We start from the raw sequence: 144,179 nt of genomic DNA, 5'->3' as shown, positions 1-144,179 counted from the left end.
GCTCTGCAGCTTATCTATGTCTCTCTGTAACCTATAACATCCTTTGTCACTACCCACAACTCCACCGACCTTAGTGTCGTCTGCAAATTTACTAACCCACCCTTCTACGCCCTCATCCAGGTTGTTTATATAAATGACAAACAGCAGTGGACCCAACACTGACCCTTGCGGTACACCACTAGTAACTGGACTCCAGGATGAACATTTCCCATCAACCACCACCCTCTGCCTTTTTTCAGCAAGCAATGATCCAAACTGCTATTTCTCCCACAATCCCATTCCTCCGCATTTTGTACAATAGCCTACTGTAGGGAACCTTATCAAATGCCTTGCTGAAAGTCATATACACCACATCAACTGGTTTACTCTCATCTCATTCAAGAACAGAATGGGTGGAAGAGTCAAATGTTAAAAAATATGCATCAGGATTCCAGATAGAATTGAAATGCTGAAGCAAAATTATTGTCTATTGCTGAAGTTTTCCTTGAAACAAAGGATTTCTCTGAATATCCTGCAACAATTAACAAATGTTAATTTAAAAGTGACAGCAGAAAAGTTGGAAATGGAGTTAAAAGTAGGCACTAAGAAGTCAAAAATAGCTGAAGTATTGGCCAATAATTTAATCTTTCAAAAGACAAAGATAATCCAAATAAAATTCAGGCTGCATTAGCCCAGAATCAGTTACAAATGAAGGTACTCAAATTGGAAATCAATAAAGAAAAGAAAAAAATTTGCAAGACGGTAAAAGGAAAGGGAAATTCAGAAACTTGAATGAGAATTTCAAAGATCAACACAAAGTAAAAACCTTGTTTGCAAAGTGGAAGGAAGCCAGGAAATTTGAACAGGATTGAGAAAGCCTTCAATTAATTTGACAGGGAGTAATAGGCAAATGTGACAATAGTTTAGATTTAACTCCTGATTTGGATTTGGCAAGAACTTTTAACATAGTGCCTACATTCAATGGGGAAGACATTGAAATATATTTTGTCTTGAGTAAAAACGCCAAGAGAAATTTGAATGATCTTCTTACAGAGTGTTTTGGTAGGAAAAGCATTGGAGCATTTACTTAACTCTTTCAGGTAAACAGTTTGCAGATTATGTTGTAGTTAAGACTGCTGTGCTTAATACCTATGAGTTAGTACCATAAGCTTGTAGATGAACATACAGAACATTTACAAATCTCAGCTACAGAGAGAATCAGACTTTTCAAAAATTTGCTGGAGAAAAACAGATGGCATTTGAATGGTGATATAGCTCGATGAAAGTCAAACAGGATCTTGAAAATTCAAGAGAGTTAACATTAGTGGAAAAAATTAAAACACAGTATTCCTTTAGAAATCAATTCCCAGTTGGAAAACCTTAACATTTTTCATATAAGGCAAATAGCTGATATAGCTAACAGTTGAAATTAATCCCACAAGCACATAGGTATGCTATTGTTTGATAACCCTTACAGAAGCTGGAGAGTTAAATGAGTTAATATTGAACAGAATACAAGCCTCCTTGCTTGTCCAGGTGACTCTTTAGAGCCACCCAAATCTGCTGAATTGTCACCAATTTTCCAAAGGCAGAATTTTCAAATTCTCAAACCCACCAGGCAAATGTATATGATACTCATTTAAAGTTTCATATGAGTCGTTGTCAGCTCTGGACACCAAAGCATAAGTACACACCCCACATTCCTCCCACCACCCATTCCATCCTTTGGAATCTTGCATAACTGATTAAAATCAGATAAAATGAAGCAATGAACAAATTCTATCACAAGTAAATGTTGAGTATCAACATCTTTCCCAATTTGGCGAAAATGAGGACTGCAGATGCTGGAAATTAGAGTTGAGAGTGTGGTGCTGGAAAAGCACAGCAGGCCAGGCAGCATCTGAGGAGCAGGAAAGTCGATGTTTCGGGTAATGAGACTCATTCCTGATGAAGGGCTCTTGCCCGAAACTTCGACTGTCCTGTTCCTCGGATGCTGCCTGACCTGCTGTTCTCATCTTTCCCAATTTGCTTGACCTCTTTCTGCCTCTCCTCTTGCCCATATATCATGAAGCCCATTCTTGTGAGCATAGATACATACCACAACACATGATGATTAAGTTAGTGATCATTTCTGAGCACTTGGACCAGCCCAGACAGAAAGATTTTATCCCTCGATGACAGTAGGCATCAAACCCATGTGAGAATGTAAATCAGATTTTGGGTTCATTTGAATCCATTCAGTCAACTGCTTGGTTGTAAGTGATGGAAGATGGCAGCTAAGGGAGTGAGGAAGAGAAAATCTAATGTCCCAAATATTGCTCACTGTTGGCAGTAAGGGAGTTTGCAGGGACGATATTCTAAGGATTTCAACTGAAGAAGGTGGCTCAAGCTAGAAAAAGCCCGGATTCTTGGATGGAGCTCTTCTGCTACTCCAGGTGCCAACTTTTATTACTGAACCTTAACAGATTCCGAACAGGAGTGTATTAATATTTAATTTATTTTTCATGGGAGTGGTGGAACCATGATTCTTATTTATGAATGAGGCTCCCACTAGACTTTACAGGCTGAACCCTGAATAAAAGGCTGTAACAAACACAGCAATCTCCCAGGAAGAGATCTGTGTTTAAACAGAAAGCAGAATTTGGCTATTAATGAGGTCAACAACTGGAAATTGGTTCCAGTAAGCCTGAAGGAAACACAATATTCAAGCAGATGGCAATTGTTGACTGGTGATTGACGCCTCAGGGAGAGTCTATGAGGGTGGAGCTACAATAAAGGTTGCCTTCTTTGAAATATGTTTTATGAGAGATGGTTCTGGAAGGCTGCTGAGACAGCATGGGGAGAAGAAAGTTCCCTGTCGAATCATACATGGAAGCTGAAAGAGATGAAAACTGCATTAGAGGAATTGCTTCCTTTTTGTGGGTGAACCAAGAGGATGACCCTGACCATGTTTCAGGAAAAACAGCCAAGGAGTCCATATTTCATTGAGTATATTTAAGATTAAGATAGTAGGTTCTTACGGATCAAGAGAATGGGGACGTGAAACTTATCAGCCTTGACTGAATGGCAGAGCAGACTCAAGGAGTTGAATGGCCTAATTGCTGCTCCGATGTCTTATGATCTTACTTATGCCTGTGAATAACGCAATATGAAGGATACTTAAGTAATCTGACCAGTTTTGATTAGATTAGATTCCCTACAGTGTGGAAACAGGCCCTTCGGCCCAACTGACCCTCCAAAGAGTAACCCATTTCCCTCTGACTAATGCAATGGGCAATTTCACATGACCAGTTCACCTGACCTGCATATCTTTGGACTGTGGAAGGAAACTGGAGGAAACCCATGCAGACATGAGGATAATGTGCAATCTCCACGCAGTCACCCAAAGCTAGAATCGAACCTGGGACTCTGTCACTGTGAGGCAGCAGTGCTAACCGCTGTGCCACCATGCTGCCCTAATGATATTTTCTTTCATTTATCCTTTACTATGTTTGTTTGTTTGTCTTTTGTGTGAATGGGACTGAAAAACAAATGTTTCAGATTTAAAGCGTAGACGTTAGTCAGCTTATTGTATTGTTTAATTTACTCTCTGTTAATATTAGCTTATAATTAAATTGTTAGGTTTTTCATTTAAGATGCAAAACAGTGTCTGGAAATTAATTTTTCATGAAATCTGTGTTTGTGGATTCGAAATCTGGCTAGGAACCATTGGAATGACTATTTGGGCATCTTTGATGGTTTAATGTGACTGCATTGCAAATACTGAAGTAGAAAGGCTGCTTTGGTTCAGCTGTCGACCTCAATGTTGTAACACAATAAATTAATGAATGACAAAGCAGAATTATCAAAAACAATGTACCTATACGAGTGAACAAAATGACCACAGAGAGCTCAAAATTTCCAAATCATCATTAAGTTAAATACAAAGCACAGCTTTGAGTTCATCAAATTTCTTCTCCTGAATTCACGTCTATTGGTGTTGTGCTCTTTCTCTACAGACACATAATAATGATGTTATGCAATTAGCATACATTAGAAGGAAGACCTACCTCCAATTCCAGCCCCTGTAACAAGATGCATAAGCTTCAAACTCAGCCACCAAACTTGGATGAGAAAATATGGAACCCTGCATTCATAACATCTTCCAAGCAAATAGCCTGTCATTTTCCACCTTTCAAACCCAGCACTGCTTGTTGTGTGGTGCAAAGAAGCAGAAAATATCCCCTTGTCATTCTCAGCAACAATATCAAACAATATAATGGTGACTAAATTACTCAGAAAACCAAAGAACAATAATCCTTGTCATCAGTTTGTTCACGAACCATTCAACTGGTTGCAGAAATTATCAGGCCAAAGGTTAAAACCTTGTGTCACGAATAGGAAACTGGGTATCTCAATGAGCATTCTTCCCCTGAAGGTGCAAAAGCTAACTTCCTACCTGTCAAGTCTACTAAAAGAAACATGAACTTGCTGTTAGTTAACTTTCCTGTTAATCAGTCACTTCTTTAGACAGTGAAACATTTTATGAAGTCATCCGAAAGAAATTTAAATTATCTGTAAAATAAGCTTTTACAGCTATAAGTCTTGAGGAAAAGTGACTATGGTTTAAAAGGTGTGCTTTAGCATGAATAATAAATACTTGGAGTGGTTATAAATCTAACTGAAAGATTCAACATTGTAAACCATCTTAGCAAATCCAAAAAGTTTATACTTGTTATTTTGAACTCTGGTTATTATCATAGAAATACTTCCCAGATATCAGTTATATGTTCATAATTTTTATTGTTTGAATTGTACGTTTTGTACAATTTTGATCAGATTTCATACTGGCATTAAGCATAGTCTGTTCTTGACTCCAAAATTTAATTAGGTAGGACCCATGTTCATGTCGCTACAATTGTCATTTTGTGAGTGAAATGAAATTCTATGCCATGTGCAAATCCTTTAGGTGCGGCCATTTTGGTGAGTTTTATGTGAGTTTTTAATGTAGACAATGTACACCAAGAGTAGTAGAAAAGGAAATTCTAACATCTGTTAGCATAGCACACTGACCTAACTCTAGCTGTGGCCATTTTCAAACTCAACGTTCTACATTATACCTCTTAACCTAGCTAAACACCTAACTGCTAAACATGAAGTGAAAAACACCTTGCATTCAGCAGCAAGGAGGACATTGTCACATCTCATCACTTTTTAAAGGGGTCAGATAAATTCAGGTTAGTTGCTGATTGATTTCTACATGCTGCTGTTGGATTATACAAGTTCTGGAGATTTGCACATTATTTAAAGTTGGTGAATGTCTACTGGAATTTGTATAGCATGTGATGAAGGCATTGATCCTGACTAAAATATTTCTACTCAGACTACTGCCTGCCAGTTATGGATGCTGAGATGCTGCTCATGAGGAAGGTTGCTGCATCATCCTTTTAAGTGTAGGAAGCTATAGAGTCTGTTGGGTCTTGTGTGGCTAGGGAAAACCACTTCTTGTCAAATTAGAAGAGTCTCTTGTGATTAACAAGATATAATTTATTTTGTGTGAGCAAATCATTGCAGGTTGCATTAGTATGAGAAATATTGTTACAGTCTTTAAGGAAGACCAGATGTTAGGCCTCATTCCTTCAATACGGTAAAAACAATGACTGTAAATGCTGGAAACCAGATTCTGGAGTAGAGTGGTGCTGGAAAAGCACAGCAGTTCAGGCAGTGTCTGAGGAGCAGGAAAATCGGCATTTCAGGCAAAAGCCCTTCATCAGGAATACAGGCAGAGTGCCTGAAGGGTGGAGAGATAAATGAGAGGAGGGTGGGGGTGGGGAGAAAGTAGCAAAGAGCACAATGGGTGGATGAGGATGGGATGAAGGTGATAGGTCAAAGAGGAGGGTGGAGTGGATCGGTGGAAAAGAAGATAGGGACGGTGCTGAGCTGGAAGTTTTGAATTGGGGTGAGGTGAGGGAAAGGGAAATGAGGAAACTGGTGAAGTCCACATTGATACCCTGGGGTTGAAGTGTTCCGAGGCGGCAGATGAGGCAGTGAAGGAGGCCCAGGACCTCTATGTCCTCGGCTGAGTGGGAGGGGGAGTTGAAATGTTGAGCCACAGGGCGGTGTGATTGTTTGGTGCGAGTGTCCCAGAGATGTTCTCTAAAGCGCTCTGCTAGGAGGCTTCCAGTCTCCCCAGTGTAGAGGAGACCGCATCGGGAGCAATGGAAACAATAAATGATATTGGTGGATGTGCAGGTAAAATTTTGATGGAGGTGAGGGAGGAGATGTGGGCGCAGGTTTTGCAATTCCTGCAGTGGCAGGTGAAGGCTCCAAGATGGGAGGGTGGGTTGGCACTCCTTGGCATTAACTCCATCAAACTCAAAACCAACAGCACCCCCAAGTTTTTTCTTTTCTCTTAATGAAATTATATTTATCAGTACTCCATCTCTATCTCCAAGTCTCTGCCTTTACAAATCCAGATGTTGTGGATGTTTCTCCTGTTGCATTTACTTTTGGGGATAGGTAGTTTGCTGGGTGGAAGGCTATTGACTTTGATTCTCTTCTTGACAGTCTGAGGTTTGTAGGTCTGCAAACTGGAGTACCTTTAATCTCTCAGATTCCTCCACAGAAGGACTTCTTCCCTGCTGAAACAAACAGTCTCTTCTTTACAGTATCTTAATTAATTCAACATTGGTCATCTCTCCTCATTGATGGCTTCCAGGGAATTACATACACCACATCTGCAATCTTTTTCAGTATATATATGTTCTCAATCTATATGTAGATCATGGTGAAGCATGTTAACTTTGCACTTCAATATATTGATTTGGCTTAGAATCTCATTTGCCCTCAAAAATTATATTATTGATGGGACAAACTTGTTCACTTCCTCAGTTCTGTTACTTGAGGGTTGTTTCTGTGTTGGCACAGTTACTGAGAATTCTTCCTGAAAAGATGGAAAAGTTTCTCTGTTCCAATTTTAAAAGACTTCTCTTCAAAACTATACTCTTTTGTTCCTGGGCCATTCATGCACATGAAGTGAAGAGATAACAGATCAAGCTGAAGTCCATACCACATTATCTGATTTCTGTCAGACCATAGGTCAAATCAGAATTTACTGATGCTTGTTCTGATTACATAGAAAAAGTTTCATTCTGCAACCATTTATGCCCAATCGTGAACAGCATGACAATAAAAGGTAGCAAAAAGTAAAGAAAGTCATAGAGATGTGCAGCATGGAAACAGACCCTTCGGTCCAACCCATCCATGCTGACCAGATATCCCAACCTAATCTAGTCCCACCTGCCAGCACCAAGCCCATATCCCTCCAAACCCTTTCTATTCATATACCCATCCAAATGCCTCTTAAATGTTGCAACTGTACCAGCCTTCACCACATCCTCTGGCAGCTCATTCCATACACGTACCACCCTCTGTGTGAAAACGTTGCCCCTTAGGTCTCTCTTACATCTTTCCCCTCTCACTCTAAACCCATGCCCTCTAGTTCTGGACTCCCCGACCCCAGGGAAAAGATTATGTCTATTTATCCTACCCATACCCCTCATAATTTTGTAAACCTCTATAAGGTCACCCCTCAGCCTCCGCGCTCCAGGGAAAACAGCTCCAGCCTGTTCATCCACTCCATGTAGCACAGATCCTCCAACCCTGGCAACATCCTTGTAAATCTTTTCTGAACCCTTTCAAGTTTCACAACATCTTTCCGATAGGAAGGAGACCAGAATTGCTCACAATATTCCAACAGTGGCCTATCCAATGTCCTGCACAGCCGCAATGACAAGCCAAAGTGTTATGAAAATGCTGGAAGGTAAGGAACAACACCCTTTCTGTGCAGACCCTTTTTTAGAATTTATGCCACTAAAGAAAATTGTTTTACAAATGTGTGGCAGAGACAATATTAAAAGATCTTAACACAATGTCAGTCAAGATACATTTCAAGAATTAAATAGAACTCTCTGTGGCATTTACAAATAACCAGCCTAATAACTGTCTCATCATGTCACATTACATTGTAAAGGGCTTATGGCATTCACAGATAATATAGATTTTACAGATACTTTATTCTTATTGTGCATGAGAGTTGTATAAGCAGTATGAGTTATTGTGCATAAAACAGTAAAACTGGACGTAGATTTTTTAAACTAGGCAGCTTGCAACAGCCACAAGTAACATTATTTTGAGTTTAAAATTTACGTGTCAAATGCATTACTAGGTGGCCCCAAGTTTATCTCACCATGTAATGCTGGAATAAATCATAACAAGGGCTGGAGTCAGGGTCAGTGATCCATAGATTATTTGTCTGTTGATAAGAATTCTGGCTTACATACCAGACATCTAGATAAAGCATCTGATAGCTTTAATGTGGTGTTGCTTTGATTTTCCACCAATCAGGCAATGATTACTCTGTCAGAAAGGATTTAAAAACTATGCTCAATTTCCATTTCAGTTTGGCTATTCTCATCATTCTTTACACTTTTACTACTCAATATTTGTTATAATAAAAGATGCTTTTAATTTTCACTGTTTATACCTATCGTTAATAAATGGCAAGGACACAGAAATGTATGAGTATTATATTCATATAACTTGATTACTTTGTAAATTTCATTCTTAATCTCCCCATTTGACACATACAAATTATGACATGATGGGACGGATCCATTTGTCCATCCAATCTTCCTGCAGGTATTTTCTAATTAACCTGTTCTGAGACGTTATAATACACCTCTGTAGCAATTGGGAATTGAACCTAGGCCTCCTAGATTAGAACACTACCATTGCACCACAAGAGCATAACTACACTGCCTTGTACATTACAAAATATGTACTGACCACCTTAACTGAAAGCTGCCTAATCTAAAGGAAAACCAAATAAAGTCAGTCAATTAGGGAAAAGATCTAAAAAAATTCCTCTCCAAATCCTTTAAATGATTGAAACTAGTCCAAGAGGCCACTCTTGATTAATATTACACACCATCTACCTAATGCTGACCCAGTCAGGCATAGATTCAGCATTCATTTGAAGGAATTTACTCAATCAGTGTTCCTTACATGAACTGACAGTCTATATTCTATGTGTCCACTATTTTCTGGGTAAAGTACTAACACCTTTACCTGGTTTACACCTTAAATGAGACTCCTGTCATTTTCTAATTCATATGTTGAAATAATGGGCAGTATCTTCTGGACTCTGAATTTTTTTGGGAGGTGGCTGCAGTGTTGTCATTGAATGGGTGATGGATCTGAAGTCCTTGATCAAATAATGCCAAGGTTTACACTTTTCAACTATTTGACCATATCTCAGTAACTAAATTGGTTAACAGAGTGCAGATTGCAAGCAGAGTTAAGCAAATAGGAGTTTGGTGAATTTGGCTTTTAATGTCAATGTCTTTCTAAAAATCACATCTGGTCTACAGTTTGCATTTAAATAAAGCAAGTTTCGTCCAGCCTTAGGCAGGGATAAACCAGCTTTACTGGAGAGCAGCTGATTAGTTCATTAATTGACCAGTTTGGTCAGGTTGCTGTAGGTGGTTCCGTTGTCCCTGGAAATTTGATCCTCTCATGTACAAAGCAGCTAAAATGTTGCAAATCCACAAAAATGAATCAGAGTTGAACCTCAGTAATGAAAGACGATTCCTGTTCCTCATGGAACTATACTGAATAAGAACCTACCACAACATCACAATCAGACAATCCACGTATTTTTCAATATATAATTTCAGTTACATCATCATGTAAACTTTTGATATAAATTCTGTGTGTTACGATCTTATGCTCCACAACCAGCTGATGACGGAGCAGCGCTCTGAAAGCTAGTGCTTCCAAATAAATCTGTTGAACTATAACTTGGTATTGGGTGATTTTTAACTTTGTACACCCCAGTCCCAACACTGGCACCTCCAAATCAATTAGACAAGCCTGCCTTTTAGTTGTCAATATGGATTTCAGGGGAAAAAGATAGAAATGAAGCTTGAAGTTATCTCAGTCTCATTCAGGAAATGGATTGATTCTTTTGAATATCAACAAAGTCCCTTTAATAGGATTTGGCAACTCAAAGTTTTTGTGGCCTACTCTGTGACCTACAGAACTAAGCATACAATTAGTCTCAGGTTTTAGTGGGGCTTGCTCCCCTTTTCTGGGCAGGAACAGACTTGGCAGTGAAAGCTTAGTCATGAATTGACTTCATTAATACAAAGTCATGGCAAGTTTCTTAAGTTTGCAGGTAAACCATAGCAATAACCTTAGGCAGTGATTTACAATATATTGTGGATTTTACGACCCATGTCAACAACTGAACAGTAGAACTCATGTCTGGTTTCTCTGTCAGCTTTGGTCTTTTGACCTTCCAATATCACCATCACTCTTTTGTTTTCTTGTCTCCTGGATTCAATTTTCTTTCTGCCATACAGAAGAAAGCGGAAAGGACTCCATTGCTTGACTATTAACCAATTAATCTCTCCTTCTTCCACATTTAAGTCTTTGGCTATTATATCGTGAGCAAGCTTTTCTTGGCCAACCAACCATTTTTGATGTGAGCATAATGTTAATTTGGGACCAAACCAAACAATGGGACAGAAAACTCAATCACTTGCTTGCTGGATAGAGCTCCTTCTACAGAAGATATAGATAAAAATTAATGATTTTTTTTCATTTTGGAAAAATGAAGATCAATCAAAGATCAGGCGTAGGGCCTCAATTTTAACTCATCTTTATTAATGATTCAGAGGAAGGGGCAGAGTGCAATGTATCCACATTTGCTGATGACACTAAATAGGTGGATGACATATTGTGATAAAGCATAAGGAATAGGCAAAGGGATAGAGATATATTGAGTGAGTGTAATCAAAAAACTTGGCGGATGGAGTTTAACATAGGAAAGTGTGAAATCATGCACTTTGGTAGGAAAAATCAAAAGATAAACATTTATAGATGTAAAACATTACAGAACATAGAAGGATGCCATTTGGTTCATTAAATTTGCAAAAATCAGACTACATTAATGCCATTTTCTAGCTCTTGGTCCACAGCCCTGGAGACCAGGGCAACACAAGTGAATATCGAAATTATGCATAAATGTTACAAGAGTTTCTGACAGAGCCACCCTTTCAGGCAATGAATTCTAAACTCCCACCACTCATTAATTGAGAAATATTTTCCTCAGCTCTCCTCTTAACCTTCTGTCTTATACCTTAAATCAAGGTTCCCTGCTACAAATGGAAAAATAAAACTTCCCATCCACCCTCCACAACTCTCAGACTTCCAACAATTTCCCTCTCAACCTTCCCTTCTACAGAGAAAAAAATTCCAGCTATCCAACCTTTCTTCATATCCCCTCGAATGTGGGCACAGCACTTCTATTATGCGCCTTCTTAACCATCTTACCTTCCTGCAGACTACCTTTATGGATCTGTGAATATGCATGCCAAGATTCCTCTGATCTTCAGTATTTTCCAGGGTCCTCCCATCCATAGTGTAATCTCTCGCCTGCCACTCCTCAGTCCATTGGCCTAATTGATCAAAATCCCTTTGTAACCTTAGATAACCTTTCAAGATATCATCCCTCCTCACTGCTATTATTTATCCTTTGATCATTATTGTGAAACCCCATGAACAATGTCATCAAACCCCACTTTATCTTGTTTGAATATCCTATAACCAGGAGAATTGGGCTGCCAATCCTACCCAAGTCTCAGTCACAGCTAAGATGTCCCACATGCATTTTCATTTCCTCAACTTGTCTATCTTATTAGTTAGCCCTACTGAAGTACATTACTTCACATTTTTCTAGGTTGAATTCCATTTGCCACTGCTCTGCTACCTGTCCAGCCCATTGACATCTTTCTGTAGCTTATAGCTAATCTTAATATTTACCATCCTGTGAACTTCTGTGTCATTTGTGAACTTTTGACCCACACCTTAACTTTAAGTCCAAACTGCTGATGCACAGCATGAAGAGCAAGAGCTCCAATATCGACCGCTGTGTAGCTCCACTAAAAGCAGAAATATTCCAGCCACATAAAGATTCACCTACTATCACCTTCTGCTTGCTAGATTAGATTAGATTAGATTGGATTCCCCACAGTGTGGAAACAGGCCCTTCGGCCCAACAAATCCACATCGACTCTCCAAAGAGTAACCCACCCAGACCCATTTCCCTCTGACTAATGCACCTAACACAATGGGCAATTTAGCATGGCCAATTCACCTGAACTGCACATCTTTGGACTATGAGAGGAAACCAGAGCACCCAAAGGAAACCCACGAATGTGCAAACTCCACACAGACAGTCACCCGAAGCTGGAATCGAACTCAGATCCCTGATGCTGCCTCCAACCTCTCACTCAATCTTATAAGCATCTACCCTGATGTCTATACCTATGTTGGCCTTTTGTGAAAACTGATACAAAATCTTCATTGAAGACTGTGCCTACATCTTCCAAGTCCACTCACAGTTTACCTCTATGGTCCCTAATTGATGTTACTCTTACCCTTGTTATTCTTTGCTCTTCATATATTTGTTTAAAAAAACTCTCTGGGTTTCCCTTTGTTCTACCTGCGTAAGCTTTCTCAGGCTCTCCCTTCATCATACAAATGTCCTTTTTAGTTTCCTCATGCACTTTTTATACTCCTCAAAGGTCTATACCATATTGAACCTTTTGTATCTGCCATAATCTTCTCTTTCTTCTTAGTCCCTAACCTTTACGTTCCTTGACATCCAAGGTCTTGGTTCCATCCTTTGTCTTACAGAAAAATATTTGTTCTGCACAGTCACTGTTTCTTCATTTAATGTCTCCTACTGCTCTGACACTATTTTATTTGCAAGTAGCCTGCTTCTAGTTCACTTGGGCAAAATTGTATCTTATCTTAGGAAAATTAGCTTTTGCCGGGTTTAGAACTTTCATCCCTGGTCCATCCTTATTCTTTTTTATAAATACTCTAGTCTAATTGAGATTACTAGCGTTTTTTACTTCCACCCAAATGGCCTAATTTAGAGTCATAGAGTCACACAGCATGGAAACAGACCTTCAATCCAACTCATCCATGTTGACCAAGTTTTCCGAACCAATCCTGTCCCATTTGCCTTCATTTGGCCCATATCCTCTCAACCTTTCCTATTCATGTATCTTTCAAATGTCTTTTAAAAGTTTTAACTGCACCTGAACTTACCACTTCCTTGGGTAGTTCATTCCACAAACAAACCATGTACCGTATAGAAAAGTTGCCCCTCAAGTCCCTTTTAAATCTTTCTCCACTCACCTTTAAAAACTCATGTACCCTGAGGAAAAGACCTTTGCTATTCATCTTATCTGTGCCCCTCACAATTTTACAAACTCTATAAGGTCACCCCTGAACTTCCTCTGCTCTAGTTAGAAATGCCCAGCCTATGCTTATAACTCTAAACCTTCCAGTCCTAGCAACATTCTGTTAGATCTGTTCTGAATCATCTCCAATTTATTAATATCCTTCCTGTAATAGGGTGACCAGAACAGCACGTGGTAGTCCAAAAGTAGCCTTATCATTGTCCTGCAACAATCTCAATATGATGCCCTAACCCCTATTTGTATAGTCTGAGCAATGAAGGCAAACTTGCTAAATGTTTTTAACCATCCTGTCTACCTGTAATGCAACTTTCAAAGAACTATGTACCTGAACCCCTAGGTCTCTCTGTTTGACAACACTACCCAGAGCCCCATCATTAATTGTATAAGTCATGCCCTTATTTGTTTTGCCAAAATGCAATACCTCACATTTATCCAAATTAAACTCCGTCTGCCACTCCTCAGACCTAATTGGCCTAATTGATCAAAATTCTTTTGTAATCTTAGATAACCTTCCAAGATATCATCCCTTCTCACTGCTATTATTTATCCCTTGATCAATATTGTGAAACCCCATGTCCAACGTCTTCAAATCTCACTTTATCTTGTTTGAATATCCTATAACCAGGAGTATTGAGCTGCCAATCCTACCCAAGTCTCAGTCACACATGTCCCACTTGCCTTTTCATTTCCTCAACTTGTCTATCTTATTGCTCAGACTCCTTGCATCAAATACTATTCCATTTAACCTCCCTAAACTCCTTTATTTCTTACCTAACCTATGTTCCTTGTCTTCCAAATTCATGCTCATTTTAACTTCTGATTTCATCACATTACTTGCCAAGATCACATTCCCCTGTCAAAGTAGTTTAAATCCACCCAACAGCATGAGCAAATCCCTACATGAGGCTGTTATGAATACATGCACCATGTTCTCTGGCTGTTCACTCTCACCCTTCTGACATTCGATGGAATCAATGACTCTTTCACCCAGGAGTCAACGTACTGTCCTGGATCACAGTGGCACAGTGGTTAGCACTGCTGCCTCACAGCATCAGAGACCTGGGTTCAATTCCCGCCTCAGGCGACTGACTGTGTGGAGTTTGCACGTTCTCCCTGTGACTGCGTGGGTTTCCTTCGGGTGCTCTGGTTTCCTCCCACAGTCCAAAGATGTGCAGGTCAGGTGAATTGGCCATGCTAAATTGCCCATAGTGTTAGGTAGGGGGTAAATGTAGGGGTATGGGTGGGTTGCACTTCGGCGGGTCGGTGTGGACTTGTGGGCCGAAGGGCCTGTTTCTACACTGTAAGTAATCTAATCACATACTGCATCATACATCACATACTGCAGCCACAAAATCATTTGTTTACTCCTTCACTCATGAATCTCCTCCAACTATTGCCCTTCCATACTTATTCTTCCACCCCTCAGCAGCTGGACTATCCATAGTTCCATGTCCTTGGTTCTGACTGACCGCCACAGATGAACTGACATTCTCACTGTTTCCTAAGATTGATAAATGGCTCAGGAGTGAGATGCATTTGGGGGTTTCCCTTACTTCCCTTTATCTGACAGCCTTTCTGTCTACATTTCCCTAAGCTGTAGAGTGACCATGTCTGAAATGTGCTACCACAAAACTCTAAGCCTCATGAATGCACCATAGTGCTCCCAACTGCTGCTCAAGTTTCTTCATTTAGAGACTTGTCCTGCTCACATGGTCATCCAAATGCCAGGAAGGTCAAGGATTTCCTACCTGGTGCAAGATACACAAATCATGAACCTCATTTTCTCAGATAATTTAAATAGAATATGGATCCTTGCTTTTATATTTCCTTTGTTACTACATATGCACAGACAAGAAAATCTTACTCCTGTTTATAGCCTAACTCCCACTCACATTCACTGTTGGTCTGAAAGGGTCCTCATCTTTCCTGCTCCTCTCAGTGGTGCTAACTGCTTGTCACATGGTTTGTACTTTGTCTGCTTCTCAGAGTGATACTAATTGCTTATACAATGTCTGTACCTCACCTACTCCTCTGAGTGATGCTGTTTTAATAGGATCTTCACCTCACTTGCACCTTTAGTGGCTGACTGCCCAATCATAGGATCTTCACCTCAACTACTCTTCTTATTTAAATATTGAACAAGTCCAAAAAGAGAGCAGCACAGATGTATCTGAATACACTTGTATTTGGACTAGAGTAAGTTATCATGCAGGTGCAGCAAGTAATTAAGAAGGTAAGTACAATTTTAGCCTTTATTGCTATTGGGTTGAAGTATTAAAGTAGGACAGTCTTGTTATAACTGTACAGGGTGTTGCTGAGGCCACAGTCTGTTAAATTTCATTATATGTTCTTATTTAGACTAACCGTTCTCTTTTCTAATTTTATGAAGTTTTACCCCATTTCTCACGTGCACTTAATAGATCATCTTATAAAGTTTGTCCATAAACTTAACAGAATCTTTCTCCTTCCTCAATGTCCAAACGGTGAGATTCTGTAAATACTTAATATGTGAATTTGTTTCTCGTGGCAAGCAACAGTGTCAGACCAAACATTGCTTTTCTATTGGTACTTAATCTTTGTTCACATCTCTACTTAAAAGTTCCATTGGTTGTGAAGTTCAGCTTCATAAAACATCAGTGGGTAGTCTTATGTCATTGAATAAAATAATTAAATAACTAATTATAACGTATTAAGGATGGCAGGACAAGTGATGTAGCACAGTGGCAGTATGTGAGAACTCTTGGGTGCCAGTTTGTTCTAGGATAAACATGCCTGCAGTATGACATTCTAGCAACTGTAGCTTAGAGTTCATGATGGGAGACTGAACTACAGACTGTATGATGAATCAGGGAAGGGGAAAGCCATCTGGATGCTTTGTACCAGAAGTGTATTACACCAGTTAAAATAGGCTCTTCTGATTTGATCAGTGACAGAGGGTATGGCTGTGAGTGATGTAAGGAAGGGGACTCAGAGGACAACAGAGCAGGACCCTCAGCTTTTACAATTTTCCTGCAGGTTTGAGGTCTCACAACTTGTTTGGCTGAAAATTGGGCTGCAGTGTGGATGAGCTAACTGATCATTGAACAGTGGCAACAGAAAGCCAGTCAAGCGAGGAGAGCAAAAAAGGAAGATAGTGGGAGGGCACAATATTGTCAGAAGTTATGTATGTAAGTTAGCTCGCTGAGCTGGAAGGTTTGTTTTCAGACACTTCATCACCACAATTAGGTTATATCATCAGTGAGAGTCTGTGGTGAAGCGCTGGTGGTATGTCACACCTCTCTGTTTATAGGTCTTGGTTTCTTAAGGTGGGTGATATAATTTCCAGTTCTTTTTTTCAAGGGAAGGTAGATGGGTCTAAATCAATGTGTTTATTGATGGAGTTCGTGTTAGAATGCCATGCCTCAAGGAATTCTCGCGCATGGTCTTTGTTTCACTTGGCCTAGGATATGTGCGTTGTCCCATTCAAAGCGGTGTCCTCCTTTGTCTGTATGTATGGAATCCAGTGATAGTGGGTCATATCTTTTGGTGGCTTGTTGGTGTTCATGATTCCTGATGTCATGTTTCCTGCTTGTTTGTCTGATATCGTTTTTTTTTCGCAATTCTTGCATGGTATTTTGTAAATGATGTTAGTTTTGCTGTTAGTATCTGATGGATCCTTTAGGTTCATTAGTCACTGTCTAAGTGTGTTGGGAGGTTGGTGGGCTACCACGAAGCCAAAGGGTCTGAATAATCTGGAACTCAGACCCCTTTACATCATGATAGCCCACAAACCTACCAACACACTTAAACAGTAACTAATGAACCTAAAGGATCCATTAGATACTACCAGCAAACCTGACATCAGTTACAAAATACCATGCAAGAACTGTAAAAAAACTTACATTGGCCAAATAAGTAGGAAACTTGCCACCAGGGTACATGAACACCAACTAGCCACCAAAAGGTATGACCCACTATCACTAGTTTCCATACATACAGACAAAGAAGGACATCGCTTTGACTTGGACAGCACACATAACCTAGGACAAGTGAAACAATGACATGCATGAGAATTCCTAGAGACATGGCATTCTAACTGGAAGTCCATCAATAAACACATCGATTTAAACCCATCTATCTTCCCTTGAAAAAAAGAACCAGAAATTACATCACTCATATTAAGAAACCAAGACCTATAAATAGAGAGGTGGGACATACCACCAGCGCTTCACTGGAGAATCTCACTGATGATGTAACCTAGTCATACTGATGAAATGTCTGAAAACAAACCTTCCAGCTCAGCGAACTAACTTACATACATATCATCAACCTGAAAGACAAATCTCCTCAAAAATCGCTAACTGTCAGACAGCTTGACAACATTCTCTGCAGCAAAGAGCCTGAGTAGGACAGCCAGGAGCAAAGGGAGTGGGAGGATCTAGTCATTGTGGTCCATTTAGTAACCAATGAGATGGGCAAGAAAGAAAGGAAGTTTCTACATTGTCAGTTTATGAAGTGCAAAGCACCAAATTAAGAAGCAGAACCTCAAAGGCCATAATTTCTGGATTATTATATGAGCCATTTGCAAATCGCCATACAACAAATCAGAATGGGCGAATCAAAAACTACAGTGAGACAAGTGGGTCCTGGTCTATTGAGTAATGCCACCAATACTGGGATCTGTTCCTTTAAAACCTCCCACCTGAACTACTGTACAGCCAGAGTTCTTGTGAGTCATATAACTACGGATAGAAAGAATGTGATAATTTTGTGGGGGCAAGGGATCAAATATGAGAAGATGTTGTAAATCAGTGCAGAGACAAAGCAAAAGTGAAAAGTATTAATGGGGGAATGATAAACAGACAGTGATAGGAAAGGATAGAGAGTACAAATCTAAAAAACAAAATTGAGAAATAAGACTAGAGAATACAAAAATAATAATGGGTTAAAATTAGAGAATGTATATTTGAAAGCACTTAGCATGTTAAACAAAACAGATTAACTCAGAATACAAATAAAAATTATGTACAATCTGTTAACTATTGTATAGACATGACTGCAGGATAACATGGATTGGTATTCATACAGGGATGACCTAAGTTCAGGAAACCAGCATGCAGAAATGTTTTGGTAGATATGAGAAATGAAAAAGACAACAAGTCACACAAGTAACAAGTGGTGTATAAGCACCCCAAACAGTAGCCACACTGCAGGGTGGAGAATAAAATAAGAAATAATGAGAGCTTCTCAGGAAAGCATGGTGAAAATCAAAGCAAGTGTTAATCTACCTCTGGACTGGAAAAGTGAGATGGTCATAGAAAGCCTAGATGAGCCTGGATATTGTTGTAATAATTTTTTAAAAAAACATGTACTGGAGATTAGCAGAGATTAGGCTTTACTAGACCTTACATTGTGCAATAAGGCAAATTATTTAGTAATCTCACAGTGAAGGTACTACGAGGCAGCAGTGACTATAATATGGTTGAATTTAACATTCATGAAGTCATACAGACAGTAACAGACTATTTAATTGGAGCAAACTTAAAAACGTGTAATTATGAGGTCATGTAGACAGAATTGGCTAAAGTGAATTGGTAAATTAGGGCAAAAGGTGGGTCAATGGAGATGCAATGGCAAATCTATTAATGGATATCTCAGAAAATACAGAATAGATACATTCCAATGAGGACAAAAAATTCCAAGGGACCTACCCACTGTTCATGGTTACATCTGTGCTTCAAGGTAACATCAAAACTAAATTTTAAAAAAATAATTAAGCAAAGACAGCTGCCAGGCCACAAAATTGTACTGAATATAAGAAAAGTGAATGAGTTAAAAAAGAGAATGAGAGATATCTATCCAGAAATATAAAAACAGATAGTCATTCACATTGAATAAATATTCTATAGTTATGTTAAAAAGAAGAGTTAAAAAGAACAGATGTTAACAAAAAGTTAACAAAGTAAGTGCTGGTCCTACAGAAAGTTAGTTGGAGAATTGAACAGGAGAAAATAAGTGTCAGATTAATTGAACATGTATTTTGCATTAGTCTTATTTACAGAAGATAATATAATATCCAAAAAGCAGTTTTAATTTAGGGAAGAACTCTGGAAAATACAGTCACCAGAAAAGTAACTATATCCTGAAGATATGGTCACTTCTCTGGCGACTGTAATTTTGCTGAGTTCTTCCTTGAATTAAAACTGCTTCTTGGATATTATATTATCCTCGATAGATAAGACTAATATGAATTACCTGTTCAATTAATCTGAAATTTCTTTGTTTACTCAGTACCACTTCTCTGGTGACCATATCCTGAAAATATGGTCACCAGAGAAGTGGTACTAAGTAAATTATTGGAGCTGTGAGCTGACAAGTGCATGCATTGTGATTGATTTCATCCTTGGTCTTAAAAGCAGTGGGAATTAAGAAAATTGATACTTAGGTTTGAATTTTCCAAAACTCTCTAGGTTTGAGGAAAGTCCCATTAGACTGGAAGGTAACAAATGTGACTCCTTTATTCAAAAATGGACAGAGATTGCAAGCAAGAAACTGCAGACAAGTGAGCTTCACATCTGTCCTCGGGAAATTAGAAATACACAGTACTCTGCTTCTACTTTTTGCCATTTTTCTACATTACCACTGTGACAAATTCCTAATAAAGTTGAGTGTTAGTTTATTATACTAATGTTAGATTTTGACAATTCACATTCTGGTTAATAACCTGATAATCTTGCATAAACAATTCAGGCTCCCGAAGTGTGATTTTCATGTTCTATATTCTTAATAGTTAAAATCTTGCCTGAATGGTGATCTGTTAATAAGGATGCAATTTTCTTGAGTCAGTTCATTGTATAATTAATCACAGTTTCAGGTGCTGATTTATAAATGGGCAGGTGGTGGTTAGAGCAAAAATAATTGCAGTCGTGTGAAGATTAAAGGATTGTAGCTAAAACTGGGGGCAAAATTTACTTTAGTTTTAAAATGTTCCAGAGACATTTCAACTCTTTCATGAAGGCAAAGTAAAATTAATTCCAGTGTGCAGACCTAATTCTATCTGGTAGAACAAAATTATTAGAACTTAACGTCTAACTTTATTAGAAACTTGTCTCAATGATAAAGTAGCAAAGCAGCAAAATGTAGAAATAGGGCACTTTATGTTTCTTATTTCCCTATGACAGACGTGAGGCTAACCTGTCTACCATTTTCTGCTTTCTATCTTGGTACACCCTCTGCCTGATAAGTTGAAATTGCAGGAAGTGGCAGTGAACAATCCCATGCATAGTTGGAGGCACCAAAATTCATTTCAAAACATGGTGCATGGGCACCAACCATGCACACTCTTTCTCCAAGAATGTTGGATACTTGTCAATGTCTCATGACCATTGAGGCACCTTTTGGATCCATTTCCACACCAATTAAGAACACAGACTTGCATTGCAGAGTGCATCGGCAACTTGCATTGAAAGGCTGCAGCAGAGATACTTTGTGTTCTGGGAAAGGCACGCAGTTCAAAGATTGGACTAGCTCACATCACAGGATTGCCCACTCATTGCTCATTTAACACCTACTGAAATGCTTGCAGCATCCCTGCCTTGCCTTACCTGCCATGCCTTGCCAATTAGCACATTGATAATTCTGCCAGAAGCAAGGCTATCAATACTACCATATTGACTCGCCCATTTGTGCAGACACATAGACAAGCTGCTTATCATGCTTTTCAGGAGAAATCTGTACAGAATGGGGACACATCTGTCTGGCACATCAAGACTTCAATCTAATCCCTAAGCATGGCCAGTTGTCTGTGTGGCAAACACATTGCAGTATATTTGATCAAATGATCAAATGGGTGGGAGTTAGTCCTCTGTCCAGTCAAGGGGTCAGGTCCGCATCAGGGGCTTGGCCATGGGCAGTTGTCAGCTTGGTATGTTCACCACCTGACTACAGTCCTGGGAGTGTGCTACAGTCTATTTTATAGGACCAACATCAGCAGTCAAGGGAATCACATATAATCAGCAAAACAGCAGTCGGGATGTGGTCAATTCTGTCCAAAGGCTACTCAAAGACATTCAGAGTTCAGGGGTAGATATATAACTATTTGAAACAGTTGTGAAATGCAAGATGGTAGGAGTTAGTCTCTTATTGCATCATCTTTGTTCTAGTCCACTTCATATTTTTGCCAGTAATGTGATCAATATTTTCAAATGTGGTGCAACTTTGATCATTTCATTGCTATTTTGCAAAGACTTAACTCTCCAATTTTAAAAGAAGCAATACTTGAAATAATGGCTATATATCAATGTTAGGTGCTATCTGAAAGACAAAATCATGTTAGTTGATGATGAGTTGGAGAATGGATCAAAACTATTGTAGCAAGGACATTTAACTGCTAGACAACTTCTTGCAGATTCAGATTTTTAATATTTCTTTGTGTGGGGCATTGTCAAGTGTGGGGAATATTAACTGCATAAACAGGGAAACCAAGCATCTGAGACCTGAGTCAACACAGAAAATATTACTTCCTTAAACAATTAGATAGAAGGATTGTGAAATTAGCAGCACAAGGACTTAGAAGGAGAAGTGAATATCAGTTGATAAATAAAAGGTCAAGTTGGAAATATGAAGAGAAATTAATAGAGAAGAAAGTGGAACAGAAAAGAAAGAATGGAAATCTAAAATGAAAAGTTTTAAAAACTTCAACAATTAAAATATTAAGGAATGAGGCTCCACACTTGTAATATTTTCAGTGCCAAGGGGATTGATTTCAATAAATAATGCATGTAAGGAAAGAAATCATTTTATCTGAAGGTTAACTGGGAAGATCTCCAGTATGACTGGAATGTCTTATGAGCACAGGCCAAACAGGTAGGGATTCTGCTCATTGGATCTTAAAAGAATAAGAGATGATCTCATTGAAATCTATAGGATTTTTAAGGGGCTTGACAGGGTAAATACTGAGAGGATGTTTCCCCTCTTGAGAGAATCTAGAACCAAATGTTCTCAGAATAAAGAGGCCCCAATTTAAAACCTAATCTCTTCTCTAAATGGTTGTGAGAGAACTTGCCACAGAGAGATGTGGGGGCAGAGTCCTTTTGTATATTTAAAGTTGAGACAAATAGATTCTTGATCAGCAGGGGAATCAAGAGTTACGGGGAAATTGGTTCTGAGGATGGTTGAATCAGTCATACTCATATTGAATGATAGGACAGCTACAAGGGGCCAAAAGTTTACTCCTGTTCCAATTTCCTATGGTCTTATCACCTTATCTCCTCACATTTTGGAGTTCTGTAAAAGAGAGAATGTTAGGGTATAACAAGCTTAGTTCAAAACACAAATTGAATTTCTTTAAACATTTTTGCCTTGAAAGTTTGGTGCTTTTTTCCTTTACTCAACGTACCAGCAAAATAAAGATGGCCCAGTTAGAGTAAGAACGTGTAACTTGCTGTCAATATGTGAGCTGAAAAGTATTGCCTCTCTTATCCTGTTCCTATCTTCCCATTGAAAAGGTAGAGGAAAAGAACACTAAAGAAAAATAAGTGCTCTGCACTACCTGCTATTTTATCAGTCATTTTAATTCTTTTTCCTTGAAATTGTTATTAACTGCTGCTAAATCACACCAGAATAACTGTTATGCTAAGGGTGTATTTAGTTCATTTATGTAGTTCGTTAGTCTTATAATTATAAGGAATGCTTTCAAAGCATTGCTCAGTAAGATTATGTTACAAGTTATCCAACCAGATCTCTAAGTAATGGGACAGTGCTATAAAAAGATAAATGACTGAAAGTGCACCTTTTCACTGGCTGAGTTTAAATAGGTGTTGAGTGCGTAATGAAGCAAGGAGTAGTTTCGAATCAGTGCACAGTCATTCTCTATATTCAAACAATATCAGGAAATGGTAGGCTAGTAAGAGAGCTCCAAGAACACTTTCTGTACTGTAGAGTAACACATCAATGATATCCTGAGTCTCATTACAAACACTAGGTAAATACAAAGGATTTACTCTGTGCAACAATGATAACTGACCTCTTAGGATTGTGAGTGTTGTTAGTATGAACTATGCCCACTTGATAAGGTTAGTAACCCTTTCTAAATCTTTAAAACTACTGCACTGTCTCGAGTGGGAGATATCATGTTTTCTAGTAGCTTAGGACAACATTTATATTAAAACAACAGTATTTATTGTTATATTATTGATATACAATGATTTCTAAGTTATTGTGCAAATGTATGTGTTCAGGGTCTTGCTTAAGGTCTCTCTTAGGGTGAGTAGAATTGCTGTATGTATTAATTAGTTTGAGCTCTAACTAAACAGTAACCTATTAGTGTAACAATACCATCCCCTTGTGTTCTGAATTAGATGTTGTTATCTATTGCACATGTTCCCATGGCTTCAGCTTCATTTAGGAAAAAAAGTGAAAAAAAAAAGTTGGTAAGGCACAACTTATAAATTGCTTCACTTCGCAGGCAACAAGTAAATACACTGAACCACAGTTATGACAAAACTCACTTAGTTCAGTCACTATAACATGACATTGCATGAACTACAAAATAATAAATACACACATCAGTGGGTCACCTTGTTTGAACGAAACCATCAAACCTCCAATTATTACCTTTCATTCTAATCCTCTCACATGTTTTCTTAGTTTGACTACCTACAACTGTTCCCTAAATAATAGGGAAGCTCAAAGAGAAAATTTATAATTTTTTTTAAATGCTAATGTCAATCCCACAGTACAATAATTTATCAGAACAATCCCCATGAGGGCTTCAAAGAATATTTACTAGATTTATACCTGAAATGAGCATGCTACCTTATGTGGAAAGATTGGACAAGATGAGTTTGTCTTAGCAGAAATTAGAAGAGTGAGGTGTGATTACAGTGCAATTTATTTATTCTGAATAGTCTTGACAAGATGGTAATGGTAAAAATGTTTCCTGTTGTGGTTGAGTCCAAAACTAGGAGGCACTGTTTTAAAATTAGGAGCCAGTGTTCTAGAATAGAGCTGAGGGGAATTTATCTCTTAGATTTGTACTTGTGTTCATTGGAGTTTAGAAGAATGAGAGAAGGCTTTATTGAAACATACTTAGGGACAATGATAGGGTAGATGCCGAGAGATTGTTTCCCTTTCAGGACAGTAAGGATGAGATGATATAATCTCAAAGTAAGGGATTTACAGTTAAGACAAAAGTGAAGAGGAATTTCTTAAAGGTTAGTAAATATGTGGAATTTTTTTATGACAGATATCTGTTGAGACTGCATACATTTAAGGCTGAGATAAACCGATTTTTAATCAGTAAGTGAGTTAAGGATTGTAGGAAAAGGCGGGAAAGTGGAGTTGAGTATTAGGACTTATACACTTAATGGTAAGGTCCTAGGGAATGTTGTTGAACAAAGAGACCTTGGAATGCAGGTTCATAGCTCCTTGAAAGTGGAGTTGCAGGTAGATAAGATAGGGAAGAAGGTGTTTGGTATGCTATCCTTTATTGGTCAGAGTATTGAATACAGGAATTGGGAAGTCATGTTGTGGCTATACAGGACATTGGTTAGGCCACTATTGGAATATTGCATGCAATTCTGGCCTCCATTCTATCGGAAAGATGTTGTGAAACTTGAAAGGGTTCCGAAAAGATTTACAAGGATGTTGTCATGGTTGGAGGATTTGAGCTATAGAGAGAGGCTGAACAGGCTGGGGCTGTTTCCCTGGAGTGTCGGAGGCTGAGGGGTGAACTTATGGAGGTTTACAAAATTATGAGGGGCATGGATAGGATAAATAGACAAAATCTTTTCCGTGGGGTCAGGGAGTCCAGAACTAGAGGGCATAGGTTTAGCGTGAGTGGGGAAAGACCTAAGGGGCAACATTTTCACACAGGGTGTGGTGCGTGTATGGAATGAGCTGCCAGAGGAAGTGGTGGAGGTTGGTACAATTACAGTATTTAAAAGGCATTTGGAAGGGTATATGAATAGGAAGGGTTTGGAGGGATGTGGGCCGGGAGCTAACAGGTGGAACTAGATTGGGTTGGGATATCTGGTCGGCATGGATGGGTTGGACCGATGGGTCTGTTTCTGAAAGTAAAAGGGAAGGTTGTAATATGATGATGAATGAGCTGCCAGAGAAAGAGGTGTAGGCTGGTACAATTACATATCCCGATCCAGGTACCTTTTAAATACTGAATAGGAAGGGTTCAGAGGGATATGGGCCAGGTGTTGGCAAATGGTACTAGATTAGGTTAGGATGTCTGGTCGGCATAGATGAGTTGAACTGAAGGGTCTGTTTCCATGCTGTATATCTCTATGATTCTATGACTGTAAGTCAGCTATGTTCTCATTCAATTATAGGGAAGAGTGGATGGGCCAAGTAGCCTACTTCTATGCCTAATTGTCTTTTTTGACTTTGGAACTCTGTGCAGTGGAAAGAGGTCATTGCATATTTTTTAAGGTGAAGATAGAAAATTTTTTGCTATGTAAGTTGTATATGACCTTCAGGAATTCTAGAAGAAGGGCTTATGACCGAAACGTCGATTCTCCTGTTCCTTTGATGCTGCCTGACCTGCTGCGCTTTTCCAGCAACATATTTTTAAGCTCATACTTCTTTCAAATGAGTTTGGGTTACCAGTTAAGTTGGCTAGGTGGTGCGTAAGTGTCCGACATTGACCACAATTAAACGGAATATAATTTAATTCCCTAGAAGTTCTAAATTGGAGAAAGGCCAATTTTGATGGTATTTGGCAAGAACTTTCAAAAGCTGATTGGAGGCAGATGTTCACAGGTAAAGAGACGGCTGGAAAATGGGAAGCCTTCAGAAATGAGATAACAAGAATCCAGAGAAAGTATATTCCTGTCAGCGTGAAAGGAAAGGATGGTAGGTATAGGGAATGATGGATGAGTAAAGAAATTGAGAGTTTGTTTAAGAAAAAGAAGAAGCATATGTCAGGTATAGACAGGACAGATCGAGTGAATCCTTAGAAGAGTATAAAGGAAGTAGGAGTATACTTAAGAGGGAAATCAGGAGGGGAAAAAGGGGACATGAGATAGCTTTGGCAAACAGAATTAAGGAGAATCCAAAGGGTTTTTACAAATATATTAAAGACAAAAGGGTAACTAGGGAGAGAATAGGGCCCCTCAAAGATCAGCAAGGTGGCCTCTGTGTGGAGCCACAGAAAATGGGGGAGATACTAAACGAATATTTTGCATTAGTGTTTACTGTGGAAAAGGATATGGAATAGATGGTGACATCTTGCAAAATGTCCAGATTACAGAGGAGGAAGTGCAGGATGTCTTGAAAAGGATAAAGGTGGATAAATCCCCAGAACCTAATCAGGTGTACCTGAGAACTCTGTGGGAAGCCAGAGAAGTGATTGCTGGGCCTCTTGCTGAGATATTTGTATCATCGATAGTCACAGATGAGGTGCCTGAAGACTGGAGGTTGGCTAACGTGGTGCCACTGTTTAAAAAGGGTGGTAAAGATAAGCCAGGGAACTATAGACCAGTGAGCCTGACCTCGGTGGTGGGCTAGTTGTTGGAGGGAATCCTGAGGGGAAGGATGTACATATATTTGGAAAGGCAAGGACTGATTTGGGATAGTTAACATGCCTTTGTGCATGGGAAATCATGTCTCACAAACTTGACTGAGTTTTTTGAAGAAGTGACAAAGAGGATTGATGAGGGCAGAGCAGTAGATGTGATCTATATGGACTTCAGTAAGGCGCTCGACAAGGTTCCCCATGGGAGACTGATTAGCAAAGGTTAGATCTCATGGGATACAGGGAGAACTAGCCATTTGGATACAGAACTGGCTCAAAGGTAAAAGACAAAGGGTGGTAGTGGAGGGTTTTTGAGACTGGAGGCCTATGACTAGTGGAGTGCCACAAGGATTGGTGCTGGGTCCTCTACCTTTTGTCATTTACATAAATGATTTGGATGAGAGCATAAGAGGTACAGTTAGTAAGTTTGCAGATGACACCAAAATTGGAGGTGTAGTGGACAGCAAAGAAGGTCACCGCAGATTACAACAGGATCTGGACCAGATGTGCCAATGGGCTGAGAAGTGGCAGATGGAGTTTAAATCAGATAAATGCTGCATTTTGGGAAAGCAAATCTTAGCAGGACTTATACACTTAATGGTAAGGTCTTAGGGAGTGTTGTTGAACAAAGAGACCTTGGAGAGCAAGTTCATAGTTCCTTGAAAGTGGAGTCGCAGGCAGATAGGATAGTGGTGAAGGCATTTGATATGTTTTTTTTATTGGTCAGAGTATTGAGCACAGGAGTTGGGAGGTCATGTTGCAGCTGTACAGGACATCGGTTAGGCCACTGTTGGAATATTGCGTGTAATTCTGGTCTCCTTCCTGTCGGAAAGATGTTGTGAAACTTGAAAGGGTTCAGAAAAGATTTACAAGGATGTTGCCAGGGTTGGAGGATTTGAGCTACAGGGAGAGGCTGAACACGCTGGGGCTGTTTTCCCTGGAGTGTCGGAGGCTGAGGGATGACCTTATAGAGGTTTACAAAATTATGAGGGGCATTGATAGGATAAATAGACAAAGTCTTTTCCCTGGGGTCAGGGAGTCCAGAACTAGAGGGCATAGGTTTAGGGTGAGTGGGGAAGGATAGAAAAGAGACCTAAGGGGCAACGTTTTCACGCAGATGGTGGTACGTGTTTGGAATGAGCTGCCAGAGGAAGTGGTGGAGGCTGGTACAACTGCAACATTTAAGAGGCATTTGGATGAGTATATGAATAGGAAGGGTTTGGGAGGGATATGGGCTTGGTGCTGGCAGGTGGGACTAGATTGGGTTGGGATATCTGGTCGGCATGGACAAGTTGGACTGAAGGGACTGTTTCCATACTGTACATCTCTATGACTCTATGACTTGCTTATTCAAGTCAAAAGTTTTTAAACAAGAACTTATTGAAACTACTTTGGGGAGAGAAAACAGTTGCAGTCAAAACATAAGCCCTGTTTCTCTGTAGTGGTTCTGTTCGCCGAGCTGGAAGTTTTAGTTGCAAACGGTTCGTCCCCTGGCTAGGAGACATCATCAGTGCTGTGGAGCCTCCTGCGAAGCGCTTCTTTGATGTTTCTTCCGGTATTTATAGTGGTCTGTCCTTGCCGCTTCCGGGTGTCAGTTTCAGTTGTCCGCTGTAGTGGTTGGTATATTGGGTCCAGGTCGATGTGTTTGTTGATGGAGTTTGTGGATGAATGCCATGCCTCTAGGAATTCCCTGGCTGTTCTCTGTCTGGCTTGCCCTATGATAGTAGTGTTTTCCCAGTCGAATTCATGTTGCTTGTTGTCTGAGTGTGTGGCTACTAGGGATAGCTGGTCGTGTCGTTTCGTGGCTAGTTGGTGTTCATGTATGCGGATTGTTAGCTGTCTTCCTGTTTGTCCTATATAGTGTTTGGTGCAGTCCTTGCATGGTATTTTATAAACTACATTAGTTTTGCTCATGTTGGGTATTGGCTCCTTTGTTCTAGTAAGTTGTTGTCTGAGCGTGGCTGTTGGTTTGTGTGCCGTTAGGAGTCCTAACGGTCGCAGTAGTCTGGCTGTCAGTTCTGAAACGCTCCTGATGTATGGTAGTGTGGCTAGTCCTTTTGGTTGTGGCATGTCCTCGTTCTGTGGTCTATCTCTTAGGCATCTGTTGATAATGTTGCGCGGGTATCCGTTTTTGGCGAATACCTTGTATAGGTGTTCCTCTTCCTCTATACCAACCACTACAGCGGACAACTGAAACTGACACCCGGAAGCAGCAAGGACAGACCACTATAAATATCGGAAGAAACATCAAAGAAGTGCTTCGCAGGAGGCTCCACAGCACTGATGATGTCTCCTAGCCTGTTTGCAACTAAAACTTCCAGCTCGGCGAACAGAACCACTACAACAAGCACCCGAGCTACAAATCTTCGCACAAACTTTGAACCTGTTTCTCTTTTAACAGATGCCTGTAAGGCCAGTTGAGTTTCTCTGGCACTGCCTGTTTTGATTTCAGATCAGCAGTACTTTTATCCAAACATATGAGTCAGGAGCGGGAGGAGAGCCTTTGACTCTTTGAGCAGCTCTGCCATTTAATCAGATCACCAGGAAGCTGGAAGAACACAGCAAGCCAGGCAGCATCAGGAGGTGGAGAAGAGTTATACCCAAAATGTTGACTTCTCCAACTCCTGATGCTGCCTGGCTTGCTGTGTTCTTCTAGCCACCGGCTTGTCTACTTTGAATTCCAGCATCTGCAGTTTTTTTTGTCTCTATTTAATCAGATCATGCCTGATCTTATTGTAACCTCATTTCCAAAACTTGCCTGTCCATAATAATCTTTCACCTCTTACTTAACAAGAATCAATCCACCGCTACCTTAAAAATATAAAAATACTCTACTTCTGCCATCTATTGAGGAAGAGAGTTTCAAAGAGTCATAACCTCTGAGAGAAAAAATCCTTCTTTCTCATTACTGTCTTAAGTGGGTGACCCCTTATTTTTAAACAGTGACCCTTAATTGCAGGTTTTCTCATAAGAGAAACTCTTTATCACATCCACTCTGTCAAAACTCTTGAGGATCCGTTGTGTTTCAATCAATATTTCTCTAATTGTACAAAATTCTATAGTGGTACAAATCTAGCCTGTCCAACCTTTCCTCATTAGACAACTGAGCCATTCCAGCTACTAGTCCAGTAAATCTTCTCTCAATTGCTTCCAATCTACTTGCATCTTTCCTTACAAAGGGAGACTGATAGTGTACACTGTTCCAAATACGGTCACGTCAGTGCTCTGTATAACTGAAGCATAATATCCCTACATTTTGTATTACATTTCGTGGGGTAACATTAATTTAATGACATCTCATTAAGTTCTAAGCTTGTTGTAGCATAGTGGTAATACCACTATATGAGTAAACCAGAAACTGAGGCTATTGTTTTTGGTCATGAATTTGAATTCCACAATAGCTACTGGTTAAACCAGAATTCAATCGACCGGGAATTGAAATTTGGTCTCATGATGCCTATGTAAGCATTGCCCTAACAACTCATATAAGTCAATTATAAATGAAATGTATTATTCTTAATTGGTCTGGTTCATTCCAATGCTTAACAGCCTAGCAAGCTGGTTGTATCAAACTGCTACAATGCCTAAAGAATAGAATTAAACTGAAAAGACTATTTGACATCCACTGAGACACTGGAGATGACAATGTTAAATTCAACCCTGCTGACCTCGCAAAGTCCTTCTTATTAAAATCTGAGGGCTTGTGCCAAATTTGGGAGATCTATCCTACCGACTAGTCAAGCAACAGCCTAACAGTTATACTCATGGAATCATACCCTCCAGAAAATATCAAAGACACACAAACTGACAGGACAGACTCACCAGAAGTGGTAGTACGGTGGTGTATGGTCAGGAGGTAGTGGCCCTTTGAATTCTCAACATTGTCTACAGAGTCTATAAATTCTCATGGCATCACGCTAGACAGGGACAAGGAAACCTGTTGCTGATAACTATGTATGATTCTCCCTCAGGAAAAGGAATCAGTTGAACATCACTTGAAGGAAATACAGACGGTGATGTCGCAATGCAATCTGACTGGGACCAGAAGTCCATCACCAGGAATGCTTCAGCAGCACCACTACTGACAAAACTGGTTGAATCCTAAGGATATAGCTGCTTGATGAACTCTAACTCATACCACGAGGGAACCAACAAGAGGGAAAAAAAATTACTTGACTTTGTCCTCATCAATCTCTCTCTGTCATAGATGCAGCTGCCATGTCAATTGAAGTAATTGTGATAACTGCACAATCCTTGTGGAGATGAAGTCCTCCCTTCACATTGAAGATAGTCTGTCTCATGTTAAATGGGGCAGACAGCAAACAGATCTAGCAACTCAAAACTGAACGGTGTTGTTGGTTATCAGTAGCAGAAGTGCAATCAACTATAACCCATAAGACTATGGCCTGGCATATCCCCCACTCTACCATTACCATCTCGCTGGGAGATCAAGTTACATCAATAAAGAGTGCAAGAGAGAAAGTCTGAAGCATCAACCTAAATGAGGTGCCAGTTGAAATGCAGGATTACTAACATGCCAAACAGGGAAAGCAACATGCAATTAACAGGGTGAAGTGATTCCACAATCAACAGGCCAGAACAAAGATCTGCAGTCCTGTCACATCCCAGTTGTGAATGGTGGTGAACAATTAAACAATTCACTGGAGCAGGAAGTTCCATGAATAAACACATCTTTGGGCTTATGCCCGAATCGTTGATTCTCCTGCTCCTCGGATTCTGCTTGACCTGCTGTGCTTTTCCAGCACCACACTCTTAACACCTTCAATGATGGTCAGACCAACACAATCATTGTAAAAGACATGTCAGAAGCCCTTGCATTCATAAAGCCAAAAGTGTTGAGTGGATGATCCATTATGGCCTGTTCCTGAGGTCCACAGTATCAAAGATGCCAGTGTTCAAGCAATTTGATTCATTCCAAGTGGGATTAAGAAACAGCTGAAGCCTCAGGGTACTGCAAAGGTTATGTGCCCTGACAACATTCTGGCAAAATTACCAAATAATTGCATTCCAGAATTTGTCACGCCCATAGCCAAGCTGTTCTTCTGCAGCTACAAGATGATCATTTGCCAAACAATGTGGAGAATTGCCAGCTATGTCCTGTCGACAAAAAATGGGACAAATCCAACTGGCCAATTACTATCAACCTACTTTCAATTTTCAATAAAGTAATGAGAATGATCATTAATAGTGCTATCAAGTGACACACACCCATTCAATGAGAATCACTTGGTTTTCGACTGGTCACTTAGCTCAACCTCATTACGGCTTTGGTGCAATAATGGACAAAACAGCAGAATTCCAGAGGTATAAATGATTATTTGACCAAGTATGATATCAAGGTGTCTTTGAAAAGCTGGAGTCAATGGGAATCCAAGGGGACTTTGTCTGCTGGAATTATGCCTAGCACAATGGATGTTTGTGGGTGCTGGAGATAGAGTCATATAGCACGGAAATAAACCCTTTGGTTCAACTTAAAAATGTGTTGCTGGAAAAGCACAGCAGGTCAGGCAGCATCAAAGGAGCAGGAGAATCGACATTTCAGGCATAAGCCCTTTCTCAGGAATGAGGAGGGTGTGCCAAGCAGGCTAAGATAAAAGGTAGGGAGGAGGGACTTGGGGGAGGGGCGATGGGAATGCGATAGGTGGAAGGAGGTTAAGGTGAGGGTAATAGGCCGGAGAGGGGGTGGGGGCGGAGCGGTCAAGAAGAAGATTTCGTCAAGAAGGCGGTGCTGAGTCTGAGGGTTGGGACTGAGATAAGGTGGGGGAAGGGGAAATGAGGAAGCTGGAGAAATCTGCATTCATCCCTTGTGGTTGGAGGGTTCCTAGGCGGAAGATGAGGCGCTCGATGTATCGGAGGAAAAGATGGTGGGTGGTGCCAGTGTAGCTGCGGAAGATGGACTGTTCCACATATCCTATGAAAAGGCAGGCATAGCTGGGGCCCATGCAGGTGCTCATGGCTACTCCTTTGGTTTGGCGGAAGTGGGAGGATTGGAAAGAGAAGTTGTTCAGAGTGACGACCAGTTCAGTCAGTTGAAGGAGGGTGTCAGTGGAAGGGTACTGGTTGGTTCGGCGGGAAAGGAAGAAGCGGAGGGCTTTGAGGTCTTCGTGATGGGGGATGGAGGTGTATAGGGACTGGGTGTCCATGGTGAAGATAAGGCGTTGGGGGCCGGGGAAGCGAAAATCATGGAGGAGCCCTGCCGTATTTTCACCATCCCTCCAGACCTCCCCCTCTGAGGATGAAAGATCAGTCCTCAGCAGAGGCCTCACCTTCTTCCCCCTATGCTCCCGGATTAACGAATTCAATACAGGATGAGACATCGAACAGTTCTTCCACCGCCTTTGACTCCGTGCCTACTTCTTCAACCAGGACTCCTGCCCACCCTCTTCTCCCGCCTCCAACACACCCCATCCACCTGGACACCCCATGCTGGCCTCTTATCCATCCTCGATCTCTTCATGGCCAACTGCCGCCATGACATTGACTGCCTCAACCTGTCCACCCTTCTCACCCACTCCAACCTCTCACCCTTGCAACATGCAGCCCTTCACTCCCTCGCTCCAAACCCAATCTAACCATCAAACCGGCAGACAAGGGAGGCTCAGTGGTAGTTTGGCGCACCGATCTTTATATGGCTGAGGCTAAACACCAGCTCGCGGACACCTCCTCCTACTGCCCCCTTGACCATGACCCCACCTCCTACCACCAAACCATCATCTCCCAGATCACCCATAACCTCATCACCTCAGGGGATCTCCCATCCACCGCCTCCAACCTCATAGTCCCACAACCCCGCACCGCCCGTTTCTACCTCCTGCCCAAAATCCACAAACCTGACTGTCCCGGCCAACCCATTGTCTCAGCCTGCTCCTGCCCCACCAAACTCATTTCTGCATACATTGACACTGTCCTGACCCCCTTAGTCCAAGAACTCCCCACCTACGTTCGGGACACCACCCATGTCCTCCACCTCCTCCATGATTTTCGCTTCTCCGGCTCCCAACGCCTTATCATCACCATGGACATCCAGTCCCTATACACCTCCATCCCTGATCACGAAGGCCTCAAAACCCTCCGCTTCGTCCTTTCCCAACGAACCAACCAGTACCCTTCCACTGACACCCTCCTTCGAGTGACTGAATTGGTCCTCACTCTGAACAACTTCTCTTTCCAATCCTCCCACTTCCTCCAAACCAAAGGAGTAGCCATGGGCACCTGCATGGGCCCCAGCTATGCTTGTCTCTTCGTAGGATATGTGGTACAGTCCATCTTCCGCAGCTACACTGGCAACACCCCCGACCTTTACCTCCGATACATCGATGACTGTATCGGCACTGCCTCGTGCTCCCACGAAGAGGTTGAACAGTTCATCCACTTTACTAACACCTTCCACCCCAACCTCAAATTTATATCGACCATTTCAGACTCCTCCCTCCCCTTCCTAGACCTCTCTATTTCTCTCTCGGATGACCAACTCAACACGGACGTTTACTATAAACCAACTGACTCCCACAGCTACCTAGATTACACCTCCTCCCACCCTGCCTCCTGTAAAAATGCTATCCCATATTCCCAATTCCTTCGCCTCTGCCGCATCTGCTCCCAGGAGGACCAATTCCAATACCGAACAATCCAGATGGCCTCCTTCTTCAAAGACTGCAATTTCCCCTTAGACATGGTTGATGATGCTCTCCACCGCATCTCCTCCACTTCCCACTCCTCCGCCCTTGAACCCCTCCCCTCCAATCGCCACCAGGACAGAAACCCACTGGTCCTCACCTACCACCCCACCAACCTCCAGACACATCGTATTATCCTTCGTCATTTCTGCCACCTCCAAATAGACCCCACCATCAAGATATATTTCCCTCCCCACCCCTATCAGCGTTCTGGAAAGACCACTCCCTCCACGACTCCTTCGTCAGATCCACACACCCCCACCAACCCAACCTCCACTCCTGGCACCTTCCCCTGCAACTGCAAAAAATGCAAAACTTGCACCCACACCTCCCCCCTCACTTCCCTCCAAGGCCCCAAGGGAGCCTTCCATATCCATCAAAAATTCACCTGCACCTCCACACACATCATTTACTGCATCCGCTGCACCCAATGTGGCTTCCTATACACTGGGGAGACAGGCCGCCTACTTGTGGAACGTTTCAGAGAACACCCCTGGGACACCCACACCAACCAACCCAAACGCCCCGTGGCTGAACACTTTAAGTCCCCCTCCCACTCCGCCAAGGACATGCAGGTCCTTGGCCTCCTCCATCGCCAGACCATGGCAACATGATGCCTGGAGGAAGAGCGCCTCATCTTCCGCCTAGGAACCCTCCAACCACAAGGGATGAATGCAGATTTCACCAGCTTCCTCATTTCCCCTCCCCCCACCTTATCTCAGTCCCAACCCTCAGACTTAGCACCGCCTTCTTGACCTGCAATCTTCTTCCCGACCTCTCCGCCCCCACTCCCTCTCCGGCCTATCACCCTCACCTTAACCTCCTTCCACCTATCGCATTACCATCGCCCCTCCCCCAAGTCCCTCCTCCCTACCTTTTATCTTAGCCTGCTTGGCATACCCTCCTCATTCCTGAAAAAGGGCTTATGCCCGAAATGTTGATTCTCCTGCTCCTTTGATGCTGCCTGACATGCTGCACTTTTCCAGCAACACATTTTTAAGCTCTGATCTCCAGCATCTGCAGTCGTCACTTTCTTCTTTGGTTCAACTTGTCCATGCTGACCAGGTTTCCCAAAGTAAACTAATTCCATTTTACTGCATTTGTCCCATATCGCTCTAAACATTTCCTATTCAAGGACCTGTCCAAATGCCATTTAAACATTGTAATTGTACCTGGCTCTAGCACTTCCTCTGGCAGCTTATTTCATGTGGGCACCACATTCCATGTGAAAATATTGTCTTTTAGGTCCCTTTTAAATGTTTCCCCTCTCACTTTAAACCTTTGCTTTCAAATTTTGGAATTCCCTACCCTGGGTAAAAGACCTTCGCTATTCACTTTATATGTGTGCCTCATGATTTTATAAACCTCCAAAAGGTCACCCCTCAACCTTCTACTCTCCAATGAAAAACGTCCCAGCCTCTCCTTATAACTCAAATTCTCCAGTCTCAGTGACATCCTTACAAATCTTTTCTGGACCCTTCCTATAGCAGGGCAACCAGAATTGTATGTAGTACTTCAGTACAGCCGCAGCATGATGTCCAGCACCTTTATTCACTGCTCTGACCAGTGAAAGCAACTGTGCCAAAGGTCTGCTTCATCATTCTGTCTACCTGTGACATCATTTTCAAGAAACTCTGCACCTGAATCCCTCGGTCTCTCTGTTTACCAACAGTCCCCAGGGCCCTACTATTAACTGTGTAAGTGCTGCCTTTGTTTGTCTTTCCAAAATACAACATCTTGCATTAATCTGAATTAAACTCCATCTGCCACTCCTTGGCCCATTGGCCCTGCTGATCGAGATCCCGTTATATACCTCGATAACCTTCTTCACCCATTATACCACCAATTTTGATTTCATCCACAAAGATAAGCGATTTTGTCTCAGGAAATTGTTACATGAGTTCCTCAGAGTAGTAACGTAGGCCCAACTATCTTGAGATAATTCAGCAATGACCTGCCATCTATCATAAGGTCAGAAATAGGGGTGTATGTTGATGATTGTGCAATGTTCAGCATCATCCAAAACTCATTAGATGCTGAAAAAGGTTGTGTCCAAATGCAGCAAGACCTTTACAATACCCAGGCTTGGGCTGACAAGTAGCAAGTAATATTCACACCACTCAAATGCCCTACAACTAATATCACCAATAAGAGACAATCATCATCCCTTGGCATTCAACGGCATTAATATCACTGAATCTTCCACTATCAACATCCTGGAGTTACCATTGGCCAGAATATAAATTGGGTTAGCCATTTAAATGACAGTGGATGTAAAAGCAGGGAAGAAACCAGGAATCCTGCAATGAGTAGTTCACCTCCCCACTCCCAAAAACTGTCCACCAATCACAAAGAACAATTGTGATGGAGGATTCATCACTTGCCTGGATGAATATGGTTCCAACAATACTCAAGAAGCTTGATACCATACAGGACAAAGCAGCTCTCTTGATTGGCACCACATCTACCATCTTCAAGACTTGCACACATCACCATCAACACACATTGACAGTGTGTATTATGCATCAGATGGCTCAACCATCTAGAAGGATCAGGTCAGTAGTCACATGAGAACATCACCACCTGCAAGCCACACACCATCCTGACTTTGAATTATGTTGCCTTTCTTTCATTGTCGTTGTGTCAAAATCCTGAATTTACATCCCAACTGCATTGTGGGTACATCATTGATATACAAAGATGGCTCACTAACGCCTCCTCCATGGCAATTAGAAATGGGAATTAAATGATGACCTAGCCAGTGAAGCACATATTTCACGAATAAATAGAAAAGTCTTTTAAACTTGAAGCATCGGAAAACATTGTATATACGACATAGGAAACCTGCAATCCTTACCAAGTATATTTTGCTCCACCTGTTTCTTTACAGCAAGACATCTCTGCAACACTAGGTAGCAAACTGGGAGATGGCGGAGTTTTGCTTGTTCCAGCCTGCAGGAGCTTGTTTCATAGATGTTAATAACAATAGTCACCTTCACAGCAACTCAAAATGCCAACCTCACATTCTGCTAAGGGTGCAGTTGTGATTGCACGTGATAGATTTCAGATATAGTAGTCTTAGTGAAAACAAAATTTCTGGCATTCTGACACATGATCCTTATGGTGATTCAACTGGAGATTCCTTGGACAGACACAATGTTGTTCCTCTCTTTCTGAATCTCTTTCTGATATGGTTTAGCAATGTGGAGAGTCTTCCCTTTTGCTGAATAATTGCTGCATAACGTTTGATATCATTATCTGTCTGGTCTGCATACTTTCAATGAATATTCCCTTCTTCCATCTTAATGTTCTCACTGAAACGACATCTAGCATGGATAGCACCAGAGGTGTGCACACAGACTGTTAGGCACAAGATCACTTTATCATAAGGCTGAAAAACTAGGCCTCATGTGTGAGGTTCTAGATATTTCTGAAAGTAAAAGGTGAGGTTGTAATATAATGATGAATGAGCTGCCGGAGGAAGAGATGGAGGCTGGTACAATTACATATCCCAATCCAGATACCTTTTAAATGCTGAATAGGAAGGATTTAGAGGGATATGGGCCAAGTGCTAGCAAATGGTACTAGATTAAGTTAGGATATCTGGTTGGCATGGATGAGTTGGACCAAAAGATCCGTTTCCATGCTGTATATCTCTATAACTCTATGACTCTCCGGTAGTTCTGAACATATATGCAAAAACTAAGAGAAGATGGGAAAAGCCAATGGAGACATTTGCAAGTGAGAACAAGGATCTTGAAACCAATCTCTTGGGGTATGGCCTATCAATTGTAGGTAGATGACAAAAGGAGTGTGGATGTTTGCGTTGAATATGACATAAATCACAAAGTCCTGAAAAAGACTGTAATTTGTAAAGTTGAATAACAAGTTGTCAAAAAATAGACATGAAGTGTCCTGTATTTCATAGATTTTGAATTTGAGGCTCTTTGTTTATTACAATAAACTGGTATTTCATTCATCCCTCATATATCTTTCATGAAGAAAAGTTTAAATCTGTCAGATTTAAATAGAATGATGGATTTCATAAACTAACAAGAACTTCATTGATGAGCATGTATGGCTTGCTGTGTCCTCCACACAACTGTGCCTTTCATGAAGAACTTTGAGTGATTATACTAATTTCATGAAGGCTAGCTAGGTATCTTAAAATAGCCCCAGTGACCTAATCCTCAATTTCAGTAGTTAAATTTTCATAAGCAAAGCACCCAAGTAACATTCAAATAAGCTTAAAAGATTTGAAAATGCGATGACAGCTAGCATTTTGAAATGGAACAGCAGAAGGTGACAATATAAATCCTCACTGAAACATTTAAAGTTCCAATATATGTTAGAAATGTCATATATAAAGGTCAAAGTAACAATCAAACACACCAACATCTCCTGTAAAAAAATACAAATATTCTTAGTGTGAGTGATACAGTTTACAGGACATCCTATCAACTGAGAATTTGGCTAAAGCAAATTTAATCCAATGTATACATCAAGACATTTCTATTCAAAAAGGATTTTATTGTTGTAATTGTGATTCACGCATAAATGATCATCAGAAAATAAAAAATTCTTCCCATTAATCTAATATTTACCTACAGAACAAATCCTTGGTATTCCTAACAATGGAATGAAAGTCTTAACAGAACTGATCAGTGTACTAGTTCAAACAACATGAAAAACACATTGAGAAAAATGTCTATAAATGCTGACAGACTGAATGGAACTGTAGAAAAGAAGGAAGAGGAAATGGGGAAAGTTTTGCAAAAGTGAGATGTTATGAGAAACACAAAATTTATTAATTGTATCTGTTATTCAAAAGTACTCTTCCCTTACAGGTTTCAACGCAGACAATGACTATTGTGAGGCTATGGCTACATAAATGTGATTAGGACTCAAGGGTCAGAATTTTCCCTCATTGTTCCCTCAATGTTTCCTCAGTGATGGGTCAGAAGGCTGGAGGAATGGGGCATATGGGGCATATATAAAAACTAGTGGGTGGCCTACCAAGCACCTCCCCTCCACCCCCCCCCCCCCACCCCAACGGAATTGCAGAGTCATCACTCTCAGGTCCATTGAGGCCCTTAAGTAGTCAACTATTGGCCTCTTAATTGCCTTATTCTGCCAATACCTGCACTTTACCATGGAGATGGGAGGCCTCATCACGTGGGAAACCCACTAGCTTTATTTGTGGAGGCTTGTATTGTCTTGCCTTCTTTGTGGGATACATGGACCTATGGGAGGCACTTCAATTCACGGACACCAACCCCAAGCCCCCACCTTTAATTCTACACCCCGTCTCTTGAATCTGGCACTCTCTCCCATCTTATCCTATCACCAAGACTCCTGAGCCTGGACTTACATGGACACCGCAGCCTGTTGGGATCACCAATAGGCCCAGCAGTGGCCACAATACCAGGTTGCATTGCTGAGATTACAGAGCTGCAAGCCATCTGATTAGCTGGCATCTTTGGACTTGGCTGTGTTCTGAGGAGCACTTGCAGTGACATCCTGGAACTGAGATGATTAACCTCCCCAATAACCACATCCATCTTTTTTGCTATGTATGACTTCAGCCAGTCGAAAATGTTACCTTTATTCCCATTAACCCCAGCTTTGATTTCATACTTGGTCAAGTGCTGCCATGATGTCAAGGTCATTCTTACCTCATCTCTGAAGTTTAGCATTTTGCCAATGTTTGGACTGAAGCTGTAAAAAGTTCAGGAGCTGAGTACAGACTAACAGATAATTGCTGAGCAAGTTGCACTTGAACCAGGGTTAGCCTCCTGGCTTGCTGGTAATGATGGAGGCATGATGCTGTGAATATTTCAGTTTGTTGTTTTATTAGTCTGTTGGACAGTTCTGTAAATTTTCGCACAAATTTCCAGATACTAATAGGGAGGTTTTCTTCCCTAAATGGGGTATTAGTAAACCAGATGGGTGTTCACAATAGTTGACGATGTTCACATCACCATGAAACTAGCTTTTAATTCCAGATTTTATTGAATTAAAATTTCACAATCTGGAGTATTTGGACTTGATCAGCCTAGGGCATAATTGCTAGCCCAATAATCTTACCACAGTACCACCATCTTTGTTGTTTAGAAAGCTGCACTTGTCAAATAAATCTTGAATTCTGATTCAACTCTCTTCATTTCGTGAAGGTGTATCAGGTAGAAATATTTTTGACGAGCAACTTGATTTAGCTTTAGCAAAATTCCACTGATCTAGAAGATTTAATCATTTTCACCTGTGGCAGACTTCCTTTTTTAACCTTTTAAAACATTGGCCTGCTGAGCACTGGTTGTTAAATTAGTCAATCCTGATTTTCTGTCAAAGATCTGATGCAGTTTAACATATTGCCTGTTCTCCATTGAAAATATATTTTCAGTTGCATTGATTTATATAGAATCCCTACAGTGTGGAAACAGGCCATTTGGCTCAATATGTCCACACTGATCCTCTGAAGATTGACCAACCCAGACCCATTCCCCGACATAACCCTTTATTTACTCCTTACTAATGAACCTAATCTACACATCCCTGAACACTATGGACAGTTCAGCACAGCTAATTCACCTAACCTGCGCATCTTCGGATTGTGGGAGGAAACCAGAGCACCTGGAGGAAAAAGTGAGGACTGCAGATGCTGGAGATCAGAGCTGAAAAGCGCAGCAGGTCAGGCAGCATCCAAGGAGCCGGAGAATCGATGTTTCGGGCATAAGCCCTTCTTCAGGAATGAGGAAGGTGTGCCAAGCAGATTAAGATAAAAGGTAGGGAGGAGGGACTTGGAGGAGGGGCATTGGGAATGCGATAAGTGGAAGGAGGTTAAGGTGAGGGTGATAGGCCGGAGAGGGGGTGGGGTGGAGTGGTCGGGAAGAAGATTGCAGGTCAAGAAGGTGGAGCTGAGTCCGAGGGATGGGACTGAGATAAGGTGGGGGGAGGGGAAATGAGGAAACTGGAGAAATCTGCATTCATCCCTTGAGGTTGGAGGGTTCCTAGGCGGAAGATGAGGCGCCAAATAGGGGTGAAAATCTTGCTTTAAAACAATTAACAACAATAACAATCATATCATAAAATCTAGTCCCAAACAAGCATTCTTCATGTACATGACTGACAATGAAGACTCACCAAGTCTTTGACCAATGGGAATATTAAGAAGTAAACCAAAGATACAGTTTCTTGACTCCTTTCTAATCCAGAAGCACTGGGTTTAGTGTCCTTCCTAGCACTCCAGCTACAAGTAGCTAATGGAAGCAAATATTTATTATCTGGATAGTACAGATATTCACCTCCTTAATAACAGGAACATTAAAAAAAAGTTATTATCATGGGATGTGGATATTAACACCAAAGCTGACTTTTGGCCTATCTGTAATTCTCTTTTAGTTGAGTGGCTTGTCAGTCCCGTCAGTGGAGATTAACAGCATTACTGTGAATCAGGAGCCACATGTAGGCCAGACCAGATAAGGACAGCAGATTTCCTTCCCTAAATAACATCAGTGAACAACAATTAATAAAGTTTCACAGTCACCATTATTGAGACGAACTTTAAGTTATAATAGTATTAATGATTTGAATTTAAATTCCACCAGTTCTGTAGTGGGGTTTACTGAATATTCAAAAGATTCAAATTCACTTTAAATAATTTATTTCATCCTATGGAAGGCACACCTAAGTCAGGAATTTCCATAGAAACAGAGTAAATATTAGGGATGGACTTTTTAAGCAGTACTTTAAATGAGCATTGATTGGAGAGGGCATCTACTACACTTGCCTGAATCAATTATGTAGGACAACAGCTATTTTAGAATTCATGTTCCCACAGTGAAATAAAACTATCAGCTCACATTTCCAATTGCTGACCCACCCATTGTGGAGATTTGCGAGAAGCTAGTACAGTACACTGGAATTGCTTAACTTGAGCCTAGAATTGCAAATGCCTGTGACTATCATGTTCATATGTAAATAACAAGACCTATGGTAAAAGGTTTCATGAATTCTTCAATACTGTGTGCATACTTATATTAAAAAACAATCGTAAGTTAACATAATGAACACAGCATAATAATTGCAGATCATCAGTATATCTTAGAACTTCACATCAACCTCAGCTTCCTGAAATCTTCCACCTGGTAGATATCAATCGTCCAGCAGGGGACAGACTACCAACATGTACAGACCTTTATATAATCACAGTTATTGAGATTTAAACCACACCTATGGAATCACACCACAGAAGGTGCAATCGAATCAGTCAATGATTGCAAACACCTGTATCCAGATGACGTTGACATCTTGAGTGATACAGTCTTATGTATTAGAATTATGCAATCTCATTAATCGATGGTCCAGAGAAGTGTAGCAAGTGCATTCAGGAAGAGCTTGAAGTGGAACAGAAGAGATGGAGTGAAATGGTCAATTACTACACCACAGCTCCATCACATATATTTTAAAGAAAGATAGTGCTATGAAAGGTGCCTAAATCCAAAGCATGTCCATTTTTTCACTAAAAGGAATCCATACAAAATGTCTTGCTAGAAGAATTGGCCAAACCTCAAACAGATCATTGTTCATAGCAAGCTGCTCGGCTTTCAGGACAACTCCATACAACCCTGTCATGGTGGGCGCTGCAAGACGTGTCAGAGTGTGGACATGGATACCAACATTACACATGGGGACACCTCCCACCATGTACATGGCAGGTGCTCATGTGACTCAGCCAACGTAGTCTATCTCATACGTTGCGGGCAAGGATGCCCTGAGGCCTGTTTCATTGGTGAAACTGAGCAAAGGCTATGGCAATGGATGAATGAGCACCGCACAACAATCAACAGACAGGAGTGTTCCCTCCAGTTGGGGAACACCTCAGTGGTGCAGGACATTCAACCTCGGACCTTCAGGTGATCATCCTCCAAGGCAGACTTTCGGGACAGGCAGCAGTGAAAAGTGGCCGAGCAGAGGCTGATAGCTAAGCTCGGTACGTATAGGGAGGGCCTCAACCGGGACCTTGGATTCATGTCACACTACAGGTGACCATCATTGCACTACACACACACACACACACACAGACACTCCTATACACACACACACACACACTCCTATACACAGGGACATACATACACATAGACACACACACAGGCACTCACACACACCCTTACAGACGCACACACTCCCACGCTCACACAGGCATCCTCTCAGAGACTTAGACCACTCTACACTCATGCACACACATATACACTCTCTCTCACAGACACTCACAACCCCCACCCCAGACATACACACACTCCCACACTCACACATGCACCCCCTCACAGATTTAAGACACTCTACACTCACATACACACATATATACACTCTCTCTCACATTCACAACACTCCAACCCAGACAGAAACACACACACACAGACAGACCCATATGCACATATATACATATATGTTTGTGGGGTGAATTTGTACTTGCAGAGTTACATTGTACTTTGCTGAAAAACTGCATGAATTCATGTAAAACTCTGTTACCTCACTTTTTACATTAGAATCAATCTGAACATCATTGCATAGACAGAGAACACAGGGGGCTAGTACCTTCAATATATTGTCTAGCTAACACCAATTGTAACTGTTAACCTGAGAATGCAACTTTTAAAAAAATGTTTTGTCATTTACACATGAAAGAAGTGAAACTATCATGGTATTCAAACAGATGAAAGACTCAACAGACAATCAAGGTATTTTTCAATGTATAATTTCAGTTACATCACACTGTAAGTTTTTGCTATTAACTCTGTGCCTTACAATTGTGTCCTCCACAACCACCTGATGAACGAGTGGTGCTCCGAAAGCCAGTGTGCTTCCAATTAAACCTGTTGGACTATAACCTGGTGTTATGTGATTTTTAACTCCATAAGATTCTGGTCACATCACATTTGGTGTATTGTGTGCAGTTTTGGGTCCCATATCTCAAGAAGGATGTACCAGCCCTGGAGCTTGTTCAGAGGAGGTTCGTGAGAATAGTCCCAGGAATGAAAAGCTGAACATATGAGGAACATTTGAGGACTCTGGGTTTATACTCAGTGGGGTTTAGAATGATGAGGGGTATCTAATTGAAAGACACAGACTACTGAATGGCTTGGACTGAGTAGATGTTAGGAAGATGTTTCCATTGGTAGGAGAGACCAGGACCCAAGCCTTAGAGTAAAGGGAAGACCTTTTAGAACAGAGATAAGGAGAAACATCTTCAGCTAGAGAGTGGTGAATCTATGAATTCATTGCCACAGAAGCCTGTGGAGGCCAAGTCATGGAGTATATTTAAGACTGAGACAGATAGGTTCTTGATTGTCGAAGGGATCAAGGATTATGGGGAGAAAGTGAGAAAAAGGTTGAGAAATTCATCAGCCATGACTGAATGGCAGAGCAGACTCAATGGGCTGAATGGTCTAATTTCTGCTCCTGTGTCTTATGGTCTTATGGTGTTATAAAAAGATATAAATGCATGTCTTTTGCAAGATACAAGCTTTTAGTTTGAAAATCCTGTTATCTGCGCAAGCCGATTATAGTAGAGACTGTAAGATATAAACTCTGATATTCAGCACCATTTCTTTCATTTAGCAAGAATTCACGATTGAAACAGATCATAACCTATTTGAAATGATGTGCCACAAACTATTAATGAGTGCACTACCTTCTTTGGAGCATTTAGGTGGAAGAATATGATTTTGAAATGTGATAAACATCAGATACCAGGATGATTATGTCTGACATACTGAATAGATTATCCAATGCACACAAAATCAAGATATTCCTCCTTGTGTCATAAAGTGATAGACCAATATAGCACAGAAACAGAACATTAGATCCAACTCATCCATGCTGACTAGATATCCAAAATTAATCTAATACCATTTGTCAGCATTTGGCCCATATCCCTCTAGACTCTTCCTATTCATGTACCCATCCAGATACCTTATAAATGTTGTAATTGTGTCACTCTCCACCACTTCCTCTGGAAGTTAATTCCATCCTCTATGTGAAAAAGTTGCCTCTCAGGTCCATTTTAAATCTTTCCCCTCTCACCTTCTACCTATGTCCTCTAGTTTTGGATTCCTCTACCTTTGAAAAAAAGACCTTGACTATTCACTTTGTCTATGCCCCTTATGATTTTATAAACCTCTGTAAGGTCACCTCAGCCTCCGACACTCCAGGGAAAACAGCCCCAGTGCATTAAGCCTCTTCCTATAGATCAAACCTCCAATCCTGGCAACATCCTTGTAGAACTTTTCTGCACCTTTCCAAGCTTAACAACATCTTTCCTACAGCACAGAGACGAAAATCGAATGCAGAATTCCAAAAGTGGCCTAACCAATGCCCTATATTGCTGCAACATGGCATTTCTGATGAAGGGCTTATGTTCAAAATGTCACTTGTCCTCATAGATTCAAAGATTCATAGAGATGTATAACATGGAAACAGACCCTTTGCTCCAACTCGTCTATGCTGACCAGATATCCTAAACCAATCTAGCCCCATTTGCCAGCACTTGGTCCATATCCCTCTAAACCCATCCTATTCATATACCCATCCAGACGCCTTTTAAGTGCTTTTTCTAGCGCCACATTTTTTGACTCAAGATATTCAATGTCATGTGAATATGTGAAGGATGTAAAATGTATCAACCCAGGCAGAGGAAGAAGCCTCTTTTTTTCCCATACAATGTTTCATCCACTCCAGTAGAAAGTAGCAACAGACCTATTCAGAGCGTACAAGAAAAATGACATCTTTAAATTTCTCATTGATGTCCTAGCAATGCAACAAGCATGACCAGCATTAAAACAATAGCAATGTTTCAACATATTTGGTGTCCCAATAAGATAATGTCGTAACAACAGGCTGCATTGAACTGGATAGATTGCAAAGGAATAGAAGCAAGTTCAGACCAAATTCTGCCACACCAATCGTACAAAGAGAGTTCAGAAGAACGTTCTGGCACTAGCAATTATGCAGTGATGCTGATAACACAATTAAAATAACCAGGTTATCAAACAAAATGACAAAGAACAACACATACTTCTCCAGATAGATGTCTGATGACTAAATCAGGACAAATTGTCAAACTTCCAAAATGTTATGTTGAAGTTTGAAATTCTTTTAAATGTAATATTATATTCTTTTAATGGTTGCATAATTATCAACTTGACAACAATTCCTTATACGCAACCCTGTGTATCTGTTTGTGGTAAGGTTTTAACTTGGAAATTGGGAGAGGTCATGTTCTGGCTCATGGTCATTATTTCAGCAAACCTGTAAGAGAAATGCTCATGATATCACCACTGTATGAGAGTAAGTGCCCAAAAGGCATTAAAATCTCATACTCGATCTGATCCTGGGATCACTTGAAGCATAACATGCTGCTTTGTGCTACCCTATAACTCAATGTTACCCTAGATACTGATGTGCTTGAAGAATGCAATATCACTATGTATTGGCTATCCTTAATAAATGCCTGCTAGATTCTTTAGTGCCATAATATCTGCATCCAGTTCTTCATATTAAGAAGACATCATAAGCATTGCTGCATCAGGTAAGACACCCTGTTGAAGATAAATGCACATCATCTTAATCTTTTAGACTAATCAAGCTAAGGACCTTATCCAGAAATGTTGTAAGAGACCACGATGACAGTCGCAATCTTTCTGTAAAATGGACCAGCCATGCATTTGCAGGGCCTCTGTCTATGGGCAGCAACAGAAAACTTCATAGATGGTCGGAATAATCACTGCCTCCTTATATTGGTAGTACCATTTTCTGGCTCGCGATACTTCAGAAAAGGTGACCAAGATCTATCCTGCTATTGGTCTGGAGAATGATGTTGACCCCCAAATGCAGGTGGGTTGATTTCAGATCAGGCAGCAATCAGTTTCGTGGAATTCCACCTGGCCTGCACACAAGAAGTCGATGAATAGTGGCCAGGGTTTTTGAAGCAGCCGTCCATACTGTACTGCATCCAATCTAAGACAGTCTTTCCAAGGCCTCGAAAACAGTAGAGTGCTCTGCTTTCCTCAATTTGCTCTTATTCCTACACACTTTGCATTTTTATAATCTAAGTTTTGCATCACCTAAACTTTACTTCTTGAATTATTAATTTGACCTTGTACCAAAATTTATCAATTTAGTCGAATAGCTAAGTAAATTGACAAGATATGATAAAAGTATCATACATTTCTTCTTAAAGGGAGATTAATTTTCTATGGCACGGGTTATCAAATGTAAAAAAAAGCTGAAAAATTCTCTCTCTTTAAAACCTGTTTGGTTAAACTCATGACTGTGTTAAATATACTCATTAAATCCCAAAATTAATTATTATACCATATAGAATCCCACAGACATTTCCTGTCAAGATGTTACCTGAGTAAAAAAGATGAGGCTCTGCACTAAAATTAAAAGTTCCTGACAGACCAAATAAGAATATTTCAACCATCTTCATTTATCAATCTGTCAAACTTTACTTCTCATTAAAGTTCCTGATGGAATGTCTATCAGAAACCTTTGGGTTTCTATCCAGTGCTTTATGCAGAGAGTTTCAATTTGTACGCTGTACTGTAATGTGTTTGGTTATCAGGTTGAAACCCATTTATCATTAGTATCACTTAGAAAGAGCAAGCCATGATTCCAATGTAGCCTTTGTTGTTCCTAACTTTATTCCTTGAGTTTTGCTACAGCCACTATCTTGTATCTATTTGCATTATCTTATACTAAAGGTCATTCAGAAAACTAAATTTGTGCACTGTGTGAGTTGTTCTCTGCAAAAGGGCAAATGCTGTTTTAGAAAATCTTTAAAGGTCACTCAAAAATTCCTATTCATGTTTAGTTACATTTTAAACTTAATGGTGAAATTTTGTTATTATGGAAGCCTTTTAATTGGCTGCTGTAGATAATATCCAAGTGAGGGCCTCATCACCTGTCCATGTAAGCTTGCAACTCATTTTCAATTCTTGGGGCCTATGTAGGGGCAGCTCTGGATCTAAGAAAATTCTGGTTCCTATTACTCTTAAGGTTCTTGTGAAATTCAGGACAAAGCAGGACAAACTGTAAGGAAATTCAAGTTTCAAGTCTTGCAAAATCACACTGAAATGAACATGGCTGTTTTCTGAGCACAAGGATCCAGATTTCATGGTAGCAATGATGAAAAAAACTGTGACTGTTTGCTGTCACTGTGGGTTGAATTTTACCAGAAATTAGTTTTGTCATTTTCATCGGGTTTCTCTGTGAGGCCTAGAAAGTTTTCTCACTAATTTCTCCCATCTTAAGTTCTTACCTGATTAATTAGGTGCTATGCAGCTATGGCTTGTCCAATGCTAGTCCAATTCTCTCACTTGCCATAGTCAATGTACTCAAAATTGACACGATGCCCTGGATTCAGTGCCATATTTAAAAAGCTAAGAGCTGGTAATTCGGAGCTGTTCAAGATATTTGCCAAGGGGAAATTGGTGTCTTGCTTGGTGAGGAGAGACTTAGACGCTCAGGTGGACAGGGTGGTAGAGAGATGAACCATTCTCTTCACCCAGTTGCTGAAGGAAGCCATGACCTCAGACCCTACCAGCCCAATCCAAGGTTGCCATCCAGGTTAGTGAGGTCTCAAATGTCCAGAGGATTGCCCCACAATGCTACAAGATCGTCAGTGATTTTCCCTACTCTGCCGGGATAAGTGTCACCATCTTCTCTCTGCAACTACACTCACTCTATCTGTGCTAGAACATCCATGTCCCACAATCTCATGTGCTATTCTCATTATGCCATTCAATATTTTCCCTTCTTAGCTGTCACACTTACAAACCATGCATAACTGGTGGTTCAGTGGTTAGCACTGCTGCCTCCTGGGACCTGGGGTTCAATTCCCACCTCGGGCGACTGTGTGGAGTTTGCACGTTCTCCCCATGTCTGTGTGGGTTTCCTCCCACAGTCCAAAGGTGGGCAGGGCAGGTGAATTGGCCATGATAAATTGCCCATAGTGTTAGGTGCATTAGTCAGGAGGAAATGGGTCTGGGTGGGTTACTGTTTGGACGGTTGGTGTGGACTGGTTGGGCCGAAAGACCTGGCTCCATACTGTAAGTAATGTAATGTAATCTGATCTAATCAAAATAACTTCCAAGCCTCATAGTCACGCATTCGGGACACTCACTGTTCTTTCCCTTACCTGCACCAGTACTAAGAGCAGTGCTAGCCATTTTCATCTTATTCAATCCTTCCCATTGTCTCATTCCAGATGAAAATGGCCCACAATAGGCCAGAAAGTCATTACTTGAAGGGTATCTCCCCCTACTTGACTTAGGACAATGCCCCATTGACTTTGAGATATGGCTATTCAGTTGAAACAAATGTGATGGGTTTTATGCATGTGTGATTGACACATGATGTGGGTGTGATATGGTACAGTGCCACACAGCAACATGTCCAATTCCTTGACTGATGACTGCTAACAACTAAGACAACTTGGTCTACCTTTGTGTCTGCACTAAAAGACAACGCAAGTCAGAAGTAATGTAAACCTACTAGCACTGGCTGAGGGGGCAAAGTGAAAAAAAGCAACTCAAGGCAAGGAAGAAATGCTGAGAGTGTCACATTAGGCACAAAATAAGTGAGTACTGAGAGTGTAAAAGATAAAGCCTGAGATACTCCCTGGTCCAATCCACGTGTTGTGTATCTATCCCTGTCCACAAAGTATCCTTGCAACATCAGTATCGTAGTGACAGCTGCCTATTGGCTCCACGGTGCAGCACTAAAATGGGTGTTGAAAAATGCATGCCAAATGTTTCATCTTGTGGGAAAATCTAGAGCTAAGGGTTAATGTTTTACAAAGGAGTAAACCCCTTTAAGACAGAGTTAGGGAGACTTCAGAGGATCCTGAGTCTTATTACGCTCTTGAAATAGAGTTATTGAACATTTTTAAGGCCAAAGGAAATAGATTCTTGATATACTTTTACTTCCTTGTTTATCTAGCTTGGGTGGGAATGTGAATTAATCAAATTAGCAATGATCTAACTGAATGGCAGGGCAGGCTCAAGGGGATAAATCGCCATTGCTCCTCATAATTTGCATGTTAGAATATATTAAACAGCCCTGGAAGAGTAATTTTCTACCTGCTAATTGCCAAATTCTCCATTAAAATGAGGAATCCATTTTAAAGATGTAATTAATTTTGTAAGTGTTTCATTCATTCTACAATTTGTAAAATTTTAAAAGTTAAGAGTGAAGACATTCGAAGTATTTTTAAAGTGAGCACTTGCTGTCTATGAGAATACTTTAATGGGAATAGCTGTAAAACTTGCTTGATGATATCAGTGTTGCTGGTGTTTACCAGATCTTCTAGACATAGTACCAGAATTATTTGGATATCAGGAAAGGAGGTATCTTTAGGAATCAAAGTTAAAAAAAAATCACAAGGTTATAGTCCAACAGGTTTAATTCGAAGCACAATAGCTTTCGAAGCGACGCTCCTTCATCAGGTGATTAGTTGGGATAAATGTAAGGAAATGGGTCTTGGTGGGATATTCTTTGGACGGTTGGTGTGGACTTGTTGATCCAAATGGCCTGTTCCCACGCTGAAGGGATTCTATGTTAATACTTTAGTGCCATTGCTCCCAAAAATCAGATTTGGTTTCAGAGTTCAAAGTTGATGAGTACTACAAAGATTTCACTCTGCACAAAAAAAGCTTGATTCTAATGGGCAGCATGGTGGCACAGTGGCTAGCATTGCTGCCTCCCAGCGCCAGAGACCTGGGTTCAATTCCCACCTCAGGCAACTGTCTGTGTGGAGTTTGCATATTCTCCCTGTGTCTGTGTGGGCTTTCTCCCATGTCCAAAAATGTGCAGGTTAAGTGAATTGGCTCTGCTAAATTGCCCATAATGTAGGGTGGTGGGTTGCGGGTCAGTGTGGACTTGTTGGGCCAAAGGGCCTGTTTCCATAATCTAATCTGACTGAACTAAAATTTAGATTGAAGCCTTTGTGCTTTTGCTAAGGAACATCATCAATAAATGTTCAAAGACATAGGTTTAATATTTATTTTTGTACAGTAGTTAAAGACACAGAGTAATAGCCTAAACTGAGTATGAGATACTTAAAGGGGATAATATAGCAAACTTTTCTAAAACAATTATTGGAATGTGGAATGTATTGGCACAATTAGTGACCAATACTAAATTCATTCAAGTAATTTAAGAGACACTGGTTGCATACTTTTAGAAAAGGTTATTGGAGTAGAGCAATAAAATTGAATTGATGTTGGAAGGAAATAATGAAAACACAAAAATAAGAAATTATAAATAAGAATCAATCCTGAAAGGCGGTACAGTTTGCACAGGAAAGAAAGGACGTGAAATTCCTTCTCACAAGCAAAATTCAGAAGTGTTACAGATTCCAATTCTTTTTTGATTTCACCGCTTTAAACATCTTTTAATCAAAATTGATACAATATGGAAAGTCAAGGTTGTTAAAGAGACCTGCTGCACTCAAATTTCTATGCACATTGAATTTAATATGATTAATTATAGAAAATTACTGCTTTAGATATAATTCTAAACAAATCCAGTTATTTTAGTAGTTTAATTATTGACAAAGCACACACCTACAAGGAATGCAGGATAGAGGATTTTAAATCTCCTAAAAATGTTAGAGACAATGAAGACAGTGTGTGCCCAGCTCAGTTTTTTAAAGGTTTTTTTCATTCACACACTCTAAAAATATGCCCAGTGGAATTTTAAAAGGTCTACACAATAGGTTTTGCATTTAAGCTGCTTATTTAGCTTATAATTTGAAATTGTCTGTGAAGTCCACCAACTTATTATTTTAATTTTCTGTCCATTCACTTTTTTGTTTTCTTTTCTGTAGATGCTATGCTCTTATTTGCATCATTACTTGGCAATGCTCTCCTTTTCAGGTAACCCATTGCTAAAAATTGTAAATTGACCTGCACAGGTTTAGATCCTGTTCACATAACCTTGTGGTAGTTAAGGGGTTTGAGCATCTGCCTGTAGCATTGATTAGTGGGGAGGAGTCTGAAACACAACAGTACAAACTATTTGAAACGACTTCCATTTATTAGCACCTTTCATTTTCCTCATTAGATGGAAATTATGGCACAGAAACAAGCCATTTAGTCTGACCAATCCATGCTGTGCTTATGTTCCACTTGAGTCTGTGCCCACCTTTTCTCTCTAAGTCTACCATCAGACCCATTTATTCCCCCTCCCACATATGTTTGCTTTATTTTCCGTTATGATCAGCTGAATTGGTTCCTTACCTTTTAAGTCACTAAATCTGTCACAAGTATTTATATTTCTTTTAGCATGCAGCTATATCACACATCATTCAAATATGTAATTAACTAGATCCATAAGAAGTACTCAAATGCAACATTACTTACTAACCCTGAAAAATATTACATGACATCAAAGTGTAACAATACTATGGTTTTAAGAGGTGTATTTTCTCCTTTTTTTTCCTAAATGAAGAAAGATGGAGACAGAGGTGATGAACAGTCTGCTCAAAGCCAATAAACTGCTTGAGGCGCTCTTAGGTTTTTATTTTAAAGTTGGAAAAACAGAAATAGCATGAATGAGTATTGTCAAGCTCCCACAGAACTGAGATTTCTAGGTTTTTCTCTGCAGTTGCTGGGGTCTTGAAGCTAGATGTGGAAACTCTTATTCTTCGCTCTGATTCGGTTAAAAGCTAGGGTTCTTTTCCTGCTGCTAGAATTGAACATAGGCAATCTATTTTACTGAATTTGCCTTTGCCAAAGGTGTGTTAATGGGAAGTTACTATAATCGGAACAGTTAATTAGTAGCAGTTAAAATATATGTTGCTTTGTAAAGAATTTTGGTAGAGTTGAAATTAATGTAGTGTCAACATAAATTGTTTCGCATAAAGTCGAGTAGTTTGACTGTCAAATCAGATTTCAATTAGTAGTGATATGCGAGAGCAAACTCATCACTTAGAGAAAGATTCAAAAACAACCTTGAACTGAAAATCATTCTATCTTTATTAAAAGAAATATCACATGCAGTTTTTCTGGCTAAGAAAAACATGAGAGAGTGAGAAACCAAGAATCCCAGCACTCTCCAAGTTTTTCGCACCTTTATAAAAGAAATGCATAAATCCATCTGGATTTTGTCATTAAAATTCTGTATTGCTTATTGCAAAATCAATGCAGTAACAAAAGCAAAAATCACAACACCAGATTATAGTTCAACAGGTTTATTTGGAAGCACTAGCCTTTTGAGCACTGCTCCTTCCTCAGGTGGTTGTGGACAATAAGATTGTAAGACACGGAAAGACATGAAGGAGCAGTGCTCCGAAAGCTAGTGCTTCCAAATAAACCTGTTGGACGATAACCTGCTGTTGCGCGATTTTTAAACTTTGAACACCCCAGTCCAACACCAGCATCTCCAAATTGTAACAAAAGCAGACACAATCCTATTCTAAGATGAAGGACTGTATTAAAAGAATTGGATATGCATGATTCATCACCAAACTTGACTTGCTAAAAGAATAATGGCAAGTGGCTCAAAGGTAGACCGATAGAGGGTGGTGGTGGAGGGTTGTTTCTCAGACTGGAGGCCTGTGACCAGTGGAGTGCCACAAGGATTGGTGCTGGGTCCTCTACTTTTTGTCATTTACACAAATGATTTGGATGCGAGCATAGGAGGTACAGTTAGTAAGCTTTCAGATGGCACCAAAATTGGAGGTGTAGTGGACAGCAAAGAGGGTTACCTCAGATTACAACAGGATCTTGACCAGATGGGCCAATGGACTGAGGAGTGGCAGATGGAATTTAATTCAGATAAATGTGAGGTGCTGCATTTTGGGAAAGTAAATCTTAGCAGGATTTATACACTTAATGGTAAAGTCCGAGGGTGTGTTGCTGAACAAAGAGACCTTGGAGAGTAGGTTCATAGCTCCTTGAAAGTGGAGTTGCAGGTAGATAGGATAGTGAAGGTGGTGTTTGGTATGCTTTCTTTTATTGGTCAGTGTATTGAGTACACGAGTTGGGAGGTCACATTGCGGCTGTACAGGACATTGGTTAGGCCACTGTTGGAATATTGCATGCAATTCTGTTTTTTTTCCTATTGGAAAGATATTATGAAACTTGAAAGGGTTCAGAAAAGGTTTACAAGGATGTTGCCAGGGTTGGAGGATTGAGCTAGAGGGAGAGGCTGAACAGGCTGGAGATGTTTTCCCTGGAGTGGAGGCGGAGGGGTGACCTTGTGGAGGTTTACAAAATTATGAGGGGCATGGTTAGGGTAAATAGACAAAGTCTTTTCCCTGGGGTCAGGGAGTCCAGAACTAGTGGGCATAGGTTAGGATGAGAGGAGAAAGATATAAAAGAGATCTAAGGGGCAGTTTTTTCACACAGAAGGTGGTAAATGTATGGAATGAGCTGCCAGAGGAAGTCGTAGAGGCTGGTACAATTGCAATATCTAAGAGGCATTTGGATGGGTATATGAATAGAAATGTCTATTGCTGTGGCCACAATAAATCTTCCTGCTAAATTTGGAGATTTATATTAGATATCTCCTGATGTGATCAAATTCTTAAAACCGTTGTCTTCTTCCATCTCAGACTTCAAAATTTTAAAAATTTCTCTTTTTGTTGCTATGAATGGGCTCCACAATGTTCCCAATGCTGTAGCCTTGGTGTGAATCAATTTAAAGGAGACAGTGAGGTCTACAGATGCTGGAGATTAGAATTGAGAGTGTGTCGCTGGAAAAGCACAACAGGTGAGACAGCATCCGAGGAGTAGGAAAATCAACGTTTCTGGCTGGAGCCATACATCAGAAAGGAGGCAGGGTGGAGAAATAAATGGGAGGGGGGTGGGGCTGGGGAGAAGGTAGCTGAGTGTGCAATATGTGGATGGAGGTGGAGGTAAAGATGATAGGTGAATGAGGAGAGTGGAGCGGATAGGTGGGACAGGTCACGAGGGCGGTGCTGAGCTGCAAGATTGGAACTGGAGTAAGATGGGGAGGGGGGGGGGGGGGGGGGAGAGAATGAGGAAACTGGTGAAGTCCACATTGATGCCTGGAGTTGGAGGGTTCCGAGGTGGAAGATAAGGCAATCTTCCTCCAGGCATCAGGTGGTGTGGGAGTGGTGATGGAGGAGGCCCGGGATCTGCATGTCTGAGGCAGAGTTGGAGGGGAAGTTGAAATGTTCAGCCATGGAGCAGTGGGGTTGGTTGGTGCGGGTGTTCTGGAGATGTTCTCTAAAGCGCTCTGCGAGTAGGTGTCCACTCTCCCCAATGTAGAGGAAACTGCATCAGGAGCAACAGATACAATACATGACATGCGTGGAAGTGCAGGTGAAACTTTGATAGATGCAGGTGAGGGGAGAGGTGCGGTGGCGGGGAAAAGTGACAGGAGGGGAGGGTGGTTTGTTAGGGGGCGTGGACCTGACCAGGTAGTCACGGAGGGAACAGTCCTTGCAGAAAGCGGATAAGGATGAGGAAGGAAATATATCCCTGGTGGTGGGGTCCATTTGTACATGACAGATATGTCAGCGGATGATGCGATTTATGTGGGAGGTTGGTGGGATGGAAGGTGAGGACCAGGGGTTCTGTTTGATCTTCTCATGGGAGCACGAGGGTACACCAATGCAATTATCAATGTAGCGGCGAAAGAGGTGGAGAGTGATGCCGGTGTAACTCCAGAAGATGGACTGTTTTATGTAGTTGACAAAGACTCGGGAATAGCTGGGGGAACTTTTCTACATAGCCGACAAAGAGACAGTCCTCCAGCTATCCTGTCTCTTCATTGGCTACATAGAACAGTCCATCTTCCGCAGTTACACCGGCCTCAGTCCCCACCTCTTCCTCTGCTACATTGACGTGACGCCGATGCAGTCATCATCGACTTCACCAACACATTCCACCCAACCTTAAATTCACCTGGATCATCTCTGACACCTCCCTCCCCTTCCTAGACCTCTCCATCTCCATCCACGAGGACTGACTCAGCACTGACATTTTATGTTTTACCATCCCAACTCCCTCAGCTACCTGGATTACACCTCCTCTCACCCTACCTCCTGCAAAAATAATATCCCATATTCACAATTCCTCCACCTCCGCCGCATCTGGTCCCAGGAGGACCAGTTCCACAGAATACACCAGATGGCTTCCTTCTTTAAAGACCGAAATTTTCCCTCCCACATGGTTGAAGATGGCCTCTGACAAATTTCATCCACGTCCCACACCTCCGCCCTTGAACCCTACCCCTCCAACCGCACCAAGGACAGAACCCACCCCCCCCGGCCCATTCTCACCTTCCACCCCACCATCCTGCGCATAAATCGCATCATCTGCCAACATTTCCACTACCTACAAATGGTCCGTACCACCAGGGATAATTCCCCATCCCACCCGTTTTCTACAAAAACCATTCCCTCCGCGACCGCTTGGTCAGTGCCATGCCTCCTAACAAGCCACCCTCCCCTCCTGGCAATTTCCTCTGCCACTGCAGGAATTGCAAAACCTGCGTCCAAGGCCCTAAAAAGGAGCCTTCCACATCCATCAAAGTTTCACTTGCCCTTCCACACGTCATTTACTGTATCCATTGCTCCTGATGGGGTCTCCTCTACACTAGGGAGAGTGGATGCCTTCTCACACAGCGTTTTAGAAAACATCTTCAGTACACCCGCACCAACCCCACTTCCCAGTGGCTGAACATTTCAACTCCCCCTCCCACTCCCACACTGCCGAGGACATGCAGGTCCTGGACCTCCTCCATCACCACTCGACACCTGGGAGGAAGAAATCCTTCTACCTCAGGGCATAAATGTGGACTTCACCAGTTTCCCCATTTCTCCTACCCCAGTTCCAACCTTCCAGCTCAGCATTGCCCTCATGACCTGTGCTATCTGCCAATCTTTCTTCCCACCTATCCGTTCCACTCTCCTTTCTGACCTAACACCTTTACTCCCAGCTCCATCCACCTCTCGCATTCTCAGATACCTTCTCCCCAGCCCCACCCCCTCCCATTTATCTCTCCATCAGAGGGGCTCCCAGCCTTATTCCGGCACAAAACGTCAATTTTCCTGCTCCTTTGATGCTGCCTGATCATCTGTGCTTTTCTAGCAACACACTCTCAAACATGAATCATTTAAAAGGATGCTGACATAAATTACTACAACTACGCCTCATACAGAGCACTTTCTATGGCAGTCATAATCATTGTAAATGGTAAACATTCCTTTTTTTTCTCTCGCCATTATAGCCTTGTCTTTTGTGCCTTCCTTCTAACATTTTTTTTTCCCCCTTGTTTACACGGATCTTTAATATTGTTTATGGAGCTCTGCAATAGATACTTCCAAGCAAAAAACTTTAAAAGAACCTTCTACAGATACTTCTTCACTGAGAATTCTGTAGTAATGCTCTCCTATGACCACTTCCATCAGGCAGAAGATACAGAAACCTGAACACATGCACCAGCAGGTTCCGGAACAGATTCTTCATTGTCATTATTAGACTGGATGAATGGAATCTAACTTCAAATAATGCTGATCTTGCTGATGTTAATCTTGCCTAGCGCACACTCAGTGCGACATAACCTGTGTGCCTCTGTTTTTTTCATTCTTTGATCTATACGTCCTTGCTTACTATGATTTGCCTGTACTGCTCGTAAACAAAGCTTTTCACTACTTGTGACAAAACAAAATCAAATCAAAAAAATCTACCCAGTGTGACTGGGTTTTTTTTTAAAACAAAAACTGTTTTTCCTGTATCTCTTATCAGCAGCAAAGATTTTTTGTGAGAAGTACTGTTTTTGTGCCACCATCCCTTTCACAAGTGCTAGTCGAAAGTGAGGACTGCAGAAGCTGGAGTCCTACTCCTCGGATGCTGCCTGACCGACTGTGCTTTTCCAGCACCACACTTCCATAAGTGTTGGACACTGCGTCTCTATTTAACCCTCAGCATCTGTTGACACAGTAAGTATTCCTACAGCGATAAAGTTCTTAAAATAAACTCACCTCTAATTTTTTTTCCTCCTGGGTTGACTGGATTTTAAGAAAACTTTGTTCCCATCACGTTTGATGCAATGATCCCAGCACTTTGTTTGTCGCAGTACAAATCACTGGTGGTTTCAGGTCAGGGTGTTTTGCTGTCACCAATCCCCCTTTCCATTCAGTGTCTAAGGGTCTGTTCAGTTAACAATAGTCGAGGATAAATGACCAGTGAATCCCAACAAGATATGGTTTATTAGATGATAGCCATAAAAGTTCCATTACCTCAGAAATAAACAATAAGACTCACAAGTCAAACAAGCTAATGTCTTGTCCCATCATGATCTTGGGGGCTAGGCTTCTGAAATCACCACCCAATCCAAAATTAACCCCTTCACTACCATTATCTTCACTACCATTACATTATTTCTGTAGTTGATTCCAACAAACCGTATTCTGCTGACCCAAATGTTAGAACAATTGCCTACCACTTTCTCAGAATATAAATAAACTACACTGTTGAACTAATTTTTAATAATCAAAACTGATTTGAAATTTCTGCAGAAAATTATTTGATCTCAAAAGATATTATTCACTTTATTGACAATATTTTATAATAAGAAAATTGAACCAGGAGGAATAAATTGCACACTTGTTACTGGAAATCAAACTTGTGACATGGAGCACAATTTCCAGTATCATTTTTGCGGCCGGAATGAGGCGAGTAGTAGAAATGAAATATTAATTTAGTTGGATTAGATGCAAAGCAAATGTTATAAATGCAAGGTATGAAAAATCAGGTGATCTACTCTGAATTGCCATTAAGCCTGGATGGCTTGATTATCATGGATAAGGGGCAGTAAAGTGCAAGATGAAACACCCAAAACAATGACAAGAAAAGCAGGGGCTGACTTAGGCAGATTTAGAATCTTCTAGATTTTGATCAGAAGTTGGTGATGAGTGGCATAGAAGAAATCACACAGAGCAACAAAAGTGTGAATTTAGTATGGTCAAAAGAGGCGAACATGTCCTGTGAACTACCAAGCAGATTATGGGAAAGAAAATAGTCTCTGGTTAAAGAATCAATGTCACAATCTAGTGAATCTGGAAGATTCTTTCCAGCATGGCTGATAGGGTGAGGACTGGGAACAACTGATTACAGTATTTCTGGTAGTTTTTTCAGAACATATTGGGAAACAGAAAAACATGTTTGGATGATCATTCAATGTTATGACTTGGTTGAAATGGACAGAAACAAACCTCCAAGCTGGTGATTTAAAACTGTGGTGTGGGTTCTCAGTGATGTTAAAGGCTCAATCAAGATTACTTTTTCTGTTGTTTAGAATATTAGTTGCCTACTCGGTAATATCCATTCAAAGTTGCTTTCCGTAGTTTTGTTTTTACAATAAAAATCTTTAAATTTAAAGCTTTTGGAATTCATTTATACTAGACAGCAGGGATGTTAATCAAGTATTCTGAGGTCTCTCTCCTGCAATGCTCTCCCCCACCCCACCCCAGCACCCCCCCCAACCAGGTATCATATCACTTTTTTTTACAAACTTTTTTCAGAGAATTTGCTGCTAATTGTAATTTCATTTATTTGTTTATTCAGGTGACTGAAGCCAGCTTTTATTGCTCATCCTTAACTGCCCGGAGGGTAGTTAAGAATCAACCACATTCCTGTTGGTCTGGAGTCACAGTAGGCCAGGTCAGGTAAGAATGGCAGTTTCCTTTCCTAAAAGGACATTAGTAAACCACATGGGGGTTTCTTGACCATGGATCCATTGTTTGACTGTCATCAGTAGACGCTTAATTCCAGATTCCATCTGCCATGGCAGGTTTGGAACCCAGTTTCCCAGAACATTACCTGGGTTTCTGGATTAGCAGTCTAGTGATTGTATTACTAGGGCTTTGTCTTCTCTTGAGGTGAACTTAATTTATTGAATTACATGAACCTTTGAGATGTGTGAATACCATCCCACTTGGCTGCCAACAGTTGGTGGTGGCAACACTGGTTGCATGAAGGGTTTGGCTGAGAAAAATAAAATTGAGGCAATCTCCCGAATGTATGGTTAAACAAGGTCACTCTCTTCTGTCAGGAATACACAGTCAGATAAGGTACTGACACTCTTAGGGTAGGGTACAGTGAGCAAAAGAATGTATTGAAAGGGGCACAGGAATGGGGTTGGTTTAGGAAAAAAAGGATAGTAGGGGATTGGGATGTGTTTGATGAGAGAGAAATGAAAGGAATTAGATAAGGATGGTATAAAAGGGATGCATAGAAAGGATGGGATTCCATCAGGAGTGGAATGAAACGATGGAATTAGTTGAGAGACAAAATGCTAGGAACAATTTGAAGAAGTCGCTGCTCAAAGAATTGCTAGAAATTCTGCTTTAAAGAAGTAATGTTACAATAAAGATATTAAATTTTACTGCAGATGTTTGTGAATTTTTGCCAGTAAATGTAAAACAATTTTACTTCCTTAGTTCTGTCACAGGTACCAACTTTCTGACGAGATGTTAAAGCAAATATCAATTCAGTAAGAAAGAAAAAAAAAAAAATCGCCCACCTGAGCATTCACTATCTAAAAAAAAATCTATTAAGCTCTTTCCGATTGATGTATAGGCTTTTTTTTGCTCAATCTAACAATTTTGCAAGACTACAGCAGCAATGATATACTTGTAAAGTTATAACTTAATTCTTTTCAAAACTAAATACCTCATGTATTTTAAAGAGATTCTGCAGTACAGTGAGCAAACTCAAACACTCAACAAAAGTGCTGACATGTCAAGTCCTAGGAAACGGAAGCAGGATTAAGCGGTTCCCAATTTCAGACATCCTCTACATAATGCTTCCCATTACCATTAGGCAATCCAGGAAAGTCAAAAAATTGAACTTTACAAATAAATCTTCCCCTTCCCTGAAATCTCATTGAAATGAAATGAAACGTCATAATTTCAATTATAAAATTGTTCAGGAGCAGAAACATAATTGATTTCATTCAACAATTCAGTCCCAAAATCTCAATTCCACAATAGAATAGCATATTTTGAAAATTAGTTTCTATAAATGTCTTTTAATTTGGAAAGATACTTTGACTTTAAGACACAAACATGAAGGTCAGAGCACAGATTTTCAACTAATGAGTTAATCAATCCTCAGCCACTTCTGCAGACCAACGTGAGGAATATCACCAGGTGAGACTGAAAAATCCATTTGTAACGCAAGTCTCTAAGTCCACCTAGTGGTGAAATTGGAAATCCAAGCAATTGTTAGAAATCACAACACCACGTTATAGTCCATCAAGTTTAATTGGAAGCATTAGCTTTTGGAGCACTGCTCCTTCTTCAGGTGGTTGTGGGCTGTTTTTTTTTTAAAAATGTAAGTTACATGATACATGGTATCAAATCATTCGATTTTGACCCACAAAAGTTCATTTATTGGCAAGAAATATATAGTACACTACATTACTTTGGCACCATAGAGCACAGTGGCTCTTTCAATGTCTCATTATCTCGCAGAAAGTACTAATCTCCCACGCCACTCCTTGTTTGAATTTCTACATTCCACACTATACCAAAACAGCTAGAACAGAAGTATGAATGCTAATCAGATTGAAATATCTTTTATTGTAAATCTAATTCACATCAATAAACCAAGAGTTGTAACTTGGGCATTTCAACTTATTGGAGTCTTTTCCAATTCAGCCAGTTGTGGTCCATCTTCACCTACAATTCAATATTAGCTGTCAAATTAGTTAACCAGTACTGCAAATCACTAGCATGTTCAATAAGTACAATAGAAGACATTGCAAAAGGTGATGAGATTAGATTACTTAAATTAGATTACTTACAGGGTGGAAACAGGCCCTCCAGCCCAACAAGGCCACACCGACCTGCCGAAGCGCAACTCACCCATTCCCCTACATTTACCTAACACTATGGGCAATTTAGCATGGCCAATTCACCTGACCTGCACATCTTTGGACTGTGGGAGGAAACCGGAGCACCCGGAGGAAACTGGAGTACCCGGAGGAAACTCACACAGACACGGGAAGAATGTTCAAACTTCACACAGTCAGTCGCCTGAGTCGGGAATTGAACCCTGGTCTCTGGCGCTGTGAGGCAGCAGTGCTAACCACTGTGCCACCCTTGAGAAAACCAAGGTCAACGAATGACTCGTGAGTAAACGTAACCACATTTTTATAACCAAAGATATGAATTGCCACCCTGCTTTTAAAGATCTGATGTCAAGCATTCATACACAAAGGCATAAACTTAGAAAGCGGTTTATATCCAGTACAAAAGGAAAATGAAACGTAGTTTACAGTCCTTTCAGCATTGTTGAAGTATAAAGATTTTAACTCAAAACAATTATTTCTCAATTGATACTTTGTACCATCAGTAGTCCAGGGAAGAGCATAGTGATTCAATTTAATTTAAACATGGTCAAAAAAATAAGGGGAGTTGACAGGCAAATCTTCATGACCGGCTAGTTCTCACTCCATTTTAAAGGAATAGATAAGGAAATTGATGATTTCTAGATTCAGGAATTGTGCCAAGAATTGGACTATCGGCAAAAGCCTATTCTCCAGGGAATTACAAATAACAATTCCTACTTAAGTAGATATTTGCAATTTACACATCATTCCAAGCTTAATCCTCAATAATTCATGGTCATTTACAGCAGTAAATAGCAGTAGCAGACATGATCGGTGTGGACTTGTTGGGCTAAAGGGTCTGTTTCCACACTGTAGGGATTCTATAATTCTACAAAATAGACAATAGTTGGGGGAAGAGGGGTTGTAAGGGGCAGATTTTTTTTAAATAAAAGGGTATTTTTTCAAATCTTAAACGTATTGAAAATTAAGGATAGATTAAAACAAATCACCTCAAGTTACAACAGATCTGTCAAAAGGAATATGACTACTGAATGAGGCTGCAGTATAGGACATGCATCAAATGGCAACCAGGTAGTCAATGCTAGGCACATTCAATTTGGTTTGAACTACAAAATAAGCTTTTATTCGAAGATGCCTAATTTAGTTAAGTTTACAGCACTTTTTGAAAGCTAACTAAATTATATTGCATTATTACTAATTAAATCAGTTTAATATGTTAAACACACTTAAGTCACTAGCTTATACCTCTGAACATAAAAACACAGGTCAATGATTGTCCTGAAATACGAAACCAGTCAATCAAATGTGCCATGCCTTCCAATATCTAATGACTCAACCATATGAATGCTGGAAAATAGATCACAATGCCTATGCTCACAGTTTTTCAATTTTTATTTAATAAGGCCACTTTCCAAAAAAGTGTAAAAAGGCACCATTCCAGCATGGTCAGATGACATAATTGGCAATAAAATTAATTAATAAGTCAGTATAATGAACAAGAAAAGTTTTTAGTCACAGGATGTAGCATTACTGATTAGGCCAGCATCATTGTCAATCCCTAATTTTCCTGGAAAATATGGTGGTGAGCCACATCCTGGAGATGCTGTGATCATTTTTCAGGGGAACAGGTGCTGATGAGGGGGCACGTGCGCGCGCGCACACACACACGCACGTTAGGGAGCATCTGGATTTTTTAAACCAACTGACCGAACTATAGTGCCATTGCTTGACTAAGTCGGGATGGTGTGTAATTTGGAGGGAAATTTGGAGGTATTGTATTCTCATGAATCTGCATCACTTGTACTTCTAGTGGTAGGGATCACAGGTTTGGAAGGTGCTGTGGAGACCTGGTGAGTTGTTACAGTGCATCATATTGATAGTGCTGACACTATCAATCTATTCGTTTTTGAAGGACCGAATTTTTATGGTATAGATCTGGTGACAATCAAGCAGGCTGCTTTGTCCTGAATAGGGCTGAGTTTGATCAGTGTTGTTGGAGTCAGCCAAAAGGGTGGAGTCTATCCACCACACTCCTGACTGTTGCCTTTTAAGATGGTGGACAGGCTTTAGGGAGTTTGGAAAGTGAGTTACTCACTGAAAATTCTGAGCCTTTGACATAAATGTTGCTACAAGAGCATGAATATATATTTTAGTAAAATCTAAACAATTCTGGATTCAAGCTATAAGTTAATAGACTGAGAATTACTTTTCTGCAAAGTTTAAAACACTTCAACAAGCAGCCAATTTCTTTTATTTAAGTTTTTACATGAGCAAAAAGGATCCCATTGCAAGGTAGATTAATTACTCAGAATAACAAATGTCAGACCGAATCTTATGAACACTATCCAGATATTATATAAACTACAAATTTTATGAGTCTCTCTCAAGGACTGACACTTTACGATATGTTTTCTGCATATTATAAAACCACATTCTTAATGTGGCCAAGTTGCTTATTAGTGAGGTGCTTATTGCACTTGTATCATGTTTAAGCAATATGTCTATTAATTAAAAATGCAAATGGTAGAATTAAGAAAATCAGAAGATGAGAACCAAACAACAAACCAGAAGTTCTTGCAATTATATTGAGATACTATGGTACAGTCTTGCCTTTAATTACCAGACTCAAATTTCTCAGAATTCAATGCTCAGAATTCAAGTTCAGTTTAAAATGAAAGGATTAGAATTATAATCAGTGTAGACATTATTCACGCTACTTCCAAACACAGGAATAAAATCAAATAAGCATATTTGAAGTACAAACATGGCAATCAGTATAGGTCAAGAGCGAGGATAGGTTAGTATTCAATGTGTGTATCCTCTAATGTTCGGCCAAACAGCAGAAAATAAAAATCATAGCCTTTTCTCCTTAGATGCGAATTGACCTGCTCTGGATTCCAGCATTCACAATTTATTCTTTTCACACGCACAGTACCTGACTATGGGACAGAAATTTATGAAAACATCCTCTAGCGTCTTCTTGTATATAAATATTACAACATAAATATAGTGCAAAGTGACACAGTTGAATGATCATACTGTTCCTTACACATATCTAACTAGTGCATCTGATGACTAGCGAGTAGCAAGGAAATTGTTACATCAGGCTTGCAAATTATCCCGCACTGTAAATTTTTTCTGCACAGTTTTCTCCAGCTATCTTTTGCAGATTCAACCAACTTTCACCTGAACACATTTATTCTACAGGACAAAATGTACACACTATCAAGTTCTGTAAAATCTGTTCTCACGATGTGGGTAAATACTGGCCTTGCCAGTGACATTGCCTAATCCTAACTACCCTTGAAAAAGGTAACGATGAGTTTCTTTCCTAAGCTGCTTTAGTTTATGTGATGAAGACAGTACCTCAGTGCTGTTAGTGTATTCCAAGATTCTGACACAACATTTAATTATGTGACCAAAAAATGATAAATTTAATTCCTCAAAAGTACATAAATAGATAAACCCAAGGACAAACACGTTCAGAGGCTACTTTTCTCAATTACATTTTTCCACTATGCAATAATCATTTAATACCCAATAACAACTTAAATCCAGCCTTTTAATTTTCACTTTCCTTCAAGCTTTCAGATTCAATTACAAGTGTGAAATAAGTCAGGCATTTAAAAATCAAAATCAGCGTCATATGCATTTAGATTAATAAGTAATGCCCATTTATGCATGAACTGTTTTAAATATGATCATTTGGTATGCAACAATACAAGTGATAACTCATTGTACCCCAAGGGAAACTCTGCATACACCCTTAAGACAAATACATGTTTTACATAAGAACTTCAAATGACCTAGAGAGGATTTCTAGTTACAAGCATATTAGGAAGCAGGTTAAAAAATGTAGCATTTTCTCATCTGTATGAAAGCATTTTTTTGTCAAAAGTAATAGCAAACAATATACTAATGGAAAAAAATGTATCCACTAAGGGATTTCTGAGGAAAATATATCTTGTAAAATAAACAGTATAGGTAGAGTTTCACCGCTACTTCCACCGAGAAAGTATTTGAAGCATCTGTTTTTTAAAGCTTCAATAGAGCAGCTAATTCAGTTTTCAGAATCAAAGATTTTCTGAACGTCAAGAAAAACCTGAAAAAAAATCAAGCAAAATGAATTCCAACTTAACATCAAACATTTTCAAATATTCACCATTAAATACATGCAAATCTATGACACTATAATGTTAGATCACAGATCTTTCAAAGTAAAAGGGAAAGAAGAAATTTAGTCAGCTCAAAAAATAAAAATATTTGCTCTATGTCAAAGAGCAAATTGCGAGACTAAAGAGGTTAACTAACTGCTGTACACATTGCATACCTGTTCAACAGTTTTGGCACCATCGACTCTTCTTACTTTTCCCTCTTTCTCATATTCGTCTATAATGGGCTTAGTAGACTGCATGTATGTCTGAATTCTGAAATGAGGTCCAATAAAAATAAATATCAAAAGCAGAAGACAATTCTTTATAAACAGGATAAAGAATGGTCATTTGTACAAAATGCTGAATGACCTCTATTTGTGCTGACTGGCCATGATTCCATGAAAGAAAGTTGCATTTCTACCTTTTTTGCAAACTCTCGGCATTGTCATCTGTTCTTCCACTGGCTTTTCCTCTTTCAAGGCAACGCTCTATACAGACCTTTGGAAACAAACGTTGTAAGAAATTAAGTTTGGTTTACATTAATGTTGAAATGACAAAAAGGGATATTAAAAAAAAGAGAAAATAAGAAAAACACAGACAAGATGTTCAGACTTTTGAATACTTTCCAAGCTTTTAATCATAGTTATTCTAATGAATGGAAGATGGAAGGCTAGTGAACACAGAAGCAGAAACCTCTCGCTGCAATGAGAAACAATGCCAAAACAAATCAATGTGATATTGATTTGAACACAGTTTTAAAGGTGAACATGGATATTTAAATTGCTTCATTCATCTTTTTCTTAAATTACTTCATTTGCTTTAAAGTCTATTACATTACCCTAGTAGCTTAAATATTATTTCATTTATTTTACAGTATAATTTTAAATGAAAAAAAAGGAATTTGGACTTTTCACTTCTATTTTGTTGTCTGTGAAAGAACTTGCTGTGTAGTCTGAACTTGCTGTAGCTATCAATGCATTTGGAATTCTGAAGATAATCTTCATTTAGCACCAGATCCTTTTTTAAAAATGAAATTTAGGCATGAGCATTGCTGGCAAGGGCAGCATTGATTACCCATCAAAGATGATGGGAGACAGCTGTCTTGAATCATGCAGCTTGTGTGGTTTCGGTACACTAACAGTTGTTAGGAAATTCCAGATCCAGCCAGCAATGATGGAACAACAATACAAATTCAAGTTAGGATGATGTGACTTTGAGGGGGGAGTTAGAGATACTGGTGTTCCTATTCACCTGCTGCCCGTGTTTTTCTAAATGGGAGGGAGTGCAGATGTGGAATATACAGATAAGTATGCACTGAATTGTTGCTGTCCATTTGTGGCAAAGTACATCATGCAGCCAGGGTGTGATGGTGATAGAGTGAACAAAAGTTTAATCTGGTAAATAGGGTGCCAGTTAAGCAGGCTCATTTGACTTTAATGGTTTCCAAGTTGTTTGGATATTGTTGAAACTGCTTTTATCTTAGGGAGGTGAAGGGTGTTCTTTCACACCAGTGATTCGTGCCTTGTGGATGCCAAACCAGTTTAGCTTCTAGTCAATACCAACCCTAAACTGGTAGTTCCAGTAAGCATCAAGAAAGATTATTAATTCTCTCTCGTTAAAGATTGTCATTGCATCATATTTCTATGACACAGATGTTACTTGTCGCATATCAACTTAAGCATGAATGTTGTTCAGGCCTTGTTTCAAGCAGACATTAACTGCTTCCGTATCTGAAGACTGATGCATAGTATAGATCAGTCATCAGACAGAAACCTCAGTTCTGATCTGATGATGGAGGAAACATTCTTGATGACAAACACAATAATGGTTGGGCCTACGCTACTACCATGGAACACTCTCCTAGAGCAAAGATGATTTGCATCAAAACAAATGAAGAATTGTGCCTCCCCTACCATGGTTGCAATTCACTTTAACTTTACTAAGACTTCCCAACACCATTCGATCTAACGCTGTCTTGAGTCAAGGCAAGTCATAGGCTGGAATGAGATCCAAAGCTGAATAATCCTGGCAGACCTTAAACTGACCATCAGCGAGTAGGTTACTTTTGAGCAAATGTCACTGATTAGTACTATTGCCTATACTTCTTTTACATAAGACTGAGGGCAGAGCAATATCACAGCAATTGGTCAGATAAGATCTCTTTCACAGACAAGGAAGAGATAGGTAATTTTCCACACTGTTTGGGGGGGGGAAGAAAAGAGTGGAGAAGCAACTAGAAATGTGTAGGTAAAGTTTTGATTAGTTCTGGAATACATATCTTCAGTATTATACATTGTCCAGTGCCACAGCTTTTGCTGCATCAAGTGCGTATTAACAAAGAGGAACCCATCCAGAAATCACCAGGTTTTTATGGACAGCTTTTCTCAAGAATAGCACCAAGCATTATTGCTTCACTGTTGCCCAATGTGTTTTAGATGATTAGCTCAGGAAAATACTATTAAACATACAATACACTAAATTTACTTTTCGGACACTCTTCTGCCTACTCAGCAACAGCTTTAGAAAACATGCACGAGTGTCACCAGTCCCGCTCAGGATATTTTTCTTCATTCATAGATCCGTTCATTCAATTACCTCATTGCTACAGTCAAAAAAAAGGACAAATTTCACATCAGCATAACCATTCATGTGATTGTTCCACCCACTGAGATTGTCTGCATTTCTCGGAAATCCATCAATAAGAAATGTATTCTTTGCAGAATCTTGAGCCATTTTCTCTTCCATTGCCTGCAAAAATGTACCAGAAATGTAATGCAAACATTTTATCAAACTAATTTTGCATAATTTGGAGATGCCGGTGTTGGACTGGGGTGTACAAAGTTAAAAATCCCGCAACACCAGGTTATAATCCAACAGGTTTAATCGGAAGCACTACTCCTTCATCAGGTGACAACCACCTGATGAAGGAACAGCATTCCAAAAGCTAGTGTTTCCAATTAAATTTGTTGCACTACAACCTGGTATTGTGAGATTTTTAAATTTTGCATAAACAGTTTAAAAAATACATTCAGTATGACCAAATCAATTGGCCAGAGCTCCAAAATACTTTGCAAATTTCTCTCCTTTTTTAATTTCAAAAGAAAATGTGGCTCTTTAACAGGAATAGATCCTGAACATAACCTGAACTAATACAATTCTATCAGTATGGAACAAAGCTCATTTAAGCATGTAGGATAACTTGTTAATTATCAATATAAAATGAGGGAGTGGTGCTTTTTATATTTAACTTAAACATTCCTGAAAGGTGAAGTTTGCAATCATGTATACTTAGTTTGATGAGTAATAAGCAATATCTGGCATGGAAGAAAACACTTAGTTTAGTACTGATCATACAGCACTGTCAAGTAATAAGTTTGTACTTAAAAATTAGATCTTTAAAGCCCACTGTACATTTTGTATAAGAATTATTCAAGTTACAATTCTTGTTAAAATAAACCTTCCTGGGAAGAGAATGGCTGTAAGTAAATTAGATATTGCATGAAGGGAGAGAGGTTGAGAAGGAGAATCCTTCATGGTAACCTCAGAGTGCAGGAATTGAACCATACTGGTGGCATGACATCCAGCCAACTGAGCTGACTAACCTCCACCATTTTAAGAACACTACAAGAGTGAAACAAGTTAGCTGTTGTAAGACTTATTCTTCCTCCCATGGCAGTTGTTGTAATCAATGTGTACACCAAATGTTCCCTTTATCTATTGACAGTAAATTCTGGACAAATAAGTAAGACTGTTGTGTATTTTTCATGGCAAGTTCATTACTATTTCATTAGTGATTTTAATACCAAGATCTTCTTACAGAAGAACGTATATTAGTAAGTTTTCAAATGGGACCCAGTGTAAATATTTAGCAGCTGAAAACATGTTGCTGGAAAAGCGCAGCAGGTCAGGCAGCATCCAAGGAGCTGCCTGACCTGCTGCGCTTTTCCAGCAACACATTTTCAGCTCTGATCTCCAGCATCTGCAGTCCTCACTTTCTCCTAAATATTTAGCAGGTTAACAATATCAATTCGTCGATATTTCAGATTTACCATCGACTTTCATTTCAATTGCAATCTTATTTGAAGATAATCATTAGAAGTCATAAAGCTGTGGGTAGGAGTCTTTGCAAAAAGAAGCTGTGCTTGCTGACACCATAACTGAGGGAATCAACACCCTCACAAATTTGCACTGTCTGTAATGTCAGTGCTGGACTAGGGCAGCTCTCAAGAATCCCAGAATGTCTTCACTGGATTCAGTAAAGAAGATTAAATATAATCTACTGTTTTGAAGCATTACTGTTTTTAGGCTGTAAAAAGTTGTCCTACCTTTTTTATAAGCTGGATAGTTATTGCCACTGGAACAATTTTTCCTTCTTTAATGAAACTGGCAATTAGTTCTCCATACTCAGTACCCTCTTTGCTTCGTTCAGAACGAAGTAGATCACCAGCAGATAAGTGAGTATATCCATATTTCTGGACAATATAAAAAATAATTAATGATTACAAGATTTTAACATATTACATTCAAAACAATATAGTGAAAACTCAGGTAAACTTCAATATCACAAAAATTGAAAGCCAAGTGCAAAATACCTTGCAGAGATTTCACAGAGATAGATTTTTAAAACTACTGCATGGGCATAAAATCTAACCAAAGCTACAGCTGTCATTCATTCAATTTTGGCAATATACTGCACTCATGATAAAATGCTATTTGAAATATTTCTCAGAAGTAATATTATTTAAATATAAATTAGCAGTATGGCATCAAATGGACAGAATTCCTAATTTTATATGAGTCAATCTCCTAAGGTATTGTACCTGGGGAATTGAAATTAAACAAATTTTGAAGTGAAAAAAGATCAAAGAGGAGGAAATAATTCAAGTGGGATGTTTAGGCATAATTTCATCCCATTGTAAAGTTATACTGTATGTCTCTATTTTTGTACTTTTATTCAATTTTCCACTGTCACATTTGATATTCCAACTCAATAGAGTGAATCAAATGTTTTAGATCCATGCTAACTGAGAGACACCAAATTTAACATAATGATATGCCAAGTAACATAAATTAAATGTTGCAAGCATCATTTCAAGGCAACTGAGAGAACACAATTTCTACCCATACAGTTGCAGGTTTGTGATGCCACTGCTAGGTGAGGACAACAAGCTGAAAGCAGACTGGGACAATGAGAAGTCGGGGGAGTAATGATGCGCCCACAGGCAAAGTAGGCAACAAAGACCAGTCCCTGAGTAGAGTTAACAGTGTTCCAGATGCATAATGACATCACCAATGGCACAGACTTCCTGTTTCAGTATGATTTCAGGCAGGCTATACGGTTAATTAAAAATAGTTAGTCATAGAGAAGTACAGAATGGAAACAGACCCTTCGGTCCAACCTGTCCATGCCGACCAGATATCCCAACCCAATCTAGTACCACCTGCCAGCACTTGGCCCATATCCCTCCAAACCCTTCCTATTCATATACCCATCCAAATGCTTCTCAAATGTTGCAATTGTACCAGCCTCCACCACATCCTCTGGCAGCTCATTCCATACACGTACCACCCTCTGCATGAAAAGGTTGCCCCTTAGGTCTCTTTTATATCTTTCCACTCTCACCCTAAACCTACGCCCTTTCGTTCTGGACTCCCCAACCCCAGGGAAAATACTTTGCCTATTTAGCCTATCCATGCCCCTCATAATTTTGTAAACCGCTATAAGGTCACCCCTCAGCCTCAGATGCTCCAGGGAAAACAGCCCCAGCCTGTTCAGCCTCTCCCTGTAGCTCAGATCCTCCAACCCTAGCAACATCCTTGTAAATCTTTTCTGAACCCTTTCAAGTTTCACAACATCTTTCCGATAGGAAGGAGATCAGAAATGCACGCAATATTCCAACAGTGGCCTAACCAATGTCCTGTACAGCTGCAACGTGACCTCCCAAATCCTGTACTCAATACTCCGACCAATAAAGGAAAGCATATCATACGCCTTCACTATCCTATCGACCTGCGACTCCACTTTCAAGGAGCTATGAACCTGCTCTCCAAGGTGTCTTTGTTCAGCAACACTCCCTAGGAACTTACCATTAAGCGTATAAGTCCTGCTAAGATTTGCTTTCCCAAAATGCAGCACCTCACATTTATCTGAATTAAATTCCATCTGCCACTCCTCAGCCTATTGGCCCATCTGGTCAAGATCCTGTTGTAATCGGGAGGTAACCTTCTTCGTCCACTACACCTCCAATTTTGGTGTCACCTGCAAACGTACTAATTGTACCTCTTATCCTCACATCCAAATCATTTATGTAAATGACAAAAAGTAGAGGGCCAGCACCAATCCTCATGGCACTCCACTGGTCACAGGCCTCTAGTCTGAAAAACAACCCTCCACCACCACCCTCTGTCTTCTACCTTTGAGCCAGTTCTGTATCCAAATGGCTAGTTCTCCCTGTATTCCATGACATCTAACCTTGCTAATCAGTTTCCCATGGGGAACCTTGTCGAACGCCTTCTGTTGCATAAGTGAAATTTGACTAGATCATCTCAAACAATACAAATGTATAAGCTCTACTTAAGGCATTGTTGTTTGGTGCTTGAACAAAAAGAAATTAGGTTATTGACTAATTTATATTGCCTGGAATTTACTCTTCTCTCACTTACATGCTACACGTTCAGTCAGAAGCTTCATAACCTGTCAATTAAAAATAAATATTGAATGTAGATATCCCTGGCAAGTCCGGCATTTATAACCCATCCTTAGCTGCTCTGAATTAGATACAAGGGAGTGGCTTGTTAGGATAGTTCAGAAAGCAGGCAAGTCTACCACAACTATTGAGTCATATGTAGACTTTACAAGGTAAAAATGACAAGGTTCCTTTCTTAAAGGAAGTAGTGAACCAACTAAGTTTTCAAAATCCAAATGCTTTATGGCCACTTTTCACTGACAACAATTTGGACCATACAGCAATATAACATAAAATATCTCATTCACTGGAATAAAAAACAAAATTTGGCATCAAGCCAGATAAGCCAATATTAGGGAATATGATACAAAGCTGGGGTGAAGAGGTGGATTTTAAAAGAGTGTCTTAAAGTAGTACAGAGGCAAAGAGATTTAAGGATGGGTCGGTGTGGACTTATTGGGCCGAAGGGCCTGTTTCCACACTGTAAGTAATCTAATCTCATCTAAGTGCTCCTTGTTGGCAGCTGAAGTCATGGATTCCAAAAGTACAACAATTAAAATCATAACTACTGAAGAGGCCAGAATTATCAATTATCTTGGTGGGTTGAATGGCAGGAGAAGGGACGGAAGTGAGGTCATAAAGGAATTTGAAAATAAAGAAATAGTTTTAAAAGCTGGGAACCACCTTAGATCAGTAATCAAGAAAGAATACAGGCCCTGGTGTTTTGGATGGCTTAAAGGTTAGAAAGTGTTAAATATGACAGCACAGTCAGGAATGCACTAGAAGTGTAAGTCTAGAAATAACAAAGGCATAGCTGAGGTTTTCAGGAACGCAAGCTGAGGCAGACGTAAAGGTAATGACTGATTGGTAAGAACAGGGAATCTCAATGATGGCATGATAGTAAACAAAAGTTCATCTCAAATTGAATTTGAACCATGTTTGTAAACAAGTTGGTTCAATTATAAACAGTTACAAGAAAGATTCATAGAGCCGTACAGCACAGAAACAGACACTTCATGCCAACTGGATATCCTAAATTAATCTAGTCCCATTTACCAGCATTTGGCCCATATCCCTCTAAATCCCTTCCTATGCATGTACCCATTCGGATGCCTTTTAAATGTTGTAATTGTACCAGCTTCCACCACTTCCTCTGGTAGCTCATTCCATACACGATCCACCATCTGTGTAAAACAGTTGCCCCTTAAGTGCCTATTATGATGTTCCTCTCTCAACTTGAACCTATACCTCTAGTTTTGAATTCCCTGACTCCAAAAAAAAACTTTGGTTAGTCTCCCTATCCATGCCCTGCATGATTTTATAAATCTCTATCAAGTCACCCCTAAGCCTCCATGATCCTGGGAAAATAGCCACAGCCTTTTCAGTCTCTTACTGTTGTTCAAACCCTCCAACCTTGGCAACACCCTTGTAATTTTTTTCTGCACCTTTTTAAGTTTAACAAAAAGGTTCCTATATGCAGGGAGACTAGAACTGAACACAGTATTCCAAAAGTAGCCTAACTAGTGTAATGTACAGCTGCAACATGACACCCTAACTGCTATGCTACTGCACTGACCAATAAAGGTAAGCTTACCAAATGCCTTATACATTACCATAAGTAGATAAGCAGAAGGCTGGAGGAACACAGCAAGCCAGGCAGCATCCATGCTGCCTGGCTTGCTGTGTTCAACTTTGGATTCCAGCATATGCAGTTTGTATTTTGTCTCTTCTTCACTACCCTGCCTACCTGTGACTCCTCCTTCAAGGAAGGAATGCACCTACATTCCAAGGTCTCATTTTTTGGCAACACTCCCCAGGACCCTACCATTGAGTCTATAAGTCTTGCCTTGATTTGCCTTACCAAAACGTAACACTCCACATTTATCTAAATTAAACGCCATCTGCCACTCCTCGGCCCTTCGGCTCATCTGATCAAGGTCCTGTGGTACTCTGAGATATCCTTTTTCTGTGCCCATTAACCACCAATTTTGGTGTCATCTGCAAACTTACTAATCATTCCTCCTATTTTCACATCCAAATCATTTATATAAATTACAAAAAGCTGTGATCCCAGCACCGATCCTTGCAGCACACTGCTGGTTACAGGCCTCCATGTGAAAAACAACCTCTCCTACCACTGTGTGTCTCATATCTTCAAGGCAATTTTGTATTCAAATTGCTAGCTCTCCCTGGCATGTGATCTAACTTTGCTAACCAATCTACCATGTGAAACCTTGTTGAACACTTTGCTGAAGTCCATATGGACACATCCACTGCTCTGCCTTCATCAATTGCCTTTGCCACTTCTTCAAACACTCAGTCAAGTTACTGAGACACAAAGCATGTTGACTATCCCTAATCAATCCCTGCCTTTCCAAATACATGTAAACCCTGTCCCTCAGAATCCTCTCCAATAATTTACCCATTTACTGACATCAGTGAGGGAGTCAGTGACTTGGGGACAAAGCCTATTGTGGGAACGAAAGACAATTACTTCAGCCTTCTCAAAATTTAATGAGGATTTTTTATACACTTATTATTGGAAACTGGACAGTCTGATAATTTAGATACCAATTATTCAGTTGCAAAATTTGACAAAAGTTTCTGTCCTTTAACAGCCAGTATGCAGAAGTAGAAAAATACAGTTAGAAATCCTAAACTACTTTGCAAAAAGCACATTTACTTTTTGGAAGTTAACCGTACATAAATATTTATTAACCTATCCAATGACTCAAAAGCTCACAAGTAAACGCCTTTAAAATTTGCAGTCCCACCCAATCTTCTCCCTAAGTTAAGCACTCAATAGAAAAATGCAACCACATATAAAACTAGAATTGCAAAGCAAGTTGGGCATGGCTAAATTATTACATGAATCAGTACACTCCTTAATACTTGTGAGCAAGTATTAAGGAGTGTACTGATTCATGTAATAATTTAGCCATGCCCAACTTGCTTTGCAATTCTAGTTTTATATGTGGTTGCATTTTTCTATTGAGTGCTTAACTTAGGGAGAAGATTGGGTGGGACTGCAAATTTTAAAGGCGTTTACCTGTGAGGTTTTGAGTTATTGGTTAGGTTAATAAATATTTACGGTCCCTTTCCGTGTTTTCTGTCCAACTCCTGCTACTTTAATTATTCAAAACCTCTATATCTGCATTTCTAATTCTGATGGAAGTCTGACGTTAGCTACCTCACCACTGCCAGAACTCGAGTAAGGATTCTAAGCTTATTCCAAATTAAATGATGGATCAGTTTTATATAATCGTTAATTATTTTTACAACTTGCTATTTAAATCATATCCACCCTATTCCATTTGCTTCCGGCTTCGTTCACTTTCCCGGACAAAATATCGAGTTGCTCAAAGCCTCACCAGTACACTTAGATTAGAAATGTTCTCAAATGTTCATGCGAAATTCTACGACACAATCAAATCACCCCACTCCCCGTTTGAGATCAAAGGGGGTTTCCAAGTGAATAGCAGCTCCATTCACTTCTGAGTGAATGGTTCCAGGACATGCATTGCTCTGGACCAGGGGCTGCTTTGCTTCATGATATTTTCAACCCACCTTGACGATTTTGGCGCACTGAGTCCCTTTCCCGGCTCCTGGCCCACCGAGGACAAAAACCACTTGGGGCCTCATCATCAGCAATTTCCGAATTAGCGCTCCCCAACAAGAAATAACCATGCACCAGCCCGGATCGTCCTCACTTCTCCCGCCGATAAAGCGGAGATTCACTTTTAAAGAAAAGAATAATATATAATCAGTAGGCTACCGCTTTCTTCCTCCGCAGCGCCTTCTGACTCAAATCGCACGACGGAATGACTGCTTCCGGGAAAGAACTCCACGCAAGCAATAAAGCTTTGTTCAGTTCAATTCAGGCAAAGGGAAGGTTGCATGAGTACTCGCAAGCAACGACGTCGTTTTAAAACTACAAACATTGCGATTACAACAAAATCGATGTTACTTTCAAAATATACAGATTATAGAGTCGTAAAGATGTATAACACGGAAACAGACCCTTTGGTCTAACGTGTCCATGCTGACCAGACGTCCTAAACTAATCTCGTCCCATTTGCCAGCACTTGGCCCACATCTCTGTAAAACCTTCCTCTGCATATACCCATCCAAATACCTTTTAAATGTAATTGTACCAGCTTCCATCACTTCCTCAGGCAGCTCATTCCATCCATACATACATACATACATACATACATACATACATACATACACCACCCTCTGTTGTTGTGGTTCTGCTCGCCGAGCTGGAAGTTTTTGCTGCAAACGTTTCGTTCCCTAGCTAGGGAACATCATCAATGCTGTTGGAGCCTTGTGTGAAGCGCTGCTTTGATGTTTCTTCCGGTATTTATATTGGTTTGTTCATGCCGCTTCCGGGTGTCAGTTTCAGCTGCAGTGATTTGTATGTGGGGTCCAGGTCGATGTGTCTGTTGATGGATGTTCTTGCCACTTCCGGGTGTCAGTTTCAGCTGTAGTGGTTTGTATATGGTGTCCAGGTCAATGTGTCTGTTGATGGAGTTTGGGGATGAATGCCATGCTTCTAGGAATTCTCTGGCTGTTCTCTGTCTGGCTTGTCCTATGATAGTGGTGTTTTCCCAGTCAAATTCATGTTGCTGGTTGTCTGAGTGTATGGCTACTAGAGATAGCTGGTCGTGTCGTTTTGTGGCTAGCTGATGTTCATGGATGCGGATTGTTAGCTGTCTTCCTGTTTGTCCTATATAGTGTTTTGTGCAGTCCTTGCATGGTATTTTGTAAACTACGTTAGTTTGGCTCGTGCTGGGTATTGGGTCCTTTGTTCTAGTGAGTTGTTGTCTGAGCGTGGATGTTGGCTTGTGTGCTGTTATGAGTCCTAAGGGTCGCAGTAGTCTGGCTGTCAGTTCTGAGACGCTCCTGATGTATGGTAGAGTGGCTAGTCCTTTTGGTTGTGGCATGTCCTCGTTCCTCGGTCTATCTCTTAGGCATCTGGTGATAAAGTTGCGTGGGTATCCGTTTTTGGCGAATACCTTGTATAGATGTTCCTCTTCCTCTTTTCGCAGTTCTGGTGTACTGCAGTGTGTTGTGGCCCTTTTGAATAGTGCACTGATGATGTTCCCTAGCCAGGGAACGAAATGTGTGCAGCAAAAACTTCCAGCTCGGCGAGCAGAACAACAACGGATACCCGAGCTACAAATCTTTAATCAGATTTTAACCACCCTCTGTGTTAAAAACCTGGCCCTTTAAATCTTTCCCCTCTCACCCTAAACCTATGTCCTCTAGTTCTGAACTCCCCCAACCCAGAGGAAAGACCTTGTCTATTTACCTTATCCGTAACTGGCATTGGAAATATTTTAAAATAATTATTTGGATGTTCTCCAAGAATTGGGCTGGAATTTGGAAATATTTTAACTGATTACTACATTATATGAACAGAACAAGATGATTCCTTCATTCACACATAACTGCATGTCATGTTCAATACAATAGATAGTTCCACACTGGGCAAGAAGTCGCATCTCTACAAGGGAGTCACATAAGAAAAAAACCTAAAAATCCAAGGTCATTGGAAAGAGAAAACTCAGGGAAATTCCTCTCCAAATGAAACATTAAGACAGATATAGTCCAAGAGACCTCTCTGATCCTGATTAACGTGCATTCTCACAGGTGATGTCCGTCCTAGCCAGAAACATCCAACTTGAAGAAGCAGAGAATCAGTATGCAGCAGCCCGCTCCACAGGTCTACTGTTCCACAAGAAACAAAAACTGGTAGATGGTCCACATTGAGGTCCACATATGCCAATGCTGGAGGGTGTGAACATTTATCATGGTAGATGGGATACTAATCAAATGGACTGTTTGGGCATAGATAGTGCCAAACTACTTGTTGGAACTGCGTGCATCCATATCACTAGGGAGCATTCCATCACACTCCTGACTTGTGCCTTATAGGTGATGGAAAGACATTGAGGAGTTGGAAAGCAAGTTGTTCGCTTTGGAAATCTTAACATCTGACTTGGCCTTGTAATCAGTTTGTGTGACTGGTCCAAGCTATCAACTTATCAAGAGGAGCCCCTGGCCTTAGGGGCTGAATTTGTTTGCACGTATTTTTTCCCCTGCAGTTAAATAGGAACTAAATACTTTAAATTAAAAGGTCACTGTTGCCTCTTGAGCTTTTACCAAACCCTAAATATCTTTTGCCAGCTCTTAGCTCTCAGAGCTTATGTGGTGGAATATAGAAAAATTTCCCCTATACAGACCTTTCACACATGATGCATTACATAAAAGACCAATAATCAATACATGAGCTCAATAATGCTAACATGTGATGACTTAATTGTACAAAGTTTATTGAATGAGAACAAATAATTCATTTAAAGAAAGGGAGATTGTTTTAACTTGTAAATAACAATTTTTTAATAAAGTATTGCATAAATATATAATTTATTTGCTAATATCTTGGCATAAATTATACACAAACACTTAATTGTGTTATTTAGATTTATGTCAGGTTAAGATAATTTGCCAGTCTGTGAAGGATCATAGGCATTGTGTTCTCTGTTAAACAAAGGCAAGTGGTTATCTAGTGTAAGTGCCACCACCCTGCATTAAATATGAGGCAGAACAAAGATACACACTTACATGAACAACCATAACCAATAGAGACTGAATCTATGCTGTTAACACCATTCACCACCGCACTCTAACCCAAATGATCTAACTGGCAGTCACAGGTAATATAATAAAATATCTGACTCTTCTACATTGCCCCTTCTAGAGATTGGTCAATCTTCTTTTTGACGTAGATGATTTTGTTTTGCAATTATAAAGACATATTGAGGAATACCAGCAACAGCTCCATTGCTGACATAAGCAGTGAGATTTGACATAAGCATTAGCATCACCTGTGGTTCCACTCCAAATATAATCCTGAGTAAAAATTAGATTGTCTACCCATCATCCAGAGTTATAAATGTCGAGCATCATGATTTTAGACGTAAAATTCTGAGGGCAGAAGATACATTTTGTATACAGTATAGCTATGATTTTCCATGACCAGAAAAAAACAATTCAAATTATTGCTATTGAAGCATGTTATTTTGACAATTTTCTGTCCTACTAGACTTTTACTAGACTTTAATGACCATATTTCGGAACAGACAAATTGGAAATACCCAACTGTGGAGATGAATTTAAAAACAACTCTCTTCCAATAGGCTGTGGCATTGCCTGTCAAAACTTATCTCAATTTAAGATGCACTTAAAATAACATGCCATTTATTAGACCAAGGTTTGGTTTGGAAATATGGGTTACGGTTGGTTTACTTACAGTGTGGAAACCAGCCCTTCGGCCCAACAAGTCCACACCAACCCAGACCCATCCCCCTACATTTACCCCTTCACTTAACACTCCGGACAATTTAGCGTGGCCAATTCACTGAATCTGCACATTTTTGGACTGTGGGAGGAAGCCGGAGCACCTGGTGGAAACCCATGCAGACACGGGGTGTAAATTCCACACGGACAATTGCCTGAGGCCGGAATTAAACAAGGGTCTCTGGCGCTGTGAGGCAGTGCTAACCACTGTGCCACCGTGCTGCCCAAGGTTATATTTAGCTACTACTAATCTTCAAATTGAGGAGCTATTTATCCTGTGATTGATGGTAACTTCAGTAAATAAAATAATATTAAAATTACATTGATGAAGTCACTAGTAATGAAAAGCAAAGTTGAGCCAAGAATGCTCCCTGAGGGACTCCTATTTTGGTTTTGATAACAAAAATACTCTTATGTTGTGACCCAATATTTTAATTATCTTAGGTCACCATATCACTCATAATCAGGTCTGTCATCTTAATCAGGCTAAAATGTCTTATTTAGAAATCATTTTTAGATTTTGATGATCTCCAGCATCACAACCCCGAAATGCTGTCCACCAATAACAATACACAAGTCAAGAATGTGATGGACTCCTCATTTGCCTTGTTGTGTGCAGCTCCAACAACACTTAAGAAAGCTGACATTATCCAAGACAAAAAAAACGCCCGCTTGATTGACACATGCACAAACATTCACTCCCTTTATTGATGCACAGTAGTTGTAGTGTGTACTATCTGCAAGATGCATCGCAGAAATTCTCCAAGGCTCCAAATATAGAAGTGTTTCAAGGTGCTATCTGCAAGCCATTTGCTTTCCTGACTTGGTAATATATTGCTGTTTCTTTACCATCATGGGGTTAAAATCCTGGCACTCCCTCCAGAACAGTTTTGTCAGGGGTACCTACACCAAATGGTCTGCAGCAACTCAAGAGGACAATTCACTTCCACATTCTCCAAAACAAGTAGGAATAGGCAACAAATGCTGACCAAGCTAGCAAAGCCCAGATTACTTAAATTAATTTTTTTTTTAAAGTTTAATTTCTGGTATTGAAAATACATTTCTTTCATTTTTACTTTTCTCGTTAACATATTCCAAATGAGCATACTTCATGTCACAATTTGAAAACCTCAGTTAAGAACTGTTGTAGCTCTGTAATAGCATTGCTTACATTTTCACCAATTAGATCTAAACCTGTTATTGTTTAGAGATTTAAGTATGTTGCATGCAGAAATAAACTATAGATTATTTTCTAATGCATTTACAGTAATGATGCCTTGTTTAAATTGCAATCTCAAGCAAGAATCTAGAGGATGTTGGAGTTAAAATGCACATCAATTCACACTTTCCCAAAACATAATGTTTCCACAAAGAATAAATAACTTCTGCAAATCAAAACAATGCAATAGATATCTATTCATTTGGCAATTTTAAGTCTGTAATCTAATCTTCTTGAATTTTGAACTCTTGATTAGATAAGTCACTTGTAATCATTCTCAAGTGTTTCACTTTTCCACCTATAACTATTTGCAAAGCACTCTGACCATGAAAGTGAATAGGGGGGTTCAAGAGGGCAAGAAAAGAATAAATTGCCCCAAGAAGGCATATCTTTCACATACATGAGGTTCTTTGCTGAATTAGAAAAAATGGATGATATAAAGATTGCAATAGAAATTAAAACTGTTGAACTATTCAGAATGACAAAGGAGAGAATATCAATGTTTTCAATTATTACTGTGTAAATGAAGATCTATGATGATTTTAGACATTTTCTGATCAACCTATTCAGAAATGTATTACACACGTCTGGAGCAAGTGTGATTTGAACCCAGACTTTCTGGTTCAGGAGATCTGTGCTACACGAGTCCTTGAAGTATATTTCAGGAATGGCAATATTATCACTTGGTACTTTTTCACACAGAGGGTGGTGCATCTACGGAATGAGTGGCCAGAGGAAGTGGTAGAGGCGGGTACTATTACAATATTTAAAACTTATTTGGATAGGTAAATGAATAGGAAGGTTTTACAGGAATTGGACCAAACGCAGGCAAAAGGGATTAGTTCAGTTTAGGATACCTGGTTGGCATGGATGAGTTTTGCACTGTATGACTCTAAATGCATTATTGTTTCATTATTGACTGAACCATAAACAATTCGTTACTCTTCGATTTTGTTAGCACACAATCACTTAGAATCTGCAGTTCTGAAAGATTGTGAGAGAGGAGGAGACAAGACAGTCACCAGCCTCTAAAAGAACAGAAGAGATGCTGTCCCAGAGATACAGTTCACTAGCATAGTGGGGGTTAGGGGTGACCAGGTGATGAGGTGTCCGGGAGATGTTCCCTAAAGCGCTCTGCTAGAAGGCCCGGAAATGCTCCCTACAGCGCTCTCCTACACCCGCACCAATCAACCCCACTGTCCTGTGGCCCAACATTTCAACTCCCCTTCCCACCCGGCCGAGGACATGCAGGTCTTGGACCTCCTCCACCCCCTCACCACCCAACGCCTGGAGGAAGAACACCTCATATTCCGCCTCGGAACACTTCAACCCCATGGCATCAATGTGGATTTCCTCATTTCCCTTTCCCCCAACTCCAACCTTCAGCTCAGCACTGTTCCCATGACCTGTACTACCTACCTATCTTCTTTTCCACCTATCCACTCCACCCTCCTCTCTGACCCATTACCTTCATCCCCACCCCCATTCACCCATTGTACTCTTTGCTACCTCCCCCACCCTCCTCTCTGACCTATCACCTCCATCCCCACCCTCATTCACCTATTGTACTCTGCTGTTTTCTCCCCATCCCCACCCCCATTCCCCTCTCATTTATCTCTCCACTCTGCAGGCACCCTGCCTCTATTCATGATGAAGGGCTTTTACCCGAAACGTCGATTTTCCTGCAACTAAGTAGAATGCCCATCCCGGGGAGTCACAGACACTTCTCGTAATCTAGAGAAGCCCATGTAAAGCAAATGTCACTGGCTGATCAAACTTGAACTCCAGATTTGAGCTCAAGCATTGGCTAGTCACAGAGGTGCTTCCACATGGCAGAGAACTATATTCAGAAAAGTAGTCACTCTGAACATTAGATGTAAATGGATAGATAGGGAATGGATGACCACTAGACAGTCAAAGAAGGACAGCATTGTGTGGTGGGAGTCACCAGCAGTCCTCTCACCAAGTGGTTTTCCACTTTCAGTATTGGTGAGCATGATCAGTTCTTGAAAGAGTGCAGCAAGAGTCAAGTTTGTGGCACCACATATGGCCTAAATGTGCAGGTAGACAGGAAAAAGAGCAGAAGGGCAATACTGTTAACAGATTCTTTAGTTAAGGCAATAGAAAGATGTTTCTGTTGTCATCATATGCCTCAAGGATATGAGGACCCCTGGTGCTGGGGTCAAGGATGTCACTGAATCACTGTAGGATATCTTCCAGGGGAAGGTAAACAGCTATAGGCTGTAGTCCATATGATGGAAACAACATGGGCATGAACAGTGATGTAGTCACTAAGTAAAAAAATTAGCAAGTAGGAACTCTAAAGTAGTTATCTCCAGCAGGCAAGTACAGAAACAAGAAGATAACACAGATGAAAGCATGGCTGAAATGTGACAAAGGAGGTACAGCGTTAAATTACTGGGACTGACTCTGGGGGAAATAGAGTTTTGAATGACAGATCTATACAGCATATACGGTCCAACTTGCCCATGCTGACCAGATGTGAAATTTGAAAGAGTTCAGGAAAGATTTACAAAAGTGTTGCCAGGGTTGGAGGGTTTGAGCTATAGGGAGAGGCTGAATAGGCTGGGGCTATTTTCCCTGGAGTGTCACAGCCTGATGGATGATCTTAGAGGTTTATCAAATTATGAGGACATGGATAGGGTAAAATAGGCAAGGTCTTTTCCCTGGGGTGGGCAAGTCCAAAACTAGAGGTCATAGGTTTAAGGTGAGAAGGAAATATTTAAAAGGGACCAAAGGGGCAATATTTTCATGCAGAGGGTGGTGCACGCATGGAATGAGCTGCCAGAAGAAGTGATGGAGTCTGATACAATTACAACATTTAAAAGGCATCTGGATGAGTATATGAATGAGATATGGGCTAAATGATGGCAAATGGGCCTAGATTTATTTAGGATATCTGGTCAGCATGGACGAGTTGGACCAAAGGGTCTGTTTCCATGCTGTATAGCCCTTTGACTCTACATCCTAAATTGCTCTAATCCATTTACCAGCATTTGGCCCATATCCCACTAAACCCTTCCTATTCATGTACCCATCCAGGTACCTCTTAAATGTTGTAACTGTCCGAGCCTCCACCTCCTCTTGCAGTTCATTCACACATGCAACACCTCTGAGGTCCATTTTAAATCTTACCCCTCTCACCTTAAATCTATACTCTCTAGTTTTGGACACCGCAACCCTACCTTTGCTGCTCATGATTTTATAAACTTCTATAAGGTCACCTCTCAGCCTCTGACAGTCCAGAAAAATAGTCCCAGCTTATTCAGTCACTCCTTATAGGTCAAACCCTCCAACCCTGGCAACATCCTTGTAAATCTTTTCTGAACTCTCTCAAATTTCACAACATCCTATAGCAGGAAGCCAAGAAGTGAACACAGTATTCCAAAATCCTCTACAACCGTAACATGACCTTCCAACTCCTATACTCAATGCATGGACCAATAAAGGCAAGCATACCAAAAGCCTTTTTTTACTATTCTGTCTATGTGGGACTCCACTTTCAAAGAACTATGAACCTGCATGCCAAGGTCTCTTTATTCAACAACTCTCCCCAAGACCTTACTATTAAACTGTATAAATTCTACAATGACTTGCCTTTCCAAAATACATAATGTAACATTTATCTAAATTAAACTCTACCTGCCACTCCTCTACTCACTGGCCCATCTGATCAAGCTCATTAGGATTGTCCAGGCTGGACAGGTTGAATCTGAACACAGCTTGGAGTGTATTTAGGGAATTTTGCTATTTTGTTGTGTGTGGAAAACACAAGAAAATAACAGAAAATAATACACAAAGTGCTGAGAGAGGCAAATAATGCTTAAACAGAAAATGGTAAGTTAATTGGTGGATTCAGAAAAGGAGAAAAATTAATGAAGTCTCCATCAGAGTTTCACTACATACATGTGAATGCATGGAGCATAGTTAACAAGATTGGCGAGTTACAGGCATAGATTGCCTTGTAGGATTAATGCAACATGGCAATAATGGAGATCTGTTTTAAAGGAAAGGTAGGTTATCCTTGGTTACAAGGTTTTTCAAAAAAGATAGGAAAAGAAGAAAAAAAGAGAAGTGGCATTTTAAGGAGACCAATACAGTACTGGAGAAAGAAGATGTTTCACTTGATAAAATTGAATTGATTTGGCAGGAGCTAAGGAATAAGGTGGAAATTACTTAACTTACTGTAAAAGACAGATCATCAAATAATGAGAAGGATTATATAGTGAACCAAATCTGCAAAGAAATGACATAGAAGTGTAAACATCATAGGGCAGTTATAACTTTAATCACCCATATAATAACTGGGTTGGTGGTAGTGTAAGGGGTAGCAAGGGATAAGCATCTTGCATTCAACAGAATGTCCCATTGCAGTGTGTGACCTATCCAATAAGAAAGGAAGCACTGCTCGGTCTGGTTCTCAGCAAAGAGGTTGGCCAAGTATATGAAATGACAATGGGGGACTACTTAGGGGAGAGTGATCATTGCATCATAAGGTTAGGATGATGGTAGAAAATGACAAAAACAGAAAATGCAGTGGATTTGGCAGCATGTGGAAAGAGAAGTAGAATTAACATTTCAAGACTTGTATGACTTTTCTTCAGTCTTATTAGATTTAATGATAATTATTCCTCCCTCCATAGTTGGCGCCAGACCTGTTATAGAGTCATAGAGATGTATAGCATGGAAACAGACCCTACGGTCCAACCCGTCCACACCGACCAGATATCCAACCCCATCTAGTCCCACCTGCCAGCACCCGGGCCATATCCCTCCAAACCGTTCTTATTCATATACCCATCCAAACGCCTCTTAAATGTTGCAATTGTACCAGCCTCCATCACTTCCTCTGGCAGCTCATTCCATACACGTACCACCCTCTGCATGAAAAAGTTACCTCGTAGGTCTCTCTTATATCTTTCCCCTCTCACCCTAAACCTATGCCCTCTAGTCCTGGACTCCCTGACCCCAGGGAAAAGACTTTGTCTATTTATCCTATCAATGCCCCTCATAATTTTGTAAACCTCTATAGGGTCACCCGTCAGCCTCCGACGCTCCAGGGAAAACAGCCCCAGCCTGTTCAGCCTCTCCCTATAGCTCAAATCCTCCAACCCTGGCAACATCCTTGTAAATCTTTTCTGAACCCTTTCCAGTTTCACAACATCTTTCCAATGGAAGGAGACCAGAATTGCACGCAATATTCCAACAGTGGCCTAACCACTGTCCTGTACAGCCGCAACATGACCTCCCAATTTCTGTACTCAATACTCTGACCAATAAAGGAAAGCATTCCAAATGCCTTCTTCACTATCCTATCTACCTGTGATTCCACTTTCAAGGAGCTACGAACCTGCACTCCAAGGTCTCTTTGTTCAGCAACACTCCCTAAGACCTTACCATTAATTGTATAAGTCCTGCTAAGGTTTGCTTTTCCAAAGTGCAGCACCTCGCATTTATCTGAATTAAACTCCATCTGTCACTTCTCAGTCTATTGGCCCATCTGGTCCAGATCCTGTTGTAATCGGAGGTAACCCATTTTGCTGTCTACTACTCCTCCAATTTTGGTATCATCTGCAAACTTACTAACTGTACCTCTTATGCTCGCATCCAAATCATTTATGTAAATGACAAAATGTACAGTGCCCAGCACCAATTCTTGTGGCACTCCACTGATCACAGGCCTCCAGTCTGAAAAACAACCCTCCACCACCACCCTCTGTCTTCTACCTTTGAGCCAGTTCTGTATCCAAATGGCTAGTTCTCCCTGTTCGACCTTGTTGAACGCCTTACTGAAGGCCATATAGATCACATCTTCTGCTCTGCCCTCAGCAATCTTCTTTGTTACTTCTTCAAAAAACTCAATCAGGTTTGTGAGACATGCACAAAGCCATGTTGACAATCCCGAATCAGTCCTTGCCTTTCCAAATACATGTACGTTTGCCAACCTCCAGTCGTCCGGCACCTCATCTGTGACTATCAATGATACAAATAACTTAGCAAAAGGCCCAGCAATCACTTCTCTAGCTTCCCCCAGAGTTCTCGGGTGCACCTGTTCAGGTCCTGGGGATTTATCCACTTTTAACCGTTTCAAGACATCCAGCACTTCCTCCTCTGTAATCTGGACATTTTGCAAGATGTCACCATCTATTTACCTACAGTCTATATCTTCAACATCCTTTTCCACAGTCAATACCGATGCAAAATATTCATTTAGTATCTCCCCCATTTTCTGTGGCTCCACACAAAGGCTGCCTTGCTGATCTTTGAGGGGCCCTATTCTCTCCCTAGTTACCCTTTTGTCCTTAATATATTTGTAAAAACCCTTTGGATTCTCTTTAATTCTATTTGCCAAAGCTATCTCATGTATCCGTTTTGCCCTCCTGATTTCCCTCAGTATACTCCTACTGCCTTTACACTCTTCCAAGGATTCACTTGATCTATCCTGTCTATACTTGACATATGCTTCCTTCCTTTTCTGAACCAAACCCTCAATTTCTTTAGTCATCCAGCATTCCCTATACCTACCAGCCTTCCCTTTCACCCTGACAGGAAGAAACTTTCTCTGGATTCTTGTTATCTCATTTCTGAAGGCTTCCCACTTTCCAGCCATCCCTTTACCTGTGAACATCTGCCTCCAATCAGCTTTCGAACGCTCTTGCCTAATACCGTCAAAATTGGCCTTTCTCCAATTTAGGATTTCAACTTTTAGATCTGGTCTATCCTTTTCCATCACTATTTTAAAACGAATAGAATTATGGTCGCTGGCCCCAAAGTGCTCCCAAACTGACACCTCAGTCACCTGCCCTGCCTTATTTCCCAAGAGTAGGTCAAGTTTTGCACCTTCTCTAGTAAGTACATCCACATACTGAATCAGAAAATTGTCTTGTACACACTTAAATTCCTCTCCATCTAAATCTTTAACACTATGGCAGTCCCAGTTGATGTTTGGAAAGTTAAAATCCCCTACCATAACTACCCTATTATTCTTACAGATAGCTGAGATCTCCTTACAAGTACGTTTCTCAATTTCCCTCTGACTATTGGGGAGTCTACAATATAATCCCAATAAAGTGATCATCCCTTTCTTATTTATCAGTGCCACCCAAATAACTTCCCTGGATGTATTTCCGGGAATATTCTCCCTCAGCACAACTGTAATGCTATCCCTTATCAAAAATGCCACTCCCCCTCCTCTCTTGCCTCCCTTTCTATCCTTGCTGTAGCATTTGCATCCTGGGACATAACAGTTTTTGTGATTATTTCAGATTTCCAGCATCCACAATATTTTGCTTTTTATGAGAGTGTGAAAAGTGACATTTGTAAATCCAGAGCAAGATTAATCAACATTGTGGAAAACGGAGAAGAACAAAGGTGGGTCAGTTACACTGGAACCAAAGGTTGGCAGGAAATACGGTGGCTGAACAATGGGCTGTGTTCAAAGTGCAAATGGTCTGAGCACAGTCAAGGTACATTCTCAAAACAGTCAGGACAAAGAAGTCCAGAGGTTCCTGGATGGAAATAGAAATTAAACAGAAAAAGTGTGCTTTGTTAGATAATAAGTACTTTTCCTGTGACTGTACAAAGCAGACTACGGAGGGTTCAAAAGGGAGCAGAGAAACAAACAAGGATTATGAAAAAGAAACAGGCAGTTAACATAAAAATAAATCACAGAGTCTTCCATAGGCAAATTAGTTTTTAAAGGGAATTACAATGAGGAGTAGGGTTGATTAAGGGGATTTACAGAGACCAGAAACATAGCTGAGGAATTAAATGAATAACTTGCATCTGTCTTTACTTATGAAGCAGATGCTGTCTCGGCCACAGTGACCGAGGAGGAAACTCCATTATTAGAAGGATTTAAAATCGAAAAATCTGTATAAGTACAAATTTATAAGTAAAGCTGATAAGGCATTTGAACTGGATGAGCTGCATCCCGGAATATTTAAGAAAAAGAGGAAATTGCAGAGGCATTGACAATTTTTTTATCTTTCCTGTATTCACTGATAATGCCAGAGGATTGGAGATTTGTAAACATAATGTCCTTGCTCAAACATAGATGTAAACTTAGGCTAAGCAATTACAGACCAGTCAATTTAACTTCAGTGGTGGACAAACATATAAAAACAATTACTCAGGACAGAATTGACAGTCACTCGGAAAAAAACAGGGATTGACTTGGATTAATTAGCATGACAGCAAGTTAAAATACTCAGAAAGCTAGCACAGACTTGTTAAGCTCCAATCTGCATTGTAACAATGCTTTTAATTCTGTTTTTCCAGTGCTATTGGTTGGATAAAAACGTTGGTTCCATGGCAAAAATCCTACAATTTACCATCAGCCCTTTTGGACACAGACTACTGAATCAGGAACACACCACAGAAGACACCAGATGGCCTCCTTCTTTAGAGAGCGCAATTCCCCTTCCCATGTGGTTAAAGATGCCCTCCAACACATCTTGTCCACATCCTGCACCTCCGCCCTCAGACCCCATCCTTCCAACCGTAACAAGGACAGAACGCCCCTGGTGCTCACCTTCCATCCTACCAACCTTCGCATAAACCAAATCATCTACCGACACTTCCACCACCAGGGATATATTTCCCTCCCCACCCCTTTCCACCTTCCATCCGTGACTACCTGGTCAGGTCCACACCCCCCTACAATCCACCCTCCCATCCTGGCACCTTCCCCTGCCACTGTAGGAATTGCAAAACCTGCACCCACACCTCCTCCCTCACCTCCATCCAAGGCCCTAAAGGAGGCTTCCACATCCAAAGTTTTACCTGCACATCCACCAATATCATTTATTGTATCCATTGCTCACGATGCAGTCTCCTCTACATTGGGGAGACTGGATGCCTCCTAGCAGAGCGCTTTAGGGAACATCTCCGGGATACCCGCACCAATCAACCACATCTCCCTGTGGCCCAACATTTCAACTCCCCTCCCACTCTGCCGAGGACATGGAGATCCTGGGCCTCCTTCACCGCTGCTCCCTCACCACCAGATGCCTGGAGGAAGAATACCTCATCTTCCGCCTCAGAACACTTCAACCCAAGGGCATCAATGTGGACTTCAACAGTTTCCTCATTTCCCCTTCCTCCACCTCACCTTAGTTCGAAACTTCCAGCTCAGCACTGTCCCCATGACTTGTCCTACCTGCCTATCTTGTTTTTTACCTATCCACTCCACCCTCTCCCTGAACCTATACCCTTCATCCCCTCCCCCACTCACCTATTGTACTCTATGCTACTTTCTCCCTACCTCCACCCTCCTCTCACTTATCTCTCCACCCTTCAGGCTCTCTGCCTGTATTCCTGATGAAGGGCTTTTGCCCGAAACATCGATTTTACTGCTCCTCGGATGCTGCCTGAACTGCTGTACTTTTCCAGCACCACTAATCCAGAAGCTGGTTTCCAGCATCTGCAGTCATTGTTTTTACCTACTGAATCAGGAAGTCATGCATTTAAGCCCTTTATCCAATGTCTCAAAACAGTGCATATAGGAAATTTGAGAGGACTTGCTGCATTCTGCAGATAGGATTAAGGTAGCAAATAGACCCCATCAGGTCTCCCATGTATTATACTGCAAAAAAAAATGGCAGGGAAAGATAAGCCCACAAATATACTGGCACCATTGTGAGAATGAAGATGCCTGACTAGCTCTGGCCACAGTGTGAGAATGGACCAACTGGAAAAGTTCAGGATTAGATTGGGCTAAGAGATCCACACCGACCGTCCGAAGAGTAACCCACCCAGCCACCTACCCTATATTTACTCTTGACTATTATACCAAACATAGAGCCAATTCACTTGCACATCTTTGGATTGTGGGAGGAAACCGGAGCATCCGTATCAGACACGTAAACTCCACACAAGTAATCACCCGAGGCGAGAATCGAACCAGGACCGCTGGCGTTGTAAGGCACCAGTGCTAATCACTGATCGATCATAACACTCTCCTATATTCTGACAGCACTCTTATGACATGATTTCTTCTGAATTGGTATTCGAAACAGACATCTCCTATTTCGCGCACATAATGAATGTATCTCCGTTCCTCTTATTTCACATCAACTTAATAAACCTACTGTTTGTAAACATATAAGTTGATTAACCAAAAAACTAATTAATTTTGTTACCTTTCACCACAGGCGCATGCGCACTGGCCGATTGCGTTTTATGACGGTTAATCGAGCGCCACGCGGCGGGAAGGGAGGTGTGTTGATTGGACAGGGCGGGAGGAGTGGCGCGTGATTGGACAGGGCGGGGTGAGAGGCGGTTGATTGGACAGGGCGGGAGGATAGGCGCGAGATTGGACAGGGTCGGGGGAGAGGCGCGTGATTGGACAGGTCAGGGGAGAGGCGCGTGATTGGTGCTCGCGCAGCCTGTCTGGACATTGGCGCCATATTTACTTTTGAATGATGGCTGCGGAAAGTGTTTGTTAACGGTGGCGGAATGGGAGGAGTGATCAAAGTGTCTTGTTGCTGTCGGTGCCGTTGAGCATGGTTAGGAAATCTTTTCACTAAGGATCGTGGCTACGTTGCCGGTGATCGAATTGATACAAACGAGCAGCAGAGAGTCCGGAAGCAAGCCTTCGGGGTAATGGGTGGTGGCTGTAGTTGTAGCGGCCTTACGTTCGCTTTTTAAGGAGACGGGAAAACTGATTGTGTTTTCAAGTTAAAAATCACGCAACACCAGGTTATAGACCAACAGGTTGGAACTTCAAATGAACCTTTTAGACTAAATCCCAGTGTTGAGTGATTCTTAACTTTGTCCATTCCAGTCCAACACCGGCATCTCTACATCGTGTTTTCAGGTTGTTTTCATTTCTGTCACCGTGAAGGCATAGTACTCGCAACTAAATTTTGCCACAAGTGCTAGTTTTGTTGTGATGAACGTCCCTTGTGAGGTTGAACTAAAATTTCCTGGGCAACTAAAATGAAGTTGATAGGTTTAAATTAATCAGATATTTTCGCTGCAGTATCAGCGTGTGGATAACTTCAGACTTGTCAAGTCGCTCTCATTTTGAATAGAATGCTGTATTAGCTGGAAACCGTGCTTCCTTTCTTTCTGAGTCTGTTAAAAGTGAGGTTTTTTTTGTAAATACTTGGAAATATTGGTGCTGTTCTAAATCTGAAGTCAATCTCTGCCAAGTAAGTGAAATTTACATGTATTTTTAATTTTGATAAACTCGGGTGATTCTATTTAATACTACCACCTGTGTAGTCATGATTTGGAGATGCCGGTGTTGGACTGGGGTGTACAAAGTTAAAAGTCCTGTGCAGATTGACTAGGATCTATACTTTTCACATTTCAAAACACATTTGAGTAAAACTTTTTGTATGAAGTGATTATACTACAGCTTTATTAATTTTTGTTCATTATGAATGAAATTCCAAGTAAGTGGTATACCTGTAGTGGGGTTTTAAATTTAATCTTTGATATACTTTAAGAAATATTGTAAATCTTAGTGTCATGAATCAGAAAAATTTTGAAGAAAGAATCCTTGAAATTCTGTTATTGCATTAGCCAATTTGGGTGGTGGATTTGTCATTTCAATTAATTCTGTTGGTTTTAAGAAAAGTTTTTCTAGTGTCTCAAATTTTTAAGTTGTTGCACTTCAATGTGAAAATAGTGATTTTTAGATATATGAGAAATCATGAGCTATGTAAGGAAGCTGAAAATCAGAAATCAACTTTTATTACGGTTTCCACAAGGCATGTGACCAGCTAGGTACTAATTATGCAACTATTATGAATACTCCATTACTTTTCATCTGTTTTGGCAGTGTTATATCCAAAACAAGTATTGTCTTCTGTCCCACCAAATATGCAAAAGAATTTGAACTTTCTATCCAGTAGCCTTAACGGTAGGGACACTGATTTGAGATTCTAATGTTGCTTGAGTTGGGTTTTTATGTTTTTGTTTAGATGTCATACTAGTGTATATGCTTGTTCTGAATTTTCTTGTATTCTTCTAAAAACGTTTTGAGTGACGTCTTTGCCATTGATTTATGCCCTTTGCTATGAAATGCTTTCGTACTTTACATTTTGGATTACTTTAGCGATGCAACTATAGTCTGAACTCTCTTTTTATTTAAAAGTGCAAATTTGAAATAAATGAAAATGCAATATTGCACTTCTTTAAAGTTTTTTGAATTATAAAAGATTGTCAACATAATTTGTATGTTGGTCGCAAACATTAGCACAACTGATTTGGACAGATTGATTTCAGTAAACAAGCTGTGTCTGCTATGCAGAAATTACTTTTGAAAAATATTGTTTCATTGGACTCAGACTTCTATCTGAGGTACACTCTATAGCTAACTTAAAGGTATTACATTTTAATGAGTTAGCGTATTGAATGTTGTCTAAATTCTTGTACTGCAAGTTTTGCTTATTCTTAAATTTAAGGTTTTAGCTCAGAGTAAGGATTCATTTTTTTTATGTCTCTTGCCTTCTGACCTTTAATTTTAACCTTTTTTAACCAATGTCGTCTTTTAATATCAGCCTCAGCAGTTGCCACTTTAATGACACCAAAAAGATTGAGTTAATTTTGACAATGTAGCCCTGCTTTACTAATGTAGTGATTTGCTGATCAAGTTTTGAGCCCACAATCTTCTGATTCTTGTGTAACTGAACAAAGGCTGGTTTGCATGGATTCATAAAGAGCAAGTTATTGTTGAATTCATACATGGTATCTTAAGTAATGCCATACCTGTATTTTCAAAAACCATTTAACAAATTGAGCTCAGTTGTATACAATATAAGTATTTAGACATGATGAGTAGGGAATAGAAAGCAGGAGTAAGTGTGCTATATGATCTCTAGAGTGGAAAGGGAATCCCCAGTTACCTTGTTTTCCAACTATACTGAAGCCTGCTGATATGAGAGAATAGCAATCTGAGGGGAAACTGTTAGATTCAGTGAATAGTGAGTAGTGCATGCACTTCCTTCTAAAGAAATATGAACCGGTAAGTGTTGTGGCCCAGACACTAAGGAATAAGTTTAAGAATAGAAATACAATGATCTATGGCTCAGATAATATTGAATGCAGGTATGTTACTTTTAAAGGATTACTATGTGATATTGAGAGCTAAGCAAGAAGGTGATAAATCTATATTCAATAGAGTTATTAGAGTCATTGCAGAAAAGATGCACCACAACAGAAAATCTTGTCATCAGTGGCTCAACAGCATCACGTCTGTGTTCAAGTAAGTTGTGGATATCGGAGTTCCAATATGCTGTCTGCCTCAACGATGTTTACTTTGTCTCTAATTAACACTGCTGTTTCTTTAACTATCTCTTTGTAAGGTTTATAATCATTGGATTCCTTCTTGTTAAATTTTGTTTTGTTTACTCTTTTGTGATCACTATTGTCCAGATGTACATTTCAATGTGTTCCACATACCCTACACAATTTCTTAGAGTTATAGTGTGTTTCCTTGCTTTGTTGGGCTAAAGCATACTGATGAAGACATTTCTGCAGTACAAGCTTTAGGAGTTTTCATATCCCTCTTCTCCCTTCCTGTTTTTCATCTTATCTATTTTGGCATAATTGAAGCACTCACTTTATAAAAGTATATCTTTCTTGGGATATGGGCTGCTTTTGTTGCCCATCCCAAATTGTCCTTTGAAAGATGAACCTTGACATGCACTTCACGATTCTGTTGGGCAGGAGTTCCAGGCTTCTAATGTAATAACAATGTAGGAACAGAGATTTTTAATTCTCTCTCAAATAGTGTGGCTTCCATAGATCCTGCCGGTGGTGTTTCCACATACCTGCTACCTTCCGGGGGGTAGAAGGTGCTGTCAAATGAGCCTTGAAAAATTTCTGCTATGAATCTTTCAGGTGGTGCACATTGGCAGGTTGCTTTGTCTTGGGACTTGGGCTTGTGCATGAAACATTGATTTCCCCCGCTCCTCAGTTGCTGCCTGATCTGCTGCGCTTTTTCAACAACAACAGAATTTTCGACAATGATCTCCAAGATCTCCTCACTTTCTCCTGGGCTGCTTTATTCTGGATGGCGTTGCACTTCAGGCGTTATTGGAGCTGCATTTATCCAGACAAATGAAGACTATTTCATTGCGCTGCTTATTTATACCTTGAAGATAATGGAAAAGTGGCATGGGATGGGAAGCCTGAGGTAGGATTCTGGCAACAGTATGGCATGGGCTGGGAAGCCTAGAGTGGGACAATCGAGCTGGCATGGCGTGGACAGGTATAACCCAAAGTGGAACTGTAACAGCAAAGAAGAAAAAGTTGGACTTTAAGTTGTTTTCAAAATATAAAGATAGATAATGTGAATGGCACCTATGCGTGGTGATGGTACATACTTTTTAACTGTTTTATCTTGAATACATGTGTCAATAAGTGAAAATATTTTCTATATTATGTCATAAAGCTGGTTACTCTGCCCTTGAGTTTTTTCAGAGGGAGTAATTGGTTAGGCTCCAACTCTGCTGGGTTTGAAAGGTTTATTGGGGCCCTTTTTGTCTGCTTTTAACAGATAATGGGTCCGGCCTAAGGCTTTCATGCCATGAAAAATATTGTTATAATCAAAGGGGAATGGCCAGCTAGGTATGGTGTGTAGCTAGTCTTCGTTTAGAATTGAGTTAGTTGCAGCAAAGGATGTGTGAAACAGGTTACTGAACTCTCTCTTCTGACTTTGTAATCTGCAAGCTTTTTTGTCTTTTTTATTCTTTGTGCTATGGGGTCTGTTTATTTATTGGGACTGTTGCAAGTATTTTGGAACCGCATCATTTAAGCCTGAAAGGTCTGTCTGGTTTTTGGATAGGATACGTTATTCGGGTATTCTGTTTTTGGTTTATGTTTCATTCTGTAATTTTTAAAATAAATTGTTTAAAGTTTGGCAGTCGGACCACCGAATTTGCTCTGGGAGTATCCACTGTACACTTACCTGAAACAAATACCAAAGTTACAGACTGAGCTATCTACTTGAAAATGTTTTGAGGATTGGACCCGGTACATAACAATTGTCAGGTGTCCAGTTTTATCTATACTGGGACAATTTGGCTATGGGCAAGGCTACTTCTGGAGCACAAGTCTTCAGTGCTGTTTCCAGAAAGTTATAAGGACTTGTGGCTTTTGCTGTTTCAAGTACATCCAACCATTTCTTAATATCCCATGGAGTGAATGGAGTTGTCTGGAATCTTGAGGCAAAGATGGATCATCCACTCACATTCTTAACCTTCAGCCAGAAGTGCTATCAGCCTTGTCTATTGTATTGGTTCTCCCATCATTGAGTATGGGGGTTATTTGTAGAGCCGTCACCTCCCTGTGAATTGTTTGATTGTCCATCACTCTTCATGACTGGATGTGGCAGAACTACAACGCTTGAACCTGATTCATTGGTTGTGGAATTGCTTGGCTTGTCTATCATTGTGCTACTTATGCTGTTTGCACCAGTAGTCCTGTTTTGTAGCTTCACCAGATTGCCACCTTCTTTTAAGCACGATTGGTAGAGCTCATGACATGCCTTCCTGCTCTTTCCCTTTGAACCAGGACTCATCCCCTGACTTGATGGTCACAAAAGAGTGAGGGATATGCTAGGCATGAGGCTACAGATTGTGTGGAGTACAGATCTGGTGATTAAGGTCCACAGTGCCTTGTAAATGCACAGTCTTGAATACTTAATCTGTTTGGTGTCTATCCCATTTAACAGTGCCGAACCACAATGGAGGCTGTTTCCAATATGATGGAACTTTGCCTCTATAAAGGTCACTCTTTTACTGATATTGTTATGGACAGATACACCTAATGGTAGGTAGGTTGGTGAGACTCTGGTCAAATGCATTTTGCCCTCTTGGTTTCCTTACAACCTGCCATAAATGCAGTCTAGAATCTAGCCCTTTTTTATTGGACTCTATCTGCTGTTAGTCATAGTGTTACTAGAGGATTTGAAATCCCAACCCCCCCCCCCCCCCACATACAGTAGCAAGGATGCAAAGCTTCCTTCAAGTGATGATCAGCATTTGCGTACTGATTCATCAGCCGAGGAGGCTTAATGCATAGTAATTTCCTTGGCCATGTTTGACGTGATGCCATGAGAATTCATGGGGACAGAAGTTCATGATGTTCTAGAAATCCTGAGCACCCTCCCAACTGTGTATACTACTGTTCTTTATTTGGGAGAAAGTGAGGACTGCAGAGGTAGATGAACCATCCCCGCCGCCCCCACCCCCTCACTTCATCTACCGATTGCACTCCCAGCTACCTTCTTCCCCACTTATCTCGCAGCCCCCTTGGGCCACCCCTTCATTTTTGATGAAGAGTTCATGCTCAAAACATCGACTCTGCTGCTCCTCCGATGCTGCCTGGCCAGCTGTGCTTTTCCAGCACCACACTTTTTTCGACTTTTATTTGGTCCACTTCACATTGTCTATCCTGCTAATGGGACAGGATATATCAGAGGTCGTGATGTGTGGAGCATTGGGTGTAAAGGTTTTGTTCTGAGAATGTGGTTGTAGCCTGTTGTTTGACCAGTCTCTAGCTCTCTCAATTTTGGTCTTGATCCCCACATATTAGTGTGGAGTAGCTTGCATGGTTGATAAGGTTGTATTGCCTGGTGTTTTAGTTGTAGGCAGGATTTCCACTTAATTTATTCCTTTCTTTGAGATTTTCTAGTGTTTGACACTGAGTGGTTTGCTAGATTATTTGAAGGCAGTTAAGAGTAAGCCATACCTCCATGTCTCTGGAGTCAGGATGGTCATTTCTTATTCTAAATGACATTGGACCTTTTATTGAACTAGATGTGTTTGAGAATCAACAATGTTATTCGACTTCGAATTCTAAATCTGGATTGGTTACAGGAGATCACAATGATACACCAAGAAGACAATGGAATTAAAGTGCACAATGCCAAAGAATGTAGAACTTTTTTTCTCAGTTATATTTGCCTCAAAGGAAAAAATGATTGAGGTAGGTTTTGCTCGCTGAACTGGAAGGTTCATTTTCAGACGTTTTGTCATCATATTAGGTAATATCTTCAGTGAGGCTCTAGGAATTCTTGTGTCATTTTTTGGCTTGTCCTAGTATGGATGTGTTGTACCAGTTGAAGTGGTGTCCTTCCTTATCTTTATGTAAGGATACTAACGAGAGAGGGGTCATGTCATTTTGTGGTTAGTTGATGTTCATCTATCCTGGTAGCTGGTTTTCTGCCTGTTTGTCCAATGTAGTGTTTGTTACAGTTGCATATTATTTTGTAAATGACATTTAATTTTGTTTGTCTTTCATCAAATGTTAAATAATAACTAAGACTACTAAAACAATAACTAAAATTTGAAGTGTTGGTCCGAGACCATCTTTGCGTGCCATTGTGGGTTTTCTGCTTTGTAAACAATTGACAATGATATTTAAACTGTCACATGCATTATTGCTTGATTTTAGGTATGAGTATTGAAGTGAACTTTGAAAACCTTTAGCTCTCATCAAATGGAGTTTTCGAATAATACTGTCGAAAGCCAATTGGTCCAAAGGTAAATTACTTGTTGAAGAGTTACTACAGTTGATTTAACAGTTTGATTTTGTGAGACATATTTTCTGAAAGTTTGTTCTTCACAGACCACTAGAGCGGGGAATAACTCCTTTCAACTTTCCCAAGACAAAATCAGCATTATGGGATCCAACACCCCTTGATGATTCAATAAGCATACACCTAACTTACTATAGGTATGAGTTGCAGATTATTTGCTTGTCCATTTTGAGGTTATCTTTTGACTTTTTAAATAATCTGTTTATTAATGAGCTTAATTTCTAATAGTTTGAATTTATATAGCACTGCATTATTTGTAAATGCATTTGAGTGCAAAAACAAAGATGACTTGAACTTTTGAGATGCTAGTTTCTAATAGTTGAAAGTATTTGATCATTTCCGAAACCACGGAGTGTTGACGATGCTTTTTTTTTTGGTATTAAATTGTTTGGAAGGTAACAGATTGAAATATAATACATCAAAGTAAAATGATATAGGAAATTTAGAAAATAAGAGCAGGAATAGGCATTTTGTTCCTTGAGCCTGCTCTATCAGTCAATATGATCATGACTAAGCATCCAACTCCAGTACTCTTGTTCCCACTTTCTCCCATACCCTTTGGTCCATTTTTAGCCCTAAGAACTATATCTAACTCTTCGTTGAAAGCACTTAAAGTTTTGGTCTTTACTGTCTACAGCAGAGAATTCTACAGTTTTGCCACTCTGGACAGGAAAATAAAAACCACCTCATCTCAAACATACATTGCTGACACTGTATCCTTAAACTGTGACCCCTTATTTGTACTTCCCAGTCATTAGGAACATCCTTCCTTCTCATGAGAGATAATTTGGGTTTCCGATTCTTGTTTGTTTTGATCTCCAGCATATGTGGTTGCATTTTATTTTGACACCACTGGTGAACAGTTCCTTTTTTTTAAAAACCAATAAAGACACAAATAAATTAGAATAACTAAGCAAGGCAATGTATAAAAGTGAAAAATGCTGGCTAAGACATTAGTTGGTACAGAAGTTTGTTTTTACTTGGAATGAAAGTTAGTAGGAAACCAAAGGTCAGGGTGAGGTTTGCATCAAAAAGTGGTTTACTCGTCTGCTATTGGCCTTACCAATGTATTTACCACAACTAGAGCAGTGAGTTTGCAGTAACAGGTTGGAGTGGTTGTACACATTACTGGTTTGTGTCCATTGACTGTTTGTTTGGGGTATGGCCAAAATTGTGAGCAATAATGTCTCTAAAGGTTTTGTGAATTGGGATCTGGCCCTTACTTTCTAAACAGCCAAGCAAAACTATCATACAGCACTGAAACAGACCCTTGGGTTCACCAGTCTACAGCGACCAAAATCCCAAACCAAACTGGTCCCACTTCCAGCACTTGGTCCATATCCCTTCAAACGTTTCTTATGCATCTACTTATCCAAATGTCTTTTAAATGTTGTAAATGTACCCATATGCAATTTTTAAATTGCTCCTCATGTCTTTTAAATCTTTTTTCACCTGATTTTGAAGCCCCACCCTAGGGAAAAGATGCTTCCCATTCACCTTATCTATACCTGTCATAATCTTATAAACTTCTGTATGGTCACCCCTCAACCTTTTGTGCTCCAATCAAAAAGTCCCAGCCTATCCAGCATCTCCTTTAAATTCAAACCCTCCATTCCTGGCAATATCAACTCCTCCATTCCATGGGTCCTAAATGCATCCACCTTCCTGGCAACGGTTGACCTAGATTGTTTGCAACCTTGGTGTTACATTTTAGTAGTTCACAAGGTGAATGTATTTGCACCATCAGTATCTTCTCCTTGCACGTCTGAAATCTGGTACGCCACTGCTTGCCCACTGAGTCATCTTTGACCCTGCACAAGCATGAGTTCATTCAGATTTTTATTTCTGTGTTTGCACCTAGCTATCTTTTGACCTATATTGGCTTCTAGTTAAGCAAATCTTGAAATTGTTTTTCTTGTTTTTTCTTTTAATCATCATCAACCTTAACCTTCCTAGATATCTGCCTTTCTCTTGCCTCTTGAGCATCTCCAGTGTGAATCAGATAGAAATGTGAAATATCTTCAGTTGCCAACATCCTAAGTTATGGGATTGGAGTCTAGAGATGGACTGCATGGAAACAGACCATTTGGTCCACTCGTCAATGCCAACCAGATATCTTTAAATATAGTCCCATTTGGCCCATATCCCTCTTAAACTCCTATTCATATATCCATCCAGATGCTTTTTAAAAGTTGTACTTGTACCAACCTCCTCCACTTCCTCTGGCAGTTCATTCCAACCTCTGCACCAACCTCTGTGTGGAAAAAGTTGCCTGTTAGGTCCCTTTTAAAGCCCCCCCCCACCACCTCACCTCAAACCTATGCCCTCTACCTCTGGACTTCCCCAATCCAAGGGAAAAAAACCTTGTCCATTTACCCTGTTGAAGCTTTCCATGACTTTTTAAAAAATCTCTAAGGCCACCCTTCAGCCACTGATGCTCCAAGTAAAATAACCCTAGCTATTCAGCTCAAATCCTCCAACCCTGGCAACATCCTTGAAATCTTTTCTGAACCCTTTCAAGTTTTGCAACATCTTCCCTATAAGCAGGGAGACCAGAATTGAATGTAATATTCCAAAAGTAGCCTAACCTGAACCTTGTTTATGATGCTCCCTAAAACTTGACACTTTGTCCAAACTTTTGGTCATCATCTTTAATACAGCAGCTCCTATGTAGTCCAGTATTTAATTTTGTTTATTAAAACTCTAAATCTACATGCGAATCTTTATTTTGAAGGCCTTTCGTGAATAGAGGTCGATATTTTCTAACATAACAACATTTTTTAAAAATGTGCTTATTGTCTTTTCCTTCGTTATTCCATCTTTTATAAACTGTACACATTACTGTAAGACAGCTGAAGTATAGAAAGTTTTAAATTATTTCTGAAGAAAAGTTCTGTCACTGCATGTACACTACTGAGAATTATATACCACTCTACAGAAACCCGAAGCTGCTTGTGACAGAAAAGATCTTGCGTTTTGTCCATCGTCATGCCAAACAGAGTGGAAGAAAAGTATTCTCCTGTTTTTTACTAGGGTCATTTGTTGTGGATGATGGTAAGTCCATTATGTTCATTTCTTTAAAGATTGTGTTGTGGTTTTTGAAGTAACTAGTGAATCTCTTGTATTAAGTCTTGGTTAATGACAGTGTTAGGAAGTTTGTGCTCTGTCTTTAATTTTTAATATTAAATGTTCAATATTTTATATATTTATACTTGTGTGCACTAATTTTGTCAATGTTTATACATCAAAAGTCTTTATATGTAATTTGTATAGTGCTTTTCATGGCCCCAATTGCCCCAACCCGCTTGACTGGCACCACATCCATGAGTACTCAGAACTTCCACCACCTCTTTCAATGCAAGCCTTCTACACACGCATGCACTTGCTCTAAATTCCCTTCCCTATATATTAATTCATTTCCTTACTCTGACAAGGGTCTGAAATTAAGTTGATGTTCATAATTTGTACAAAGCATTTGAATCCAAGCTGAGTTCCTTGACCTCTGATCCATGTCCTTGCTAAGACCACTAATGTTCCACAGCTTCACTCGCATTCATGCCTTTTAGACTCAACTATTCGGATTTGGAGATGCCGATATTGGACTAGGGTGTACAAAGTTAAAAATCACACCACACCAGGTTACAGTCCAACAGGTTTAATTGGAAGTCTGTTGGACTATAACCTGGTGTTGGATCTTCAACTATTCTGAGATAGTCATAGCTGGTGTGTCTCATTCTATCCTTAAGCTTGAGGCCATTCAAAACTTGGCCCATCTCTTAACTTGCAACAAGTTTCATTCTCATGTCATACCAGTGCTCATTCACCAACGTTGGCTTACAGTCAAGCAGCATCTAGTTTTCAAATTCTCATCCTTGTTTTCGAATCCATCTGGTCTGCTTTTTTTATCTTCCTGCCAGTCCTTCAACACTCTGGTATCTGGCTTCCTCTTGATTCTGGCTGCTTATGCATCCAAAATGTTACCTACTCCGCCATTGGCTATGCTTACATTGCTGATTTTTGGGCCTTAAGCTCTGGAATAGTTTCTGCTCTCCACTTTACAACATTTCAACATGTTTCCTTTTTCTTTTGAGTTTCTCATTTAAAAGCGTTGATCAAGTTTTTAACTTGGAATTACTTTATACATATTGTTCAGTGAATGTCATAGCCAAACATAGAATGAAAGAGTTTACATTTAAGATCAAATTTGATATTTTCTTCAAAATTAATTGAAATCTGCAGTCAGCTGAGTAAATACAACTTATTCACTTAATACAGATGAGGAAGGTGTTACATTAATTGTTGATCGTCTTGATCCTGGGCGAGAGGCAGGACATTCGGATAAGGTACCTACAGCTCCTCTTCCTGAAGATTTCATCATTCCATGTATAATTGATACTCAGGGACTTGTTTCCAGAGACACGAAAGTTTATTCATTTGAGGATTTCAATACAGCGATTAAGGTAATTTCAACTGAATGAAAACATAATATTGCACTTAAACAAGCGCATACAAGTGTTCATTCTCCCCCCAGCTCTCCTTGATTCAACATTGTGACAGTGAGTGAGAAAGCAAGAGTGATTTTCTTAAGAAAAAAATGTTCTGTCCTGCTTTTGCTTCTAGCTATCCATACTTGCAAAGCTGAACTTCTACAAATGTTTGATAGTCTAATTTATTTCTAAGTTTGGGAGAAGATTGTAGCTTGGGTGCTCATTGTTGTGGTTCTGTTCGCCGAGCTGGGAATTTGTGTTGCAGATGTTTCGTCCCCTGTCTGGGTGACATTCTCAGTGCTTGGGAGCCTCCTGTGAACCGCTTCTGTGATGTTTCTTCCGGCATTTATAGTGACTTGTACCTGCCGCTTCCGTTGTCAGTTCCAGCTGTCTGCTGCAGTGGCCGGTATATTGGGTCCAGGTCGATTGAATCTGTGGATGAAATCACTCATCCACAGATTCAATCAATAAGCACATTGACCTGGACCCAATATACCGGCCACTGCAGCAGACAGCTGGAACTGACAACGGAAGCAGCAGGTACAAATCACTATAAATGCTGGAAGAAACATCACAGAAGCGCTTCACAGGAGGCTCCCAAGCACTGAGAATGTCACCCAGACAGGGTACGAAACATCTGCAACACAAATTCACAGCTCAGCGAACAGAACTAATTTTATTTCTAAAGTGTGGGAATAGAATGTTTTTAGCATTTTTGATCTGTTATAGATTGCCTCTATTCGGTTTTCCTATTTCTCAAACTTGAGACTATTGTAGGATTTTTGCTGACCTTAGCTAATTTACAGATTTTTTTTTTAAACAAAGAGCTCTATCAAGCATAAATGAAAGTATTCTTGTCTATTGATGGCTGTGTGTGCCATCAAAAATTCAGTTAGCTAAAGAGGGGCAAGAAATATGTTTGCTTTAACTGCCAGCAGCACATGTTATAAGTTGTCAAATTCGGCTCTCTTTAATTATTGAATAATATAACAGTAAGGCCAGTATTACTGAGCAAACCTTTAGTTCTAAATATGAATTATCATAATGTGTATATTTTTAACATATGAACGCTAAATGCAAACCTCAATCCAAATTATATAAATAAGATGGGAAAATTACCATAGTTAAGGGGAAAAGAATAAAATCAAAATTAAACCATCTCATAAATAGGTGATTGGAAAGAACTGATGATGGATTTACCTCCGGGTTAGAGATGTTGTCTCACTAAAGATAATAGTGACTCAGTGCTATCTGTGCCTAAATCATGACCTGCAAATTTTCAGACTGTTCCAGTGAAGTAAAATTCTGTCATATAGCAGTATGTTACTCCAGAATCCCATTATTTAAAAAAAAATCTGTAAATTCTGTCCTGTACTATAATGAATTCAATAATCTCCTTGGACCCATGTTAGCATGAATCTGCTATTGCTTGACGTTTTCAGAACAATCTTGCTCCCTAAACCAAGACATGAGTTTTTTTTTAATAGTTATTGCTGCATACAACAATCACCATAATTATCTGAATGAATTTCTCTTATTCTTGAACATGGTAGTGGACTGTCCATTTAGTTATTAGGACAAAGGGGGATGTGAATTTTCCTAGAGGCCTTAGACTATTTAATCTTAATATTATTATTATTATTATGGTTATTGTTTTTACTACTGCTACTGGTGACCCTCACCACACTTAATGGCAGCTGTTGTAGAATTGTTGATTCTATCAAGGCACTTCCTACGAAAGCAAGTGAAGGAAATGTTTTCAGGTCTCGATGAATTGCAGGAGTCCAACTTCTAAATATTTCAGTTTTATACAAAATTGATGCTGTACAACTGCATAAAAGTATACCAGAACAAGCTGCCCTAACATACTCCCTTTATGATTATTAAAAGTGTATTTTAATCCCAATTGGCTAGAATCTCTATTGATTTAAGGCAATCCTTGTCTTGAATTCTGAAAGTGGTAGTCTTGAGGATTTGATATGTACTCGTTTGTGTTAGAATAATAAACGAAATACAGATTTGTCAGTAATTGTTTATGACTTAATTTACCAGATGCTATACCATTATTGCTGTAGCAAGAAAACAATTGACTCTTCCAGACTCCTTGTGTTGAGAGGTCGCATTAACTGTACTGAGAACTTGGATAATCTAAGCTTGGAAGTCCGATGGGCAGCTGTTACAGTAGCAATCACATTTGATGCCACTCCAATCAATGCAGTTCCCATAATTCCTACAGCTTTGGCAAGAAATTTAACCAGCCCATTAAATATTGCTCAGGTTCAAGGGACGTACAAATTTGGGTAAGTTGGTTATGAGAAGGTAGTTGAAAAGTTTGTAAGAATGTCATTATGAATTTATAAATATTTTAAAGATAACTTGGAACAAATTGGGCAATAGATATCGGACAAGAATTTAGAATTAACTTTAAAAATTGGATTGACTGTAAGTGTGATTTCAGTGTAAAGTATTAATATACCATCTTTACAGTAGGATACACATCTCAAACTTGCAATTTTAAATTTTCTCTGGCATTTATTACTGGTAACTTTTAACATTTTCATGCAATGATTAACGATATGGTAACTTGAGTTTAACTTCCTTTTGCATCTGACCCAAAGAGTGACAATTTTTGTATTGCTGTTAAACAATTTGTGACCTACAAAATGAAATGGTTATTTATGATATACAGAGGAACCTTGCTTATCCAAATACTGGATTATCTGAAGGAGATCTTGAGGTGTTGATAGAACATGACATCAGAGGTGTTTCTTGCAGTAATTGCACCTTTTTTGTTTTACAATGATTTAAAATCTCTCTGATTCTCCTCTCCTCCTCAGCTTTCCCTGCAGTTCGACACAAAGGCTGTACCCTAAACTCCCCACCCCTTCCCCAGATAATCTCTCCAACATTATCATGTACAGGGCAAAGATGGAACCTGAGGAAAACTTGCAGTAAAAAGTCTGTTTTGTTATTTGGAGACTTACCCCTCCCTAACAAAACAGCATGTCTTACTATTGGTGTCCAGTTTGGCTGCCTTGGTTGGGGAGGTAGGTGGCGTGCTCATGCACGCAGTGTGCTGCTGCCTAGTCTCCTGAACGGGTAAGCAAACTTTAGCAATGCTTGCTGTGTCAATTCCATTGAACTGTTGAGGGGGTAGGAGGCTTCAGCAATGCTGTGCTCAGAAACCAACCCTGAGACAGAGAGTGAGCAAGGCAAAAGGAAACTTCTGAAAACTCCTAGCCCCAGAGGAGAGGCATTGAATCAATTAACTGAATAATCAATTATCTAAATGGAACAATGCCCACTCATCTCGTTCAGATAATCAACGTTCCTCTGTATTACTGTTTAATAATTTTGAGTGGAGTCTATACATTTAAGACCAAAAGAGAAAATGCTGGAAAATCTCAGCAGGTCTGGCAGCATCTGTAAGGAGAGAAAAGAGCTGACATTTTTTTTGTAGCTTTGACAAAGGGTCAGTTAGACTCGCAATGTCTTTTCTCTCCTTACAGATGCTGCCAGACCTGCTGAGATTTTTCAGCACTTTCTGTTTTGGTTTCAGATTCCAGCATCCGCAGTAATTGCTTCTGTACCTTTTTTAAGAATTGGATAACTACAGGATTCATAATCAAGGCAAAAAGCAAATGTCATTTGCAGTTGGTATACAAATTAAGACTTGTCCCAACCACTGACCCGTCATCAACCTAGACTATAAAGCATTATTTGTTTGGCTGAGTCTCATGTGGCGAATAGATGGAAAAATCCATTAGCCATTCTTTGGCTATCCATTTTATGTTCAATTATAGTTGATTGATTGTCCCAATTAATCATTTTTATGGCATTTTTGAATAATGATAAGTTCAGCCTGTATTACTTTTACATATACCTATATTTTACATTTTTGTCAATAGCTACAGCACACAAATTAATGCAGTTCAAAAAAGAATTTGTCCAGCATTGATTAAATGTGTTGCTTCCATGATGTTATGTAAATAATATAATGCAATCTAATTTGAGTTTTTGTTTACGCATTTGAGTCAATTGAGTTTGCTTTTTTTACTAGGTTGATTGATTTTTGTGTACAAGATAGTTCTCGAGAAAGTGGTTCATTTTGTATGTTCAATACTGTGTAGTAATCATTACTACATTTTAAGCCTGTCTTGTGTCAATCTATACCAAGGGCATAATGAACACGAGAGTCCGAATTGATACCTGCTGATGACTGCTAACAAAGAGGGAATGAAAATTTCAAGATTTGAAATCATAGTTTGTAACAGATATGATTGCTACTGTGGACAATTTCGAGTACAGGTTCAAGAAATCAGTTCAGGTTTCATTGTGTGGAGTGTGCTTTCAGTATAAAATATTTCTGTTACAGCCCTAAGCATACAGTGGTAAAGCACTCTTCCTTTTTGCTCCCTCATACCTCCCCAGAAACTTGCTATGTAAGATATTCTGTAGAATTAAGAAACCATCAATATCATTTTACGAGTCACATCAAACTGAGAGTCTATAAAGTTGTAATGGCTACATAATTAATTTGTATAGATTAGTTTGAAAGATTGTGGTTAGCTGGATTTTCTTGAGGTCAATGAAAGGAATTATTTTCTTTATTAGGCAGTGCCATTCTTAAATCACGTGTGATAACTGCTGATTTGGTTTATGACTGTTGTAGCTTCTGCTTTTCCAGTTGGTAGACAGCTTAGGGAAGGAAAAACATTTTAAGGACGACTTGGTGTGATCGGGAAAGTGTTTTGCAGCCCCGTTCCCCAGTTTTCTGGAAAAAAGAACTGATGGCTTCAATCTGATACTTGGAGCCCTGATCCATTTTTAAATCCTGATTTATCCTCCTTGAGAACATTTTGAGGGGAACCATAAATACTGTTTGAGTAATATGTGAGCAATGATTCTAGAGACCTCTTGCTTGTGTTTGAGACTATCAGCCAAGTATTTTTTTTTCTTAAGTGAATCTCCTGTAGAGACACATCCCTTTTTTTTTCCTTTTACTCACCTTCTCCTCCTCTCAATTTTTCCCCACCATCACCCACCCAAAAAAAAACCTGGTGTGCAAATATGCATATGTTTTTGTTTGGTTATTTAGAGGAGGAAATACTGTTTACAACATTAAAATCAAAGTGTGTTAACTAATTTTGAATCTTCATTTTACAAGTTGATTTTGTTATAAAACAATATAATCTTTATCAAAGAAAAGTGGTTTATGGAACTTAAGTTTCAAGAGAAGGTTTACTATATTGGGAACAGGGATCCGGGTAAAACAGTTATAATTATGTTGGGACTTTGTAACGCAGTGAAACTGAAGCAAGACTGTGCACCACTCCCATCTTTGTCATAACCGTGAGATCCAAATGCTGGCTTTTGGGTTGGCAAACAGTAAAAAGACTGGTCACACCTATTGCAAAATGAGGTGTTATCTGAAAAATTGATGTATGATTAACATACTTCATTATTAAATTTTTAATAGTTTGCATTTTATAAAGGTAGATGAAGAGGGTCAGAGTAAAATGGTCATATTGGATGTAGTCAATTAATAGTGACCATTTTTCTCAACAAAAGTGATCTTTAAATTTTTTTATTTCGTCCCTTGATTATAAAATGTTGCATTTCAGAAATGGCAATCAGAATGAAGGATAATTCCTTTTTGGTTTGAGTAAAGAATAAATAGATTAAAACAAAGCTGTATTAAAGCATTATTTAATAAGATACAGATTTTTATCAACTTTTCTGTATTTCCTAATTTTTTAATTACTTTTAGCTGTCAACTTGTAGCTGAACAGAGTTTCGAAAAAGTCATTAATAATTGTATTAACTGATAAATATTTATATTGTACTTATTGAAAGTCATGCTGTGCCTGTGGCATGGAATTTATTTTAGTCATCTTAGTTGATCATGAAGGAACTGTTTTATGTTCCTTTTCTGCATTATTTTACTATATATGACAGGAAAGGAAATGAAATGTTTTCTGCTTTTTTTGTGAATTCACATTTTAAAATTTAAAATGCATCTGTTTCTATTAACTACAGGTATCTTACAATGGATCAAACACGCAAGCTTCTATTAATACTTGAATCGGATCCAAAAGTATTCACTTTGCCTTTAGTAGGAATGTAAGTAGAGAATTCAGTGTTTAAAAGTGAGTTCAATTTAAAGCCTTGAGAAACCAGGATTGTAGTGAAAAGTGCAAATGGAGATTTAAAAATTTCAACACTAATGTGTAAAAGATGAAAACTATGGTTTCAGCAGGAATGCTTTGTAACTAAAGGAGTACAAACCACTAAGTTTATAAATATCATCTGTAGGTCACTTATTATGTTTCTAATTTTTATCTAATATAATGTGCAGCAATGTTAAGACAGATTAACAATATTGAGCGCCTGAATGTTTGTTTGTAGTATTTCCTGGATCATGTAATCAGCAATGTTGATGGTGTTTGCCATTGATTTTTTTTTGAAGAAAACTGGTCACAACATTCTAGTAAATGTTTTTTAGTTCTCAGTGTCAACTTGTTGGAGTTGAGGGATCTTTAATACTCCAGCAAAATTGTGATGAACTACTTAATCACATTTGCAGTCTTGAATCTACCAGCAGTCGAGGATCTGAAATGTGCTTGCATGCACGTGGTCTGAAGAAGGGTCACTGGACCTGAAACATTAACTCTGATCTCTCTTCACAGATGCTGCCAGACCTGCTGAATTTTTACCAGCAATTTGGTTTTGTTTTTGATTCAGTGTCTGCAGTTCTTTAGGTTCTTTTAAAAACTAAAATGTACTAATGTTCTTATCTGATTAGTTTGCTTTCATGTAAAACCTTAAATGAAAGGGACATGCATGTGGGATTTGGTAGAAGTTGATATTAAATTTTTGAAAGTGATCGTAAAGGAGTAATTCATCATCCTGTATTTATGAATGTGGATATTCCAGAGCTAGAAAGTCTGTTCAGCAAAAACTATGAACTCTGGCAGTTAAGTCTTATTCAAAAAGTTGTAATTCCAAAGATTTTTTTTTAAACGGACTATTCGCATTAAAAGGCAATGGTTCAATAGTTTCTACTTATTGCAGTTTCATTGAATTTCACCAATACTGCCTGTGTATGAAATTCGCTGATGCTAACTTGTGGAGTTCCTGATCAAGCAGGCTATAGAATTCCTGAGTTTCAGAAAACTAATCATGATGAATGCTAACAGTTTCACATTCAAAATATGCCAAAGAGGTTATAATGTATGTGTCTTTACTTTATTACTGTTTGGCCTTGTAAATAAGGAAGCAATACCTAGTGTGCTTTTTCAGGTCAGATGAAGTACAAAGATGGCAAAATAATTGATTCAAAGTGGGAGAGAAGGCAAGTAGAGAGGGAGGCTGAGAAAGTTATTGATGTGCGAATGGGATGCAGAAGGACAATGGAGATGAGCAATAGGGCAGTTAGATTGAGGACTATCTGGCAGCAAGGGGCAGTTTATTAGTGGTATCTGAAGATAGATGCTGTATTGTAATTTTTTTTTCTGTTTTCTGGTAAGTTTTGCAGCAGCTCCTAGTTAGAAGGGTTGTATGCTTTTTCTTCGTCCAACAGGTTTATTTAGAATCACTAGTTTTCGGAACGTTTCTCTTTCTTTAGGTAGTTGTGGAGCAGGACCATAAGACAGAATTTATTGCAAAAGATTACATTGTCATGCAACTGAAATGATATATTGAACAAAACTAGATTGCTGTTAAGTCTTTCATCCTTTAGAATGGGTTGCAAGTTTCAGTTCATTAATATGTAAATCACAGAACTACTTTTAAGTCAACTTCTCGAGGTAGCTTAAGGTTTTATAACAAAAGGTGACATCTCAGCTCAGACAATGCATGAAAGGTGTGAGATCAGAGCCTGTCTGTGTACCGATTTTGAGACAGACTGGCTCTATTTCCAAAGAAGAATTTACAAAATATTAAATGGATTGCCTGCAGCTTGCTCAAAAATTGCACAAAATAGAATGTATTTGCAAATATAATTCTGCAAATACAAATTCAACCCATAGACTTGTTTTTGTGTGTGTGTGTGTGTGTGTGCGCATGCGCGAGAGAGCTTGGTAAAGTGTGTGTGAGAGATAGAGTATAAGCCTGTGAGAGTGTGTGGAATGAGGTCACTTGTAGTGTGACATGAACCCAAGGTCCTGGTTGAGGCCATCCACATGGGTACCAAACTTGGCTATTAGCCTCAGCCTAGCCCTTTTCTGTTGTTGCCTATTCTGAAGTCCGCCTTGGAGAGATGGTCACCCAAAGATCAGAGGCAGCCTGTCATGGCAACCACTACAAGACATGTTAAAGTGTCAACACTGATACCGCCATTGCACGTGGGGACGCCACCCATGTGGCTCGGCTAACATTGTCTCTCTCATATGCTCCAGGCAAGGATGCCCAGAGGCATGGTACACTGGCGAGACCAAGCAGAGGCTACAACAATGGATGAATGGACATCGCACAACAAATAACAGACAGGGGTGTTCTCTCCCAGTCACGTATCTCTTCAGCAGTCCAGGGGCATTCGGCCTTGGATCTCTCTCTGTCTCTGTCTCTCTCTCTCTCTCTCTCTCTGTGTCTCTGTCTCTGTCTCTCTCTCTCTCTTTTCTCCACCCACCCCCAAACAAGCACTCTGTAGCTTTGTTCAATATATCATTTCCGTTGCTTGATACTGTAATCTATTGCTATAAATTCTGTGTCTTATGTTCCTGCTGCACATCTACCTGATGTCCAAAAGCTAGTGTTTCCAAATAAACCTATTGGACTAAAACCTGGTGGCGGTGTTTTAATTTCTTCAACCCCAGTTCAACACCAGCTCTTCCACAAAATGACTTTTAGTTTTGAATGTGGGGGGGGGGGGTGCAATCTGGGCTAGTACTTTGCGTAGAGTGGTGCAATCAACCATGCTGCAGTTCATGTACTGATTTCTGTGCTGTTGTAAGTTCAGGCAACTTTAACACTTTTTTTTCTGATTTGTTACTTAAAGTCTAATTTTCATATAATTTTAATAGAATTAGTTTTCTTATCAATTCACGAAATTTACACTGAAAAATTGATCAGTTCAATGTACCAACATTTTGCAGGCTAGAATTTGCTCGAGCTGCCTTTTAAATCCTTGTTGATGTAGTTTTGGTTTTTTTAAAGTTCCTGTTTCCAACAGTAGTTTCTTCTTTCCCTTTTTGAAAATTCTCTTATCAACTTTGGAACATATGTTCAGTGTCACTGCATGTTAGCTTCTTGAGAACACAGCATTTCTCCACACAAACTTGCAATTGTGAAAAATATTTTTCAAGTTTTTTTTTGTAACTTTTGTTTCACATTTTTGATATTCCAGTTGGTTGAGCGGTGCAACGCACGTACATAGTCCACAAGTTTGGGCCTGTTGCTTACGCTATCTATTCAGTTCTTCAATTCAAGAGAGGTGAGATATGAAGAGATCCTTTTTCTGGTAAATAATTCTTTAACAGATGAATGTTTTCAACCTTCTGAAGAATTGAAACATTTTATGTCTCATTAAAATAAGTACTAGTGCTCTCCAATTTTCTATCTAATAACCTATCACTGTTTGGCTGGAATAGGTATTAAGTCCATTTCAGTTTATTACTGCCAATGTTAAATGTGTCCAATATCTGACTTTAATTAAATGTTGCACATAGCTTTGAAACTTGAAGTTACGAATTTTAAAAATAGCTATATTAGAACCTTTAAAACTTCATATTTTTGCTGTTTTTATTCTGCAAAGATCCCACATGTTAATGCTATTTTTGAGGTTTAGGAAGCAAAATATCAAAGTTTCTTTCACAAATTAGTGGTTCCATTTCTATTAGAGAATTCACTAATACTGGAATTGCAAAAGTCAAAACAGTATGCAAGCTTCAGCATTCCAAAGCTGCTTTTGTGCTGGAATACACTTGTATTAACAAAGCTATACTCTTTGCTGAATCCTCATTGCTTCAATAAGGTAGCAGGAAACTGTTGCTCAAATTATAGCAATTGCTTTTGGATGAGTTGCATAATTCACTGTTATTCAGTCACCTAATGTGGGACAGCAGTAAGTTAGAATCATGCAGCTCCAAGGTTGTCTGTCTGTCATCCATTTTGCCTGTGCCAGCTGTTTTGTAAGAGATCCATTTTTCTGCAACTTCTGCACAAGCATACTTTTTACTCCTTTTCAACAATTCAATCTGCATACAACATCCTTTTCAGGCAATGTATTCCAGGTCATAGCAAGTTGCATTTACTTTTTTAAAAAAAAACTCAAACTTCTCCCTCCAAACCCAATCCCTCCTCTTTTTACCAATTATCTTGGATCTGTTACCTTGAGTTATCAATCCTCCTGCCAAATGAATGTTTCTCCATGTGCTTTCAAAAAGTCATTGCAATTTTGATTATTAAATCTTCAGTTAAATATCTCTGCTAAATCTCCTTCAAGTAAAAAGTGAGGTCTGCAGATGCTGGAGATCAGAGCTGAAAATGTGTTGCTGGTTAAAGCACAGCAGGTTAGGCAGCATCCAAGGAACAGGAAATTCGACGTTTCGGGCCAGAGCCCTTCATCAGGAATCAGAATTGCTGTGCTTTAACCAGCAACACATTTTCAGCTAAATCTCCTTCAAACCTGTGCTCTAAGGAAAATGATCCCAGATTTTCCTCTGTTTTAACTGAAATCCCTCTTCACTGGTACTAGTTTAATAAACCACCTTTGTAAAGAATGTCAGTCCTTGGTAAGGCTACAAAGTGTGGTGCCCAGTGTTGAAGACACTAAAAGTTGACTTATAGGGGCTTAGTGTAACTTCCTTGCTTTTGTACTCATCCCCAGTGAGGCACATTAAAGGCAAATTCTTGAACCATTTTGACCATCAATTTGACAATTCAGTTTAATTTTTTTGGGTGCCTGCTAATGGATGGTAAGGCTTATCAACTTCAATTTCATAGCCAAATTTGAATTCCTGACCTCTGCACTGCTAACTTTTTCTTTTTTAAACTGATTTCCTTTATTTGAAGGGCAATAATTCAGTTGGTATTAGTGATGGAATTGCAAAACTTTTCTTCATCTGAGGACTTGAGCCCCTTCTTAATCAAAGGATTCAGAATGCTGCTATCAACATTCTGGAAACTACCATTGATGAGATTCCAAACTGAACCAGCCATTGGATACTGACTGCACACATTGGTCAAATGCTGAATAATTTCCAGAGTGTTTTAATCTGATGCCTCAACGTATTGTCCAATATTTACAAGATTTATTTGCAGTAACTGGTTCTTCTTTTTTTTATTATTGTTGTTTAGAGTTTTCTCGACTGAACAGAAAAGTTTTCTTCTAGTTCTCTATTCAGTTACGCACAGACAACCAGAATTCTATGAATGCCATCCTTGCGGTGAGCATCAGAAACTAGATTTCCAGCTGCTTACTAGTACAGAAGTACTGAATATTTGCACAGTAAGTATATGGGCTTATTCAAGGAAAGAATCACATTCTTCAAGTTACTGTAAACAGTTTTCAAAAAGTCAATTTGCTAACTTTTCTATGCACCATCTATAAGACACCAGTGGGGAGAGTATGATGGAAATACTCTCCTCTTATCTAGATAATTGCAGTTCCAATTTTGCTCATCATTTCCAAGATCCATTTGATCAGCACCCCGTCTAAGTATTCTTTCCCTCCATTGCCAGCACATCAATGGCAACAAGATGCACTGAAGTATTCTAAGACTCTCTTTCAATCACACCTTCCAAGCTGCCAACCTGCCACTTTAAAGGATAAGTGTAATAGAGACAAGGGGACACAACTACCTGCGCAATCTGCTCCAAGTTCCGCATCTGACTTGGAAACTTCCCTCACTATTCACAAATCCTGGAGGTACCTTTCCAGCAATAGATGTACCTTTTACCACATGGATCGCAATGGTTCCAGAAGGCAGCTTTTTACCGCCATCTTCTCAATGGTAATTAGGGATGATCACTACATCATGACTTTGCCATGAAAGAATAAATTTATAAACGTGTACCATGTTATCCTATCTCATATGATGGGTGAATGGTTGATAATATGACTTAGTTTTGAATATAGTCCAGTTTTATCTTCTATTAGTCCGCCACATGTTTCATAGGCAAATTTAAGAGTTCTGGGAATGTTGATCTGCTGCTCTATGCAAGAACATGCAGCTATTGAGCAGCTTATTGCATTGGGATTTGAGAGGTTGCGTTCCTCTGGTTGGAACAAGTAGATTTCGGGTTGAAGGAAAATGGAGTTGACGATTCTAATCTGCCATGATCTCATTGAACAGAGGAGTAGACTCAATGGGATGAATGGCTTACTACTGCTCCTGCATCTTATGATCTTCCAGTTAGCTCAGCTTTTTTGGTGCTATCTGTTCAGATATTTCATAATATTTTTGTAAGAGCTTTTCACTTTCTTCTCTGGTTTTCCAGGAGGAAAATCACCTTTTTCCAGCTCCTTTCTGTTCTGAAACAGTCATTTGGGTCTCAGCATTGGCTCTTTTTCTCTTCATAAATGCTACCATACATGTTGTGTTTCTCCAACACTTTTAATTTTAACACGTTGCTTGTTGATCTTGCTTCATGCTGTCTTCTCTGTTAAGACTGCTCGCTTTTGACTTTGGCAACACCACTATCCTTTGCCCACGCAAATCCACACTTTCAATTACCCAAGTCTCTACCTTCATCCTACATTTTCCTTCGTTTTAAAAATTCAACTCTTCAGTTACCTTCCTTATCAGGCTTACTCTTTTTTTTGTTGGCAATAATTTTTCAAGGGCTCTTCGTTATTAGTAATATTCTGCCAGGAGTCACTTCTACAATTATATCTAAATAGTCAAACAGCACCGAAACCGACCATTTGATCCAACTTATCCATGCTGACCAAGTTTGTCAAACTAAGTCGAGCCCCACTTGCCTGCATTTGGCCCATATCCCTCTAACCCTTTCCTATTCATGTATCTGTCCAAATGTCTTAAATAATGTAACTGTACAACAGTTTACCGCTTCCTCGGGCAGTGCATACCACACTATCCGTGTGGAAAAACTTGCTCCTCATCCCTTTTAACTATTTTTCCTGTTACCATTATAATTATGTCCTCGTGGTTTGAACTCCCCTGTCCTAGGGAAAAGTCCTTTGTTACTTACCTTATCTATACCCTTGTGATTTCATGAACCTGTGTAAGATCACACCTAAATCTTTTTATTCTCTAGTGAAAGTTGCAGCCTGTCCTGCCTCTCCTTAACTCAAACTCTCCAGTCCCAACAATATTCTTGTATGTCTTCTCTACCCCCTTTCCAACTTTAATAATATCCTTCCTATAGCAGGGTAACCAGAACTGTGGCCTCATCAATTTTCAAACTCCTACATTCACTGGTCTGAGCAGTGAAGGCAAACATGCTAAATGCCTTCTTAACCACTCTGTCTACCTGTGACCACAATTTTAAAAGAACTATGAACCTTTGCCCTGTACCTCTTCGACAACACTCCCCAATTGACAGTTTAACTCTTTGTAATCTTTTTCAGAGCATAGAGCCTTCAGGAAAACAACTCACTGAATTTGAACTAAGTGATGATAATAAAAATCCAGACAGTGATTTCTTTAAAGAAGTGGTTAGCAATATTATGGGCATTCCGTAAGTATTGTTGAACATAGTGCATTTCTGATGATATTTGAAAAACTGTTACATATTAACAGGAAGAAATGCACCTCTATTTGCCAATCTAAATCTTTTTGTTACATTGTATGTTGAGGATATCTTTTGATGTTGGTGCATTATCTTGAAATGGAATTTTTTTGGGGCACTGTGATGCATTCAGGCATGTCATAGGTGGCACCGCAGAACCCAGTGAATTATTATCACCCTTAAAGGGTAATGAGTCCTTGGTCACCTTCTAGCAGTATTTGATAATGTATTATTAAGGCTCCCTTGTTGTTTGAACACATGTATCCAATGTCCAAAAGCAGAATGTAGTCCGCCTCATCTTAATTTGTTCTTTGATTTATAAGCAGTTTTATTCCATAATAAAGATCATGCCTTCATAATGAAAAAAATACAGAGCTAAGTAAGATGAGGAAACAGTATAATCTTCAGAACCTCCTGTTTGTGTATTGTTCCAACTTCTTTTAAAAAGGAAAAATTCTTGGATGTGGATATCTCCAAGATCAACATTTACCTATTCACAGTTGAATAGATTTCTTGAACTGTAGTTTTTACAGATCCGTATATTAAAGGTACTCTGACAGTCATGTTTGATAGGGCATAAACTGAATGTTTGAAATAGTGATAGTTGGGCGGCACAGTGGTTAGTTTTGCTGCCTCACAGCGGCAGGGACCCGGGTTCAATTCCAGCCTTGGGCGACTGTCTGTGTGGGTTTGCAAATTCTCCCACTGTTTGTGTGGATTTCCTTCGGATGCTCTGGTTTCCTTCCCCAGTCCTATGATGTGCAGATCAGGTGAATTGGCCATGCTGAATTGCCCATAGTGTTAGGTGCATTAGTCAGAGGGAAATGGGTCTGGGTGGCTTACTCTTCGGAGGGTTGATGTGGACTTGTTGGGCTGAAGGGCCTATTTTCACACTAGGGCACCTAATCTGAAGGAATGGCAATTAAACATCCAAGTTAGGATGGTGTCAATTGAAGATTATGGTCCTCCCAGTTATGACTGTTCCCTTGTCTGTCAAGTGATACAGTTGGTGTATTTGAGAGGCTTTTGCAGCACAACAGCTCACTGGTTGTTGCATGCATCCTTCAGATGGTGTACGTTGTAGTTATGTTGCACCAACAGTGGATGATTAACTATGTTTAAAGTGACTTATTTTCCACATTTCTGGACAGATGTCTGTATTCTAGCTATGCTGCTCCAGTATTTGCTCGGGAATAACTCAATTACATCAAGTTCGGATAACTTATTGTTTATGTCTTCCAAATAAGACACGTTTAGTCTTCTATTAGTTTCATTATCTTGTATTCCAGAACTGGGAAGTAAATTGGTACTATGGACTTTTAAGTATAGACAGGATGTTTTAAATATTGTGACAGCCAATATTATTAAAAAAAATGTTATCATATATGGAGATGACTGGTGATAAAAGGGATTCCTGATCAGAGCTGAGCAATTTTTTTTTCCCCCTTGGGTTGTATTTTCTTAATTTTCCTGTTGAAGTACCATGCCGTTGGCAGCAATTACAGTAACTAGTTGGGTATGGCATGTGAAAATATGGTGAAAATCCTAAATGCTGCATTTCAGCACAATGAGATGGAAGGGGAGAAATGCACTGTAATGAATGCCGACCGGATTTGTTTGGAGATGGCAGCCTTTGTGGATGCTGTGTATCAGACATAGATTGCCAGAGTCCAGGAGAAATCCCTCCTTTATTCAAAATAACATTCTTTACTGTATCAGCTGCATCAGTAGCAAAATTTCAAATTCAACTCTCCATTCTGCTTCAGGTAGAGTGTATGGGCTGAGACTGGAAATCTGTTACTTTGTCAGTGTCAGTCAAGATTGCATGATATTACTAAAAATTGAATAATCAGATTAACGTGTACAATGGGTCTTTCTTTCCAACAGGATGTCAGTTGGTGACAATGATTCTGGTGTGGAGGAAGACGACCTATCTCCAAGACCAACACCAAGTCCGCACCCAGTTGTACAAAAGGTTATTAGTTACTAATACTTTTTAAAAAGTAATTACATGGACTATTTTAAATGTGTTTCTGGGAAGCGGTTGGATATTATCGTGGTCAGCAGTCCATATTTAAAGATTAACTTACTGAAGATAGAATGAGAGAAGACCTTTCATTCCAGTAAATGTGCTGGGAGATTAGATTAATCAAGTTCCAGTTTTCTGGATCTTATCCTGAGCATAACTAACTTGGTATACCTCTCTCTTTTTTAAAACGGGCTGTATCAATTGTCTTTTGCCACAAGATGCTCGTCTTCATGTAAAATTTTGGTTAACTCACTTGCAACTTAATCCTTTAACCTGTTCTTATCTTCAACGATTTAAGTTTACAGCTTAAGAATATCATTATGAATATACCATGTGCACAGAAAGCATTTTGAGGCCCACCTCAATCTACAATTCTTATGTTCAGGTTTGGAAATTTGACTCCTTTCCAGTATTTTTCAATCCCTGGCACTATTTGTCATGCAAATGAGATGCATGGTTAAAATAAAGTGTTGTAATGTCATATGAATTGAACTCAGATTTTAAGTGACATGATGTGACAAGAGCCTAGCACACACACTATGGATGTTGAAATGGTCAAACTGTCATAGACTTTAGTTTCCATTTTGAAAATTGTTACCTGCATTAAATACCTTTTTAATTTCTAGAATGAAATAAGTTTGAATATTCAATCTTTCTTTCTATTAACAGTTTCCAAGAGTCTATCCTTCTGTACCTGAGCTGTCACTTGTATTTGATAGAAGTTTTATAGAATCAAAGTATACTCCAACAAGATTACAACAAAATAAATTGCAACAGACAATGAAAACCCATGAAGCATCTGGACCTTTTAATGCAAGCAAGCAACCTTCTGAAAATGGGCAGCAGGGAGTGACCTCCAACATGATAACACCTCCATTAAAACACAATCTGATTCTTTCACATGGATCAGTAGCATCTGTTAAGTCTTATAAAGAAAAAATAACAAAGTCGCAATCAAAAAGTGGTCATTTTGCCAGTAAGAGTTCTGGATCATCATCATCATCCTGCTCTACTCCTCCATGTGGGCCTTCACCTGATGCTTCTGTAGATCAACCAAAGTTAGTTATATCTACTGATGCAGCTGATACAGTAAAGAATGTTATTTTGAATAAAGGAGGGATTTCTCCTGGACTCTGGCAATCTATGTCTGATACACAGCATCCACAAAGGCCGCCATCTCCAAACAAATCCGGTCGGCATTCATTACAGTGCATTTCTCCCCTTCCATCTCATTGTGCTGAAATGCAGCATTTAGGATTTTCACCATATTTTCACATGCCATACCCAACTAGTTACTGTAATTGCTGCCAACGTCATGGACCCTGTTGTGGACCTTCATTGAATTCTAATTGGCAAGGAAACACTCCAGCATTTGGCACCAAAGGAGTCCATTCACTATCTTGTCATGAATGTAGTTCTACACCATGCCCACAAACTCTGACTTGTTTACCAAATTCTCACTGTAGTATTGTGTGTGTGAATAACAATTCAATAAACCAGAGTTTACCTGGACAAGTAGGAAGCACATCACCTTCAAACAGCAGTTTGATGAAATCACCTGGCGCCTCTTACATTCCACCAATAAATCAGTGTAAGGTATGCACAGTGCCTTCTGCGTGTTTACATTTGCCCATTGGAAGTCTAGAACATGATCAAGAAGGAAGTGGAACAATGGGATTGCCTGTTAATGCTTACAAGATTCTTGTGGAACAGGACAGACAACTAAAGCTCCTTCAAGCTCAGGTACAGTGATTCTAATAGTTGTTTTTCATCTGTTCTTGACTTTTCCCTTATTTTTTAATTCCACTCCCAAAAAAAGGAAAAATTAGTATACTAGAAACTTGTGTATTTGAATGACATTTTTGAGTACACTGTATTTTGATAATTTTTATGATAGTAACTTATGGAGTATATCTCTCTAAATATAAAATGTCTCAAGGGTTTCTGGGGAGCACAAAGAAAGCATGGTGCTGAACACTGGATACAAAGTTGGCTTGATAGTAGGAGATTTGTTTCTTTTTTGGACTGGTGGTGTGTGTCCTGCAATGTTCCACAAGGATTGGTGCTGGGTCCACTGTTGTTTGTCATTTGTATCAACGATTTGGGTGAGAATATACAAAACATGGTTAGCAAGTTTGCAGATGACACCAAAATAAGTAGTATAGGAGACAGTGAAGAAGGTTATCTAAGAATGCACCAGGATCTTGATCAACTGGGCCAATGGGCTGAGGAGTGGCAGATGGAGTTTAATTTAGATAATGCTTGGTGTTGTTTAGTAAGATGAACACGGCTGGACTTATACAATAATGGTATGGCCCCAGGGAGTGGTGTTGAACAGGGGGACCTCTGGGTACAGGTACACTGTTCCTTCAAAGTCACATCACAGTTGGCAAGATGGTGAAAAAAGCGTTTAGCATACTTGCCTTCGTTGCTCAAACCATTAAGTGAATATGAGTTGGGAGGTCATGTTGTGGTTGTGCAGGACATTGGCGAGGCCACTTTTGGAGTACTGCATACTGTCCTAGTCATCCTGCTATAGGAAAGATATTATTAAATTGGAAGGAGGAGCATAGAAGGTGTACAAAGATTTTGTTGAGACTGGAGGGTTTGAGTTCTGAGGAGATGCTGGGAAGTTTTTTCACTGGCGTATAGGAGGTTGGGGAGTGACCTTATAGATGTTCATATTATCATGAGGGATATAGATAAAATAAATAGCAAAAGGCTTTTCACTAGAATAGGGGAGTTCAAAACTAGAGGGCGTAATTTTTAAGGTTGGTGAAAGATTTAAAAGGCTAGTTCATATGTGGGACTACTATCAAAGGAAGTGGTAAATGCTGGTACAGATACAACATTTGCAAGAATTTGGGCAAGTACATGAATAGGAAAGGCTTCGAGCAAATGGGGTTAGTTGAGTTGAGGAAACCTGATTGGTGTGGATGAGTTAGACTGAAGTCTGTTTCTATGCTGCATGATTCCATGGCTGTATGAGTGAGAAGGTAAACTTTTGACAAGAAAGTAACTTCTGAAAAATATCTTTGAGTAAGAAAGCAAGGTAGAAAAGCAGAGATCTGTAAAGCCGGTGGTTAGAACTTGGGATCGAACCATGGCTTGTTGTTTGTTGTCCAAGTTTCCACAGTGTATTAGATTGCAGGGATTGATGCCTGGAGAATCAAGACCAAGGAAGCAGGCGAGTTCAGGGAGAGGTTTGGAAGCAAGGTGAGAATTTAGAAAATCAATGTTGCTTGTTTCTGAGATGGTGTAAATCACTAAACACAGATGTTAGGTGAAGAAAACAAAGTTGAATCTTGGGCAGCAGGTTTTTATTTCAACAGTCAAATCAAAATATATACTAAATAATTAAATTGAGGTTAAGTATTGAGGGCTCACTAAAATAGGCAACCTTGTTGTCGAGGAGAAAGTAAGGTAAGGAAATATCTGCTCAATTAACCTGATTTGTTAATATTTTGTCGTTTGTAACACTGAGACCATTAATTCAAATCTCTTAAATTCCATAAAACTTAACAAGTTCACAGATCTTCAGAATCGGAACAGGTTTTACAGTTCACTTGGCTCCATAAAGATCTAAATGTGCCCGCAGTTTGCCTATTATTATGCAGCAAATTTACTCCATAACCTACATGTGCAACAAGATTAAAAATACTATGCATTACTATTGGAATTAAAAATGCAGGTTTCCATTATATTGAGTGTTGACATTGCAGAGATTTTTAAATGTCTAGTATATTCACACCACTCCCCTCCTCCAAATCCCACAGCTTCATTGATGTTATCGTAATTGTATATTAAAATACTCTATTTTCCCGTTGTGAAGGTGTCTTTTATTTATTCTTCCTATCTATTCCCATAACCATAACAGTAGAAAGGATTATCTTTTTAATCTTGCTTCCAACTTCCCAACCCAATGGTCGATTTTATATTTCTAAGCATCATAAAATGCAGCACCAGAGGTTTTTGTTTTGTCCTCTGTCAAGTTACTGGTGATCACCTTGTCATTGGTTATGGTAAATAGTAGAAGATTTCTGTCAATGTCCGGGACAACATTGTCTCCAAAAAAAGCACTGAAACTGATTAGCTCGTCATGTACTTGTTTTTTTTTGGAGGACCATATTTAACTGCCTGTTTCCCTACAGTACGACAGTGACTACAACCGTGTTTCAACTAAATATTTTGGGACACGGAGGCTGTGTACATTTGGTCTGTCTGTGCACTTTTTCCTTTCCCTGCCTTTCCTATTCAGCTCAGGCAATGAGAACATTGAAGTAACTGGAACATTGCAAGCATATATTCTTCCACAATAGTGTAGTTATATTATACAGTAAGAAAAAAAAAACAAAGTCCTGGTTAAAACATGCTCCTCTGTTCATGGGTCATTGCCCATTTTTGATTACAGTTGAAAGATTGTGTACCACCAAATCAGTAAACTATCCATCGGACTTTGAATAATAGCAATGTGCACTGGTTATCATACTACTTGAATAGTTTCAGAGTATGGTAGAAGTCAATTAACTGAGGTGCAGGTGATTGCAAATACACCAATTCAACTTTGTTACTGGCTGTGGTGATTCAGAAGCCCACCTCTTTGTCTTGCCATGCTTGATTTTCGAATTAAACCTCTCAAGCTGTATAACTACTTGGGTGTATCTCTCCACATTGGAGAGACACCTGATCTCATGTGCTATAGCTAATTACTATCTTGATTTGCAGTGCTGTTAACTGCTTAGCATGAGCTCTAATTCAGAATTTTGAGTTGCCTCCCCTAATGCTGTCTCTGCTCCCTTTTTGAAGGGGAGAAGTTGGAGGGATTTGAGTTGATTTGGTTTTGCTCCAAGGTAATTTAGCAGAGACCGTACCAGCTGTTTCTGTTCTGTATAACAGTAGCTACAGACAACTGCATATTTTAAGTGTTATTGACTTGCTAGCTTAACTCCATGATGTTAAATGAAGTTGCAGATTGGATTGGAAGTGTTCTTATGCTCCAAATGTTGCAAGCCACTGGTTCTGAGAGATCTCTGCTGCACCAGCATTTTAACTTGGCTAAGTTCAAATTTTTGTTTGTCTAGGACATGAGATTCCTGATATACTCTTTGGTCTAATTTAGAACCTTCTCTTCCTTACAGACAAGTTACTCACTTAATGCCCTAGACCAATGAGTTCAGTCCCTCGTACCCCATGACAAAATAAACTGCCCCCAAAGGCTTTAATCTAATTATAGTTCAAAATGTTGAGGTATTATGACTATCAAATCATTTGTTCTTCAGCTAATATTCATTTGCTTTGCTCAGATTCAGCGACTCTTGGGCACGCAAAGTGGTGTTACAACTCCTGTGACACATTGTTCTTCTAAGAATATTGGTACTTCTGACTGCTCGCCACAGCCAGAGAGACAAATGGAATTTGTTGCTATAGAAACCCAGACATCTCCTGGAATCCACATGAAGAAAAGTGTTAGCATTGCAGTAAGCACAGGTAAAACAACATATTTAGCACATGGATTGAATAATTCTTTTTTGATTTTGTATGTTTTGTACACTGGGGAAATATAAAAGCTATTTCATTCATTCTCTTGAGAGCTGCTATATCATTTATCTGCCAAAAGATTATTTAATTGTTCTCGGAGCAATTTTGTGTTAATTTAAAATGCAGATAGTCCACCAGACTTGCAACAAGTTTATGTATCCCTTGTTTGTTGGGTGGTATCAAGTGAAAGAAATTTGTTTTATTTTCTGTTTTTATTTCAGAATACTGAGGTCTAGTAGCCTCTGTGGAAAGAGGGACTGTTAGCATTTCAGATCAGATCTTTCACTCGACTGAGTAAAGTTGAAATGTAATAAGTCTCTTGAGAAAGTGAAAGGGGGCTGCTGTGAAGAAGAGGGTCAATGAATGAAAGGTGAGGATTAATTGACACAGGGTTTATGTGCAAGGCTGAAGGGAGTGGTAACAAGACGAGGAAATGTGTGAAGAAGAGGTACAAATGATAGGATTCTGAACAGCTGCTTTCAAAAAGCAAAGCTAAAGAAATAAACGAGATGGGGAAGGAGTGGGGAACTAATACCATCTAAAGTCATGATCAGTTCAAAACGCTGCAAAAAGGCTCAGTTAAAGGTCAGATGCTATCCCAGGAACTTAGTCATCGAATGAAGTTCAACGCATCAGGCCAAGGACAAGGTTCAAAGCAGGAATGCGACAGAGAATTAAAATGACCAGCCCAAAAACTTGCAATTCAGTCACTCGGTTTATGGTCAGTCTCCCTGATGTGGGAGACATGTGTGCAGTCTACTAAATTTCAGAAAGTACAAATAAATCAACTGGAAGGTGTGTTCAGAATCTTGAAATTTGTAATGGAAGAAGGTAAAAGAAACACGTATCTCATTTCCTGTACTTGAATTTAAAAATATCCAAGGGAGGTTAGGAGTGGCTCATAATGGGCCAGGGTATTATTGAGGGAACCATCCCTTTAGATTAGATTAGATTAGATTAGATTTACAGTGTGGAAACAGGCCCTTCGGCCCAACAAGTCCACACCGACCCGCCGAAGCGCAACCCACCCATACCCCTACATTTACCCCTTGCCTAACACTACGGGCAATTTTAGCTTGGCCAATTCACCTGACCCGCACATCTTTGGACTGTGGGAGGAAACCGGAGCACCCGGAGGAAACCCACGCAGACACGGGGAGAACGTGCAAACTCCACACAGTCAGTAGCCTGAGTCGGGAATTGAACCCGGGTCTACAGGCGCTGTGAGGCAGCAATGCTAACCACTGTGCCACCGTGCCGCCCTAAATTAACTAGATGCTGAGAGAAAAAGTATGCTTTATGGCATCATCGAGGGTGCAGAATGGGGTGAGAACAGAAATGCAAGAAATAAGTGATGCGGTTGTGGGCCTCCGTAACTAGGTGGAAGACATAAACATAATTTTTAGAAGCAATAGTGTGAAAATTTCCATCTTCCAAACAATGTGATAGCATCTAAGAAACTCTACCAATGGTAATGGGTTCCTTGTGGTGAGCGCTCTTGGGAGAGGAGCAAACTTCTCTGTCCTTAAAGGGCAACTTATAATTTTTTAAGCATTGCCATCTAGTTCTGAACCCACCCATGAGAAGAAACATCATTTCTGCTTACCACCTTAGCAAGACTATTCAAGATTTTTTATTTCAAGAAAGCCACCCTTTGCTTTTCTAAACTTGAGTGGAAACCAGCCTGGTCTATCCAAAGTTTTCCTCTTGGACCAGCTGCTCTTTCCAGGTATCAATTTATAAACCTCCTTTCAACTCTGTCCAATGCATTGGACGTACTTCCTTTAAGTAAGAGGGCCAAGACTCTGTGCACAATATCTAAAATGTGACCTCACCAATGCCCTGTGTAACTGAAGCATAACATCCTCTTTTGTTCAATTTTCCTTAGAATAAAGGGCAGCATTCCATTCATCATTATAATCACTAAGAGTATTGGCATAGTCACTTTTTTGTGACACTTGCACTCGAATACCTACATCTGTCTGTACCTTAGGACAGAACCAGTGCAGAATTCTGAGTAGTACTCTACTCTTTTATTTTATGCCAAAATGGAAACTTCACATTTCGGTTGCATTCTAGTCCATCTGTCAGATTTCTGCACACTTAGTCAACTTACCACTCCTATCTGTAAGCTCCTTATGTGTTTTTCACAAGATAAAGTTCCTACCTATTTTTGTAGCTAAATTCACATCCTGTAATGGAGGAGGGGAGAGAAGGCAAGTTTTTCATGAAAATTGTGAATAGCAGAGGAGTAGCACAATAACTATAGGAGGTTAGTCAGCTTTTGATGAGTAAAAATTCATATTCTTATCGCCAGAGCTGGAGATTTAAAGAAGGAAAGATTGTCAGTTTGGCCAGGTGAGGGTAAACAAATACTTTAGTGAAAACTACAAATTAAACGGTTGTTTATAATTACTGTTTATGTAAGAAAGGTTCTAAAGTGAGAGCAATGTCACTTATGATAAAACGAAAGACCCAAGTTTCTGTGCCTTTGGGAAGTTCCTTCTGACAGCTTTGCCTACTTAGATATAAAGGTTCAGGTTTAAATAGTCTGTTACTTTAAGTCTGTGAAGTTTTATGTACTGTCATATTTGTAAACTGTCGATCTATCAATTGAAATGAGTGGTCCTTCACTATTAAAACATGTGACTTCATATCTCCATGTTACTAAATACTCCTTTGTGTGCCCAAATGTTTCGAAAATACCCAGTAGCTTGGTACATACAGTTTAGATTAGATTAGATTAGATTAGATTTACAGTGTGGAAACAGGCCCTTCGGCCCAACAAGTCCACACCGACCCGCCGAAGGCAGTTCTAGCTGCTATTCCACAAGGATCCGGAAGTGCACTTTAATTCAACAAGATTATATATTATGATTGCGAGAAAGACTAATGATATTTAAGAAAAGTGTTTTCAGTGTTGGACTGGAGGAATCATATGCAATTAAGTTCTAAAATTAAGTTTCACTAGTTTGGAAATGAGAAACTAAAAATAATATTGATTAAAGCTATTTTTGAAAATAGCTTTCATTCTTTACTTTTAGGACATTAAAAATATTTTCCCTCCCTTTTTAATTTTTAAATGTCACTAAAAATCCTTGTCATGATTATGTTTTGGTGTTCCTTACATGGACACGTTTTATGCTCCGGGAATCAATCCACAATAATTCTCCACTTCTGATGGCCTGCTGTCTTTTTCGTTTCTTATTTGGATAAATTCTAATCCCAGTACTAAATTTTCTTGGTTTGGGTGACCCTGGAGGTTTCTTCTTCTAGCCAAAACTGTGCAACTCATCCAACCATTTCATAAAGTTTTTCAGGTCATCTGGTTGACTTTAAGTGAATATTTCCCTTTTTAACCAGCATAATCTTTTATTCAAAGAAACCCACACAACTTCAACAGTTCTATATTTTTAAAATTTCACTTATTTTCTGTTTTTGACATGGTATAATTTACTGGTACTGCAATAAAGTATTTTGCTATTGTGGTTTTACCTGTTATCTAATCTATTCTAAGGTGCATTCCTGGTAGAACATATTTGCACCAGTAATCTGGTAATTGCAACAGTTCTCCAGTATATTTCAGTGTAGAGGTTGGCAGTCTCTACAATTAACTAGTTAATGCACTGGTACCCTCTGTACAAACCATACAATGCACACTATTTCTGCAGGTTTTGTATCTATAGTAGTAGCTTTTGACCGACAAATGCTATCTGAAATGATGGCATGTTGCATTTCCAGTGTGATACTAGTGTGACCTTAATGCTGAGCATGGTTGAATAGTAGCACTGAAGGCTGTTGTATTGTCTGCTTCTCTATGTATTCTAATCTGAAGATCCAAAGTTTCAAATGCAGTATGCAAAGTCACCTGACACTTAGAATATGCTTAATTGCTCATGAAAAGTACTGTTAAATCCACTCCATGTCTGCTTAGTCTAGTAATTCCGATCTTTAATGGCTCCTGTAGCATTCTCTATTCCTGAGATGCTGCCTAACCTGCTGTGCTTTGACCAGCAACACATTTGCAGTTGAAAGGAGGATAATCCTGTACTATATTACTTAGTTGCAGTTTCTTTCTTAGGTGCTAGTTTGTTCTTGGTTCCATCTGAGGAACATGAGGCACATCAAACTGTACAGAATCTCGAATTGAATGACTCTGAATTATCCAATGAAGAAATGGGGGTCTCTGTTAAAACTGACAATACCGGCCACACCAGTGTTGTATCTTCAATGAATGAAGTGGACATACACAACTTTGTGGAGAACAATCAGAATACAACAGATACATCAGATCAAGCTATTAGTGTTCAAAGGTAAGACTGTAATAAATTAGAGAATTATTTAAGAAGTTTTCAAGCATAGCAAAGCATTTTGTATCAGGAAAAACTAAGCAATGTAAAGTTTGTGTGCATGTCCATTTAATTTTTATATTTAAAGCTGCAATTGAACTAAAACTGCACCAAAAATGACCTGGACTTTGGAATAGATCTCCAGTTAAGCTGAGAACATCAAAGGTACAAAGACTTTAAAGCAACAGTAATGAGGGATTGCCTTGATTTGTTTCACTGTAAATTGTCGTGGTAAATGGTGACGTGGTGAGAGAAGAGACATCGGGTTAGGTTAGAGGATGGGGCATTTGTGAATGGAGCAAGGGTAATTTTAAGCTTATGGTCATTGATATGCATCTGCATGGGCGGCATGGTGGCACAGTGGTTAGCATTGCTGCCTCACAGTGCCAGAGACCTGGGTTCAATTCCCACCTCCGGCATCTGACTGTGTGGAGTTTGCACATTCTCCCCGTGTCTGCGTGGGTTTCCTCTGGGTGCTCTGGTTTCCTCCCACAGTCCAAAGATGTGCAGGTTAGGTGAATTGGCCATGCTAAATTGCCCATAGTGTTAGGTGAAAGGGTAAGCGTAGGAGTATGGGTGGGTTGCATTTTGGCAGGTCAGTGTGGTCTTGTTGGGCCGAAGGGCCTGTTTCCACACAGTAGGTAATCTAATCTTTAAAAAAAAATTCTGTATTGTGCAACTATTTTAATGAAACTAACTGCTTGTATATTATGTAGCTTTGTGAACATTGTCAATTTTTGTCCTAGAACAATTTTGAAATCTGTTAGAAACCAGAGTTTCTCTATTTCCAATTTCAGTTTTATCTTCTGTCACTTTGAGCTCTTAAATTGTTCTTGCTTGTTTCTATTTATATTTTACATACATTTTAAATCTTTCTATTGCATGGGCTTACAACTTCTAATTTTGGTTATTTAGCTGTACACCTGAAGGTACAAAAAGCAGCTGGGATCTTCATGTTGATTTTCAGAGCCCAGTGCTTGGGGAGAGTGCAAGTACCTGTCTGAAAAATAGCCCAACAGAAGTACCACATGTGAATAATAGCAAAACAGAAAAGTATGATCTTATCACAGAATCGCACAATAGCTCTCCATTACAAGATGAGAGAAGATTTTACCAAAACTTAATGGTGAGCGTTCTGTTATTAAGATTTCATTTGCCTCAGGATAATTTTGTAAGTGAAATGTATGGACATCTTTCCCTTTTTTCCTTTTCTCCCTTTTTTCCTTGTTCACCAATATTTGAAAATCTAAAAATGCTAGTAACATATGTAAATATTCACCAGTATCTAATATTTGTGTGCTCTTAGTGTTTGTCCGACAGTTATTCATTTCTTTTTTCCCAATAACTGCAAGTACTTTCAATATCATGTTAATCTGTCAGAAATGGAAAACCTGATTTTGTTTTTTTTTATCCCTTCCTTTTATATTGCCTTTCCTCAGTATTAAGTGAAATTTGAAACCATGTAGCACCTTTTATCTGTTGTTTGAGCCTGGGATGTTTCAGTCAGTGTAGATGAAGGTTCATTCTGCAGACTTTGGATCTGCACATTTTATTCTGCGTGGTCACATCTTTTGCTCACTGACTTATTGCTAGTTTAGATTTGCCACCTGGATGTTCTCTGATTCCCTCAGGTGCGGGGTGGTTGTGATCACATGCTAAGCAAAATCCTTAAATGTGGTACAGAGGCATTGTGCTTGATTTTGTTTTGACAATCTGAAGATATTTAGGATCAAGTTTAATTTTGCTTGCATGACATTATACAGACCAAATAATTTTTGAAAATAGGCCTGTTTCAAACTTTAAAATCTGCCTATTAGACAAGTGATGGCCTGAGAGAATTTTTTTTTGCAGAGGATATTTTTATGGTAATATGATAATTCATTTATGTTAGTTTGAGTTATTATTTTAGCAATTGTTTTTCCTGTTGTTTACCATGCAGATGATATTTTAACAATTGTAGCTCAATTAGTGTAAAGATCACCACAAATGTGCATTCAATATGTAAAAATACAAACACGAGCCAAGTTTGAATACATTTAATGTTTATTTTCTGTAAGGGCCAGGTAAACCAACTATTGGAATCATCTTCTGAAAAACAAAGTGAAGCAGAAAATAAAGATGCTGAATCAGAAGTCTCGGTGCAGAACACTGAGACTCTGAACAAACAATCTGAACCCCAGGCCTTTCAAAAGGAAGATAATGATGTGTTGAGTGCAACTGTGAAACAGCTGAAGAAAATGGGAGTGAAATTTGATCTTGACTGTACAAGCATGACCAAGAGCAAAGTTGAAAATGCAAGGTACCATTAATGTAACAGTTAAGGCATCTATGCTTAGAATATGATACTGATGCTTAAGATATGCAGATGCTGAAAATCTGAAATAAACAAAATGTTGGAGAGATTCAGGTCTGTGGAGAGAGAAAGTTAACTTTAAGTCTGATATCTTATAAAGAAGAGTCCAATTGCATTCAACATTAACTTCTTCTCCCCATAAATGCTACCACATCTGCTGAATGTTTCCGTCATGTTTCTATTTTTTAATAGATAATTGCTGAAACTTAAAGCCATCAGAGAAGCTGAGCACGTCAATGAAGGAAAAGCCCATTCACTTGAAATGCAGTTGTTTAAAAGGCTAATGTTTTGCATTTTTGTTAATTGGTGATGCAGTTAAAGGTCACTGGGCTTTTTCTAGCTGGAATTGGACATTTTTTGTGCTTCTGTGGCTCCAAAGTCAATGTCTGACGAATGTCAGATCCCTGTTGAAGACTGATATGTTTTGTCATGTGATGAATTCCATATTGTGATAAGCAGTAAAGAACATTGTGTACAACCTGATATCAGACTATATAGGCTGAAAATGAGAATCTCTGCTGCACTCACCACTCTAAGGCAGATGAAGGCCTAGTGATGTTATCATTGACGTTTATTCCACAGACCTAAGTAATGTTCTGGACATCAGGTTTGAATCCCACTATGAAAGTTGATGGGATGTGAATTCTGTATTTAGAAAAAGTGGAATTAGTCCAAAAGTCAGAGAGATGTACAGCACGGAAACAGACCCTTCAGTCCAACTTGTCCTTGCTGACCAGATATCCCAACCCAATGTAGTCCCACCTGCCAGCACCTGGCCCATATTTCTCCAAACCCTTCCTACTCATACACCCATCCAGATGCACTTTTAAATGTTGCAATTGTACGAGCCTCCACCACTTCCTCTGGCAGCTCATTTCATACACCGACCGCCCTCTGAGTGAAAAAGGTGCCCCTTAGGTCCCTTTTTATATTTTTCACCTCATACCCTAAACCGATGCCCTCTAGTTCTGGACTCCCCCACCCCAGGGAAAAGATTTTGTCTATTTATCCTATCCATGCCCCTCATGATTTTACAAACCTCTATAAGGTTACCTCTCAGCCTCCGACACTCCAGGGAAAACAGCCCGAGACTTTTCAACTTCTCCCTATTGCTCAAATCCTCCAACCCTGGCAATATCCTTGTAAATCTTTTCTGAACCTTTTCAAGTTTCACAACATCTTTCCGATAGGAAGGAGACCAGAATTTGCATGCAGTATTCCAACAGTGGCCTTGTACAGTTGCAATATGACCTCCCAACTCCTGTACTCAATACTCTGACCAATAAAGGATAGCATATCAAACGCCGCCTTCATTATCCTATCTACCTGCGACTCCACTTTCAAGGAGCTATGAACCTGCTCTCCAAGGCCTCCTTTATTCAGCAACACGCCCTAGGACCTTTGCCATTAAGTGTATAAGTGCTGCTAAGATTTGCTTTTTCAAAATGCAGCACCTTGCATTTATCTGAATTAAACTCCATCTGCCACTTAGCCCATTGGCCCATCTGATCAGGATCCTGTTGTAACCTGCGATAACCTTTGCTGTCCACTACACCTCCAATTTTGGTGTCATCAGCAAACATACTAACCATACTCCTTATGCTCACATCCAAACCATTTATATAAATGGTGAAAAGTAGTGGTCCCAGCTCTGATTCTCGTGGCACTCCACTACTCAATCCTCAAGTCTGAAAAACAACCTTCCACTACCACCCTTTGTCTAACCTTGCTCACCAGTCTCCCATAGGGAACTTTATCGAATGCCTTACTGAAGTCCATATAGATCACATTTACCGCTCTGCCCTCATCAATCCTTTTTGTTATTTCTTCAAAAAACTCAATCAAGTTTCTGAGACATGATTTCCCATGCGCAAAGCCATGTTGACTATCCCTAATTAGTACTTGCCTTTCCAACTAGATTAGATTACTTAGTGTGGAAACAGGCCGTTCAGCCCAACAAGTCCATACCGACCCTCCACCCACCCAGACCCATTCCCCTACACCTAACACTATGGGCAATTTAGCATGGCCAATTCACCTAACCTGCACAATTTTTGGACTGTGGGAGGAAACCGGGGAAAATATGCAAATTCCACACAGTCAGTCGTTTGAGGCGGGAATTGAACCCAGGTCCCTGGTGCTGTGAGGCAGCAGTGCTAACCACTGAGCCACCGTGTCGCCCATCCTGTCCCTCAGGATTCCCTCCAACAACTTGCCCACCACTGACTTCAGGCTCACTGGTCTATAGTTCCCTGGCTTGTCCTTAGCACACTTTTTAAACAGTGGCACCACGTTAGCCAATCTCCAGTCTTCCAGCACCTCACGTGTGACTACTGATGATACAAATATCTCAGCAAGAGGCCCAGCAATCACTTCTTTAGCTTCCCACAGAGTTGTAGGGTACACCTGATCAGGTCCTTTTTTGTGTTCCAAGACATCCAGCACTTACTCCTCTGTAATATGGACATTTTTCAAGATGTCGCCATCTATTTCCCTCCATTCAATCTCTTCGATGTCCTTTTCCACAGTAAATACTGATGCAAAACTTGTTTAATATCTGACCCATCTCTTGTGGCTCCACACAATGGCCACCTTGCTGTTCCTTGAGGGGCCCTATTCTCTAGGAGAAAGTGAGGACTGCAGATGCTGGAGATCAGAGCTGAAAATGTGTTGCTGGAAAGGCGCAGCAGGTTAGGCAGCATCCAAGGAGCAGGAAAATCGATGTTTCGGGCATGAGCCCTTCAGGATCAACCAACCCAACCACCCCATGGCTCAACACTTCAACTCCCCCTCCCACTCCTCCAAGGACATGCAGGTCCTTGGACTCCTCCATCGCCAGACCATAGCGACACGATGGCTGGAGGAAGAGTGCCTCATCTTCCGCCTAGGAACCCTCCAACTACAAGAGATGAACTCCGATTTCTCCATTTTCCTCATTTCCCCTCCCCCCACCTTGTCTCAGTCCCAACTCTCGAACTCAGCACCATCTTCCTAACCTGCAATCTTCTTCCTGACCTCTCCGCCCCCACCCCCCACTCCGGCCTATCATCCTCACCTTAACCTCCTTCCACCTATCCATTTCCAATGCACCTCCCCGAAGTCCCTCCTCCTTACCTTTCATCTTAGCCTGCTTGGCACACTCTCCTCATTCCTGAAGAAGGGCTCATGCCAAAAACGTCAATTCTCCTGCTCCTTGGATGCTGCCTAACCTGCTGCGCCTTTCCAACAACACACTTTCGGGCCCTATTCTCCCTAGTTACCCTTCTGTCCTTAATGTATTTGTAAAAACCCTTTGGATTCTCCTTTTAATTCTATTTACCAAAGCTACCTCATGTCCCCTTTTTGCCTTCCTGATTTCCCTCTTAGGTATACTCCTACTGCCTTTATACTCTAAGGATTCACTCGATCTATCCTGTTTATACCTGGCATGTGTTTCCTTCTTTTTCTTAGCCAAACCCTCAATTTCTTTAGTCATCCAGCATTCCCTATATCTACCAGCCTTTCCTTTCACCCTAACAGGAACATACTTTCTCTGGACTCTCCTTGTCTCATTTCGGAAGGCTTCCCATTTTCCAGCTGTCCCTTTTTTTTTTAACCTGCGAACATGTGCCCTAATCAGCTTTTGAAAGTTCTTGCCTAATACAAGCCTTCCTCCAATTTTGAACTTCAACTTCAACTTTTAGATCTGGACTATCCTTTTCCATCTCTATTTTAAAACTAATAGAATTGTGCTTCCCTACTGACACCTCAATCACCTGCCCTGCCTTATTTCAAGTAGGGCAAGTTTTTCACCTTCTCTAGGAGATGCAACCACATACTGAATCAGAAAATGTTCTTGTACACACTTAACAAATTCCTCTCCATCTAAGCCCTTAACACTGTGGCAGTCCCAGTCTGTTTGGAAAGGTAAATTCCCCTACCATAACCACCCTATTATTCTTACAGGTAAGTGAATCTCCTTACACACTTTGTTTCTCAATTTCCCTCTGACTATTAAGAGGTCTATAATACAATTCCAATAAGGTGATCATCCCTTTGTTATTTTTCAGCTCCACCCAAATAACTTCCCTGGATGTATTTGCTGGAATATCCTCCTTCAGTACAACTGTAATGCTATCCTTCATCAAAAACGCCACAACCCTCCTCTCGCCTCACATTCTCTTCTTCCTATAGCATTTGTATCCTGGAACATTAAGCTGCCAGTCCTGTTCACCCCTGAGCCATGTTTCTGTAATTGCTATGATATCCCAATCTTCCTAACCATGCCCTGAGTTCATCTGCCTTCCCCGTTAGGCCCCTTGCATTGAAATAAATACAGTTTAATTTATTAGTCCTACCTTGTCACTGCCTGCCCTGACTGTTGGATTCTCTTCTGTTCTCAACTGTACCAGTCTCGGATTGATCTCTTTCTTCACTGTCTCCCTGGGTCCCCCCCCTCAACTTACTAGTTTAAATCCTCCTGAGCAGCTCTAGCAAATCTCCCTGCCAATGTATTAGTCCCCTTCCAATTTAGGTGTAATCTGTCCTCCTTGTACAGGTCACTTCTACTCCAAAAGAGATCCCAATGATCCAAAATGTGAATCCTTCTCCCACACACCAGCTCCTCAGCCATGCATTCATCTACCCTATCTTCCTATTCCTGCCCTCACTAGCTCGTAGCACCTGGAGTAATCCAGATATTACTACTCTCGAGGACCTCCTTTTTAAATTACTGCCTAACTCTGTAATCTACCTTCAGAGTCTTAACCTTTTCCCTTCCTATGTCATTGTACACATGGGAACCAATGACCTCCTACTGGCTTCTCTCAGCCTTGAACATTTTGCACCCTCCCTGAAACATCTTTGCTTCCCTGGTGCCAGGATCAACACACCATTCTGATTTTTCGCTGTTGGCCACAGAGATGTCTGTACCTCAGACTAGAGAGTCCCCTAACACAATCGATCGCTTGGATCCCGACGTACCTCTCATTACATTAGAGCCAGTCTCCATGCCAGAAACTTGGCTGTTTGATTCTTAGGAGAACGTAGCATTATCACCCCCTGCATTTTCTAAAACAGCATACGTGTTTGAAATGGGGATAGCCACAGAAGACTCCTGCACTACCTGCTACCCCTCTATCTTTCCAGGAGTTAACCCTTCTGTGTAACTGTATCCGAAACACACTCACACCCCCACCCCCAGCCCGTCTGTAACGGCCATCCATCTCATCCCCTTGCTCTTGTATATTCCTCATTGCCTCTAACTGCCCCTCCAACTGATCCATTCAATCCGATAGGATTTGGAACCAACGGCATTTGTTACAGATATAATCCTCAGTAACCTGTAAACGTTCCTTAAACACACACATCCGACAAGAAGAGCATAACACTCTACTAAGGGCCATTTTTGCTTCTTTCAATCTACAGACTCAAATAGCACTGTCTTATTCCTCTACAAAACACTGCTCCAGGTTAAATTAATGATTAACATAGAACCCACTCTACTCACTATTGCAGACTTATTTTAAGGTCACTCTTAAAATCCGCTTATCTGCTTCTATGCTGTGACCTCTCCCAACAGGTTCCTCCAAGATCAGTTGTGAATTTTACTGTTTTAATTTTCCCAGATGCACTCTGATATCTAGTGGTGCATGAATTCAACAGAAAAGGCAGTAACTGCTAACTCTGTCAGTTAGCAATGTCACTCTCTCCTGCACTGACCTCAACATGTGCTTCCTTTGTCTTTTTTTTAAGAAGTGCTGTTGTTTTGAGTCTAATGATAATTATGAAACTGTCTGTCTGACAATGGCCATCAAGTCCATCTGGCTCACTAACATCCTTTTTAGAGGGGGAAACTGCTGTCCTGTCCTTGTCTGCCCAACTCCATTCTGAAAGTAATTTGGTAGTAACGTTCACATCTGAATGCCTGTGCCATTTTTTAAAAAAAATTCAGTGATTTCCTCCGATCCCAGGAAAACCTTGCTATATTAACAATGACTTTAGTCATTGGAAGAGTTTTCCCTTCAATTTACATTGATCCTGGTTTAGTAAACTTCAATAAATGTTATTATCCTTGATGATTTTTAAAAAAAAACATTTCCTGGTTGTTTTGCTGATAGCTTTCTAGTCTGTGGATTGTTTTTCTTTGAATGTTTAAACCTCAGCACTCTTGTGAACTTAGCCTGAGTTATGAATGAGAGTGCTGAATGTTAAGTGCTGACATTCAGGTTGACTATCAAAAGATAGGGAGTCTTTTCTACTGAGCATTCCTTCATTAATAGATTAAGTTTGTGAAATGGTGGTGGTGAGAAATAGATTTTGTATTTGCTTACATAATGATTAGTAAAAACTTTTGATGTTATTTTATTAATTCATAATGTGGATGTTGGCTAAGCATTACTATCCCTTCTTAACATTGAGTAGATCATGGTGATCTGCTGCCTTGTTCCAATGATACAAAAAAAAATCACATCCCTAACGTATTTCTAGCTGATGTGCATGGTAGTGCCAGACAAAAACTTTTATAATATGCATGTTTGCATTTGTAATATGATTTTCTTGTTTTCAGCACATTGGCTCGCATAAACCCTGAAGCAGTTATCCCAAGGTTGAACTATACGTCCTTTGTCAACGTTGGTGCAGGTGACCTTGGAAATGCTGGTGTTGACCTTAGCATGGAGGCCAATGCTATTGCTCTGAAGTACCTGAATGATGCTCAGCTCTCCCAGATATCTCTCAGACGTAGTGGTAACTGTGAATCACCATCCCTAAATAACTTACTGGAAATGAACACAGACAGAAGCATGGTTGGCCTGAGCTTAATTTCACCCAATAACATGTCATTTGCCACACGCAAATACATGAGGAGGTATGGACTCGTAGAAGAAACATATAGCAGTGAAGAGGAGGATGTTTTGTCAGATTCTGCCATACGGCCTATAAAATCTGATTCAGAAATTCCTTCTGCTAAAAAAACAAGTTCTGAAAAAGTGGTTGAAGCCCAGCTTAAAAACTGTTGTACACTGGAGTCTTTCTCAAAGGCAGATGGGAACATTCTAAGAAACATTACTAATGAAGTTTCTCCCACAAAACCACAGAATGTGGATACACAGGACTGTCATTGTCAGCAGATTCAAAATAATCCAAAACCTAAAACGAATAAGTTTGCCAAAGAAATCAGTTACACCAAAAACCCTGAAAAAGAAAATGGAATTGAAAGAATTTCAGACTTTTCCAAGAAATTAAGACCAACTGTCTTAGAAACACACAAGTCTACAAAAAGCAGTGATGCAGTGGGCAACATTCTGGATGTAAATCGGCTCCGACAACTACCCAAACTCTTCTAACTAACTGGATTGATGTAACTCCAATTGGAAAAACCAAGACACTTCCCAAGAAACAACTATTTTGTAGACACCATTTTTTCATACCAAAAATGGTCAAGATCACAAATTTAATGTATTATAACATAGGTCAGTTAAATATTCAACATCTATAAAGGATTGCTAATGTAAAATTACATTTATCAACTGTCAACTACAGTATAGTGGAAAATCCATTGTAAATATTCTATTCTGCTCATACAATGATTTGTTTATATAATTTATGGGGTTTTTACACTTAGTAGAAACTTGTGTAGTATAACTGTCTCTGGATTATAATCAGTGGATAAATATAGTTGTGTAGTTTCATACTGGTTGTGGTCAGTGTCAAGTGAACTATCAACTACAACAATAAATATGGAGACCTGGAGTTCATACTTGAAGTTAGTTTCCTCAGTGGGTAATTCTAATTTCGTGTTCTAATAAGCATTTTTGTTCTACATTGAGACCAGTAGAGAACAAAATGAGAACGAAGTAGTCTCCCTTATGCCTCCAAAATTTCATAAAATTTTGCCTGTATTTAACAATTTATTTTGCATTATTACTGGATTGAAAACTAATGATTTGTTATATACAAAACTAATGTGAAAGATCATGAATGATTGCTAATGCAAGACAAACTACACCATAGTGAGAAGGTATCTCTAATCTGTTATAAATGCAACACCTTTCAGGTGGATTAAAATTTTGACTTGGTAGGGGAGTTGAAAACTTGATGCTAACACAAATGTCATTATTAAAGAAAGCTATGGCTTTGACTATCCAATTTTTCCTAAGTACTTGTGCTCCCCTCCACTCAATCGAAAGTGCCAGTGAATGAATTCTTAATGGTTTTGGCTAAACCTTTGTAGCTAAAGTTTACAGAAATTTAGGGATGTTCATGTGTATTTTTTTACATTACTGTGGAAGGTGTTTATCAATGTTTCAATCTGAAATTTGTGCTTTTGGTCAGTTTGTCATACAGCCATTGGATCAATTCTTACCTTTCTGTGACTTCTACAAGTTACTTTGTTCAATCACTAGATTTTGTGGACAATTTATAAATAAAACATTGGATAATTTCTACATGTAGTGTTTCTTCACCATCTAACCTATCATATTTCCTAATATCTTGTTTGTAATTACACTGTTCACGTTTGACTAGCCGAATAGCTGTCTTTAAGCATGATGTGAAATGTGGCTCACTAATTTAAAAGGCATATTAAGTTTTACTTTAAATAGTGTCTCACCTGCTGTGATCTCCAGCATCCATGGGGAGAGAGCAAGCTGTAGTTTTGGGGGAAGAGGGGTATAGGGCTAGTGGTGGAAGATGCTGGTTGAGAAAGGGCCCACCATTGTTTTGCCATTCTCACGTTCCAATCATTATCTGAACTCAACATCTTTTCTCCACTTGCACCCTATGCCATCAGTCTCTCTCACCCCTCCCCACCCCAAAACTACAGCATAAATGCTAAGCCTTCCACAATTCACTTCAGCTCTGAAGAGTCATCTAGACTCAAAACATTAGATTAGATTCCCTACAGTGTGGAAACAGGCCCTTCGACCCAACTAGTCCACGCCGACCCTCCAAAGAATAACCCATCCAGGTGCTCCCTCTCCGTGGATGCTGTCTGACCTGCTGTGATCGCAGCAATTGTTGTTTTCAGTACATATTACAGCATCTGTAGTAATTTGCTCCTACATATTGAGTTTTAGTCGTACAAAGAAAAGTCAGAGATGTGCAGCATGGAAACAGACTCTTCAGTCCAACTCATCCATGCCGACCAGGTATCCTAAATTAATCTAGTCCCATTTTTCAGCCTTTTGCCCATATCCCTCTAACCCTTCCTATTTATATACCCATCCAAATGCCTTTTTAAATGTTGTTGTACCAGCCTGCACCACTTCCTCTGGCAGCTCATTCCATACATACACCACCCTCTGCGTGAAAAAAGTTGCCCTTTAGGTCCCTTTCAAATATATCACCCTTCACCCTAAACCTTCACCCTCTAGTAATGGACTGTTATTTAAATTAACCTCCATCTGCCACTTCCCAGCCCATCTGATCAAGATCCCTTTGTACTCTGAGATAACCATCTTCGCTGTTACATCTCCAATTTTGGTGCCATCTGCAAACTTACTAACTGTACCTCCTATGTTCACATCCGATTCACTTATATAAATGATGAAAAGTAATGGACCCACCACCGATCCTTGTGGCACTCCACTGGTCACAGGCCTCCAGTCTGAAAAACAACCCTCCACCACCACCCTCTGTCTTCTACCTTTTTGAGCCAGTTCTGTATCCAAATGGCTAGTTCTGTCTGTATTCCATGAGATCCAACCTTGCTCACCAGTTTACCATGAGGAACCTTCTCAAAGCCTTAACTGAAGTCTGTATAGATCACGTTCATCGCTGTTCCCTCATCAATCCTTTTGATACTACTTTTTTAAAAACTTCAAGTTTGTGAGACATGATTTCCCTCTGACAAAGCCATGTGGACTATCTCTAATCAGTCCTTGTTTTTCCAGATGCATGCAAGTCCTATCCCTCAGTATCCTCTCCAACAACTTGCCCCACTGGTCCATAGTTCCCTGACTTTTCCTTACCACTTTTCTAAAGTAGTGGTACCGTGTTAGCCAACCTCCAGTGTTTCAACACCCCACCTATGACCATCGCTGATACAAATGTCTCAGGAAGGGGCCCAGCTATCACTTCCCTGGCTTCCTGCGTTGTTTTAGGGTAACCCAATCAAGTCCTGGGGGTTTATCCACTTTCATGTGTTTTAAGACAGCCAGCACCACCACCTCTACAATATGGACATTTTTTTTTTCAGATGTCACCATCTATTTCCTCATTTTATATCTTCCATGTCCTTCTCCACAGTAAATACTAATGCAAAATACTCATTTAGTGTGTCTCCCATCTCCTGCAGTTTCACACATGGGCTGCCTTGCCGATCTTTGAGGGGCCCTATTTTCTCCCTTCATCTGCCTTCCCTGTCAGGTCTCTTGCATTGAAATAAATGCAGTTCAATTTATTAGTCCTTCCTCCGTTCTCTGCTTTGTTCCTGCCTCCCCTGACTTTTGACTTGTTCCTTTTCCCAACTGTACAAGTCTCAGATTGATCTCTTTGCTCACTATCTTCCTAGGTCCTAACCCTCCAGCTTACTAGTTTAAATCTTCCTGAGCAGCTCTAGCAAATCTCCCTGCCAGTTTATTAGTCTATAAGACCTAGAAGTGGCAGTAAGGCCATTCGGCCCATGAAGTTTACTTTGCCAATTATTCATGGCTGATCGGCATTTCAAAGCTGAAAATGTGTCGCTAGAAAAGCGCAGCAGGTCAGGCAGCATCCAAGGAACAGGAGATTCTTGTGCTTTTCCAGCAAGAATCTCCTGTTCCTTGGATGCTGCCTGACCTGCTGCGCTTTTCCAGCAACACATTTTTAGCTCTGATCTCCAGCATCTGCAGTCCTCACTTTTTCCTCCTGATCGGCATTTCAACTCCACTTATCTGCACTCTCCCTGTAACCATTAAATTCTTGATCTCGAAAGGAATTATCAATCTCTGTCTTGAAGGCATTTAATGTTCCGGCCTCCATAACAATGAATTTCGCAGACCCACCATTCTCTGGCTGAAGAAATGTCTCCTCACTTCAATTCCAAATTGACTCCCTCTAATTCTAAGGCTATGCCCACGGTCCTAGTCTCCCCGCCTAACGGAAACAACTTCCCACCTTTTCTAAGCAATGCACTACCTTGTGAGTTTCTATTAGATCTTTGGGGCCAGGGCCCTCAGCTGTTCATCATATGTTAGGTCTACTATTCCAGGGATCATTTATGCAAATCTCCACTGGACATGCTTCAGTGCCTGTATGACCTTCCTGAGGTGTGGGGCCAAAACTTGTACACAGTATTCTAAATGTGGCCTAGCTAGAGCTTTATAAAGTCTCAGAAGCACATCACTGCTTTTATATTCCAAACCTCTTAAGATAAATGACAACATTTGATTTCTTAATCACGGACTCAACCTGCAAGTTAACCTTTAGAGAATTCTGGACTAGCTCTCCCAGATCCCTTTTGTACTTTTTGGCTTTATGAATTTTCTTACAGTTTAGAAAATAATCCATGCCTGTATTTTTTTTTCCCCAAAGTGCAAGACCTCACATTTGTTAATATGGATTTCATCAGCCATTTCCTGGACCATTCTCCTGAACTGTAAATCTTTCTGCAGCCTCTTCACCTCCTCAGTACTACCTATCTGTCCACCTAAATTCATATCATTGGCACACTTTGCCAGAATGCCCCAGTCCCTTCATCCAAATCATTATAAAGTGAACAGCTGTGGCCCCAACACTGAACCCTGTGGGGCACCACTTGTCACTGTCTGCCATCCAAAAAAGAATCTTTTATCCCAACTCCGGCAGTCTGATCGAAGGCAATCCTCAATCCATGCCAGTAGCTCACCTTGAATGCCATGGGCCTTCACCTTACTTGGCAGCCTCCCGTGAGGCACCTTATCAAAGGCCTTTTGGAAGTCTAGATAACATCCTCTGGGTTTCCCTGGATTAACCTACTTGTTACCCCTTCATAGAATTTGAACAGGTTTGTCAGGCACGATCTTCCCTTACTAAATCTATGTTGACTTGTTCTAATCCGACCCTGCACTTGCAAGAAATTAGAAATCTCATCTTTAACAATGGATTCTAGAATCTTGCCAACAACAGAGGTTAGGCTAATCGGCCTATAATTTTCTTTTTGTCTTGATCGTTTTTTGAACAAGGGGGTTACAACAGTGATTTTTTTTTTGTTTTTCTCCCCCAATCTGAGACAATCCCTGACTCTAGTGACTTTTGAAAGATCACAACCAAACGCCTCTGCTATTTCCTCAGCCACCTCCTCAGAATTCTAGAACTTTTAGCTTTTCTAGCACTTTCTCGCACTTTCTCTTTTGTAATGCCTACCATACTCAACTATGCCCCCGATTCTCCATA

The 144,179-nt window shown here is 39.9% G+C and overlaps 2 protein-coding genes across 7 annotated transcripts; one reads left to right on the top strand and one right to left on the bottom strand.

Moving 5' to 3' along the window:
• Window positions 1-65,795: 65,795 nt before the first annotated feature.
• Window positions 65,796-91,996, bottom strand: cmpk (cytidylate kinase). 4 transcript variants are annotated; one of them, XM_060830443.1, is made up of 7 exons: window positions 91,981-91,996; window positions 76,798-76,967; window positions 70,870-71,016; window positions 69,140-69,292; window positions 66,966-67,042; window positions 66,721-66,817; window positions 65,796-66,492 (listed from the first exon to the last, which is right to left on the bottom strand). In XM_060830443.1, exons 2-7 carry the CDS (start codon window positions 76,915-76,917, stop codon window positions 66,451-66,453), a joined length of 636 nt encoding a protein of 211 aa, XP_060686426.1. In that variant the 5' UTR covers window positions 76,918-76,967; window positions 91,981-91,996; the 3' UTR covers window positions 65,796-66,450. The 4 variants fall into 4 exon arrangements, with proteins under 4 accessions (XP_060686426.1, XP_060686424.1, XP_060686423.1 ...); XM_060830441.1 differs by lacking the exon at window positions 91,981-91,996 and adding an exon at window positions 77,458-77,593; XM_060830440.1 differs by lacking the exon at window positions 91,981-91,996 and adding an exon at window positions 77,462-77,593.
• A 270-nt stretch (window positions 91,997-92,266) lies between these two features.
• On the top strand, window positions 92,267-140,167 carry stil (STIL centriolar assembly protein). Of its 3 annotated transcripts, none has more exons than XM_060830438.1 (17): window positions 92,267-92,440; window positions 99,251-99,339; window positions 99,425-99,532; window positions 102,334-102,449; window positions 103,671-103,738; window positions 105,935-106,182; window positions 109,922-110,005; window positions 113,229-113,315; window positions 115,181-115,331; window positions 117,417-117,526; window positions 119,465-119,552; window positions 120,276-121,349; window positions 124,910-125,093; window positions 129,226-129,457; window positions 130,409-130,619; window positions 131,551-131,792; window positions 138,394-140,167. In XM_060830438.1, the coding sequence occupies exons 2-17, from the start codon at window positions 99,296-99,298 to the stop codon at window positions 139,169-139,171; spliced, it is 3,825 nt and encodes a 1,274-aa protein (XP_060686421.1). In that variant the 5' UTR covers window positions 92,267-92,440; window positions 99,251-99,295; the 3' UTR covers window positions 139,172-140,167. The 3 variants fall into 3 exon arrangements, with proteins under 3 accessions (XP_060686421.1, XP_060686419.1, XP_060686420.1); XM_060830436.1 differs by having other exon boundaries at window positions 103,671-103,855; XM_060830437.1 differs by having other exon boundaries at window positions 92,270-92,346; window positions 103,671-103,855.
• Window positions 140,168-144,179: the final 4,012 nt, after the last annotated feature.

This window comes from Hemiscyllium ocellatum, chromosome 9 (genome assembly GCF_020745735.1).
Source record: "Hemiscyllium ocellatum isolate sHemOce1 chromosome 9, sHemOce1.pat.X.cur, whole genome shotgun sequence".
Taxonomy (NCBI): Eukaryota; Metazoa; Chordata; class Chondrichthyes; order Orectolobiformes; family Hemiscylliidae; genus Hemiscyllium; species Hemiscyllium ocellatum.
Note: the sequence above shows the minus strand (reverse complement) of the source record. Positions and strands in the feature narration are given on the sequence as shown.

Coding starts and splice junctions, on each gene's coding strand:
- stil (XM_060830436.1), top strand. CDS start 99,296: ATGGAGTTTTCGAATAATACTGTCGAAAGCCAATTGGTCCAAAG. Junction 106,183..109,921: donor CAAGGGACGTACAAATTTGG/GTAAGTTGGTTA, acceptor TATTAACTACAG/GTATCTTACAATGGATCAAA. Junction 117,527..119,464: donor AGCAATATTATGGGCATTCC/GTAAGTATTGTT, acceptor TCTTTCCAACAG/GATGTCAGTTGGTGACAATG.
- cmpk (XM_060830443.1), bottom strand. CDS start 76,917: ATGGTTATTTCTTGTTGGGGAGCGCTAATTCGGAAATTGCTGATGATG. Junction 66,818..66,965: donor GCCGAGAGTTTGCAAAAAAG/GTAGAAATGCAA, acceptor ACCTCATTTCAG/AATTCAGACATACATGCAGT. Junction 66,493..66,720: donor GTGCCAAAACTGTTGAACAG/GTATGCAATGTG, acceptor ATTTTTTTTCAG/GTTTTTCTTGACGTTCAGAA.